The following is a 144,179-nucleotide window of genomic DNA, read 5'->3' as shown; positions in this document are numbered from 1 at the left end:
TTATAATATACTGTTATCGACAACAAATTGAACTTATTAATGGTCTTTGATTAGTGGCACCATCTTTTCGATACGCGGAAGTTTTTTATATTATCGACAATAAAATAAATTATTTGTTAATAAAAAAATCAATAATTTTTATTTTTAAACTATATAATAAATATAATAAATAATGATTTCTCTATACATAATCATAAATAATATATAGGATAGAACTGATATTTAATTGGAATTGGCGTTTTATGATAGATCTGATATTTAATTGGGAATTGGCATCTTATGATCTAAAATATCACGTTAAAAGTTGTTTGATATGCTTTCTACGATTGAAAATGATGATATTGAATTAAATCCAATTCAATCACAAAAATTAATAATAATAATCAATACAATTTAAAAATCTTTCGTATAGCATAGCATCATTCTCTAGTACTTTCTAAAACTGTCTATATAGTTACTTACATCATATATCACTGTCAGCCATTTTATCCCGCATGCTGGCAATTTTGTAGTGATTGCATACGAAGTTAATACTGTATAAAATTAATATAAAATTAATATATATTTTTAAACTATAATCATTTATGATATAACTTTTAATAGTATGAATATCTAAAATTAAAATTAATATTTTTAGATTCTAGAATCATCAAATAATATTATAGATATTATTATAATATAGATAAAAAATTTTTAATCATTTAAAATGAATTTCATTTTATTTTGTATTTTTACATGTTCCATTTTTTTTGTTGATATATGATGACTAATATAATATAATTTGATAAATCAAATTAATAGTATAGATTTTTCTCTAGGAATATAATAATAAATTGTAATCTAATATTATTATCAATCTTATTAGAAATAAATTAATTATATTTTTCTCTTTTTGATATTTGATAACAAATATAATTATACAATATTTGATATAATGAAATTATAATTATTTTTTAATTTAAAAAATTAGAGATATTTAAGACGTGATATTTAGGAAACTCAACTTATAAATGACTATATTGCGTATATGATATTGCATACCATATTACATATATATACTACGTAACACATGAAGTTGGCACAAAATGGATGCTGCTTGCAAATATATCAGTTTCAATTAAACATCGATTTACAAAATGGGAAATCAATTAGTTGGTATTGCACCTAGTCAAATATTTCCAGTAGAACATTATTTGACGGATCATAGTGATTTATTATTCGACGTAAAGTAAGTATTTTGATCTAATATGAATAATTATAAAAATGATAAAGTCAACACATTCTTCAATTTTCATGAATATCTGATAACATATTTAATATGAATTAAAATATTTTTATAAGATCTCTTAATAAAAAAAAAATCATTATGATATATTTCATACAAATCAAAATTAAAATTAATATGTAATATGTATAAAGAATAATTGTATATTTTTGTTTTCTTATGATTATTTATGCATATAGCTTAGGAAGTACTAGATTTTTTAAAGTGGCTCGTGCCAGAAGTCAAGAAGGTCTTATAGTAATTAAAGTTTTTGCTATTCATGATCCAACACTTCCATTGTCTACTTATAAAGAAAAACTCGAAGAAATTAGATCTAAATTAGCATCTGCTGTAAATTGTCTACCTTTTCAAAGAATGATTGTAAGTATATTTATATGATATTTATTTATTATAATATTTATGTTATGTAAATTATAATAATTTTTACTATTTATAATTATAAATAATTATGTTTGTATAAGCTCACAGAAAAATCAGGATCAATAATGAGAGAATATGTGAAATATTCTCTTTATGATAGAATTAGTACCAGACCATTTTTAACAAGTATAGAAAAGAAGTGGATTACCTTTCAAATTTTATATGCTTTACATCAAGCTCATAAGGTAAACTAATATTTAAAAATTTGAAATTAATCAAGTTAAACAATTTCAGATATTAAAATAATTCTTAATTGATTAAATATAATTTTTATATTAAATAATGAATATAAATGTAGTTCCTTTATAAAATGTACAATAACAAATTTAAAATATTTTTTTTATTCTACTATAGTTTGGAGTTTGCCATGGTGATATCAAACTAGAAAACATTATGATAACTAGTTGGAACTGGATTTTACTCACAGATTTTGCAAGTTTTAAACCAACTTATTTACCTGAAGATAATCCTGCAGATTTTTCATATTTTTTTGATACTTCTAGGAGAAGGTATGTGTGCAAATAATATTTTTTTTATAATTATTATCTTTAATTTATTGTGATAAATTATAATTCAATTATTACTACAGAACATGTTATATAGCTCCAGAACGATTTGTGAAAACACTGTCTTCAGAATTAAATAATACATTATTATTATCAGAACAAGAATTAAAGACAGGTGATTTACATCCAATGATGGATATTTTTTCTGCAGGCTGTGCATTAACAGAATTATATAATGAAGGACATTCACCATTTGATTTTTCTCAATTATTAGGTATGTATAAATTGTGTATAAAATGTATATAATGTTATTGTATTATATTAAAGAATTGTGTTATTATGCTATATCAAGCATATAGAAACAATGAATATTCAGTGAGTAAGCATTTGGATACAATAGAAGATTCTGGAATACGCGAACTTCTTGCATCTATGCTAGAAAGAAATCCAGCAAATAGAAAAAGTGCTGAAATTTATCTAGCTCAAGCTCGTGGAACAGTATTTCCAGAATATTTTTATTTATTTCTGCAACCATATATGCTTATTTTCTCTGCTGCCCCAATTTTATCTCCTGATGAAAAAATAAATAGACTTAAAAAAGATATTGGCAATATTATTAATATTTTAAAAGCAGAAGAAAATAAAAAAGTAAAAGCTGATATAAGAAATATGGAGGTTAAGATTGATCAATTTGAAAAAAATATAGAATCAACTAAAAATGATTCTGGTCACAGTGAAGATAATACTATTGTAGAAGTTGATAGCGATCAAAGTTTTGACAAAACTGATATGAATCAAATTGATTCAAAAACTGTTTCAATAGAAGATTCTAAATATGAAAAACAAAAAGATCAGCGAACAGAAGTTAAATTAATTGAAAATCAAAATCAAAAAATGGATTTAAAAAATGAGAAGAAAGCTTTATCTTCGGAACCTGTTGAAGGATTAGTTATCATTACTCAACTTGTTACTTCATGTATAAGAGGTTTGCATCATTCTCAATCTAAATTACAAAGTTTAGAAATATTACTTGAACTTGCTGAAAACACATCAGATGAAACAATATTGGATAGAATCTTGCCTTATATTGTAAGTATTTTATAAATATTATATTAAATTAATAATTTCAATATTAATACCAAAAATGTTTATCTAATATTCATCATATATAGTTTCATTTAGTTCATGATCCTGCTCCAAGAGTACGGGTGTCAGCTATACATACTTTGACAAAATGTTTGCATCTTGTAAAATCAATTCCACCATCAGATGTTAACATTTTCCCAGAATACATTTTACCTGGTTTAGCACATATAACACAAGATGAAGCTGTAATTGTCAGAACTGCTTATGCAGAAAATATTGCACATTTAGCACATATTGCATTAAGATATTTAGAGAATGCTCATTTATCTAACTTAGGTAACAAAGAAGGTCCAAAACCAAGTTATGATAGTGAACTTCAAACTTTGCACGAAATGGTAATTAATTAATTTTTTATTATAATATTTATATATATATATATATATATATATATATATAAAATATTATTCTTTATTTTATTAATACTTATTAATATTTATCAATTACTTAATAATATTTTATATTAAAATATGTAATATGTAATATTATTAGGTGCAACAATCTGTATCCATGTTATTAACAGATCCTCAGAATTTAGTAAAACAAACATTAATAGAAAGTGGAATTAATAAATTATGTGTATTTTTTGGAAAACAAAAGGCTAATGATATTCTGCTTAGCCATATTATTACTTTTTTAAATGATAAGGAAGATAAAGAGTTAAGAGGTTCTTTTTTTGAATGTATTGTTGGTGTAGCTGCTTATGTTGGCTGGCATAGTAGTCCTATTTTAATGCCTCTTCTTCAGCAAGGACTAGCAGATCCTGAAGAATTTGTAACAACAAAAGCTATTAATGCAATGGCAACTCTCACAGAATTAGGCCTCTTACATAAATCTGCTCTTTATCAACTTTTATATGAAACTATGGTTTTTTTAGTAAGTTAAAATTTAATAATATTGATTAGAAATAGCACGCTAATAATTTTGATTTTAATATTATAGTTTTTACGAAATTCAAATAATAACCATTTTTTTTTTTTATCTTGAAAATTGTAAGAAATCTAAGTTTTAAAGAAAAATTATTTAGAATAATGTCTTTGATAACATATATATCAAAAAAATAATGTATCAGAATAATATAAGAAATAATGTATCAAAATCATTAGCAAGATTAATTACCAAAAATTGTAATTGTTAATAAAAAATATCACGAATTTAAAATATTTCATAGGTACATCCAAACTTATGGATAAGACATGCAACTGTTGGGTTTATATCTGCAGCAGCACGAACACTTAATTTAGTAGATGTTCAATGCAAAGTTCAATCAATGATACAATCATATTTAAAACATCCATTAATTCAGATAGAAAAAGAAATTTTGTTATTGGAGGCTTTAGTATCTCCTATACCAAGAATTGTTTATGATTCTGTTGTAAAATATAATGATATAGAAGAATTATTTCAAAGTCTTGAACAGAGACAAGTTGCACGAACGAAAACATTGCCAGGAATGGTTCCACAATATAGTGAAACAAATAATTCATTACGAAATGTAAATTGTAAATTTTATTCATAAGCATATTTTACTTTTTTCAAGAAATTTAAACAAAGTTTTTAGCTTTTCAGACGCTTAAGTTCAGAATCAATGACTGAAATTGTTGAAGATCAATTAATAACAATGAAGCCACATTTAATGAAAATTAATAAGTATCGAAATTCGGTGGATGCGAAGCTGAGTACAATTAAATCAATGGAAGGAAAATTAGAATTAAATACTATGAAAGACAAGATAAGACATCATATAATAATATTATATCCTGATACAAAATCCGATTTAGGACTTCCACCATTTAAACGATTAGATCGTAGAACATCAGATAGTGTTGGCACATATGCAACAATGAATCAAGAATGGCGTACAATGTTTGCAGCTCAAGATAATATTCAAGTAATTAAAAATATATGAGCTATGTTTATTAAATTTTTATAGAATTATAATTAATTTTTTTATAATATAGCATACTGTTAAAATGTCAGATATGACGGGAAGTAATGGAAGTCCTAGTCAAAGTTTACATGGAGGAGACATTCATTTATCACCACAACATAGTTTGTCCGATATGAATAGCATAAATGATCATTCTCTTCATGAACGTTCATATATTCAATGTATGTGTTTTAAAAATATTTTAGATATTAAAATATTGCATATACAAAAATTTTTATGCAATTTTGCAGATAGATGTGCACCTTGTAGATTGGAAGTAAGACAATTGACATACAGAAAACAAGAACAACATGCTGCTGCATTAAGAGCACAACATTGGGCTGATAATATTGCATGGCAAGCTGGTAATTAATATATATTTTTTATAATATATATTGATATATATATTTTATATATATATATATATATATATATATATATATATATATATATATATAATATTGATACAATAAATGTTTTTAATTAAAAAAGGTTCAAGATTATTACCAAATGGATGGAGACCTCGAGGAGTACCAGTTGCACATCTTCATGAACATAGAGCTGCAGTAAATAGATTAGTTTCTATACCAGATACTAGTTTATTTGCTAGTAGTTCTGCAGATGGATGCATAAAAATATGGGATGCAAGTAAAATGGAAGGTCGAAACATTGCTAATCGCTCTAGGTAAATTTTTTATATAATATATTCCATATGTAATATATTTTTGTATTATTTTTAATATGTAATATCTTTATATTATTTTTTTAATTTCATTAGACAAACTTATATGCATAGAGGTGGTCCTTTGGTTGGTTTAGCTATATGTGATCAAGGACAATCATTAGCAAGTTCTGCTAGTCAATCAGGAACAGTATTTGTTTTACGAATCGAATCAAATTCTAGTAAAATGAGTGTTATTGGTACCAGACAATTAGATCTTCAGGTAATTAATTGTATAAATTATATTAAAATATAATTTATTTTTTAATATTGATAAATTAATATAATTTTGGATTATTATATTTAGGAAGAAGGATGTGCAGTTGATTTACAATATTTAGATTCGGGTTCACAATCAGTTCTTGTATATGCATCATTATATGGTGCATTAGTAGGATGGGATTTAAGATGTCCTGGTACAACGTGGCGTTTAGAGAATGATTTAAAACACGGAGTAATTACTTCATTTTGCGTAAATAATTATCAACAGTGGTTAACTCTTGGTACTAGTTCCGGAGTCCATACGTGCTGGGATTTACGATTTCAATTACCAATAACTAGTATTAAACATCCTACAAGTAAATTTACAATTATTTTAAATTCATATAAATTTATATAAAATAAGAAATCAAATAATTTTTAAATTTTATAAAATATTTTCAATTTTAGGTGCAAGAGTAAGAAAAGTAATTACTCATCCTACTGAACATTCATGGATTATTTCGGCTGTGCAAGGAAACAACGAAATTTCAATGTGGAATCTTGAAACTGATTTTCGACAAATGGTACTTTGGGCATCAAGTGCACCTCCTCTTAGTCATTCACAAGGTGGTCATAGTGTATGTGCAATGTATTCTGGATGTATTGATCGTTCAGGTTTTTTATTAGCTGGTGGTACTGATATGAGATTACGTTTTTGGGATTTAAATGCGCCCAATGAATCATATGTTGCATTGCCTGCCGCTGTTGATGTTACTCCTCCAAATTCATTAGCATATGAGTTAGTATTCATAATAAAAATAATATAAAGTTTACATTATATATAATATGATTTAAAAAAATTTTTAATTTTACAGACAACGTTTAATTGATGGAACTAATGTAGTACAAGAAGTTTTAGCTGGAGGTGGTCCTATTCCATCATCTGGAGGAAGTAATAGCATTAGAACGAGAAATTCTGAAGAAGGTGGTCAAGGTCCAGAAACTCCGCCATCTGGACATCATGACACAATTTCTGCGGTATCTATGTCAAATACTTGTATTCTGACTGGTAGTACAGATGGATTAATACAAGTTTGGAAATGATTGTTTTCTCTTTCATCATGTCATGTTCCAAGACTGTATGTAATGTACAAATTTTTCTAATGTATATTTTTTCTGGAGAAAACAATCTAATCGAACATTAAGATTTTTATGATTGAATTCATGTGCTACAGTAATTCTGTGATTTTTATTTGTACATAATATGTAATATAGATGAATAGTAAATAAGATCATTTATAGTCGTAACTATTGTATACAATGCATTTCTTAGAGTATAAAACTTAAGTTACTTTAATAGAGTGATTTTTGGGTAATATAAATGATTTATTTTTCTACGTAAAAAAAAAAAAAAAAAAGAAGAAAAAGATGAAAGAGCTTGATGTATTATAATATATTAAGATCAATTAATAATATTTAGCTTTAAATAATATAATAGCAATGATTAATTAAGTGGACATAATACAAAGGAAAACGTATTATATTATATTAATGTACAAAAACATCATTAACAAATTTATCCCTTGATACATAATTTATACTGATAGATATATATGACTGCATACTTTTATGTTATTGATTACATAGTAAACTTATATACTGACTGAAATACTCATAACCAGTGAATATCTTTGTATATTCTCTGATATTGTTACAATAAATTCATATTTTTAACGCATATTTAAATAATTATTAAATAATTTAATTATTTAAGGACAAATTGGTACAGAAGGATAAGGCATTCGATCCGGAAAAGCATAAGGATCAGGATTTATCGTTCTACAAATTTCTTTCCATCTTTCTTCTCCTCTTTTTCCTTGTCGACGTTTTGATTGTTGATTTTTATAACTTAATGGTTGATAAGTATAGTCTTGTTGTTTGCCAAAAAGAATTTCAAACCAAGGAGCTGCATATCCAGTGATGATAAACAATAAAAATAAAAACAAAGTTTTCATTTTGCTAATTTCAATTTCTTCACTTTAAAAATTAATAAATATCTGAAAAAAGCATAAATAAGTGAATATACAAATGCATACTTATTTATATAAATACATAGATTTATAGAAATACATAGATAACATTTATAAATTTTTATGCTATCAAATTAAATAATAAATAATTACTTATTATATATTTATACGATTGTTTTGTCTTTTTATTTTTAAACTTCACACTTTTTGAATAAATTGATTAAACTAATATTTTCTTTTTTTACTTTTATTTTATATTTGTTTAAATATAATCAATGAAAATCTTTAATGCAAACATTCGGTAATTTATATTTTTCTTTTTTTTCGATTTCTGAAAGAGTTTAAACTGATAACTCGCGGTAACAAGTATACTTTCGCAATGATGCTGATGAATGCTTGAACTACTGTTTTATATATCAACTCTATCCTACTAATTGAAAAAAATATAATGATTAGATTTGTAAACACTTTTACAGTTATCTTTAATTCTTTTATATTTTTCTGATTATGAAAACTAAAAATTGTGAAAGAAAATAAGTAAATTAAATTCACATTAAAAAAAAACATGAATTTTATATAATTTTATATAAAAAAAATAATCAAATTAATATACATTTTTATCTATTAATATATAATATATTTTTTATATTAAAAAGCATATATAAAAGTAAGTTTTTATTTTATGATATATTTTATAAAACGATAAAGAAGCATAGCGCAATATGACATTTTTCTGTCATTGATTTTAAAAAAGATCTTGGATAGATAGAAGATATCTATTTATTATCTGATGAATTAAATAAATTTTGCATTCATGACACATAATCTTTTTGCATATTCTATATGCGTATAAAATCTATCACAATAGAATATGCGGTAAAATAACTATTTAATTATAGATATATTAATTTATTGGAATGTCGATGTACACCAATTGCATTCCAAATTTCTAATTAAAAATGCTTTATATTAAGTTACTATTGTAAAAAAATTATTAAACTTAATAAATTGATTTTGTCTTTTTGTTCATTTATGTTCCTTTATTTGTTTCGTTGAATGCAATTATTTCATAGAGATATAAAATTATCATTGACCCATTTATGAAAGTCAATTAAATTATATTACAAACTACATAATAATTTTAAGATTGTCTTACATTTGAGGTCATTATGTCAAGATTATATGTATATATATTTAATATAATACTGATATATAGGTCTTTTTTTGTTGATATATATAATATATATTAATATAATAATTTCAATCTGTATTTAAGAAAAACAATAAATATTAAAAAATTTTTAAGAAAAAATGTTTTAATTATATAACATCGAAATACATTTTGATTATGATTAATGAAAGATTGCATATATTTAAATATGCAGAAAAATATATATTACATATAATCATTTTTATTAAATTTGATCATGATTAGCTATTACTTGATCATGGTTTTCTATTATCATAATATATATTTTTTTCCAACCTATTGAATTATTAATATTTTTAATAAAGAAAGTATGTAAAGACATTTAGTAATTTTGAATTAAAAAATTTTGTGATTTTTTCATTTTGAAATGTAATCAACTTTTGTAGTTATTATTGATTCTTGAATTTAGACTGATAGATTTTTGAATTTAGAGCGATAAACAAATATAGATGATATTAAATTAAATTCTTATTTTCACATTATTTAATTTACTCATGTTTAATTATCACGCGAAAAATGATTGATGTATATATACAATACATTTTCTTTTTTTCCAGTAATTAGAATTTTATTTTTTCTAATAAATAAAAATTTTAAATAAATAAAGTGAAATAAGTGAATGAAATAATATATATTTTATGTATATTGGCCTATTAATATTCTTTGCGAAACTCGTGTATAAGACACATGAATAAATAGCTTTTACATATAAGATGTTCGATGAAAAAACGTGATTTGTATAATTTATATGTATGAGTTTCTTTTTATTAAATTATTTTTTGTTTTATTTAAGATAAAAAATGAATATTATTTTTTCAATTCAAATTTTTGAGAATAATTATCATAATTTAAAATGTGAATTTCTATAAATAAGAATATATAATTTGAAATAATAATATTTATATCAATATAATTTATCCCGTAAATATAATTAAATTAATATTTAAATTCAAAGTTTTAATGCAATAAAATATAAATATAATATATATAAATATATTTGATGAAAAATTTATAAATAGTAATATAATTATATTACTATTATATAGTTATATACATATAATATAATATATAATAATATATACAGTGATTAATGTTTATTAAATAATGTAATAATTAATTAATAATAATATTCGTTAATTATTATTTAATAGTAATTATTTAAATAATTATCATTAGTTAGATACATAATTCCACCATTTTAATAATATCAATTTTATATTGTATATTATACATATTATACATATAATATATTTTTTATTATAAGATTGTGTAACTCAAACACAGTTTATATTTATTTAATAATGATAATAAAATATATTGGGATAATTGGAATTGGAAAATTTTTTTATTTCATAAATATTTTCATTTTTAATAAAATAATATAGTTATAAAACATGTCTTTTGTCAAATTTAAATAATAAATAATATTATATATAAAATTATTAACAATTCAATCATGTTTTAGAAGACACTTTTTTTAAAATACAATTTTCATATCTATAAGTGATTTTAAAATTTTTGATATATAATATTATTATATTTTTTAAAATAGTCTTTTTTGTAAGATATAAATAACACAGGCAAGAAAAAATATAAATGCCAATGCTACTAAAGCTTTATCAGTAACTTCCCTTCTACCATATTTACCTAAAAGTTTTCCAGATTGAACTATAGCTTGTTGTTGATGTTCTAATTCATCTTTAGTACTGGTAACTTTATCTGATGATATTACTAAAAAAGTTTAAAGTAATAAATTAAAAATCACATCTTAAAATTTAAAATATATTATAAAAAAGAAATTACATACTTAATGTATCTAATGTATCTGCGCTTTTTTGAGTTGTTTCAGCTAAGTGTCTAGATATACTTAAAAGTTTATCAGAGAGTTGATTTGATGTATTTGCTAGACTTTTCTTGTCATGTCTTCTACGAATAGCAGATTGTTGCTCTTCAGGCATAGAAAGCAATTCTTCTTTAGCAAGTTTATCTATTACACAAACACTAACAACATTAGCTTTACGAAATGCAGCTAAAGAAGTATTAAGTTGTTGTTTATAAACATCTACTTCAGCTAATAATTCTATTCTTTTTTTGTCTGAAAGTTCTCTCTCTGCTATGGATGCTAATTTATCTATAGATGATTTTAAAATTGCTATTTTTGCTCTGCCTTCTGCATTTAATTCATTAAGCAATTCTAAAGGACCAGTACATTGTTGAATATCCTAAAAAAATTTATATTATTTTATAAATTTTTTATATAATTTTATATAAAAATTTAATTATTTTTTTTTTTACTTAACCTCTAACAGATATATAACATATTATTATCATAATATCAAAATCAAATTTATATCAATAAATTATATTTGTAATTTATTTAATAATAATTATAAGAGTAAATTTATCAATAATCTAATTAATATACATTATCATTTAATGTATTATATCATTTAATGTTAAGAAAGTTAAGATTCAGGTTATACTAATTCTTATGAAAAAATTTGTATTTAAAATAATATTTACTTGTATTAAAGCCGTGACTTGAAGTTGATTTTTTACAATATCCTGGTGAATAAATTCTATTGCATGATTTCCAGTGTCCATTGGGGCACAGTTTTTTTTATGACAATTTCTTATTTTGATTTTTATTGTATGTAAAAACGGAATGTGACTTTAATACTGATAAATATATAAATGTAAAATGAAAATTCAAATATTAATAATTCTTAAACTTTTATGACAATATAAAATATATTCAAATGCGATATTATTTTATATTCAATGTTATTTTGATTAAATATTTTTAAACAATAAATATTTTTATATATATATATTTTATAAACTATTATATAAAATAATACTAATGCAATAAGGTTATGTTGTAAAATGTATAAAAACAATATGAGGTAGTATAATTTATTAATGTACAATTTGAATTTTATAATATTATCATACAATTGGTTTGTTTGATTACAAACCCTGCAGTTATAAATATGATGTTGACACAAAAAATGTTGATTTTTTCTATTTATAATATATATTCTTTTCTAAATAAAATTCTAATGCTCAAAGCAGATAAATTAGATTTGTGATGCAATAATACTATGTAATTGAACACAGTTATATTAAATATTCTTGACCACATGAAACGAATACTATTATTCTATTTTACATGAATTTTTTTAAAATTAATATAAACTCAAAATTAACGAAGACAATGTATTACAGCAGTTGTAAATTCTGTTGTAGAACTCTGACCACCTAAATCTTTTGTTAATACTTTTCCATCATTTAGAACACGATTTAATGCATCTTTAATTTGTTCAGAATAACGTTTTAAATTCACATGGCGTAAAAGTTTTACTGCACATAAAAGCATAGCAGTAGGATTTGCAACATTTTTACCAACAGCTTCTGAATATGTATGCCTTGCACCCTAAATAATAATCAATAAATAGAAAATTTTAATAAATTATTAATTATATATTGTAATAAAAATTATTACAATAAATAGAAAATTTTAATAAATTATTACATCTTATATATTATATTCAAAACTTACTGGTTCAAAAACAACACATTCAGGACTATAACTAGCACCTGCAACTACACCAGCACCACCAACCAATCCAGATGCTAAATTGTCCAAAATGTTACCATATAAATTTGGCAATACCATTACATCAAATTGATGTGGATTGGACACCATTTGCATTGTACAATTGTCTACAATCATTGTTTCAAATGTAATTCTGAAATAAAAAAATGATTTAAGGATGTAAATTTTAAATATTAAAAGTAATCTATCTGAAGTAAAAAATAATTATAATTACCTAGGATACATTTTAGCAATTTCTTGGCATGATTTTAAAAAAAGACCATCACCAAGTTTCATGATATTGGCTTTGTGAACACAAGTGACTTTTTTACGATTATGTTTTACTGCATAATCAAATGCAAATTTTGCAATCCTTTGACTTTTAGTTGCAGTTACTATTTTTAAACATTCTACTACACCTTTTACAGATTCATGCTCTAATGCAGAATATTCTCCTTCTGTTTGTTCTCTAATGATAATACAATCTACATTTTTATGACGACATTTAACACCAGGTAAAGATTTTACATGAACAACATTTGAATACAAATCTAAACTTTTACGTAATTTCATATTTAAAGTTTGAAGCTCTCCAGTATGAGAATGATCTGGTGTTGCCAAAATACCCTATAAATATATATTGATATAAAATAAATATATAAATATAATAAATTTAAATATTGAATATAAAATTACCTTTAAGCATACTCGATTTCTTGCAATACTATTAGATACTTGTTCAAGTGGTGCACTTAAAGTTGGATTTACTTCTGAGAGAAAATAAGGTTCAAATTCAACAGGTACATTTGCAGCTTTGAAAACATTTTGAACAGAAACAACTAATTCTGGTCCTACACCATCTCCTGGTATAAGGGTACATTTTACTTTTCCTTCTTGTTCAATTGCCTGAAAAAAAATATTATGAAAATTATACAATTCTCTATATATTTAAATAATAATTTAATATATAATTTACCGATTCTTGCAAACGTACTGTTCCAACATGTAAAGACCTGACAGCTCCTTTCTGAGCATTCTATAAATAATATTTTAATTACTAAATTAAAAATAAAGCAAATAAATATAATATAATATAGTCAATATTAATTAAATGTAATATAATGTAATATTTATTTTTTTGTATATAATTAAGTTAAAAATATTACGCTAAAAAATTATATTTATACAGACGTAAACGTAATGATTAAATAACATGATTATTGAAGTCGATTATTTAATTGATTTTGAATTTCGAATATTTATTCATTTTAATATTTTGCAAATACGTAATTATTTAATATTTGAAACTGTATTTCTTATTTAATAAGATTTTTATATATTTTTAAGAGAAATTATTGTAATGTAATGTAACGTCCTTGTAATAGTCATTGATAATTCATTTTATTAAATGTATTAATAAAATTCAATGATATTTTGAAGTAATTGTAATTCATAAAATCATATTAATTCTTTAAAAATTAAAAAATGATATTTTAATGAAATGTTTATTACCTGTGAAAGTACTTTGCAGATGTTTCTTGCGAGTAAAGCCATTTTCTACGATGAAGTCTAAATCACTATCTCACTTTCGCATATATATTAGTAATATAAATTTGAAAAGTATTAGGGAAATTTAATTAAAAAAAATACTAATTTTTTTTCTATTTATATTGTATAAGAAATTATAAAATAAATATAATTTATATAATCTTTTATTGATAATAATAATTTATCATTTATAAATAATCCCTAAATAATATGTGTTTATGATTTTGTTTTTATTTAATTGTTTTATTTCATATTTTTTCGAAGTTTATCAAATATATATAATAATCTTTCATTATTATAAAACTTAATGACACTAGTAATAATACTACTAGTAATTTCAAATAATTTTATTAATTAATTCATATTTTATATTAGATTTTTAATTTTATAAAGTTATTATTTTATTTTTTTTATTGAGTTCTATATATTAATAAAATATATTATAAATATATTAATTTTTGTATTATATTATAATTTTTTTATGTCATATATAAAATCACAAATCTATAAAATAAAAAATATGAATATTTTTTTTTTAATTACAATGCAATTTTTCGCGCCTAACATGTCTGTTTAATTATATTAGTTGTGTCTGATTCTCCTGCAATTAAACATGATAATCTACTTTATAGTATTACTATAAAATTACATAAGTCTTGCTTATTAAACTATATATATATATATATATATATATATGAATTTTACTGATAAAATTAAAATTATATAAATTAAAATTATATAAAAATTTCTAGTAAATTTCATTGTAATAAGTTTACCGACATGACTTTATGTAGAAATAGAAATAAGAGCTGAAAATAAATGTAATATTTATATAACATACATTTTTTATTCTATGTCTATTATGATTTTTTTATCATTTTAGTTTCAGTCTCAATATTACTAATTCAGCTTAGAAAATTATAATATAATAATAATTAGAAATGTAATTAAATTTTAATGTAGAATTATAAATTAATAAAAAGTAAAATAAACATTCTATTTTGCAATTTTTATTTTGCAATTATTTTAATAAAATAATTTTTTTAGAAATCAGCAAAAATATTATTATGCATATTATTAATAATTTATTTTTCATTCGATCAATTTTTATTTATAATTTATTTTGACAATTAATTTTAATAAATGTTTCGAATCAATCATAATACGATATTGATTCATAAATTAATCCGTGATAAAAAATTATTATAAATTATATTTTGAAAAAAAATTATATTTTTTCAAATTTAATTCAATGCTTTTTAAAATAATATTTATAAAATATTTTTTTATATTTAAAAATCATTCATTTTATATGAAATGATTACAAATTAATATTAAAGTGTTAAAATATTATAGTTTTGAAAGAGAAATAATAAAATTGTATTCAATTAACATCCTGTTATGTGCTAAAAATAATTATACATAAAAAAATAAATAGTAATAAATAGGAAAATAAAAATAGAATAAAAATTGAGCAATCAACGCCATTTATAAAGTGTCACAAATAAAACATAGATAAAAAGGATATAGATAGATATAAAAGAAATAATGAGAATATAAAAATAGAATAAGAGTAGATCACAAACACTATCTTTCGAATATTAAAAATATTTCTTAAAATTTGGATATAGTAGGATAGAATAAAGAAGAATAAAAATTGAAAATTAATTCCATCTTTTAAAACATATTTTCAATAATATTCAATAGATAGTACTAATCTTTAATTCTTTTCCTATTTTATCTTAATTTGAAGAAATGTCTTTCTTATTCGAAAGATAGCGCTAGTGGCTTATTCTATTTTTATTCTTTCATTATTCGTTCTTAACTGCTACAAGATTTATACATTCAAGTTTTCGATATCTTATTATTTTTAATTATCTTCGTTTCACAAATTTTTTATTTTTTATTGATTTTATTGCATAAATATTAATGTTTATATAATAATATATAACAATAATATGTGTAAATATATTTAGCTCTAATATTATTTATATTATTATATTTATATAGAATTTTTCAAATTTTAATATTATTTTCATTATATTATAATAAAAAATATAAATATAATTGTTAATTCATGAATAATTCAATCATCTGTCTATTCAATTATTTTATCTGCTATTCGTATCAGTTAAGAGATCTATGAATATAAGCTAAATTATATAATGCATGGAAATATTTATAAAATATTTATATATACATATAAAAGAAATTATTTTTAAAATCTGTTAATTTTACAAACTTTTGTAAATAAATTAAATATATGTTGTATCATAGAGGGCATATCAAATTTTTTTGCATAATGGTATTTTAAAAATAGAAAGTCTTTGTCATTTATCCTATACCTGATTTATGTAAAAATAAAAAAATTGGAAATAAAATATATTTATATCATTTTTCATATCTATTTTTATAATATAAAATTTTTATAGAAACAATTACATTAACTTTTACAAATAATTTATTAAAAATAAGAAATTTATTCAAAATAATCGAAAATGACTGAAAAACAATTACGTGAGTATAAATCATTTATATTTATTATAAATATTTATTCATTATATATGTATTAATGCAAAACATTTATTTGTAAAAAATTTTATTTATTGATTTTAATACGTTTCTGATCTGTTTTTCTATGATATTTTAATTTTAATATTATATTCGATTATAATAAAATATAAAATAATTTTGAAAATAACATTTAATAACATTTAAATATATAAGACATTAATAGGTTATAAATATTAATAAATTTTATTTATTATTATTTTAAAAAAATAATCTCTAAATAAATATGTTTAATATTAGTAGGAGATATTGTGACATTTTTTAGCACAAGAAGTGACAAAGCATAGTTTTCGTCAAAAAGTATGGGATTATTTGATGAAGAATGATTTAGTCAATTTTCCTCTTTCTGTGTATGATCGTATACCAAATTTCAAAGGTGCTATAGAAGCAGCACAACGTTTAGCAGAATTGGACAATTTTAAACAAGCAAAAATTATAAAGATAAATCCAGATAAATCACAAGAACCTGTAAGATTCTTAGCATTAGTAGCTAATAAAGAAATATTAGTTCCAATTCCCAAATTAAGATCTGGTTTATTTCTTCATATTACACCAATTGCTGGTGCTTCAAAAAATGAATTAAGAATGTTATCAAAAATACATGGTTTGACAAAAGTTGGTAAACCACTTGATATAAATTCTAAAATAAAGGTATATTACTTATTATGATAATAGAGTTTTTTTTATTATTATTTAAATCTTTTCATTATTTTACATGTTATTTATTCTCAGATAGATCTTGTGATATTGGGATCTGTATGTGTTAGTCGTGATGGATATAGACTTGGTAAAGGTAAAGGATTTGCAGACTTAGAATTTGCTATGATGATGAGAATGGGTGCAGTTACACAGGATACTATAGTTATTACAACTGTGCATGATTGTCAAGTTTTTGATAGTCTTCCTCATCAAATATTTAAGGAATATGATGTACCAGTTGATATAATTGTTACACCTACTGAAACAATAATAGTAAATCCAAAATTAAAAAAACCTAATTGTATTATATGGCATGTGCTTAGTGAAAGGAAAATTAAATCTATGGAAGTATTACAACAATTAAAAGAAATGGATGAAAAGTAAATATTGAAATATTAATAATTGATATATACACATATACGTGTGTGTGTATGTGTATGTGTTTATATAATATAATTAAATTGTTTATGTAAAATACTTGAATTATTTTTAGAGAAGGAAAAATAATAACTTTAAAGGAAGAAGATTCAGATGTAGAAATAAAAAAATATTATCATTCTCACATAAAAAATAAGGAACGTTTTAACACAAAGAAAGTTTTCTCAAATGTTAATGATATTGAAAAAGGAGAACAAAAGCACGTAAAAACATGTTTTTTTAAAAAGCGTAAAATTAATAAATTTAAATTTTCTGATATAGTGGAGGTAATATCTATTTAATCAATGTATATTTAATAATATCATAATATTATTGCAATATTTTAGGTGAAAATGGAAAGTAACAATAAAAATAAGCAACAATATCGTCAAAATTTGAAATCGAAATCTAAATCCCAAGTTGAGTTTTCTTTAAAATTATCCAATATTTCATCCAGCGCGAGAATACGCGATTTGAAAAATGCTTTATTGAAGCGTGGTATTAAACCGAATGAAATAACTTGGTTAGGATATCGTGGTATTTGTTATCTTCATTTCAATAAACTTCAGCAGAATAATAATTTGCCAAATCAACCAATCCAAGTTGATTCAATAATAGCAGATTTACAGCAGTTATGTATTGGGGTATCTACTAATAATATAAACGATTTTATAATAGTAGAACCTGCTAAACCAATATCTAGAATTGAAGTTACAGATATGACGTCAGTTTAAAAGACAATTAATTATTTATAGTATTCAACTTATATCTTTGTATGTGAGTTTATTCTGTTAATAATTATTAATCTATATAAATCAATGGCAGTTTAAATATAATTAAAGTTTTATAGAAAATGATTTATGATATATTTATGTATTTATGCATATAATGAGTGAAAAATAATTGAATATTGTATTGTATATAAGTTAAGTTTGTATAATTATCATTAATTATATTTAACATTTAATTTATAATTGTTATATTTTTTGATAGTTGTGTTAAAAAAATAATCAAATTCAAAAGTTTATATACAAAAAAAATATTTCTCAATATATATTAAGAATTGCATGCATATTATCGATAAACTCATAATAATTATTAATAATTAACATTTTAAATAATGTTTACTGTGATCATATAAAAAATATTTAATATTAATGATAGTGCTCTATACATATTTGATAATATTTATCTAATTATAGACTGATTTAATTACAGAATTCTTGTATAATTTATGAGATATATAATAGTAAAAATTTATATTTTTAGTTTATATACTAGATATTCTATTTTTCTGAAAAAACTTAAATGAGAATAGTAAAATACAATTTTCACATCATTCATAATATTTTTTAGGTAAATATTTTATCAAAAAATTGAATAATAGAGAGAGATATATAGATATATAACATATCTAAATAATTAGAAAAGTGGCAATATATACTTTTGTGATATTAATAAGCATTAATAAGTTAATTATTTTTAAAATTCAAATATAGATAGTTTTATTATTATTATTGTTATTATTATTATTGTTAAATTTCTTATTATTAATTAATTATTTTTATTAATACATAAATGAATAAGAGAAATAAAGATTTTCTTTAAATTATTATCTTGAATAATTAAATATCTATTAAATTCAATGTAAAATTTATGTAAAATACAATTTTCAATTTATTGGATAATAATTTTAATTATATTTTTTTAATAACAATATAATATATTTTATAATATATTTAATAATATATATATATATAATATATTTTTATTTTTTTTTTTCTGTTCTATTCTTAATTTATTAAAAATTACTAATGATGAAAACTATTTATTTTTCCTCTTCATCATAATTACATTTTTTTCCAAAAATAAAATTTTTAGATTAAATTTTAGATTAATTTCCATATAAAAAATTTTTTGTATAAACATTATTAAAATTGCGATGTTAGAAATTATTGATGTCTATTCATTTAATAAAATATCAATGATAAAATATCTATTATTATCATTGATATTAAATAAGACGACCGATTATTATATTATTAATGGAAAAAATTTGTCGATAAAATTTTTTTCCATTCTCGAATAGAATTTTTCTTATTTAACATTTGTTTTGCAATTTTTTTTATTTCGTTCTGATAACATGTATCTGTTTTCATATTTCTTATCATTATATTTTTCATAATATAATGTTTATTGTGTGAATGTAATTTTCTATTTTTTTTGTATTTCTATATTTAACATTAATATTAATAATTTTAATATTAATATTTCTTTATTGTTTTTTGTTTAAATTATTTTGTTGTAAATTTTCTTAAATCCGCGTCTATATTTGAAGTTTATTGAAATTTTTGAACGAATCAAAAATATAAACCATTCTATAGTCATGATTTTTTTGTTTTGTTTAAATTATTGTAATAGAAAGAACAAATTATAAAATTCCGTTGAAAAAAATAATCTTTCTTATCACTTTTTTTTTTTTTCATGAAATGGTATCTTTATTATTAATTATTTAACAATCTTTCTGTCAGTGGTGTCATACTCTTATTTAAATTCTTCTCTAATACTTTAATTTAAATTCTAAATATGTATTTAGGATTTTTTTTTATCAATATTATAATCAATTATTAAATAATATCAAGACAAAACACGTTTTATTTTTTCTTTTTGTTGATTTTTTCTTTTTGCTACTTTTTTTTTTAAATATTTATTCTGTGCTTCAATGAATGTCGATCATGGACCGATATAAGAATAAAAGCGATCAAATTTTCTTATTTGATCATTTAACAAAGAAAACATTGTTATTTGTTGCAAAAGAAATAGGGATATTCGATAGGATAAATGATATTCAATTCATTTTTTTGTTTTGTTTCATTTTTTTTAAATTACCATTTTTTAAATTTAATTTTATATTATAACGATATATTCTTTCTTTACGATTATTTATAAAATTACATTATATTCTTGGTGTTCGTCGTTTGATTATCGAAAGAACTTTAATGTTCTTAAATAAAATTTGAAATATGTACGCAAAATGATGGCAGGTATGCATTTTATCGGACAATAATATAAATTGAGAAAAGATGCGGTTTTTGTAAAATTAATCATAATTTCTTAAAGGATTCGAGCGATACGATTTTCATTTGTATCTCTATAAATCTTAAATTTCGTTTGAAGTTACAAAATTTTTTGGAATTAAAATTACACGAGTTCAGTAACTTTCTAAGAAAAAAGTTCTAAGTAATGTACCAATTACCAATTAAAGTGAAGAATAAGTTTGTAAGTATGAAAATTATTCCAAATATATTTTGGACCGCATGCTAGTTTCAGTTTTTTTTTTTTTTTTTTTTCTCCAGAAGAAAAGTAAGATCGAGAAAGAGAAAAGATCATAATTCTTTTTTCTTCTTCTTTTCGCTAAGCTTTTGTTTTGGTAAAATGTTCTTTAAAAGGCTTTAGTTTGGTCGGTTATTTCTTTTTTTTGTTTTTTATAAAAATAAACGATACGTTTTTCTTTAAGAGAGAATAAAATATAGTGTGAGATCTCAATCGATTGAGATATTATGTTAATTTTTTTGGAAAAATTAATTGTAAAATTATTATTCAAAAATTTATGTTAAACTTTTTCTACCGTTCAATCATAAATTTCGAGTATTTTATATTTCTTAAGATTAGGCTTAAGATTAGGCTTACGAACGGCTTAAGAAATTGGATATTTCGTATCGAGCATTGTGACTATAATGGCCATGATCAACGATTATCGTCCATAATGATGATAATTAAAAAAAATTAAAGAAAAATAAAATGAATTCTCTAATATAATATATATATTGATAAACGGATATTGATCGTGACGGATATTGATTGTTTGACTAAATAATAAAACATAAATTGTTACAATATTCATTCTGATAGATCGAATAATTCAGTATTTCTTTTTTTCCATGAAAATTAAAATATAAATGGAATCATTTAATGGACATTGCTTGCAGCATTGTATATATCTTTTATAACGCTATTTTAAACATTTATCTCTTTTCTTTTTAGTACTTTTTAGTACTAGTGTGATCACGCTAATTTAAAAAAAAATACAAAAAAAAAAAAAAGAAGAGACGAGTAAAATTTTAATTGTTTTTCTGAATTTATGACTATTATATTAACTTCTAACAATTGCTGAAATCAAAAAAAAACCGTCGACCGTCAAAAGACTAGATTTAAATTTATCACGATCGAGAATGAATTTTATAAATATTTCACTCTATTGGATAATATTGGAGAACAAATGTAAATTTCAACGAAGTTCACTGTTTAAAATGTTCTTTACAGTTATATACTTCGATTTTTTTCACATAACAAAGCATTCAGAAGGAATTTACGATGTGGAAGGTTCAGGACTTGCATCGATATAGTCGATATCCGACGGCGTTGCAGTGCTAATCCGTCTTCCTTGCCTCGGGGATGCACTTATGCGTGTCTTCACGTTAGCAGTCGATACGCTCAATCGGTTTCCGGTTTGCTGTGCTGGCTGTTGTTTCGTCCTATAATTATCGAATCCAATTTCTTTGTATATATAAATTCGTTCATGGAAAAAGAAATTAATTAATATTTAAAAAAACATTTGATAAATATTGAAGAATAAAAATTTTTAAACCTCTCAAAAATTATGATTTTATGATTATAAGAACAGAGGGAAAAAATGACACGAATCATCCTATTTTTTTCATTTCATCGAGAACGACAGAATTTTGTATCGGAAAATTATCTAAATCAAACACCGAAGAATACGACTCTTGTTGCCTTTGATTATTCTATATCGAAATCAAAATATATTATAGGATATAGGATCGATCGTCAATATTATATTTAATATAATAAATATGAAATATACTATATTTCATATTTTTTGTGGCGCGAATTTTATAATCTGTTATATATGTACAGTTACATATTATTCTCAATCGATAGATTTTCGTTTTTAAAGATCGTCTGAAAACATATCGTTTATTCAGAGATTTTATTTGATTAATTAAAAATTTACGATTTCTTTTACTCACGATTATTTATCATTAAGAAAGAAAAGAAAAAAGAACGATTAGAAGATAGAACACGACAATAATTAAAGGAACGGTTTAATTTACTTCAGCCTTTCTTCGGCACCCTTCATGGCAGTGTTCAAATCCTCCTCCCACTGTTTCTCTTTTCTCTCCCTTTCCTTCCTTTCCATCTCGCGTTCCCGATTGTACACCCGATATTCTGGAATGAATGTTAATCTTCTGAAATCGACGCTTGGTCCAGCACCCTCCACGAATCCAACCCCCGTGTCTTCGGGTGGATGATCGACTTTCAACGATCTATCAACATTTAACATTTCCTTTGTCAAATGGAAAATTATAAGTGCGATCGCTAATAAAAAAATCAATGGATTTCCGTTGTTGATTTTTGCGAATTGATTTACAAAAAGTGATTTCTCAGTGATCGATAACTCAAGAGAACTTTTATAAATTGCGATGAACAAAGCGATGGTGAAAGTCAGATTTAAATTGGAACACGAAAGATATCTTGGAATTGGAAAGGAATCCCTATGCTTTACTTAACTTTTTTGTTTTTATTAGAAATCTTCGACTATTCATGGTTTTCCATTTAAGAATCTATTTGAAGATAAGATATCCAACACGTTAATTAATTATCCTTATTACTTTAGGATATTTTATAATTTAGAAAAAACTTTCAATGATTATCTTGATTAATAAATTATAATAGAATTTTCTTTCACGGAAAGAGGGATTCTCACGGAACGATGATCGATATGATTTAAAGATTTAAAGAGATTCCGATAAAAACGAGAGTATTGGAAGAAAGGTCTCTGTGTTTGATCAATTTCCTCGAGGTCAATTTCTTTTCAGCAAGATCACACGGTATGAACAAATAATTAATTCCATCCTCTTTCGTAGTTCGCTCACCTTTGCTTCGCGAGACGTTTCTTTTTTTTGTGCAACGGTTTTGTCTCAATAATCATTTCCTCTAGTTCGAACGTCGGATCGCAATTCAGATGATCCTTTGGCGGTGTGAACGATGGCTTGATCTGCTTGTTCAATACTTTGTCAAAGTCGAGTTCTTTCATAGCGTTCACTTGCTTCAGTTCCTTTAACGTTGATATTCGTGCGCCTGGTGCCAAGGTTAACAATTTATCCAGAAGCTCGCATATCGTGGAACTCCAGCCAGTAGGTGTCGGTCTTTCATCCTAGAAAATGTTTTTTTTTTATGTCCTTCAAATCTTTTTATTATTTCAAAGTTTGTAATGGAGATTAAATTATAGATATTTATCCTCGAAAGAATGTGACTTCAATATTTTCAATAATTTTGTAAGCGATAATCTATATATCAAAAGATTAAAATTTACGAAGAAGAATTCGAAGGTTATTAACAGAAATGGATAAAATAAAATGAATTTTCCTTCCATGTTTCGCGTATATATTTTTATCAAAGAAAAGGAATATTTTGAGAAAATGATACGTTCCGTCGCTAAAAAATAAATTGTAAAGAAAATATGGTTTGATATATAAGAACTTTCAAAGAAACAATGAATAATAATGAATAAAAAGATTTTATTCATTATTTTACTTGAAGGATCTCCAAAGCTTCTCTGTATGTCGTAGTGGAACAAAGGGGATAAGGACGTTCTCCTGCGAGAGTTTCCCAAGCAAGAATTCCTAGACTCCACCAGTCTACGGCATAACTGTAGCCAAGAGTACAGTATTCCGACAAGTAGCACATGTAGATTTCTGGAGCTATATCAGAATAATAAAATAAATAATAAAAATTCCATAAAAGTTTAATCGGAATGGCTAGCTTTTTTAACATAAGAATATTAAAAATGAATAATTGCTAACTGATAAATGATAAATGAATAAATGATATATAGCAATTGTAAAAGGAAAAACATAAATCTTTGATACGGATATTGTTACACGATTTAAAATTTCTTCATTTCACACTTATTACTTATTTACAATCTTCGTTAACATTTATTAACATATATTTACACATTCATTGATTTTGAAATCGTTTGATCTCTCTCGATCATGCATTATTCATATGCAACTCGAGAAACGATAATGATTTAATAGCTTTGTATCAATTGACCGTATAAATGTAGCGATCAAAATATAATTAATTCATACCTATGTACGGTTTTGTTCCTGACATCGACGAAGCTAATTCTCCACCCTTCAGCACGGTTGCGATGTTGAAATCTGTCACGTGCGCGTGTCCTAAACAGAACATAAACTTGATAATCTCACCTTTATTTATTTAATCATCTCTGTAGTTTGCTATTTATTACAAACGTAACATAATCACAAGAGAAAAAAAACACTTGATAATCGCGTGATTCGAATTCGAATTAAATTATCATCATCATTTCTTTTATCCAATTTCACTTTTTTTTTTCATCCTTGCACTATGAATAATGATACGAATTTGATTAATCGTCAGCTGGTGATCGTTATGTATCGTATGTACCATGTGACGCAAACGATGTCACATGCGTGATTCAGTTTCGAGAATCGAATATCACGCTACTTTTTTACTTTTACGATCGGACTTTTTTGCGGAATTTCTATGTTACCTGAGTGTTCCACTATCCACGAGAGATGAGATATGATATTTCAGAGCAGACGAGTGGAAAATATCGATCAATGTGCATTCAGGGTTAATTCGCATTACACTTGATTTCCTGTTCGTTATTTTCATAACGATCATATCTTTCTTATTATTTTCCTTTCTTTCACATTTTTTCGAATATTATCATTAGAAATTATCATTAATCATTAATTAGAAATGATTATACAACATGATTAGAATAATTTAAAAAATGGTTTGACACGTTTAATAGAATCAAAAAATAAAGCGTAGGACAAAAGATCATCGAAAGAACGACGAAAGATAAATTTCGCGATTCGATGGATGAAATGAAACGAAAGCCTTTTGATCAAAATTAACATTGAAATCTTTTTTCCAGGGATTTTTTTTGAAAGCTCACCGACGCATCCATCGACTGGTGGAAGAGTTAAAAGGGATAACGGTGAATATACGAAGAATGTTTTCACGAACAATAAAGTGAAAATATGGCTAGCAAGATGAAACGCGAGCAGAGTTGACACTCAGTCTGGGTAATTTTAAATGATGCAGAAGCAATTTCGAAGCGCAAACAACTGTCGAGCAAATGCAGCGGGAAATTAGGGTCTTCTTTGAAGTGTGAATGTCCTCGGACGAGTCGCTTTTTTCCAACGATTGAATACCTCGTTTCTATGATTTTTTTTTTCCGAATGAAAAATTTTACTGAAAGAGAAAGAATTATCTTTTCTAATTTTGAGATATAAATTTTTTATAATATATACCTATTTTAATTCAAGTTATATTAATATTAGTTTTTTAATTCTATTTATTTTTATAATAGATTAAATATCATTGATATTAAATTGCTACCTGTTTAGATTCTTAATCTGTGGCTGATTATTATAACTTTATTATTATAAAAAGAGTATAATAAGTTATTAGGATTGCAATACATGTTATACAATTTTTATGTAAGAAAAAGAAAATTCTAAAAACAAAAATAATTGCTGATGAAATGATTTAGAGATGAAAGGATTTTTATATCTCTTTTCGAAATTATGAATAAACATTAATTGTTTATAAGTTTTGAACAAAAATTGGCATGCTCTTCGGAGGTAAAGAGATTTGTTCTCGAGATAATAAAATTAAATTTCACCTCCATATTCTTTCGAAGCTTTGAGGTTGTGAATAAAGCGTGCTTACGTTTTTGTAGTTGAACGCGAGAGCTTTTTCATGTTGCGTCAAAGGATGAAATTTTCAAAGCACGTGGCTTCGAGGTCGTATGGAAAGCATAAAATTATTTATGAGCTGAGTCAGCCTGTCGCGACTAATAGAGAAAGAGAAAGAGAGAGGGAGAGGAAAATGACCGGATCTGAGGCCTACGTCACCGGAATATAACGTGGTACTTTATTGTAACCGTTCTTTGACCTTTGATGAGCAATCAAAAGCGGTTCTCCATCGATACATCTTCTGGGAAAATTCTTTTCTGAAAGAATTCGTGTTATTTGAGATTCGATTAATCATTACGATATAAATATTTATATTAAATTTAAACGATGGATATTGGATTGATATTAAATGCGAAAAATATATTATACACGAGTAATCAAAAGTAATCATTTATTCGTGTTGTTCGAAGTTTGAAGTGACATTAGGAAAAAGAAAATTAAAAGAAAATGATTTTAATTAATTCTCTTTCGTTTTCATCTACCGAGGAAGAAATAAATTAAAAGAAGTCATATGAAAACAACCATTTGCTCGAGATAAAATTTCATTTCATAATAATGAAAAAATCTTGAATTAAAATTTATTTAGTTATGGAAATTTATATTTTGTTTTGTTATAATAACTTTATTTATTTATGAGAAATTCTTTTTAAATTTCATTAACATTCCCTTCTTTCAAGAACGATTTTGTAATTTTGATTTTTCAAGCTTCATTCATTCATCTCATTGAATATCCATCTGTTTTTCATCGCTTCACTTATAAAAAATTATTATAATTTAATGATAATTTTCACGAAGGATCATGTATTTACGTTTATTAATTTTACAAACTTGTTGCAAATAATTGTCAATAAAAACTTGGAAATTATGCGATGTTCGTTCAAGTAAAATAATAAATCAAGCTTTCAAGCAAGTATTCTTCCCAAAGTTATTTAATAGTTTTATTTTTTTATCTTTAAGTTTCTTTTTGAAAACTCGAAAAATATTTCTGAATTATGAATGTCGGTCACTCTTGAAATTTTATCGATGAACAGAATTATAACATAAGAAAAAAGAAAAATATTCGTCATCGATTTGTTTTTTGAAATAAACAAATATTTTGAAATAAATAAATATCAAATGGTTTATCAAAAAATTGTATAAATATTATATATATATATATACATAGCAACTGATCCAATAAAAATTTTATCCTTCATATTTTTACTATTATATTTAATATGATATTTTTTTTTTTTGATAGATTATAAGATTTCTTGTCTTTTACTAAAAATTGAAAATTTTTGACATAACTCAAATATTTTTCTTCTTTTTTACATAGATACATTTCATTTTTCCATCCATGGAATTGCAGCACGATATTAAATATTATCGAAAAATCGTTTGAACGGCACCAATCGAATTCCACAGATCAATTTGAAAATCTGATTGCTGAAAAATTTGATCGTTAGAAATTAGATGTTGACATATATCTAAATATGTGTATTAAGAATATTTTAATGCACGTTATGTATTCCGGATATATTTGAGTTTTATATATGTTTATTATGTAATTTTAAAATCAATCTCTATTAGAGATCTGTAAAATAATATAATTAAGTCCCTGCAATTCGAAATGAATTCACAGGTTGGTCAATTGCTATGTACACATAAATACAGTGTAAATCAAACATAAACGGTTCAGTTGATATTCAAACGAAATAAGCGTACGTTTGTCTACAATGCTGGTTTCTCGATTTACAGAATTTCGAATCCTCGTTTAACTGTATGCAACTCAGTGTCGAATATGCGTTTAACGAACGTGAAACGTCAAGCTAATTAAAAAGGAACTATAAGTCGATTTCAAACATACAAATCCTTTTAATTTAGTTTCCATTTCACTCATTTCCAGTGGAAATGGTATTTGAAAAGAGCAGCTCGCATTTTTGATCATCATTGATCATTATTTATCATCTGTTTTTAATTATGCTGCTTCTAATTCTATATTTTCATTCGATTATTTTGCTACAATATATATTATCTGTACGAACTGTAATTTTATTTTAATTTGCATTCCGTTAAAGAGAAAGAAATTTTTAAAATGAATTTATTTGTATTCCGTATTTCCAACTTACCATATATTTTTATTTTGAGATGGTTACTTTAAGATCTTGAGTTTATCAGATTAAATTACAATACAGAATTTCGGAGTTCGAAAGAATGAAATTTTCATGCATTTTTCTAATTTACATCATATTTTTGTCTTTATTTAAAATCAGCCGATGTCTGTTCACAAATAGTTTCAAGAATTAAATTACATTTTTATATTTTAATTAATATTTCCCATTTGTGTAAAATGTTTGTTATTAATTTAATTCTAATCTAAATAATGAAAAAAATAAAAAAAAGTTTAAACAAACGTTGGCTCAATTTCGCAGTTGATATATTTTTTTATATTTAAACAAGTATGAATGTATATCGAGTATCGATTTTTCATTGCAAATAAATGAAATAATCATATAAATTGAAATTAATTGTACAGCATAGTACATTTTATATATTTTGCAGAAAATTCTTTTTATCGTTATACGACAAACTTATTAATAGTAATGAAATATATTGAATAAAGTATATCAAAGTTTAGGGTTGCACATCAGAATAAATGATAAACTCGTTTGGATAGATGATCATTCAATTATTTTTTTTCTGCAAATTGAATTTATCTTCGGGTTATTTTTCACTACGTTTAATACGCAAACTTTACTGCAGTCTGATAATCACTGTTGTATTTCCAGTTGTCCTTTATCAAGTTTTCCTTTATTTCTTTATTCCTTAATCTATTTGTATTTATGTACTTCTTGTAGTTGTCATTATTTCATTTCCTTTCTTCCAACACTGTTTTCTGTCGCTTTTATCTTATTTATTAAAATATCTCAAGGAAAAGCATTTTGAAGCATTTTGGTTAACTGAATGAAAGACACAATGGAAACATAAATGAATGAAAATTACATTAATACCAACAATTCAAAGAATTCGAAGATATTTAAATAAAGTAGATTTGACGTTTATTTGATTTGATATATTTTTTCAAATTTAATTCAACCTTTAAGCGAAAAAGAAGTTCATTCATACACGTGAAAATATTATTTGAATCAATTTAGATAAAGTAAATGTAAAGATTGCATATATTTAAGTAAATTTATAATCATAAGAAATAAGAATAAATAAAATAAAATTAGAAATTTATAAAAAAAATAATACATTCTATAAATATATTACCTTTATTTCAAGTATTCTTTTAAAAAGAAGCTTAAAATGGACCAAGTTCAATTTAAACAAGTTCATTAATCCGAATGAAATTTTAATCAGCATGAAAAAACCTTTCAGATTATTCTTAAGACCTCTATTTAAATATTACGCGATATTTCTCGAGGTATTTTAATATTTCCCTTGAATACCATTTTCATAAATTACACGCCTAAACCTTTATATTACTATATCGTTTTTTTCATATGCAATTCGATAACTTATGGAAAATAATTATTAAGATCAAGGTTCATTATAAAATATTATTTCATCCTTGTAATATAAAGTTAAGAACAAACGAATGATATTTATCCTTAAATCTTCTTAAAAGAGAAATAAAGAAGATTCAAAAGAAAATTTATATATTTGTATTTTTGATATTCATTTTTCTTTTAAGAGAAACATAGATGAAAATCTCTCAATTTTCCATTACATCCTAATTTTATCAATCTTTTTAGCATTAGTACGTTTCACGTTCCGCGATATTTCCTTAGTTAATAACGCGATAGAATTTAAGAATTGCTTGGATAGAATGTCTATCGTGGTTATGGTTTGTATTCAGAGAATTTGTAGCGAGAGTATTTATAATTTATAATGGAACGACCATAATGTAATTCGCATTATCTCGAGAATGTGGCTTGTCCGGTCCACGGGTGTGGCTAGTTGTTTTAACAATAACTCCCACGCGAATCAATAGTACGATAGTTTTGGAATTTTTTTTAGTTACGAAATTTACAACTATCGATTTGACCGAGGAAAATATTTACCTCTCGAGTTTTCCAACAAATTTATCATTATTCGAGAATTTTTCTCGAGAACGTGGATGATAGCGATCCAAAGTTGAACCGTGAATCGCCGAATCATGTAGAATTAATTCGCTCAATGAAATTTCCGTTAAAAACGATGACCCACTTAAACTTTTCCGGTGTTCTAATTTTCAAATTATCCATTGTTAAAAGGGAATTAAAGCGTAGATATCGTGTCTACTTTACAAATTGCCACGAGGAAAAGGAAAAGGGAGGAATATTGCTTCCTCGACAACTTTTTCCTCTCGATAATTGTAACCAGACTCTCGGCCAGAATCTTCGTTTTTAATCATTTTCACGATGAGATTTCCAACGAGAATGAAATTTCTTGAATTATTTTGGAATGGAAGAGATTTGTCCGGGAAAAAAACGAGAAAAAGCCAAATGAATTTTTAATACAACGAGCAAAGATTGAGACATACCTTCCTCGTCCAGCAGAATGTTATCAGGCTTTATGTCACGATGCACGATATTGTGACTTTGCAAATAATCCAAAGCCAAACCGATCTCGGCGACGTAAAGTATTATGCTCTCCTCCGTGAAGACGACCTCTTGTTGGATATGGTACCTCAGGTCACCGCCGAGCAATAAATCGGAAACCATGAAGAGGTCCTCTTCGTCTGTAAAAAGAAAAAGGTAAGATACGAGATACAGGTAATAATGCTTTCGACAGTTCACGAAAGAAAAAAATTTTCAATTTTTCGCGATAAAAGAAAATTTTAAACTTTTATTCTATAAATCACATCTATAATCATGAACATTTTAATAGATTGTACAAATTTAAAATAAAATTTAAAATTTAAATTTTTAGGTTATTATAAATCCTATCTAATTTTTTTTTAATTTTTCTAATTTTAGCAGAATATTATTTTTCAGAGTATGAAATTATTTCATAAACTTTTGCTTTCTTTTTAAATATAACTTTGTAATTGCGTAATATAAAATAATAAATATTCAGATACGTCAATGTTTTATTTTTTTATTAATATGAAAAATATTCGCACACAAATGTTAAATTATATTTTAAATATGAAAAAAACGATAAAACTTTGAGGCTAGATTTTGCATTACGTTTTAAATTTTCGATAAAATAAAAACTTTCGAGATACTTGAAATTCCTTGCAAAATATTACACGAAGATAATTGACTGGATCTATTTGTATCTCATCATCGTGTTCCATTTTTTATCTCCTTTAACCGGATGATACAATTTATCAATTTTGTCGTTCAACAGTAAAAAGCAAGGAAGCAAGAAAAACAAATGTAAAACAAGCGGAAACTAAAGAAGAAAGATCGTCGATCGAGTTACCTTGCTTAATATCTTTAGCACCCTTCCACTATGGAAAATCGATAATAACGAGAGATGGAGGGTTGGTAAGCCTCGTTCGTGGCATTCGAGAGGCAGTCACGATCAGCTTACCTTGGAAACTGAACCACAGGTTTACCAAAAAGGGGTGTTCCAGTTGTGAGAGGATTTCCACTTCGCGCGCGACGTTCTTCAACGCGCCCCTTGCCGCGCATTCACCCTTGTGGACATACTTCATCGCGTACATATTTCCAGTACGATCCCGTTTCTGCACTATGCACACCTATTCAGAAATAATTAATTGCTCGTTGCCGGATGAGCGATGAATTACGTAGCTGCCACCGGCCGATTGTTGTTCAATAACACAAATAAAACCCTTGAGCTCGAGAGAGAGAGAATAGGGTGGATATTTGCTCGAGAAAGAAAATTGATGTGACGTAGGAGTAACGGAAATTTTCTAGATCGAAAATTCCTACGTGTTTTCCTTATTGATTAGAATAAAGACACGATGGATAAAATTTCTGAGTATGAAATTTGATCATCGATCGGAGTGAACAATGGTAATAGAATTATTTGCAATTAATCGTGAAATGTAATAGGAGAATAATTATCGATGAGACATATTTGAAACGTAAAGAAAGAAAGAAAGAGAATAAATACAACAGAATAATTAAATATTTTTTAACGTTAAATGTATTAATGGAAATATAAAGAATAAAAATAGATAAAAAAGTTCTTAAAGCTAAAATAATAAAATAAGAATAGAAAAAATAGAAATGATTAAGTAAAACTGACGGACGTATTCTAATTATTAGCTTCAATATCAAGTAATAATATTGAATAATTATTATAATTGAATTATTGTAATCTAATACGATTTCGATAATTGACCTATTATCGCAATAATGTTATTTCGTGCATTAGCTCGATATTATTACACGATTATTCAAAATAATGATTTCAATCACATGTTCCATAATCACGTATCTATATTTCAATTATTAGAAAAAAAGATAAACAACAAATAGCATACGAAACGATTTCTTTTAAGTAAAAATTTTTCACTTACCTTTCCAAAACTTCCTTTCCCGATGGCGCGTAGGATCTGAAAGTGATCAAAATTCACTGAAACGAGAAACAAAAGAGATAGAATTAATAATAGAAAAATGTGTTTATCATATTTTAAGACAAATAAACGTTTCCGCGAAATTCGACTTGGACGTGGAAAAATGTTTAGGATACAATATTATACAAAGCCACCGTGTTATTTCACAAAAGACCAATTTAAACGAAAAATTACACACGCATACCGGAACTCGCGCTGGTTATCTAAACTAAACGAACGACCGTGATAGGAAGTTTATCGTCGTTGACGTTGGGACCATCTCCTCTTAAAATCATATTGGCGTATCCTGTCGTTTATCATTTTCCGAATGAATCTCAGCCGGTGGCGAAATTTGGACAACTTCCAACCATTTGTTTTCACATATGCAAAGGATCACGAAATTTCGAATCGCGAGCATTTGACGCGTGAAACGCGATTAACGTGTCGCTTCTGATGGCAAAATGATTTCGTTCATTTTCCTTAACATTACTAATTACATCTATATAAAGGGAGACGTATTTGGATAAATTGGATCTGAAATAGTTGCACAAGTTTACCCGTTAAGAAGTAATAAGTTCGTAATAAGTTAGGGGTGAAGTTGGGCGTTGATAGAACTGTCCCTTAATAGAGTTATTTTAACGTTGAACTCGAGGTTGAATCGAGTTCTTGTTTTTAAATTTCCGCTAATTAAAAACGGAGATAAAGCGTATTTCTAGAAATTTTTATTTATCTTCGGATCATCTATTCTAAGAAGAAATTGCCGTTAATTCTGGTTCGTTGTAACGAGACATCGTGACGAGACACAATGCAATGATTATTACGAATATTGAGCTTGTCGAAATGGAGTTTTCCTCGACCAGAATTTATATTAGCTCGTGTAATATGTACGTAACATTGTCTTAAAGTTCTACAATTTAGTGATATCGGTAGTTTCTAACTAATCTAACTTTCCCTTCGAAACTAAATTTGATAAAAGGTTATCATAAATTCTACGTTTCGATAAATTGACAAACTGTCGTTAAATTAACGAGGAGAGAACACGCTTCTTATATGTATACGTTTCCACCTCAACTCTTCTTGGAAACTAACTCTTCGAAATTAACGATAAACGCGCGTTCGATAAAAAAAAAAAAAACGATCTCACCTTCTTCCCCAGGAGTAGGCTCGTTTCGTGACTGGTTGGCACCCATTTTTGTCCCTCAATGGATACGTGACGCGAGTGCCGGTGGCCGGTGTAACGTGTAGCCGAGAAAAGACATCCACTTGGAATTCTCATGCTTCCACCCACTCATGTCTCGGTTATTCATTCGATCGAATACTTCTTCTTTTTCTTTTTCTTCTTTTTTTCCCCCTAGCTTCGATTTCGCGTCTCTATCCGTTTCACCACTGCCACAACAAACTCCTCCTTGTCCGTGCTTTTCTTGCCTCGATCGCTTAATCTTATTTCTTTCTCTTCATATTCCCTTCAGCCTCGTGTCTCTTTATTATTAGATATCTACCCGAAGGTCGTTTCTTCCTGTCAAGATTCCTCCGTCGCTATTAATGTCACTTTGTTTCTCTCATTCGATTTCCTCGTCTTTCACCCCTACGTACAAAGGATTGTTTACTTTTTTCCACCACCTTTAGTCGCACTCTCCCCTCTCACTTGGATCGTCGCCTTCTTCGCCTTCTGTTTCTCAACTCGTTCCTTCTTCTATTTCGTCATGGGTACGGAAATATATCAGTCGAAATATGTCACCAATTTCTTACGACGTTTTCAACTTTACTTCTAAAGTTTTTCCGTTACCTGGCTCTTCCCATTCGCCGTCCAATTTTCCTGACTTTAGACACTTTGAAAAACTTTTCAATTCTCGAATCCTATTTCCGTCACCTTTGCAACTCTCCGTTTTGATTTCTCCGTGGACTTCTCTCTTGTTTGTCACGCATATACGCGTCTTCGACTCTTTCCGTTCCTTTATCACTTTATCGCTTTTCGAAAATTCAAATTTCGAAACTCCTGATTGTCGTTTCGACGGGATCTTTGGAAAAGTTGCCGATGATTTCGAACGATCGATCGATCTAGACGCCTGTCCCGTTCATTATTGCCGTGTCGATTCATGGATTAATTAATACCGGGCTTACGCTAATTCGCGGAACAACAAGCGGCCGGAAATGTAATGGTTGTTTGGTGGCGGTGGTCGATGGCTTTGGTCTGCAACCAAGCAGAAATTTATCGGTCAGAAAGATTTCATGGAAGCCGGTTAATTGGCCAATTAATCGTCAATTTGCGTTCATGGGCTGGAAATCGAGATTTCATTGATTTTTACCGCCAAGATGTAGGCGTTCCCTATGAAACCATACAAAATGGAAATCGTGCGAATTACCTTTCGTAGAAATTTCTTTCGCAATTTCAAAGCAATTTTCCACGATTCAAAAATAAAATACTCGTTAGCGAAAGCTAGTAAAAAAAAAAAAAAAAAGAAAGAAAGAAAGTACAATGGTCGTTTGATAACAGAGGTTGAAAATTTTTAAAATTCAATTTAATTGTTTGAGGTTGAAAACGAAAAAAAAAGCAACGAAAGTTTGAAAGAAAGCTTCTGCGAAAAAGGATGAGAAACCTTGTAATTGAAAAAAAAAAATTCTACGAACAATAGGGATCTTTGCATCTTGTGATCGGTGGATGCAATTTTTAATAAAAATTCTATTAATTAGCGCTGATTTTATCGCAGCATATTGTCCCATGCGTGTCAAGAACGTTAATTCTTTTTAATAAAAATTCCGCTTTTATAAAAAGGAAAGAAATTTCAATGAATATGCTTGGATGAATTTGAAAAAGAAGCTCGAAAGATTTTTCAGAATTTCACAGTAAATAGAGGCATCGTTAAACATGATTATTCGATTCAACCGGAAAGAGATGAAAGGGCGAGTAAATATAATTTGCATACTCGCTTAATTCTCGTTTGCCAAAGTGCTACTTCCCCTCTTTCTTTTTCTCCTCTGGAATTAAAGCAAGGGGTTAACAAAATTTTCATATTTCATATATTTCAAAGGGCTTTAAGAGCATATGATAAAAAAACCATTCGTTTCTATTCTTTTTAATATTTTTCGTTTGTTTCATTTCGGCTTAAAAAATAATTTTCGATATCGAGAATCATCAAACATATCTTGATTTTTTTCCCCCTCCAATTATGATTGGATACGTGATCGAAATTAATTTTTCTTCGATCCTGAAATTTTTCTGATACTGAATTAAATCCCGAATTACGTTCTTGTTTCTTCGAGAAAACAATGTGAACAAATCGATTGAAATTTCGATAATTAATCAATTTTAATCTTTTTTTATTTTATATTCATCAATTTTATAATTCTATTTTTATACTATTATAAAATCCAATTTTAATGCGATAAATATAATGCCAATAATCGAAGATTTACAAATCAAACATGACTCGATAAAAGCATAGATTACAGTTCGCAGTTTTCCAGCGTTATGATAGATCAAGTCGATGCAATTTCTTTCGTCCATTCGTTCAAGAACGATATTTGTGCTCGTTTTATTGCATTTATTCGCGTTTATTGTTTCAGCAAATAAAGATTTATTGACCTCTGATATATTAAAAACTCTTTAATATCGATATGCGCGTATATCCTATTATTTTTCTTCTCTTCCTTCATCCCTTTCTTCACAGCGAAATGTATTTCGTGAGATCACATAAAGCGCGAATCGATGGAGCGGACAGTATCAGCCGTGTTATGATTTCTTATCACGAATTTTATTCTAGATATACGTTATGTTTCGTAGATCTTGTCTGTGAATGACATTAAGGGAATCTTTTTATTCGATAAAATATCTCGTGGATGAGATCCACGTAATATCCGAGAATGTATAAGAATAGAGAAGAGATGTGGAATATATTCGAAGGTGAAAATAAAATAGGTTAGTTCGATATATTTGATGAAATTTATCGTCGATCTACCGTGACTTACACGTGAAAGCATCTCTTCATATGAATACACGTTGCTCGATTAATTCACAAATTTTTCATAAAACTCTTTGATCGATTTCTATTTCTAATGCAAAATCATGTACGTTGAGATGAAATGTCAAGTATCAATAATTTTCAAGATATATATATATATATATATAAACAGCTATCAATTCGCGGTTATTCTAGTTCCATTTCTAGCTATTCATGAATTCTACTGGAAGTTAAATTACGAAATATTCAATATATACATAAAAATCTTTTAATCACAATGTTCATGCTATTATCTATTATCTAATTAAAATTAGATAATTAGATTTGCTTGATATAAAGTTAGAGCAAAGTATCATACAAGAAACGATATCATAATTTCATCATTATTTTCTTTAAAATTATTATTATTATCGAATAATTAAAAACTTACTCAAATTTAATTTAGAAAACACGAAAATAGACTAGTAACTAGAAAAGATTGGACAGCATGTCAGATTGTTCTTTTTTTTTTTAAATTCTAAGAAAAAACCAATTACAACTGTATGAATAATTAAAGGATCAAGAAATCAAGAAATTCAATGACAAGGAACAGGTGAAAATATCGAAAGAGCACGTATTTCCAAAGTAAATGGAAAAAAATTAATACACAAAAAGAGAAACGAATTGGTAACGAATTTTTACTACAATTCGTTTTTATAAAAGATTTCAACGTTCAGTCGACGATTCAAAAAGCCTTTGGATAGAATCAGGAAGGGAAAAAAATTCCTTTAAAAACGTTTTCTTTTTAAAGCTTACGAATCCTTTCTCTTTTTTGTTTCTTTTTTTTTTTTTTTTTTTTCATTTTCAACTTATTCATCGAATTCAACATTCTCGCGGACCAGAAACGGGTCTTTCATTGGAAACGGAAACAAATACGAGCAACCGGAGGAAGTATGTATCGTAAACGGAGCGGACGAGTCGCGCGGCGCCGGAAGTGGAAGTCGGCACGGCGGATTGTTTGCGCGGCTAACGAATGCGACATTAGTCGTGCTAATCCCACCAGTTATACATTGTGCCCGGTGCATACCGTTTGAAAAGCGACCTCAATGTAAAAAAGAAACGAGGAAAAAAAGAGAGAAAAAAAAAGAGAGGCGCGTTTGACCCCGTTTTTAAGTCACTTTTCAAGTAAGGCCGGAAACCCAGCGAAACCAATTTCATCTCATCGAATGCTGTATTCGTAATTTCGAGTTTTTTTTTTTCTTCTTCTTCAAATAGACACATAAATAGAATGAAACGAACGTAACCCGGAAGCACGAATAACTAAAGATACGATGATTACGTTTCATTTTCTATTCCGTATCTACCGTTCTAAGTAACTATTGAACTTGTACTTCCGGTTTCGACTTCATTGTTAGAAGTTATTAGAACATATTGTTTCGCTCACATTATTTATTACAGAGAATAATATAAGAAAAAGTTTACAGATTTTAAATAGTTAGATAGAGAGGAGATAAACAAGCGCATTCCGATTTAATATTTTAATTAATACGATTTTCATGTGTTTTTACAACGATTCAAAATATTCAAACGTGTTTCTTTCAAAATAGATTGTACTTATTATTTTGTATCAAATTATTATTGCAATAAGTAATCGATGAACATACATTTTCTACTCGTGTATTCGTTTAATTTTCAATTTCAATTATTGGGAAATAATACTTTTCTTCTCAACCAGGCTCAACAATATATTTTGCTCAATTGTTGCAACTTTGTTCGCGGTAGTTCATTACTTTCGATCATTATTCTTTCAATTCTCGAATCGTGCTTTATTCTTTCGAAATCGTTATTGTTGTAATAATTTACAAAATACTCCGTTATACAATAGTATACTGATTAATCATTTATTTATATTTGAAACAATATAAATTGTTCCACAATATAATTCCCTTTCACTGTAAATGTGAAATATAAAATATGTATGGATCCATCGAAATGGAACTTTTTTTTAACGTGTATTATTTCAGACAAGCGACATTTTTTTGATAAAATCTCACGCATTGAAAATATTATCGATGCAAAAAAAAAAGACGCAAATTTTTTGCAATATCTATATTTTTTTCTCCTCCCTTTTCTTTTTTTTTTCAATATAGTTGTTCATTTTTACGTATCATTTATATACGTATTATATGAAATTCGAATACATTGTATTTCTTTTTCTACATTATTAAAACAATACCGGTTATTTATATTTCATTTAAGTCGATATAAAAATCTGATTCATATAATATCCTTTCTTTTTCCTTATCCCGCATTTTCTCATTTTATCATGCTATGGAAAGAAACGAGAAACTCTTTAACGCCATTGAACGTTAATTTTAAGATTAATTCAGTATTTTCCAGAAATCAAGTATTTTTCATTTACTTCAATTTGATTAACTTTGTTTCATTGATAATATTCTTCCCTTTTACGTCCATTTTGATACATTTCCTATCAAGATAGATATGTGAACTGCATAATATAATATGAAAATCATCGAGACAAAATTCATAACACAATAATGAAAATGTAACAAGAATGCACCACGTAATTACTTCCCTATATATAATAATATTATGCAAATATCTACGGAACGATGCACATCGCAACATCGATCGATCACGTTCAACGTACAGAATTGATTTCACGTGGATCGATCATAGTTTCTTAATGATTCATTGCTGAGCGAATTGTTGTTCAACGAAGATGGCATTAAAACGATATAAAAAATATAAATAATTTTCCAAATATTATCATATCTCGATGAAAATCTTCATTCGAGATTCGAGAAGAAAATCATATAGAATGATATCTATCACTTCATCTCGAGTGACATCGAAATAAAAACAATGCACATCTACATATAAAAATCGGATAAATTCTTTTGGATAAAAAAAAAAATTCTTTCTAGAATTCCATCGATATAGTACGCGTATGGATACTAGGCAAATTAAATTTCATTGTTAATTCTGTAAAACGTTAATTCAAATTTCGATTACCGATTCGATACATGGTCATAATTGATATTAAACTTGTAATCGTTTTTAGTCGAACCGCGTTCGTCAATCGCGATTTCCAGCTTCTACACGATTTTCGAATATATCTCATATTCATTGCACGAACACTCTTCAAACAATTTCAATCATTCTGTCACGTTAACTATTTAAATCTCACTAAAAAAAAAAAAAAATAAATAAATAAAAATAAAAAATAATATTCACTCACTGATTCGTATACTAATTTGCTAAATCATCAAAACCATCTACACTCATTCTTCCATCGTTTTCACCGTACCAAAGAAATATTCGCAATTGAAACAGGAATCAAAAGCGCAATGTCAACAATGTCGCGCACAAGAAGGCTACTCTTCGACTAATTCTTCGTCGCACCGTGAAAATTCCCGCGATAATGATCGTGCGATATTTGTCGCCAAGTGGTGCACGCGCGATGGCTCATCGTAATGGATGAAAATCGATCGACAGACGAGAGTGAGAGGATCGAGGCACGATCGGTAGCGGAAACCGCGCGCGGAATAAATCGCGGATGTCGGTTTGTTTGTTGGCGGTCGCGGTCGCGGTCGCCGCACGAGTGTCGATGTTCCTGGATGGTTCAACGGAACGACGCTCGTGTACGCGAGTGTGGTAACGGCGTCTGCGCCGAGACGTCGCGTCGCCTCCGTGGTTGCGTTTCAAGCGTGCCGTGCGTGTTTCGGCGCCGCGGCGCGTCCTCGAGCGCGTTTATTCCGGATGGAGTCGGAGAATCGTGGACGAAGAGATTGTGATATAATTGATCGATGTTGGAATTTTGTTGAAGTGCACGTACGAGACGATAAAAGGATGACTCGGGGAGATTCTTCTTTTGACGTATTGTGAGAAATAACGAGGGGTATTGAAAGAGTGGATTGGTTTTTCTTTTTTTTTTTTTTCGTACAGTGAAAAGATAGCTTCTTCTTCTTCTTGGCTAATAGTGTGTAAGGTTCTTAACGAAAGGGAGAGGAAATTTTTATTGGTAAAAGAAAATTTCTATCGTAAGATGGAATAATGAAAAGGGATCTTTGTTAACGATTTCTTCGTGGATGATATTTTCTCGTTACGAGGGTCACCTCTGCATTTTTTTAAATGAATCTATATATTTTTCTTTCACGGTGTGATAGATGAGCCGGAGGATCCATCGGTGTGAGCTCGAAGGATATTAATAGCCGGAGAAAAAGATCGGAATTCGTGTTTCGTTATTTCATACGAGATTTCTTCGGTTGTTTTTTTTTTAGTTACAATCGATGGAGGAAGTGTCGTGGATTATTAAAACGACACTGATCGTTTCGATTTAGATGTAACTTTCTACGTTTGATTGATAAAGATAAAGTTTAGATATAAACGCTATCGGTCATGTATTCCAGTTTCACAATACTTTAATCTAACAATTAATCTTTTATATTTTCGTACGTAGAAAGTATTGTTGTTTTATCGTTTATTTATCTTGAAAACATTCTTACGTTATTTCTTTTATTACTAAAATTCCATCTTTGTAATACCATTGCACGGTTTCTTCAATTTACGAAATTCCTCTCCTCGTGCTCTGATGTTACTTTTCATTCTAGAAATTCTTTAACCTTCTCAAACCTTCCGTGAAATAGGCTTGACATTTTTTCTTTTACAAATTAGTTAAAAATTCTTTGATGATGGAATTTCAATACTCTTTTGAATATTGAAATTTATCAAACCATGAATTAAATTTATTCACATATAGGGACAGCGAGATGACATTATTTTTCACCATTGATCCCTGAATGAACAATGTTCAGTCATCAGGAATGATTTTGGAAGAAATAATCACTAATTTCATTGACCAAACTTTGTTAATTATAAACATTGGAAGCCTTCATTCATTATGACAGATAATTGATTAATTGATAATTGATAACGTTGATCAATTTCTGACACTTTGATGCTTGCTGAAAAAAATGTTTTTTTGTAGGAATGGATTAAAATCTAAAGAATGAAAAAAATGTACGATAGAAAGTAAGATGTACATATTGTACATCTTAAGATTCTTATAAATCGGAATTGTAGGATATTTGAAATATGTACCAAGATGTGGATCGTAGTAACTTCCGGATTGGACAATTTCTTGAAGAAGGAATGCTCTCATTGAACTCTCTATTCTTTCTTCGATCCTATCTGCATACTCGAAATCGGATCGAGGATGGAATTCGAACAATAGAAAGACTACTCATCCGATTCGGTTTTTATCCGGGGTACTTCATTTCAAACGCGTCGAGAACAATTATTCGTCGCTTTTATCCCAATGTCATAAGCGATCAAAATGATTCTCTTTCTCCATTTTCCAGTCTTCATACATCCCATTTCATTTTGTCACCGCTGTATGTTCGAGGTTTACTAATTTTGATTTGACATAGAAAAGAAAAAACTATACGTTATTAAATTATTATTAAACGATAAAAATAAATCTTTCGATTTCAGGATTTTATATATTTCAATTTTTTTTTTTTTTCTTCGTACGTACAATAGGATCCTACGCATCATTTATTATCGTTGAAACTATATTTTCTTCGAAGGTAGAACGAAATAATGCTCAAGAAAATTCAGAACAATATTTCTTTCACGATAGAATAAAATAATATTCCAAGGAAATTCAATGAAACCAGATCCATATTTCATCATCCACTTTGTGTGCGCTAAAACAAATCGTTAAGACGTTACTGAAATGTAATAACGAGAATCTCGTTACCAAAGATAAAAAAATTGTTTCATCCCTTTTGGGTCTCGTTCTCGCGCTTCGATTTCTCGCGGGAAATGTTGAAATGTTGGCGGAAACGTGAAGTGTAGTAAAGATGACGTCACAATGGCGTTAAGGGCAACACAGTTTCGAAGACATGAAAGACTTCAGGACTTCACAATGGTGGTGTTGGATTGTGGTTTGCTGTCGTTCTGCTTTCATCGAAATAACGAAGCTGGTCAAACGTATCGAAGGGAAGGTTGACATCGACAAAGTTTCCTATCGTCATCGCAGCTGCTGTCTCCGTTTCCTTTTACGTGTACACGCGGCAGACGTTCTCTTCGATCAATAGTAATTCGCATTTTTCACACACCTACGCGGTCTGTATCACACACACACACACATACATACATATTATTCGAACTATATGATGCCTTGACGTTTGTTTCCTCCTTTCACTTCGGTTGCTCGTTGTTTTTGCGTCGAAGGGTGTGCGACTTTTCCTCTTCGACGAACATACGTCACTTCATCCCCTTTTGGTTCTTTTGGCTCAACATTTCGAATTGCCTTCGCGAATTGATTAATGTTATGATTTAATCGAATATTTCTTTTCTTATTCCTTTCCCATGTAAATTGATTCTTTGATACATATTTCGATTTTAGGAGTTTTAATGCACGTGTCGTGTTTTAATCTCGTCGTACAAAATTATTTTTATATCAAATTCTATGTACATGCGTGTTTTATTATATGTGAATTAATATTTATAATAATACGATGAAAATAGGCAAAATTTAAAATTTGAATTTAGAATTTATATTAAATGTTAATTATCGCGATTTATTTATAAATCGATATATTATTATAAAGATATTTCTTTCAAGTTTTCCTCTAATTTTTAATTCATATATTAATATCTACGCTTCGATATAACAAATGTACGATGGAACAAAATTACGTTCACCGAGATCCGAGTTGTAATACAGTAAACGGTATATGTGTATTTCACGGAGAACATAGAGGGTAGTACATCTTTATTTAATATTCCGTTGCACACGTTTATTTGATAAACTGAACGTACCATGTAGGTTTGAGGTTTCATCAGAGACACGTTCTTTTGTTAGGGGTTCCAGGTGTTCCATGTATTACTTAGAAGCTTCGTTCCCCGTATTGGTTAATGACTGTTGAATAAACAATAGCTTTCGGAAGACCAGTGTAAATTGAACAAACAAAGGTAAGTGCTGGTTCTAAGAATTTCATCGAAATTTAATCGAAACATTCTTTAATCTTATCTTATGTTAATTTCGTAAATTTAAATAATTTCCTTCCTTTTCTCGAACAAGCTTTATTTAACTTGGAGTTAAATAAAGTTAGCGCAAAATTTTTAAAAAGAAATTTAAAACAATTTTTGAAACATCGTACGAAAAGATCGTAATACACTGCAAGGATCCGAAAGAGGTTTCTATTTTCAAGAGAAGTCTGCGGCCGAGGAATTATTTACGGCTCCTATTTATTTTTGCAGTTTCGCCTCAAGTGGAGCTGGGTGAACGTAGTCTCTTCTCTTTTCTCCCGTTCAATCAACCGGGATGGCCAATTTAGAATAGTCTCCGATTCGTGGGAAATGGGCTTCATCGAAATAATGTTTGGAAAACGTTTCGATAAAAATGGCTACGAGTCGTAATATATAGACATTCGCGTGATGGATATCCTTTTGTCAATGAGGTATAAAGATTTCGATATTTCAATCAAAGGGAAAAAGATGTCACTTTTAGAAATTTTTAAATTGAAAAATATCGTTCGAAGATTTTCACGACTATAGAGCCATTATATATTACATTTCTTTATAATATATGTCGTTGTTAAACTAACAATACGTGGATTTATTCTCAAAGAATATTTCAAAAGTGTATTTATTTATTAAAAAAATAAAAAAAAATATAGAAATATTTTTTGATTAAGTAATAATAATGCATAAAATGTAAATTTAAAGGATATAATATATTAAATAACACGCTTTTAAAAGAATTTTATTTTTCTGAAATCGGCTGAAAACGTCTCTTTCAAAAGGATTGCAATAAGAAACAAAATTTCACTTTAAAAAAAAAACTTTAAAAGCTGAACCTCAAACCTCATCCTTCCCTCTGAAACTTTATATCCCTCAATTAAGACAGGCACAATATTCACCTCATATTCTACGTACAATGACAGTAAAAAAAAAGCACGATTATGAAAAAGTTTTCTAACCGAAATTTTTCATCATTTTATTAAAATTCATCGGAATCTTTCATATCCCAAAGTTAGATTCGCCCTTTCGAAGATAAATTTAATCCCCGAATCGATCTTGTAAAGAGATCCTCGTTGGAATTAATCTCTATTTCTATTCGAAACACGTAACGATCGTCTATCCCTAAGCCACGAGACACGTCGCTATCGAATCAATCAAGAAACCGAGCGACCGTTTCACGTAGGGATTGCGGCCTACAACAGCATAGAACACAAAGGCGGACACGAGTTGTTGCAGGATCGATAACGCCTTTACAACGCTACCGGACGTATACGTGAACGAGGCGTAAAGAGCACGATGACCAACAACGGCGTAGAACCGTGTCCCTTCGTAAGTTAAGCCGAAGTCCGCTACCCTACGTATAACAGAGGGGAGGGAATCAAGAGAGAAAGTAACTCGAGGTAGCCTCGTGTGTGTCTAGCAGTTTACCCACGGCACAAACTATAGGTGAAATGGTGGATAGGTGTATTGAGAACCACTGGGTTTTACCTGGCCGTTAATAGGAGAGCGGAGAGCACGGAATGTCCTCGTAAAAGCGAGGGAGAGGGACAGCGAGATTGAAGGGGATAGACGAGGAGAGGACACGGATGGCGGGCTGGTGTTTAAAGAAGGACACTCGATATAGGAGGCATTGTACCCGGTTACCGTCAGCCGTTCCAGGTGCTGGAGGGCAGTCGGCTCTCGCCACGGGACGGGCATATACGCTTGCATTTCCTTCTCCGTGCCAACGAGGGGAGAGAAAGAGAGAAAAAAAAAAAAAAAAAAAAAGATCATCGCGCTTGGTTCGTTGAGCGCCGCGTGTTTCTCAAAGACAAGAACGCGAGAAAAAAACATAAGAGAAGCGACGCGCGACTTCTGGCGTGCTTCCCTAGTCAGCCAACGCAACGGACCGATCGTAGCTAACGTGCTCGTCGTCGCCGCCGTCGTCATCGTCGTGGTCGTGGTCGTGGTCGTCGCGAACGCCGTCGTGTGTCTGCACCGGGACGCACCAGCCGGCGAAACGCGTGCGAGTGGGAGAGAATCGTAAGTGGGAGAGAGAGAGTGTGTGTGTATGCGTATGAGAGAGAGAGAAAGCGAGTCCGAGTATAAGGCAAAAGGGGGGAAAGAGTGAAAGAGAGAGAGAGAGAGAGAGAGAGAGAGAGAGAGAGAGAAAGAGAGAAAGAGAGAAAGAAAGAAAGAAAAAGAAAGGAAAAGAAGGAGGGAAGAAACGTCGACAGGGACGGCTGTGGATCGTGTGCCGGTCTGCAGTGCGACATTCGACGACACACACACTCGCCGCTTCCCGTCCTTCCATCGCAGCACGCCAAGTTCTAATCAACTTTCGCGTATACACACGCTCCTCCGTCCAAAAAATCTGTTTACCGGATCTTCGTTGCTTTCCTTCACGCTTCCGAACGTCGTTCTCTTCGTTTCCGCGACTCCTTCGACCTCGACGCCTCCGAGCCGCCACTCGATCGACGCCGAACGTTCGTCGATACGGTTTGCCGATCGTTCACGCTCGCGCGGCTAGTCTCTCTTTTCTAGCTCCGTGGAAAGAGGATCGAGGGGAACGTTCGTAAGGGCCGGTTTCTAGCGACGCGACTTCGACTCTGATCGAAACAATAAGCAGCAGACGTGTCGTCACTTTTCTTCGTAAACCCTACGCGAATTCAGTTGGTGAACAAGTGAAACGACGCGTTCGAAACGTCAACAAAGGAATCCCACGGTTTTGTGAATCGGTTTGCGAAAGAAAGGAAAGAAAGAGAAGCCGACCAACCGTTTTTTGCTCGCGCCCGGTAGAGAGAATATCCGGCTGATTATAAACACAAAGAGTTTCCACGCGCAAACGAACAGGCAGACACGCTCGTTCCATTTTTTAACGCTGTTTTTATCGTCGATCGTTAAAAGAAACGAGAGTTGTATACAAAGGAAAATACAGTTGGATCGGACGAGTGCAGCCGTGAAGACCTCGGCAGAGAGGATGTGCAGGAGGTCGGCCTGGTGAAGCAGCCTGGTCGATGTCTTCCAGGCGACGGTCGCGTCACGGACGGGATGCGAGACGAGCCACGTGAATGTTGTACGCCGTTGAACCTTCCTATCCGCCTGCCGAATTATTCTGGACCGGCATGGAGCCCGTGAAAGCCAAGTACGTATTTTAACGCAAACGCTCGACGGAATTTCTGACAGTTCGAGAAATTTATGTACGCCGTCCTCCGCGTCGTTCCGCTTTTCATCTACTTTGTTCCCGCTCGATATATTAAACTGTATCTGCGCTTCAATGTCGACGTCCAAATTCCCGTACAAACTTGCTCGAAGATCATTGTTTTCGACTTTGCACTCGCTACAGGGATTCGAAGCGAAGAGTAGTATTGTAGAAAGCCGCGTTTTCACTGACATGGATACGAACTCTGCGGAGTTTTGTTTTGTTTACTACCTGCTGACTTTTCCTAAGTGAACGAATTCCAATCCTCTGTTATGCTTCGTGATTTGAAAGTTATATATGTATTTGCATACCTTTGTTCCCTCATCATTTATATATATTTATAAATGATCTCTTTCCAACGATGATTATTAATTCCTACTTATCAAAGAAATGGTGCCAAATCTTTTTCTTCGTCGTGGTTTTCATCTTTCACGAATTTCGTCTCGTTTCGTGTAAGAAATGTCACTCTGGATGATTTTCTCATTTGTTTTTGTCGTTGTAAATACATTGTTTATTGTTTTGAAATACGTTGAAATAAGGACTAGTTTGTAGATAAACGAGGAAACTTATATTGCTTTTTTTCTTCAATGATAAAATTCGTAAATATCTCGCGACACGTGTCTTGTATCTTCGTGCACGATACCTATCGATTGATTGAAATTGAGGAATTCGGGCAGAATTCCATTTTCCCGTTTGCCGCGAGATGTGATATGAAAGAGTCAATCAGCAACGAATTGTGCAAACAAAAGAGGAAAATAGCGAAAATAATGATCGTTATTTGATGTCCTGATGAATTGTTTCGAATATTGGATAAAGCCTGTTTCACGTCTGAGCGAATTATTTTTTTTTTTAAATCGAAAAATAAATTTTTTGTACATTTTCTTCAAGAGATTTTTGAACAGAATTTTTACTATCGGATCGATTTTGCATTTGTTTATATATATATATATTCGTTATCACGACGTGACACGAAACAAAGTAAAAATTCCCGATACTGGATTTATCTTTTTATTTTTTTTATCTCTTCATCGTTCAGTCACTTGAGAAGATCGCACCATGATGAAGATAAAATAAACTATGTGTATAAAACAATTTGAACTTGTTGGTTGGAAAATATTTGTAGATATTGCAAAATTGCATGATTGAAAGGCTGTTTACAATTAACTCGAGTATGAATTGGGCATCAATTTTAATAAAATTGCAGGCGGAACTGTTATTGCGGTATTTGCATTTTGCGGTATCAGAATCATTTGTGATCAAATTTCACGCATGTAACAACAATTATATACATACAACGCATATATACATTTGTTAGAGTGAATTCGTTTTAATAAATTTACCAACCTTTTCGCGTATACTCGGATACGTGTAGGTATTTAATTAAGAAAGAAAACAATAACATATTGCTAATAAAAATAAATTTCGATTTTTGTTAAAAAGCATCTTTCATTATTGAACTTTTATAGCTAGAATTTGTTTTCGCCATTTTTCAATCGATATTATACTTCCAAAGAATATCTTCGTTCTTTTTTTCACGACACGATTATCATGGCAAAGCAGGTTCAATTTCATAAACATTGGATCAACTACAATCAACGACAATGGAGGTCACTAACGATATTCAAACAGACTCGGTTCCATGTACTTACATACTTTATCAATCCCAAGCTCGGGTAACAATCGTTGAAAACTAGGTATAAAGCTTCCGTTGAAGAAAACACTTTCAATGCGATTTATTATTTCGTGGCTCATCTCCCCCTATTCGATGTATTGTTGCGCGCGTCCTTTGTCACAGTCCTAAACCCTTGAATCTTCCTTTAAATCGAATTTTTGCGCCGTAAAAACGATTGAGCGATTGAAAACAAGATCGAGAAGTACAACAAAGACGACGAAGATCTTTTAACGGTGGAAATTGAAGCGAGGCATTTGAGCATCGTCAACAATTGGGTCGGTCAATTTAAGAGGCGTTTAATGTATAGAATTGTTCTCTTTCATCTTGGCCTTATGGAAATTAGACTGAGACGAAGTACGAACGAACTTCTTGATTGAGCTAGAATTTGTGTCAAACTTTTCGTCGAATATCTTGTTTGTATGAATATTTTCACGTAGATGAACACGCGAAAAATTAGTCTAGTTAAAAATTGTTTGCAATTTCCGCTTAGCTACTCGTGTTTCGCGTCTTACTTCGCAATTGTTTAAACGTGAAATATCTGGCTGTTTCACGTGGTACATGGCTCTTCTTGTATTCAAGAGTTTCATCGTTTTATGCTGTTATTTAATGTAACGAATTTAAAAATTCATTTCCTGTTTCTCTCGAAAAATACTGCTTACCATAACTTTCAAGTTCATTCGAAAGATAGAAAACATTTGAAGCTATTTACATTTTACTATTCCTCATTAGCTTCTTTTATTTTGCAGCACGATGTAACACTTTTTCCGCGTGTAACGTTCTTTCACGTAACGAGGTTTGCTTCAAGAAACCTTCGTCGTTCCCTTGCAAATGTTTCTGCTTGTTCTCGGAAAATGGCAAAAAAAAGGAAAAAGAAAATATATAAAATACGAAAAGAGTCTGAAAAGAGTAAACGAGCTGTGTAATGTATTATATATAAAGAAATGAGATATAACGGGTAAAGAAATAGGGAATGAAAAATATTTTAATAACCATTGCTTTCGTTTCTCGTTCTCTCGATTGTCCTCGTCGTAAATCAAATTGCCTCTATAAATCCACGCCTGGTGCACGCTAAGTCGGCCATCTTTTCTGGAATGGAACGTGTGTCAATTGATTACCATTTTCTTGTTATTACAATGAAATTACAATGGATCCATCGCGCGATACATCAAAGTCATAACGATGTTACCGCGATATCACCTGGATCGATCGGGAACAGGGCCGGCCGGCCGTTGTATCAGAACTGAGATACTTAGAGTTGCATCAGCTACTCAGATGCTGTTGCATTATGGTCTCGTGTGAAAGTTTAGCTATTCACCGCGCGAGCGTAATGGATGACATCATAAACCGGATCGCTACGAAATCTCGATCGAAAAACTGATTTCACTTCCATGAAATATTTTCCATCCAGGATTATTCCTTTCGTTCCTCGGCCATATTGGTCGTGGGACTAAGCTTAAGCAGCGCATCGATTATGGTTCGCATTATGCGGCGGAACAATTCATATTGTATTTACGACTGTGTGTGTTGACTGGATACGTCTTGCTGCGATATCGGGGTTGGAGGCTTCGTTATAATAACCATTCGAAGCACGATGCATCGCGTGAAATGCCAAGCAGCGACGTTCATCGCTATGTATACGGAATGGAAAGGGCGGTGTACAGGAAGTATACATGAAATGTAGATATATTTCACTTAAAGGGTGAATTTTCTTTGAATTTACTTTAAAATACGGCTGAACAGAATTTTAATAAACTCAATTTAATTTCATTGAATTTTTTTCTCCTCGCAATTAACATCAACATTATATTTTATCATATTTTGTCACGTTATATCATTTAACAAGATATATATATAACGAGTTAATTCTCCAAGAATTAATTGATTTTTTTGCGATCAATCTTTGTCTTTTCTCGCGATCGAGCTTCCTTTCAAATTGCAACAGCGTTACGAAATATGTATGCTGACTCTCAGGTAAATTCTCTGGTTAATTTAAACGTGGTGTTAAGTCAAACTGCAAAGAAATGATCGTATCACGATGCGGACTAACGTAGAGAGAAATCGAATCGTTGCAGCTAGTTCCTTTAAATACTTTAACTCAAGATCAATAGTTCGTATTGAGCAAGTTCATTAAAAGGTTATCCTTTCCTCTTCACCTCCTCTTTATCCTTTTTTTCTATTGTATTTCTATTTTCTATATTTTTATATTTTCCAACTTTATGATTATTTCAATACAATAATTATTTGTTTAAATTTGAAAGACTTCGTAAGAAAAAGGATAAAGTAAATAGCATCGTAAATGCTAGACTTCCTTGATTTATTCTCTTATCAAATGGCATTTTAAAAGGTCAACTTCTTAAAAAATCAATATCACAATTGTTCCACGATAAATTTATATAAAAGAAAAAATAGATACTGTAAAAATAGATATTGTCATTCATCAATAGTCCACATTGTTATTGAATTATCGCTGATCACTCGACGAGACATCCTTTTCGTTTCATTCGTTTCCTTCGACTAAACATATCTCCTTTTAATTGGAAATAAAATTCAGCAATGTACGTGAAATCGGTTATTTTTAAATGGTCTTTAAAATTTCCTCCCGCGTGGTATAATAACGAATGTTTAATGGGAGACGGTTTTATGGTTGCAGAATGGTCCCCACCGGGATGCCCCCAGTCACCGGGGTCTTACAGCCACCCGCGGGCTCGACGCTGTCAGGGACCACGATGGCGAATTACAAGAAAAGCTGGTGGAGAAGAGTGGCCCCCTGCTTGGCGTTCCTTGCCGCGTTTTCCACTGCCATGGCCTTGCTCCTCGTCTGGAGCGAGGCTGCGGCCTTGAGGTAAATTTTTTTTCCTTGTAAAATCGCTCTATTAAAACTCTTATTTATCTCCTATAAATATCTTTGTTTTATTCGCCATTACACATCCAACGAATATTAAAGATCGAGATCCTTAGCTTCAAAATTTACTTCTTGATTTTCTTTTATCGAGGTAAAATTTTATGCTTTGTAAATTCATATTCGTGGTTAAGATGTGATTCAAGTTTCTTTTATAGGGATATCCTTCAATTTCTTTATCTTTTATCTTGTACGGATACGTGCAATCAAACGCGCTACGTAACAATTTTACAGCACGTAAAATAAAAGATCCCTTGGAAAAAAACCCCTAAAGCTGTCATTGTATCTATCTATATATCTATTCTCTCTTTGTTTTTCTTTTCTCCCCATTATCCCTTCCATTAATTTAGCAGAGAACGTGCACGGTATCGCGAGGGATTAAATAATTAAACGGATCTCGTCGCTTTTTATTACCTTTTCTTCTCCTTTTACCATCCATTCAACGTTCGCCTCGCAGCTTTGAAAATTATGACAATCGACGCGTTAATTTACGGCAATTAGGAGAAAAAAAAAAATGGATGACAAATTGCGAACGATATCGCCGATTTCGATCGATGATGTAGGAAGCTGTTTAAATTTTCGAGTTCGTTTCTGATCTTATCGATCTTAAATATTTGATCGCAGTTAACCGGGATCCGTGGTAAAGTATGGATAATCCGTTCAATTGATAAGAATTGTGTGAATTGTTATTAACGCTTGATTGACACGAGATATTTGGATAAATTGAATTCTGTTTGCGTTTTTTTACGACATGATTTATCTTGCAGGCAATAAAAAAAAAAAATACTGAATGTAGGATTTTACATCGTAGGAAATATTTATCACCTAAATGATAAAATAGTTTAAATAAAAAAGTATGCAAATATATTTGATACATCTGGAATAATTAATAACGCTTGAGATATATCAAATAACTGTCCTCTTATCTTTCGAGATCCACGAAGATCGTTCCATTTAGCCTTAGCCACATTGAAGAAATACGATTGTTAAACGAAGTTAATTACTAGGTCACTCGACGATTATCCTTTCCCTCGGACGCTCGTGACAAAGGCTGTTCAATAAAGCTCTGTCAAAGAAAGAGCGTTTACGAGCTTCTAACGAAATCATTATTAATGTCGAAACTCGATTAATTCATTTATTGAAATGTCAATCTCAAATATGCGTAAATTACAAAGTTATATTTTCAACAATCTTAAAATCTTTTTTCTCGAAATTATCGATGCATCTTCCACAAATTTATCGTTTAATCATTTAAAATGTAATTTAAATTTGACTCGTAAAATCTTACATTTCGGATCAAATCTTATTTAACGATGCATTGTATATGTATGCAGAGATTCGAATTTTCGAATATCCATTTCATTTACTACTCACGATAAATAGATACAGATACACAGAGATTCAGAGAGGTACTCGAATATCCATCAACGATCATTCTATCTTCTATACGATTTCAACGAGATACAGCTCACCATTATACACGTTGGACTTAATGAAGAATCTGTGGTCTATTGGTGTGTGTGTACATAAAATCGAACGTTTCATTGCAGGAGGCAGGCGTTCGACGCCAATATGACCAGAGATTACGTGTTGAACAGCGTCTCGATGGACAATCCGGAATTGGTCGCGTATATCAGAGAAGTTCAATTGAAACCCACCACGCAACAGGATCCGTCCAACGCCACCCAAACAACGGAGGAGAGGTACGTGGCGGGTCTGACCGAGGGAAAACGCGAGGGTGTGTACGTGGAGTACATAAGCAGGGTAAGAAGAGACTTTTTTCACATTTATATTCATATCTGTATGTTAAACGAGCATCGAGAATTAATTCGTTTTTAACGTTAACCTTTAATTCGAAGAAATAGTGAACATCCATTTGCTTCCTCGCGTAATAAAGCTTTTAATCGACGAACGTAAATGAACGAGAAGTTTCGATCAAATAATTTCGATGCGATTTCTTTATATCGATTAAATAATAAATAACTGGGATTAAATGGGGGAGTAAATGAACTTCGCTCGTTGAAATGAAATTTTAATTAGTGATCGTCGATTGGATGGAATTCGTATTACACGGAAATCGTAGAAGACCTAGAGATCTATTTTACTTAAAAATATACACGAATTATCGGATTTTATAGATAGGCGCCATCTCTAGTACGGGCTGGTTGGAACGTAACTTAAGTTGGAGAGGCGTCCTGATCCTGACAGATCCTAGAAGCTTCTTCGAGGCGCATAGAAGCACCAGAAACCCAAAGACCAGAGTTCTTCATGCTTGCCTCAGCACCGATAAGGATACCAAAGAGGTAAATATGAAATAGAAGATACACGTTTCTTATTTCATCGATCGCGATCTATTTTATTTTAATTATCTGTTGCTGCACTTTAACGAGAATTTCGTATCTATGTGGATCCGCTCGAATTTCAGATTACTTATCACCAGGAATCCGAAGTTCAAGTTACTAAATTGGGCGAGGGCCCGAACAGTCTTGTGTCGTCGGACGAAGGTTTACCGACCACGAGATTGAAATGCTTCCCTTTGTACAGCGTTCTGTTGGCCTATAGTGCCACCACTTTGGATTACCTGAGTTTGGATAGTCCGGATGCGCAGGACGGCCAGGTAACTATCGATTTCACTGGAAATTATATGAAATTCTATCTCCAATGTATATCCCCGACGACATTTTGTCCTTTCGTTCCTTAAAAAAGTTTTTCCTTTGATCTTTATACGATACGACATATGTCGTTAACGTGTCGGTCGAAAGATCTTCTCTTCCAAAGATAAATCTATTCCAAATATTCTATTTTAAATATTTTCCTTTCACCGTGATCGTGTTTCGTATATAGGTCCTGGATACGATTCCTTGGGAGACGACCAGGATATCCGTGGTGTCTATCCGTTGGAGTCCTCATCATAGCGAAACAGAGACGAAAAGCCTGATCGATAAGATGACTAGCAGGCGATACAAGTTGATGTACACAACCGACACCGGGAAATTGATTTTCTTGTACAACGCGTTGCTTAAGATTTGAACTTCCTTGACTGTGCTTACTTTCGACACACTAGACGATTCTACGTTCACAGGTGCTGTCCTTGAGGAACAGGAGAATTTAGTTGCGACCAGGAATATTTTCTTTTCGTGATTCGATCAAAGATCGTTCGATCGGAACAACGTCTGTGATCTTTGTTCGACGATGATGCGAAATCGGATCATCGAAATGATCTCGATTTCATTATCGAAACAGAACGACACGGACCTCGTTATCGAACGTAACTTTTATTTTCCATGGAAATAATATATTTCTTGCCGCACGCGCATACGATCGTAGAATAATCTACAAGATTTCTTTTGTCCGTTTAAATAATCGATCAACGATCCATGAATCAGACTATGCTTTTTCTTCGTTTATTAACCGTTTCTTTGCTTTTTTTCACGTCGATTTAACGGACACGTGATAAAGACTGAAAAACCTAATTTTCCAAACTATCGTTACCCAAAAACACGACGCTGATAGATCATAATCGTCGACACGCGAGCCTCCTTCCGGCGTATGATTCCGACGTCGATCAATTCTTGCAGCGAAAAAGCTCGCGTATTATACCTTACAGTTTCTTACACATGATTCGAAATCGAAAGTATAAGATAAAATTAAAGAAAAAAAAAGAGAATCAAGAGAGAAAATAAAGCGTATTTAGTTTCATATTTTCGTATTTTAGCGTAGGTTCGTTTTAATGTAACGTTAAGCCAGTATCGGACAAAGATGATACCGGTGCAATTTTTACGAGTAATCGTAGATTTTATTTTGTCAAAGAGAGATCGGCAGACAATTGCAATAATCCCCACCAAAAATTCGATCATTACCCGCGGTTCAACGAGCGCTATCACAATGATAATCGATGAGTTATTCCGATTACCCACACCACAGGCCTTATTAGCACGTAAGTCGATACTTAGTTAAGCTATACTAGGATACGATAAACTGGTTCTCCTCTGTTCCTCGCCGATGCGATGTTATCGTTCGCCACTTTACTGAGTCCTTGATTTCTCATTGTTTTTACGGGACCGGGATAAAATACCTTCTTTATTAAAGTGGCTCGAGCTTAATTGACACCAATCATATTCCAGCTTAAAATTGCCTTTCGTTATTGATTTTCGCATCGATGGTGTTTTCCATTAAGGGCGGTTAGCCAACCATTATCCTTAAACCCACAATCAAGAAATTGCATTTTCGTTTCATTTTCTTTCGTCCGATTAAACATCATCGATCGATCCCTTCATCGCTCCACCAAGGATTTCGTATGAAAATTCCTTCAATCGCCATCGCGAGAAACTTATCATTTCGAAGAAATCAAGAAATCCTATTGAATCAAAGGTTAAAACGGTAATTACGGTATAATAAATTCCGTCAGACTTACTATTTAAACCGCTCCATCGAACAAAAGTTCTCCCAATATCGATTCCGCAGGAGCAGAGGAAATCCGGTTTCACGAGCGCGTCCAGCGTGACGACGCTTCGAGCAACGATCCACGATTCTAGGGAACGGGCGATACTTAATTACCCTTACTTTTCTTACGATAAACTTGATAGAGTTTATCGGTATGAACCACCATCGAGTGTTGAGCAAGCGCGAATTTATTTTCAGCCGGATGATTCGACCGATAATTACTGTTCGGGGAAAAATTATCGTTCCTATTTCGATATCGGCTCGTTATCCGTAATATTCAATCGGTATTCGGGCAGATACGACATTAAGTAACGATGTAAGTATCGCAGACAATTTACGATACATCCTACGACCCGTTACTATCGGTCTCGTCGAAAATTACGCGCTGTGCTTGCGTTTATTAACTGTATACACACATTCACACACACACGCACGCATATACGCACTCACTCATTCACTCATTCACTCACTCACTCGTACAAGTTTCAGTGATTTTGTACTTACGTTAATATAAGTTTATCGACCATCGTCTCCCCGATCGTTTCATTTAATCGACGAAACGCGTGTTTCTTTTTACTCATTTTCTTTTTTTCCTCCCCTAAAAAGCACCTCGAGAACAATACGTTTCTATCATTGTAAGTCTGAGAGAAACGAACGAATTTTTTTGGAAAACGATTAAGATATTTTGAAAATTCGCCGTTCTTTTTTTTTTTTTTATACTTAAATGAAAAAAGTTGGAAAGTGTACTTTTGTTTTTTAAATAGAAGCGGTAATTTTGAGAAATTGTGGTTTTTTTTTTTTGTTAATATCTCCGCTCTCCTTTTTTCCCGATCCAAATAGAAAATTTCGTTAAACTCGTGCATCATTCTCTTTTGCAGATAAAGTGACAAAGTGAATTGTATTACTTTTCACGTAGAATATCAATTTCGTTAATTCAATGGAAAAGTTTCTCTTTCTGAATAGAATAGAAATAAGGTTAATAGAACCAGTCGAACCGCAATCTTTTCACCGGTTATTTTCTTCTTTTTTTTTTTTTTTTTTCTTGCTTTCCTTGAACTTTATCGTGTTCAAGTTTCTTGCGACGATAAATATCAAAGAAAATATGGTAATTTGTAGGTAAACCTTGTTATTTTTAATTCGGTTGCTACGCGATCTTCCGCATCGCGTTTTCATCCATGAATCGTATCGGCCATTCCTTTGAGCGTTCCGCATCGAGAAAAAAACACACGATGAATGCTCTTATCCTTTTAAATTTTTTATAGTCAATAGATAGAAATTCGTCTTAGAAAAATAACGTAAGAAAATGAGGAGAATTTGGATAATGGTAAATAAATATGAGTTGTTTTTTTTTTTAACAACTGAAATTGTTCGAAAAAATTGCGATCCATTTAATAAAGGAAGAAGAAAGGAAGAAGACAAATTTTGAAAAAGAATGGAAACGATATACAAGAAGGAAGGAATGTTTAATAATGATTCTTGTGCTTGATCAACAATTTATAATCCTCAGGAGGAAAACGAATACAATTTCTCAAAACTACGTATATCACACACGAACGAGATTTTGGTATACTTGCCGGAATATTCTCCCTCGTGTCATGTTTGTACAGGAAATGGCGAGATAACTCGTCCCGAGAAATTCTCTTGGAAATGTGGAAATCTCTACGATTTGGTCATCCTGATGAAATCCTTGTAAGAAAGGAACAAAATGTTTGGTATGCTCGTTTCATTAAAATCTCCTTTCTATTTATTATTTGCCATTTTACTACTATTCATTTACTACTTTCATGAATTACTTATTCATTTTTAGACGAATTTCCTCACGAAGAATAACGACAAGACAGAGATAAATTACAGTTCGTTATTAATTACAGTAGTTTATGAATCGTGGAAATCTTTGCGATTGGTTATCTTGATGAAATCTTTGTCACAGGGAGAATAAAATATTTATCTTATACACTTCATTAAGATTTTCTTGCCATTTTTATTATTTATTTAGTCCATCGAGTTTCATCTATTTTTAGACGAGTTGTCTCACGAGTAGTCGTGACAAAACGAAAGTAAATTACTATTTATTCAACTTATGAAATCTCCACGTTTATTGGTCCAATGAAATCTTATTAGAGAATAAAATATTCACTCCGTTCGTTTCATTAAAATTTCCTTGCTTTATTTATTATTATTATTTTTTATTATTCATCCAGTGGATTTCCATTCCAATTTTTAAAAATTTTCTTCGCCAATAATCGTGACAGAACAAAAGTTTACCATATTTCCCGTAGAAACGTTCTTTAATTTCTTTTCAGAACCATCTAATTCGATACGGAAATCTCTTTCCAGGGGATGTTCAATCTCATCAATCGTATCCTCGTTCCCTCGTCTAACTTTTAATTAATTAACTTTTTTTCTGGACCACACGCTGCTCCCTTCATTGTTCTCTTTCTCTCCTCTCTTCTATTTTGATTTCTCGTTACCTTCTTACGACACGCGATCGATTAACGAAAATTAGGTCGATCCACCAAATAACACAGCCTTTCCTAGAAACGTGCAACAAGGCAATAAAAACCGGTCAACCGTTCGATAACAATAAATCTGGAGGCGATGAATTTCTGGCAGACTGTTACGATCCGTCGATTTCGATTATTCCATCGTTTTTTTCTTTTTTTTTTTCTCGATGAAATCGAAAATAATAACGACGCGAGGAGGAGAATATTGAAAGATTAACGGCAGAATAAACGGAGAATCGCTTTTGGAAAAAAATTCGAAAGATAACGAGAAAAATTATATTGTGTATTTGTGTATTGGAAATACGCGTAGATATATAATAGATTGATCGAATGTTTTTCTATCTAATCGTTAATTTAATCGATTTGGAATTACCTTTTCTTATAAAGAAAATTATTACTTGTTTAAATATTTTATTACGATTCTCCTCTTCAGATTTTTACGACTTTTTCGATCGAATGATAGTATATATCGTAATCGTGTTTTACGACAAGTAATAAGGAAAATTTAATATTACTTAGTTCACCTAGAAATCAATTTTTAGATTTTTTTTTTTATAATACTCGGCATAAAATTCGGTCGAGGCTAACTATTAACAATATCGATCTTAACATTACTCGTTTCATTTCAAAAATTTTAATCACCTAGAAGTTTATAGATGAGACAACAACAATCTTTAATTTCTGAATGCATATAGTACACGTGCATAAATAGCCCGTATATATTTACGTACACGAACGAGCATTCCGTATTTTCATATTAAAACTTTGTAGCTCTATTTCGTTCTTTTCTTTTTCTTCATTCCTTCCATTCTGGCATGAAAATATTGAAATTTTTATATCTCCTCGTAATGTTAATTTCTGTTCATGATTCTCTTCTTTCTTCCTATTGTTTCGTAGTGTTCTCTCATTTTCCGTTTTATTGTTGGAACTTCTAATTTCGGTCTTAGGGTGTTTTTTATGACTGAAATTCTTCATCATCCTTGATATATTGGGACCTCTTGTAGCCAAAATCTTTCGTAATAGGATTATATTTCTCCGAATGTGGCAATTTTTCTAGGTCCTAATTCCATAACTATAATCGAAGTAATATAAAGTTATTCCGATATATTTTTCTTTCCCAACCAGGATGGATATTATCCACAGATATAATTAAATTGCAGCGAGGGATCTAAAAAGATAAAAAAAAAAATTAGAAAGTGAAAAAAAAATTACCATGATGAGATAATTGTCAGAAATAAGTGATACTTTTTTTTTTTTGTGGCTATTGAATAAATTGATCTATAAATCAATCATTCTAACATGATGTATTATTTTTCATCGATTCAGAATGGACAGGACGGATTTACGGAAATAATCTGAAAAAAAGAATCTTATGAAATATAATTATAGCGATTAGAGAGATATGATATTTGGTTTTTTCTGATAAATATTAGAAAATATCTATCTAATATTGAATGATTATTATAACAGTTATTCCAGATACTTTGAAAATTTACGGATAGATTACAATCCTCGTAAAAATTTCAAATAACGCTTATCTTTTATAAAACAAGTTGCTTTCTGAAACAACATCTAGTAAATTTCGTGTTACATTCGTTAATATTTGATAAGATGCATCAGCTGATGCAAGAGCTGTAGCAGTAAAATCCTTAAGGAATTTAGATTCTGACCTACATGCGAAATATTATTTCAACACGTTTTACTTTATTATATTCTCTCTGTATACTTTATGACTTTATTATCTATTTTTCTTTTTCATATATCTTGTTTATATTTATATACATCTTATCTTATCACGCTTGTATCCGCACTTTTGCCTGTCGTTACAACATATCCATATAGTTTTATCCCATTAAGAAATATTATAAATAATAGATAATAATTACCTCGGATGCTCGATCGTCTGAAGTTCTGAAGAAGGAAAGGTAATAAATAAAAATGTTAATTGATCCATAATGTCTTTTTATCGATCGACATCGATAGCGAGCATTTTAATTTATATCTCTGTTACGTATCGGAGAAGTTAGCGCACGCTTATAAGTAAAATCACGGGTAAATGTTTAATCTCTGAAAGAAAATCTGATAAAATCTCGAACGTTTACTCATCTTAAGCCTTCGCTTAAAGCTTCTTTTCATTTCTTCAACCGTATCATCGTTTAGATAAAAATTGCAAACGCTGGACGTGAATGTTTGTTATCACTTGGGATCAAACAGTGATTTATTGACGATACTACTTTCCCGTTCTTTTAACGAATTCCGAACGAAGATAAAGATAAAGTTTCGTTGTCAACCGATTGATTTATCGCGTGTTATATAGCTATACGACGTCCACCGTTTACACCGTAAACATTCGTTCCTCGTTAATTAGAATTTTTTACAATTTTAATAAAATGAACGATCACTATTGAACCAATTCATCTTAATTCATTATATAATTTATTCTAAAATTTACTTTTTCGATCTCTTTCGATCACTTTATCTCTCTTTCGAGAAAGTACGATTGGAGAAGACAAAATAACTGTTGGATAATTAGAATCATCCATGATTCGACGTAGATTCGTGATTTATGACCCTGAGACATAACCTTGAGAATCCGATAACGGTAATTCGAAGTTGAGGTAAGCACTTTCTATGCGATGAAATCAAATCGAGTCGTTTGATAAATCGATTCGATTTAATTGCTTTTTGCTTGCACGTTTTATTTTCAAAGGGTAATTATATGATAACTCCATTATATTATATTATAACTTCATTAGAATATTCCCGTTAACGCGTATTTTTATTCGTTCTTGCTGCTAATGAAACGTTCTCTAATGAAAATAATTTAATTCGTAATAATTAATAATCATCTCTGGAGAATTTAAAAAATTTTATATCTCTCTTGCTCTTTAACCTAGGTGGTTGTGGTTTTCTGAAATTAGCCATGATTCGAATTACGTCTTCCTATTAATCTTCACCGATAATCGGAAGTGGGTTCTATCCACGCCAACAGGCTTTGTTCGAATAATTAAATTCCTGTGGTAACTCGACGAACCTAGATCGACGTTGATAATGTATCGTTGTTGGCCCACGTGCCACCGATTCGATTTATAATTGCTGAATAACGAGGGTTTGCGCGATCATCATCCATCAGAATTATCGTCCCTTGTAATAATGGCCATTCTATGGCAACATGATGTTTGCCTCGGCTAATTGTCATATCGCCTCTTTCCATTATGATATCCTATCGTATCGAGAGATTTTATTCAGATTTGCGACGAAAATTAGATTTATCGTTTAGATATAGTAATCTTAAAAATTTGAAATATGTGATATTAATTATGGTAATAGGTTTTAATTTGGAATTTTTTTTTTCAGCTTGATGTTAAGTGAAAATTTTTACCATTATATTTAAAACTCATTATATGGAAATTAAGAAAATACAATTTTAGGAAAATTGAAATTTTGCGAATTAAAATATAAAATATAAAATAGAATTTTTGGCTTGCACTTCATAATTATATAATAATTATACCAAGTTTTAAAATATGCAGGAAGATTAATAAAGGCATTTATCATGATCAATCATTTCTTACAAGAAATGTCAAGGAAAGATCTTCGTGTCGCGATCGAATTGCCAACGATACGAAATACGATTGAATGATAACATTGATTTGGGCGATTTGGTTTCTTAAAAGGATTAATTAATTGAGAGAATACTTGAACATTGTTTATTGATAGATTTACTAGAATTAATGATCGAAATAATGAAGCGATAATGGTAAGTATGTTCGAGAACAAATATTTTGAACAAATATTGTTTTGAACAAATATTAAGATCAAACATTAAATTTTAGATTATTTTAAAATAATGAGGAAAAAATTTTTATCATTTGTAAAAAGAAGAAAATAAAAGTAATAAAATTTGTTTATTTTTTGCATATTTATACTAGATACTAGACTGTATTTACATAAAAGATATAATAATAATAAAAAAAATCTTGCAATCTAATATCTAATAATTAACTGTACCACACCATGAGGTTGAGGTTTCTTTGAAACAGGGACACACGAAGGACGAAAAATGGTAAACATGTTATTCGATACAACTGAAACGGTGATCAACATATCGTGATATCGATATTGGTAGATATCAAAGAACAAAAAAAAACGTATATATCATGGTGCACGATTCAGTTGGTTTGATATGTTTTTCGAATTATTAATTAATTTGAAATTTAATTTTAATCTCCGAAATGTTATATTTACACATGTTATATTTATATATATTATATAAATATTTATAACTCACACCTTTCCAATAACGATTGATATATCGAAAACACAGTTCGAGATATTTTATAAATCCTAGAGGAAATATCGTGAATCGAAACGGTAAGTTGATGATAATTTTTTCATCTCTACGATCTTCTCTTTCCTTTGAAAATTCAATTAATTATAGATATTCCAAAAGATTTTAAAAGATTTTAAACGAGCATAGAAATTAAAAAAATGAAATTCTATCTAAACAAGTTTTCTCTTTGAAATAATTTTCTTGATTATAGTGGAGGAACTATAGAGGAAAAATTTCCAATCAAAGTGATACCATAATTTTTAGCTTATAGCAAATGAAGTAATGTTATCGTAAGTTATACCAAAATACCATTATTAATAAATTTTAACAATAATAAATGAATAATATTTTGTAAAAAAATGTTCCCCATTCTTCGTCAGATTATCCGATTTGATATAGAATTGTAAAATTATGAAATCATATAAAATCATGTAATCATTATGTAACTAACGTTACACATTCAACATGATTCCTTTAAAATCATTGCACACAACTCGTCCATCTGTTATATATCTGTTAAGTATCCGTTAATCGTGATTTCCAAACCATTTTTTTCTTTTGATTATAAGCGATAATAAATGAGACTAGTGATAATGATGGGCAGATAATAGTGAGCGCGATATATGACGGTCCTCGTCGTAATCACTTCCATTTTGTTTCACTCGATCGGGTTTGCTTTATCCGAAATATGTGGTTCACCTAAAGTGTTCGTCGGTCCGAGATTTGACAAACGGTGCTCGTGGTGAGAAAACTCGATTCGACACGGTTCGTCGTGTAGAAGAAGCGAGAACGCGAGAGAAAGAGGAGAAAACTCGTGATCGATTACGATTTGAATCGGTCCAAGGAACGATCGATCGTCGGAATCATTGATTTTCCTTGAGAAATCCGTCTTGATCCCATCGTGGTAGTTGGCGTTCTCCGAGTGCAGACACGTTATTCGAGTGGATGCTCGCTAATTTCGAGGAAATGGAAGGCACGGGAATGATTAATGACGCGGCTGTCCGCCAGGAGAGCAGGAAGCTGTGGCAATACCTTGCTTCTATTTCCGGTACTTCCACGAAGACGTTCAACACGCGATAAACCATTTTCGTTTCGATATCCTTCCACTATTTCTTGTCTCATCTTCGTTTTTTCCGATTTTATCTCTTGCAATTTACTAATTTTTTGAGCGCGATTTTTGAGAGAGAAAGAATAATTACTATTTGTTGCAATTTCAATGTAATTAATGAACCGTTTTATAGTTAGTGACCATAAATTTATTTGAAAATTTTTCATTATTATTTATATTTAAAAAACCGAATATATAATCATTTTTTAAATTTTATTTTTATTTGAAAATCGAAGATTTAAGAGATTTTTGTACTTCTTTAAATTTTGGTCTCAGTTATCTGTTATTTGTTTCAATTTAATACATCAATTTTATTTTCGTTTTCTTTCGTTTAAATAATAAAATCGTTAAAAAATATGAGAAATTACACAATTATTGGCAAAAATTCATAAAATATTCTCATTCGAAATGCATTTTGGTCTAAATTGTTTAAACATTTGTTCAAAATTAATTAAATCGAAACAATATCGCTTTTTCATTGATCAATCGTTGCAACATTATTTATCAATTAATTAAATATACTGTACGTTGTTTTATTCCACACATATTTAAAGATTATCTTTTTCGATACGATTACGAATTTTTATGTTATCTCGAAACATGCGTTTTATTGTGACGCAATTTTGTAATTGAATTTAAGTGTAACACGAGTGACTAAAAAATACTTATCGCTATCAGATAATCAGTCAATTATATAATCGATTACGAAATTAAGGCACAAAAATAACCGATAAAATATATCGATTTTTTCTTCACTCATCCTAATTCAACTCTCATTTTTCTAGCTTGTTTTTTGGTGGTTGGAGTCGGTTCAGCCTTAGCATGGACTTCACCGGTGCTTCCTCAGCTCTACGCAGCCGATTCATGGTTGGTAATCACTCAGGAAGAAGGTTCCTGGATCAGCTCTTTGCTCGCTGTTGGAGCCATTTGTGGTGCTATTCCATCAGGATCGATGGCGGACAAAATGGGGCGGAAAAAATCACTTCTTTTGCTGGCCGTTCCATTTCTCTTGTCGTGGGGAATTATTCTCGTTGCAACGCAAGTCAAGCTCCTCTATATCGCCAGATTCTTGGTCGGTCTCGGTGTTGGAGCAGGATGCGTCCTTGGTCCCACGTATATCTCCGAAATCGCCGAAGTCTCGACCAGAGGAACATTAGGTGCACTCTTCCAATTGTTCCTCACCGTTGGAATTTTTGTCTCTTTTATTCTCGGAAGCGTTCTCAATTACACTCTGTTCGCCCTTGTATGCGTTCTCATCATTCTCCTCTTCTTGATTACCTTCTATTGGATGCCCGAATCTCCCGTCTGGTTGGTGGTGAGTACGAGAACGTTTCACGAGTTCTTCGTTATTAATTATCCTTTTAATAATCTATGGTAAATATCTAGGGACAAAACAGAAAGCAAGATGCCACTGTGGCGTTGTCGGCGTTAAGAGGGAAAGATTACGATCCTAAACAGGAATTGAACGAATTGCAAATGGCGGCGGACGCGAGTTCCGGCCGGAAGCCCAACATCTTTGAAATGGCAAAAATTCCGGTCAACCAGAAGGCCATGATCGCATCCTTCGGAATGATGTTTTTCCAACAAGCTTCCGGAGTGAACGCCGTGATCTTTTATACCGTGATGATCTTCAAAGCATCCGGAAGCTCGATGCCGCCGGAACTGGCGTCTATCTTCGTTGCATTGGTTCAGGTTTGACTTCTTATGTATACATATATATCTCGATTAATTTTTTCGCATTAATAAATATCATGCTCCAATAATTTATTACTAATATTATATAGATATTAAAATTAGCAAATTATTCAAATCTTTGGAGGAAATCTTTCTTTATTTGCGACGAAAATATTTGTTTTCTCGAACGAACAATCTCGTCGTTCAATTGTTTTTCTTTCAAATTGCGTTCTAGTTACCCGAATTAACGAAGCAACTCGCTCGTGAGAGACATTTATGGTATAAATTATTGTGCAGTTGGTAATGTCAGGTGTCGCGGCGTTGATTGTTGATCGAGCAGGAAGGAAGCCGTTGCTCATGATTTCCACCGGTGTTATGTCAGTCAGTTTGATCGCGCTTGGATACTACTTCAAGCAGAAAGATAGCGGAAATGACGTCAGTTCGCTTGGCTGGTTACCATTGACTTCCTTGATCGTCTTTATGATCGCCTTTTCCATTGGGTAAGTTGAATCACAAATAGCGAGTAACGAGCGAAAATGAAAACAATAGAATATTTCTTCTACATCGATCTTTAATTAAAAGAAATTCGAATCCGAATATTTTAGTTGAAAGTTTAGTGGAAAGATGGAAAATTTAATCCAAGTGCTTTCAAGTGTTATTCATATATTTAGAATTCAGTTCTAGATTTGTGTATGAATACTATATAAATTCTCCAAATGAAAAATTTAAAAATCATTTGCAACTTTTCATTTTCATTATCGAATTCTAACGAAATTCTTTTTTACCTAGTTTGGGTCCAGTGCCATGGATGTTAATGGGTGAACTGTTCTCCGCTGAATCGAAAGCAGTCGCCTCCAGTGTTGCGGTCATGTTGAACTGGTTTATGGTATTCGTCGTGACTAAAATGTTCCCCACGATGAACGACGAGTTAGGAACAGATATGACCTTTTGGATTTTCGCCGCGGTCATGGCTGCTGCCACGGCATTCACGCACATGCTAGTCCCAGAAACCAAAGGGAAAACCTATCAGGAGATTTATAAAGAGCTTCAAGGCACCGTCGATATCCCCATTTAAATGAAAGCCATCGCTTAAGCTGTCATCGATTATGATTTTAGCGTTAAAAGGGTATTTAAGCTTTCTCCATGTCTTCATATTTTCTTTCTTTTTTTTTTACAATATCATCGCGATATACCACATCATTCCATTATCATTGATCTTTGTTATCGATCGGCAACGACCGTGGCCTACATTCTTCTTATTATTCATATCGACGAGATCCCGATGTGGAGATTTATTTCATCAATTCTTGTTTTAATTATTTTACCGATCGAATGATCGCTAGAACAAACGAAAGATGCTTTAGATGTATTCAAGCGGAATGTATGTTCTTGTAATTGAAATTGTAAGTGTAATCGAATATACTTTCGACCACATCAAGATGCTATCCATTCGTTTCAGGACAATAATTTTTATTTCATCAAAACGCCAACATCCATGAAAACTTTCATTCTTCCGCATCATCGATACTCGACATCTCTTGAAATTTTCATTGATTATTGTTGCATATATGCATTTATCGCACGTCACCATATCCATCATCGATTCTCTTTTCACCCTGATCATCGATATTTAACTTTTAATCCTTTTCTCCTCGTAACCAATTTGTTCTCGTTCGTCGAAATCAATTAGAAAGATTAATTTACATTCGAGCGAGAGGAAAACAGGCACAGTTTCTCGTTTTTCGATCGTTCTATTTCGTAAATATCCGTAAAATCCTACGGAATTCTGTCCACACCCGATGTCATTATCATGAGTGAAGCATTATCTCTATCACGTATCATAATGGAAAGATTCGTTGCATTCTACCATCGTTCTTTTTTTTTTTTTATTTTTATTTTTATCGATTTCTCGAGAATGTGTTGATTACAGGACGAGTATTGCGATAACAATCGAGATTATCGACAATTTGATCGAGGCGTAATTTCTCGTACTTATCTCGCTTCCCCCTCCTCCCTCCTTTATCATTATATTTTTTATCACAATCATATCGATTAATTGACATTGCTTTCATGGATCTTGATAATGCCACTTTTTGTCAAAAACGAATTTGATCCCTTCATTCATTGATTATTTAATATAATTATTATTATGTACATGACAATAAGCGTTCGTACAAACATTTTTACATTGTGATAAAAATGGAATAAAATTTATTTGGGATAAAACTTATATATAAATACGTAATTCTATTAAAATAGAATTACCTTCGAAAACGAATACTTATGTTTAATTATTTTATACGTTATATGTTAGATATTAAATTTATATTTGATCATCCATTTTAATTATTCTTTTCTATCGTAGACAATCATTCTTCCATTTCCTTCGTAATTATTCAAGATTAATTATGAGTTAATCGCTATCGAGCAGCGTAATAAACAAACGAAATCGCGAATGTATATTTTCGTACAGCGATCGTCAACGCGAGTAATTTTCTCAATTAACGCAACGTCGTAATTAACGCAATTATAATAAAAATCTGTAAAAAGAAATTCGATGTTAGTTAAAAATCTCACGTGCAATGTACAATTCCAATGAATCGACCTCTTTTTTTTTTTCGATCAAGATTGTTTTAAATACTCGAGAAAGTCGGATATTCGATGTAACTCGAACACTCAAGTACTCGACAATCGTCCCGTTAATCCACGTAAAACTCTGTGCAAATACTTCAAATAACCACGACGAAAAGTTGAAGAAATATTAATTAATCTGTATTATATACTCGTTAATTCTTTTTTTTTGTATTGTTGCACGTTGCGGATATTTATTTATTTCGACGAGTTATGAATTCGTAATAATAGTAACAATAAATAAATTAAAGTTTTAAAAATTTAAAAATAAAAATATAAAACATTCCGCGATTCACAAGCGATCCAAATAAAACCTTAATTTGTAAATGCATAAAAATTCACATGAAAATTGCGATCTTTCGTTACAATAAAAAAAAAAAAAAAAGAAAGAAAAAAATTTCCAATAAAAATATAACAATACGTTTAGATGCATCTAAATGATATGATTTTGTGACAAATCATTTATTTTTTATCAATATTTATATTTAACTTATCTAAAAAGACTATTCTAAATAGAATTTTTTTCTAGCTATTTACATTGTATGAAATAACTTAAACAACTGTCAGAAATAAATTTATCCTTATCGTATTGCCTTTAATTGTAGAAATATAAAATGAGAACGTTACTCGAGTATCAATTCTGCGAAATTTGATCGAAAAATTGTTTTACCTCTTTGAACGAATTGTTGAAAGAAGACTAAACAGAAATCGATAATGAATTACCATTATTGAAAGTGTTGAGCGATAATGTATTTTATATGTACCACTATTCAGGATCGCAATCTATCGTAGCTCGTAATTAATGATCATATAATTAATCAGAGAGAAAAAATTTGTCTCAACTGACGAGGGTTTTCCGCAAGGATCATTGGTTGGATGGATTATTGAAAAATGGTGTACGAATCATCGAAAAAATTTTCCATTCCATTTATAACGCGCAACTAGAATTTTTATCGACTTAAATTATCCTTGTACGAAGAGGTACAGAAATGTTGCATCAATAGATAGTCCTATAACGTTTTTCAAGTAATTATACTTGTATCGCAATTGTATCGTTCAAGAATATTGTTGCAATCAAGTATCTTCTATTAACCAATTAAAAACTTCACTGGACTTTAATTCGTTGCATCGTTGTACTATGATAACGGTCGAAATAAATTTGGATAAATTTCATTCCTAGAATTATCAAGCAACGCAGTTATGTTCTTCGTCAAACGTAGATATCTTTGAAAAATGCTAACAATATTCGAAATAATTTCGACTACGCGTCGTCGATCATTCGACAACGATTCATTAAAATGTGGCAATAGTATTTAGACGGGGAATTACCGAACAGGAATCCCCAGAATCTCCTTCCTTTTTACTTTCACTTTGTCTCTACGTTCCCTCCTTCTCTCCTCCCCTCTAAAAAAATCCCCGAAGAATCTTGCCTAATCCGATATTCGCTCTGCAATCGATTCTCCGAAGAGAATGTTTGAAATGTGTCGCCTAATTCTAATACGCGACCGGCATCGATCATCAACAAAGAGCATATTCCAGCCAGAGAAGAAGAAATCGGCGAGCGTAAGTTTCCATGCAACGTGACAATTTCCGTACACGCGGATTCAACGTGTGGCGCTTGTGCACCGGCGATCGAGCATGTGCGCCACATCGAGGAAAGGAAGAAATGGGGAAACATTCCGCTCGATACCTCGCGGAGTGTTCATGGGCTGGATGTCTATTCTCTTCTCTCATTATTGTCGAACCACCGGAACGAGATAAGAGGATCGATCACGTTCAATCGAACGAACATTTTCTCATTCAGATCGCATCGAATCGCGTGACCCCGATCATCACATTCGTGGCCGTGAAGCGCCATTCTTATATTCTCCGGTACATTTTGCCGTGTATCGGATCGTTCGAAGCCGAGATCGAGCTAACGCGAAATTCCGTGACGTGAATTGAACGTAACGTATATGTCGGTATTACGTGGGATTGTACGTGATGGAGCACGTGCACTCGAGAAAGATGGAGAGTCGAGGCGAAAATTTTGGGTCAAGTGTTTTGCATGTCGATTGTTGTTCGATTCGTAGCGGATTTTAACGGATTTTTGGGTGATTCATTTTAAAAACACGATTTATGGATGGAATTTGTGACTCGAGAATTCGAAGAAGTATCATTTCCATAAGGAAATTTTCGGATAATCTTGAGAATGGACAGTTGTCGATCTTTGAACGATGATTGAGAATTTAAGAATGTCGACTCGTTGGTAGAAAATTTTAGTCTCTTGCGATGTACCATTGGATTCGTGTTTTCCTTCGAACAACAATTATTTATTTTTATGTAATGTAGAAATAAACATTTGCTTGGAATTAAATTAAAATTAAATTTGAGATTCGCGCAATAAACCATTTTTATTTTTTTAAATATCTTAAACGACTGGTCAAAATATTCCATTGCACAAACTCAATGTTACTTGATTACAAATTTAATTTATCTGGTAATTAATGAAATAATCAATACGAAATTAAATTGTTTACGTTTGCTCCTCCATTGATATCTTTCTTTGTGTTTTTCCTTTCCTTTTTTTTTTTTTTTTTTTCTTTTCGAGACAGAATGTCATTCGAACGCTTGTCTCGCGCGAGAGACGAACATTAATGAAGTAATCGTCGATTCGAAGGATAATTACGAATTAAAAAGCGCACTCGCAGAAAATACATATGCAGCATGCGTCAATTATAATTATCGCTTCTTTCGAATGAATGACGCAACGAACGTCTCGTTTCGCTATGTATCCGCATTATCTATACATTTTTCTATATCTCTATTGTCAGGTATTTATTCGATAAAATGTTAAGAGAGAAAAAGAGGAGAGGAAAAAAGTTCTCTCTCGAATTGTTTATTTCAACTTTCATGATTCATAATATAACTTTCCTCGTTAAAAATAGTCGACGCAATTTTTAGCTTGTCTTTGTTCCAACAAGTCGAGATTTCTCATCTTTTTTAAACAGCGGACAGAGTGTAAGCTTTTTTGATACAAAAAAAAAAAAAAAAATTCGTGATGATAAAACTTCGTGCTCGAAGGAGACAAAATATATTAATTGAAAGATCATCGCTTTGCTTTCTTAATTTTCTTACTTTACTTTTCGTATCATTTCTGATTCACCGGTTATTATTCAAATTTTTCATTCATTCCTCTTCCATTGCGATGCGAATTATCGATTTCAACGATCTAATAAAAATTAAACGTTGAATACTAAGAAACATCCAATTATCGAGATGCGTATCTTTTGTATGCGAGTCGAATGGTACAATTATTCTATACATTGACTCTACGAAAACTCATTACGTTTAAGATCTGTTTGCTCGTTCCTTCTATTGAAAAAATACACTTTGCTGGGCCATCATATCGCGGATGTTTGCTTTGACAAAGCGATAAAGTCGATGGAGAACTTATTTTTACGGAGATGTAAATTTTACCATGGAAATTTTTTAATCTATTCTTTCTTTCTCTCTTTCTTTCTTTCTTTCTTTTTTTTTTTTTTTTATAAACAGATTACAATCTTTTTCTCTTCGGATTCATTTATAATGTAGAAAATATCCGAATAATTTCAATCGAAAGAATCATAGGTTCCAGCTAGAAATCGAAAAACTTATGTTTAAATAATCATAAATTATTATATAAGTGGAGAAGGATCTCGAATTTGTGCGAGACTCTGCATTCTCTCGGACGAATTTTCCTGGGCAAATATATTATTTAATAGGTGGGCAAAATCGAATGAACTCGGTTTATTCGCTTCGATGCACTGGCAAACTCTCGACCTCATTATAACTTGCCCCTAATTCCCTGTTAATTTAACCATCCCTTGCAACGTGGAGCCCTGGTTAACAAGCGCGAATGACAAACGGTATTGATTCCCGGATCGTTAAGAGGAAATCTGGAATGGAAGGAAGGGTGGAAACGGCACACGCAACATCGTAAGTCTGTGCTATCATCGAGTCAGCATTTACGTTAGAAGAACAAGACGGTGGATCGTAGCGGAACCTTGGCACGTTCGACGTGTCTCCAACTGGAGGCGGTGTCGAGGAACCGCGATCCTCTTGCTTGTCCCCGGTACCGCGTGCAACGTCGCCAGAAATAAAGGGTAATCGCGCCTGGCGATCAGATCGGTGGCTGCTTCTAGCGGCGATTATTTGAAAAACCTGAAGATGGCAGGAGCTTTAATCGCTGGCAACCTCGACAGGGCTGCCTTTCTTCGTTCTCTCACGATCGCGCCTCCACGAGAGAGCAACCTCCTCTTTCCTCGACTCTTTCTCGTTCATCGACGTTCGTCAGTAAACCAGCTGCCGTTCACGTCGAGGAAACGTAAGTAAAGACCGTCTTAATTTTCTCGCGTTTCCATCACTCCCTTTTACTCGACCATCTTTCTTCCTTCTTTTCCTTTCCTTCCCTTTCTCCTTTTTCTCTTTTTTCTTTTTTTCAAAGTACGTTCAAGACCGATCGTAGATGTACTATAGTGTGTTCATATACGGTCCGGCAGTGAATCGATCGACGACCGTGCGATTCCCGACGCCGCGTGTCATCAAATCTGCGTTTATCGTTACGCGATCGGGCACAAGCTTGTCGCAAGATGTGATTCCAATGCGTTAATCGTTGCCTCGTGTCCCGTGCATCGTCCATCGGGCGGATTGTTCGATACGAAAATTGTTAAATCGTTGGCAGGTGAACATACGCAGCTAAGCCGATCGATTGTTCGTTATACGAGCGACTAGTGGCGTCTCACTGGGAACAAAGAGCGGACGGAGTACGGGAAGTCGGGCGGACGCGTGCGATTCATCGACGTCGCGTCGCTCTTTAGCATTCGCGTGCCTTGTTGTTTATGAGACTAACCTCGCGTATCGATTGATAGTTCTGCGCCTCTTCGTTTTTCCTTTCGACCTTTCCGAGACACCTTACCTTTTTCGATCTATCGTAGATTAGATTAGCCGTAGATTGGACAGGGTGTCTGATAACTCACGATACGAACGAGACAACAAGCGATTCTATCCTGCAAAAATGAGTCGAAATCGAAGGAATAACATTTTTTCATTCGAAAATTAATTTCAATTGGAAAGAATCGAATTTGAAAATTATTCCATTACAGTTACGCGATTACGTATCGAGTAATTATTACTCGTTGATCGTACACGTTTAATCTCTATTTTTCAAAAGAAAAATAAAGGACAAAATTTAATATTCTTTTTTTTTTTTTTTCGATTTATTTTTGACACAGAAAATCTAGTTTTTCCATCTAGTTGTTATCAGACACGTTGTATATACATTTTGTCGAGTGGATACAAATTTCTTATCCCGATCTCTTCTTTGAGATTTCGAGATCCCAGAATCTGATCTTCGTTTTATAACGAGATTGTGTGACGTGGGACGAAAAAATCTCTTGCAAAAATCTCTTCCCTTATATATATCTCTTCCCTTATACTAAAGTTTAAAGAACTAGGGTATTCACGAATTAGGAACGAAGCAAACACGTGACAACATATTTAATAAAAGTCTTAAAAAATGAAATGAAACGCTTCCTCGAAAATTGAACTCGCGTCTACGATTCATTGGCAGATAAACGCGATGCTTTTCTGCGTTTTTTCGTCGTTCGAAAGCAGATGTGGATGTCGAGTTGACGAACAATAGTGGCAAAGGAGACAGGAAACGATTCGATTAATTCACTTTGTATCATACGGCCTGTACTTGAACGTACGCCGCGGTCATCGTGGCGGAGTGAATCATAAAGAATCGAGGTCGATTTTCGCGGAATCGAAACAACCATTCGCCTGATCATCGTTCACCGTCTTTGTATTGTCTTCGTCAATTTTATCGTCCTCATACTGTCTTCGTTGAAAATGTAAATTCGATCGATACGATTTTCTAAACTGAAAGTACTATCTTCGTACACACCTTCGTTTTTCGAATACTATCGTGCCGATTAATACAACCGATCGTAATTAACCGATTTTGTTTGATCTATCACCGCTATCTCCAGACAATTTTATCGCTCTTGTTTGTGCAACGAAATATAAAACATAAAAATCTCCGATGAAAGGCGTATTAACGAATTTAAACAACGATATCGTGACAACTTCATCGAAATTCTAAATTCAGTCACTAAAAAACACGATGTCTATTCATCTTTGCAACTAATCTCCAGAATGTGTAATTATGTATTTCCTGTCGCTTTTGTTTTCGCAGTTGTCGATCCGCAGAGCCAATACACGAGCATGTACGATTTAATAATTCCGATCTAATTACAATTTATCACTTATTTCGTATAGCGACGTTAAAACACACGTGGAAAACATTTTTTCTTTAAAAATTGCCAAAATTTCGATAGAGTTCATACGATAACCATTGTTCTCAATTTTAACGTTTGTTCTCAATTCTAATTCTATTAATCTGATCTTATTTTAAATATTAACGGAATAGTGCGAGGCAATAAACACTCTGAGCACTTGTTAGTGTCCAGCTCTCGAATGGACAGAAAAAAACGATGTCAGGAAACGAGGTTCGTCTAATTATGCGATTTGAACGGATGACGTGGAACTTTCGAGTTGTTATTAGAATTATCATGGTTGTATTCACGGTTATCGTTGAAAGTCGAGCCTCTATGTTATTTATTATAAAAGAAAATCGTGTATCGAAGAAGCATCTATCGAGGAAAGCACGTGAATTCCTTTTATCTTGTTTTCCTTTTTTCACAATAATTAACTTATAATATATGACATATATAATGTCGCTCAAACGTACTATAAATAATGAAAGATTCCAACGATATTTTAAAAATATCTCAACAATCGTTTTATCTAAAGAGAAAAGTTTGTCAATGAAGAAAGAACGTTGCGGCACGAGAGAAAAAGAAAAAAGTATCGTGAGACGCTTCTACGTTATCGATTTGTTGTTTTTCATTCTACGATCCTTTACGACGAGTCGTGTTTATTTATATCCTCGAAAAAAAATGATTTCATGCATTACGAATCATGCGGTAATTTAAATTAGTGAAAGACGCGAGAAAAAAAAAGTCTCGTCTCGTGTCAGAACGATCCGATTTCTTATTTATTCGATAAAGAAACGTTTTCGAGTGGGGCGGATTAGTCGAATTACGGATGACGAGACGTTAATTAGAATTTAATCCCTCCCCTCCGATCAGTGCACGACTCCACTGTCGATGGCCGCGTTATCAAGGGCCCGACTCCACAGATATTCGCGGATGATTGTGAAAATATCGAGAGAGAGGGGCGAAATATACTCATACTTGTTCACGCATCGTCGTGTGTTCGATGGCCACATGTATTCTCGGACAAAGAACAGTTCTCGCTTTCGCTTATATAACGTTTATCGTGTGCCTATATTACAGGTGTTTCTTAGATAAAAGATCATTTTAATAAAGTGCGTGGATCTTAACGGTAAGTGGATATTTTCCCTTTCTCTCGAAACAAATTTCGTTTCTCTCCAACCGTCTCTTTTCTTCCTTCCCTATTTTTCCTAAATTCGAATGGAACTTTCCTCGGATTGATGTACGGTTCGATCGGTTATCGGAGAACTATCCTGACGTAATATTTATCTCGTCACCCAAAAATATACAGGTGGTGGGAGAAGAACAAGATTTATCGAATCTTTGTGACGGAAACGGTTTCGCCGAATGCGATTCTGACGAAAAAATCGGTTTTCTAGCGGTGGGAAATTTACAGGAACCGATAATTAATCATCGATAACGGACTCGACCGTGGAATTTTCTTGTTTTCCTTGAATCACTAAGAATCGAATGCCGGAACGGAGGCCAATGATCTCTGACCATCATTTTCACGTGTCACGTTTTACGGGGATTTAAGATCGGTCGAGGATCAGTCGAGGATCACATTTTGTCTTAATCTGTGGTGGTTCGAGGATCGTCGATGTAACGGTATTTGGAGGATACTCGTGCTTTTAGTTCTTTGAAATCGAAGTGAGTTTTAATAATAATTAATTTAATCATAATAATTGATAGATAATCGAAACTTCTGCTTCATTTTTATATATCGATGTGAATTCCATTCTCGATTAGTCTTCTTCACGGAAAGCTACGATCACTCGTTAAAAATTGCAACCGTTGAACTTTATTAACATAGCTAACGATTATTCAGAAATTCTAATTTCACCTTGACGTGTCTAATCATCATTTATTTCGACGATTTATCGATGCATTACACTATCTACTAAAAGTTCGAATTCACTGATTGTAATTACAATTAAATCAAATTTTTTGCTAATTTTCTTATTAATTCAAAATTAATATTACAAATATCGATGTTAATTATAATATGGAAACTTTGATAGATTTTACAAGAAATAATTTTTTAAATTAAAGTGATTCTAATTTGATTTTTTTTTGATTATTGAATACTATGGAATGCATCGATAATTTCAAATTATTTCTTTCAATTCTTCTCGATAGTGGATATTGTCGTACCGTTCTCGATGCAAAGCGCGGAGAATAAATTGATAAAAATATAACAGATCAAAATTTCAAAATTGTAACACCAATCGTGTTCCTGAAATTAGCATTTTATAAGTCACGTAGTTACCGATAACGATTTTTTTCGAAGAAAGTAGATCGCGAGAATCCAGGATCGACGTGCCTCGCGTTACCGATTATTTTTTATTTTAATTAATTAATGGAATCGTAAAGACGCTTCACTTTTTCATCGTTCCTATCGTACCGATTTACGTCATTGGTTGCTTAATGAAATTCATTTAGAAATCGGCTTTTCGTTCGATATTATTCTATTTTTTTAGTTTATCGTTAAATGAAAATCGTCTCTATTAAATGAAAATGGAAACAATTCTTTCGCAATTATCGTCGAGTCATGTTACTGACATTCGACATTAATAATTGAAAAAAAAAAAATGAAAATTTCTATTTTAGTAATTCTTTAAGATTTAGATTGAATTTTTAAAAAACCACGTTGAAAATATAATAGCTTAAAATTTAATTCTTGTTTTATTTTTATTTCCTTTTTATTTTTAACATTTCTTTCGATATTCAATTTATCAAAAATATCTAATTATAATGATTATTAATATTCCATATCTCTACTCGCGAGCGCGTATTTAAAAAAATAAAAGTTAGACAAAATACGTTTTTTTTAACGTTTTTTTTTTATAAGCGTAACATGATTTTCTCTTCTTATCTTCCAGCTTCGGGTTAAATTTATACAAACAAGTCATTGATCAATCAATAATATATTTAGCAACACATTTTTAGTAGCAAGTAAATAAATACGAAGGAACGCACGATAATAACAATAATACATGATAACCAAGTTCAAAATGACGAAATATCTTTTCAAGATTATTGCAATTGCCATCTTCTTGCGATCATTCTCAATTCATCATCATTACGTTTTTCTATTACGTGTATCTTCGATCATCTATTTATTATCCAAGGATCGAAATAGATCCTTTGTATTTTCATTTAACCGATCTCCAGTAAACAACTCCAGTATTTACATATAAATGATTATAATTAAATTGATGTCGTAAAAATAAGCAGATATAATGCAATTCTCTCTCGATGAAATATAATATTAATAATTTGTTCATTCGTTGAGTGTTGAATATCGGTTGAAGATAAACGAAATAGACTAAAGGGATGCAAGAATATAAATTGTTTTTACAACTTTGAGTTTTTTTCCATTAGCCTTTGCAACTTTGTAAGAATAAATTTATTGTTAGTTTTATCTATAGGTTCTTTCTCGCGAATAATCGGTCAGCGACCGGAAAAATCTTAATTTTCCATCCAGATTAATGGAGAATAAATAATAATAGAGCTCGCGTGTCGTGTATCTCGAGGCTGAGATCCATTGTCGTTGATTTCGTCATCATCGACCAAATATTCCACCCACGAATTTTCTTTTCTCGCGTCTTCATCTTATCGGCCGATAACATTTTTTCAGTGGACGATAATGACCGCGATAAATAAATATTGTCCTCGAATCCGTAGATAATAGATCGAATCGAATTCGCGACTCTCTTTTGGAATTTCCCTTTCCGAAAATCTTACCGATATAAGTAATAAAGAAATATCGATGATGGAAACGATAATTTTTGAAACTGATTTAATTAATTGCCTTCGTTCCCTCGTCATCTCTGGCACTTAGATAATTTCGATAATTAAAATTCGATTTAATTATCTTCCAAATAAAAAGTTGGAATTAAAAAACATATCGAGAGGATTTACATTCAGATTCGAGAATTTGCGATAAGGATAATTTCTGGCGGCGATTATCATGGAACGAAGAATCGAAAAACATTCATCGTTCGAGATACTTAAACAAATACGCGTTAAAGAACAAGCATATTTCTGAGATAGGAGATCGATCAATCGGAATATTTGTATCGATACGTGAAACCATTATCGAGTTTTGTAAATAGTATCGATATTATTATAATTCGCTCGTGGAAATATACTATAGGTACACTATACGAATGAACAATAATAAATGAAATCTGTAATAAAAGAAAAGAACGAATCGTGTAATATCTTCTTTTTTGAAAACGGCTGTTGTATCTGCATGTATTATTGTAGCTGCATCAATATTTCCAGTGTGAATAATTATCGCGCAATTAAACCATTAGCGTGGCAAAGAATATATATATATATAAGAGAGAGAGAAAGAAAATGAATTATATAATGTTTCAAAAGAATATACCTACATTCGAAATATTATTACGATGTTTATTTAGTAAACAAAAAGCGTGGAACATCAATATTATTATTAAATATATAACTCCGTGTAATTGAGTTTGCATCATCGTATTTTTTTTTTTTTTTTAAATGATTTCAATAACGTTAAAATGGAGAAGGTAGCGACGTCTGTTCAAAGCGAATGAATTAATATGACAGAGAAACGAGTTGAATTCCGGCAGTCGCGCGCCGGCACTCGGGTGAAGAGGATAGCTTTTGCGTCCACTGCGATTATCGATTCGATATATTTCATATTTTCCTCACTAAATTTTTTTCATTCTATGATATATACATTTTTATATAAATATTTTCTTAAAATAAAATTTAATTAATATATCTGATAAATATTTCCTTTAACAAGGAATATTGGAATGTTTGTATTATTTTTTTTCTTAGCTTTTTATGGAAAGAGAATTTAAATAAAAAAAATCACTTATCGCGATATTCCTACTTTTCCCATTATTTAATTTAATTTTAATCAATATCATCCCAATCTCGAGATTTTAGAAATCAATTTAATTTAAATTAACACAAATTTTGAACGAACGTCCAATCGCGTTATCCTGATATTCTTCCTTTATTCTTATCAATCATTTTCATAAACATCGAAATCACTATCGTCTTTTCTCTTTTTTTATGTAAAACAAATTAACGTCAAAAATTTAATTTACATGCTTCATCTCGTTTTAATTTTTTTCTCCCAATTTTTATTAAAAAAATCATTATCAAAAAGTTATATAAACAAACGTAACAAAAAAGAAGTGCAAAACTTATGTTATCGATTAATAATTGTATTTAATATACTCTGATATAATGTGTTTAATGTCGATCGCGATAAATTTTATGTATTGATTGATTTACTTCGACCGATTAATTTTTGTATTCGTTCCATATAATCTCAATAAATGCGACAAAACGTCATAATTATTCCCTGCAAATCTGTTGCAACATAGTATTCGTTAAATATTTGCATTGCTGGACCTTTTCGCACGCGTGTAATATGCCACGTGTCCATAGCGGAGTACGACCAGATTTGCTATTGATTTTCTGGGCGGATGCTGGGGTTGCAAAACAAGAGGGTAGATTTTTTTTCTAACTGCCGTTTCCAGTCGATATAATCTCCGAGATACGCGTTCAAATATAACAAACAGCTCGAAACAAAAAGAAAAATACGATATGTTAGATACGGAAAAGTGTAGATATGAAAAATAAAATATAATTGTGCCACGTGAGAAATAGAAATATATCATCGATTTTGTGATCATCGAAGACAAACGATGATGGACGAGCAAAGATGTTGGATAAACGAGCACGATGTTTTTATTCTTTTTTCTCTAGTTATGTCCATTATAGTATTTTTTTTTTTTCATTTTTATATATTTATTTAGCTATTTTATATTTATTTAACAAACGATGAAAAATTCCACATTATTGTTGAAAGTAAACAATTCATTTTCTCGTTCGATTAAGAAACTTCGATAAAATTATAAATCTTTATAATATTGCTTATCGTTTCTCGTGTTGGAATTTATCAGCACTTATCGAAATTAGAGACTGAACCTTCCTCAAGAAAATTTAAAAGTGCCCTTAGATCTATCAGAGTCTTCTGACTACTTGAAATTTACTACGCAGTTGGATTAACTCTATATCTCAGTATAAGAGAATACACATTTTGATATAAAATTAAATACGAGGAAAAGATTCGAATTCTCATTCGAATCCTTCCACAAAACGAATTCGTGGGAACTCATTAATATCGATATTTTCATACATTCGAAATCTCGTTTACTTTACACGATTAAGTTTTTCTCAGATCCGCATAAATATGAAATAGATACAAAATTCGTAGATGATAACATAGGCAGAAGAAAAATTTCCACTGATTAAACAATGATCTACGAAACAATCGATCAAGCAAAAACAACATCGAATTAATTATTGCAAACAGGATGCGAATTGTGTCGAATTGCTGCAATTTACTCCATCTTGACCTTCTTTTCTTTTTTATTAGTAAAAACCTATTCTTATAAAACTTTTGAAATTGGTAACACAAAGTTCGCTTATGCAAATTAATCAAGCGACTTATAGAAACGATAAATACGTAAATGATGTAAATGATGAAAATGTACGTAAACGAGCAATTTTATACCATTGTGGAACATTTATATTTCTAATCAGACAGATGCACACGCGATATTGCTATTAGAAATATATAAAGGTCGATGCAAACGTCGTGACGTCGTTACCATTTTACAGTAGTAGTAGCAATGCACGATTTGTCAGGTGTGACATTGCAATACTGAAATGCGCGTGGATTTTATCTATAATAATATAAAATTATCGAAACTCTTGGAAAATTATATCGTTGCGACATCGTAAGTATCGTCTATTCTTCATCGAATTGTAAAGATATAACACTGCGGAATCAGCCAATGTTCAACCCTCTTATAATTCCATGTATTCCGTGTTCGACACGCGAATTACCAACGATTCTTAAAAATCTTTTTCTCTCTCTCTCTCTCTCTCATATATGTCTTTTCCCAAAATCCCAAAATCATTTTTTCCAAAATTTATTACACGATATCAACCGACGTTTTCGATCGTAACGAAAACTCGATGAAAGATTAATCGGGAGATAGTTGGATCGATTTGGAATTGTATTAATTAAATTTAGAAAATCATTCATCGAGACCCCCGACTGTTATCCAGAGAACAGAGTTTAAGAACCGGCGCGGCAGATGATTTGGCGGGGGGGAACGCGGAATGGAAAGTGAAACGCGTGGGCGCGTAAGCGCGGCGCCCGGCCGTTTCAACCCCCTGATTGGCCGGATCGATGGTCGATCGAGCGACCTTGACACGATCGCGACTCGTCGCAGGGTCGAGGACTCACGCGTTTACGGTCGTTGCATTTTCAGCCGGAGAAGGAGGCTGGTAGCCGGTGGTCGCTGGAGGGAGAATCGAGTAAACGTGCGAGAGTAGAACGAATCGACGAAGCTCGTTCGCAGGAAGGGAGAGAGGTCGACAGTCGAGGTTTATCGAACGGAGCGTGTCCGTGGGAGCGAACGAGGCGAGAGTGAGGGACAGACAGAGAGGGAGCGAGAAATGGCCCCCACCCACGGCCAGGAGGAAATAGAGGGGCGCTATAAAGAGTATGCCTATAGCCCTGTACCAGCGAGTTCCACTTCAGCGGTGTACGACTCAACCACCCTTGCAAAATATCCCGTCGACATTGGTGCTGGCTCACCCAAATATCGTACCTACGGTGTCTACGAGAAGTGTCGCGTCGCAGAGATGACGGAGAAGGGCTCGACGCTGCTTCAATACGTGGCCGCTGCAGCGGGTAAGTTTCAACCCTTTTACCCTTCCGCTTCGTTCCGCCCGTTCGATCGGGGATGTTACGTTCGCGAGCGATGCGGCTGGTACGCGATCCGCGTCGCCCGGCGCATCCAGTGCATCCGCTGCGCGATTCTCGCGTGACAGGCCGAGTTTGGTGAACCCAGAGGCCGCGTGCCAGGCCATCTTTTCGGTTGGCAAGCTTTCCATTTTGTCGTGACGCTGCGGTAGCATCGCGTTCTTCGAGATCGTTGAATCCTATTCCGGAACACGGTCGATAATAGAATAAGACGCCAGTTTATAAATATTACCGAGTTTTACATCGACAACGGATACGGATAGACGGACGATTCAATTTGAACATTTTTGTTCTTTTTAGCGATAGACAATTCGGCGCTTATCCGGTTGGAGTAAAGATACTTGTAATTTATCGAGTTACGATATGAGCAAATTCGGACGTTAAAAGCAAATCGGTGGTACGATCGATAGCGGAGGAATTTAGCGAGTTTTCGTCTTAATGAAGAATTGGAATTTTGAATCGGATGAAATTTTCCAGTTAAATTATATATAAAATTTACGTTCTAATTTCTTGGAAAATGAGAGAATAAGTATGGAATAAGTAGAGAAGAACGCGAATCGTAATGTATTCGTTCGTTGAATTAAAATATAATAATTGTAATGGGAAAAATTTCTTGATAAATGAAAATAAAAAAGATTTATATCGATTTATATCGTAATTAATTAATCTTAGCAACAATTGATAATATTTGTTTGCTAGATACGGATTAGATAATTGTAACGACTTCGAGTAATTGAAATCTATAAGAATGTTATATTTTATTAAAAATGTATCTAATCAATCAATTGATCCATTTTTCAAGCAATGAATACAATGTTTCGAAACTCTTTATTGTCATTAAAGTAGAAAAATAAAAAATACTTCGTCGAATTATTTAATTTTACAATGAAATAATGACGGAGTCAGATTTCTTTATGACGGACAAGAACGTCTTTTTGAATTATCACAATTTCTATCGTTAATCGCGTAGGAAGACATAAGATGAAAAGAGAAGATTAATTTAAGAAATTGAAATAACGAAACCGGATAATAACGCGCAGCTTCTCAAGTTTGTTCCTTAAATGTTATACAACTTGACATTAAACGAACGAATTAAATTCTAATTGATTTATCAAGACATATCATAACATGTCATGCAACGTTGTGACTATCTGTGATTACGCGTGATTACACGTGTAAAAAAGTACGACAATACGATATTTCGATTATCCTATATATTGGTTCGAATCCATGAACTTTTTACTTTGCCTTTACAGAAAATTTTGTTACAAACGAAACTATACGAGTATAGAATATATTTTTTTTTTCCGTGCGTTTTTTCGACAAATTTGTAACAAACAGAGATGTTACAAATAGCGAGTGGATTGAGAAAAATTCATAAAATTTTTTGCATTTATTGCAAATGAAAGAAAAATTTGTTAACTATGCAATTTCATAGGATTCTAGCATATAAAAGTAGTAACATAAATAATGCAAATACGAATTATATATAAAACATAAATTGAATATATAATTATAAACCGCAAATCTCAAGCGTATGTATACACAGCAGACTTGATCGGATGCCACTGATTAATTCGTCGCGCATTAATTATTCGTAACAATTACACAATATCAATTCGAGATCGAGGAAATAACATTATAATCGGCTTTTGACTATGAACTTTTAACTCTGTCTAAACTAACTATACTGCATTATTCAGGAATCGAGATTTATGAGATTCGCATCGTTAATAATATCGCGTAACACGTTTATTAATAATTTAATATTTAATATTAAATCTTCATTGGCATAATAATAAAAGGAGCATGCAATGCATTTCATCATTTCAGCTATTTTAGGCATCTTCGTAGCGAATATCAATTCATAGTTTACCTTTTAATTAACTCGTAGATTAACTCACATAAGATTTGAATACAGACATTGAGACCGTCAAATAACGTTGATGATGTCTAGATCGAGATCTTCAAATATATAATAATGATGAATCGATGGAAAATCGGAGTATGAAATGAAAGTAATCAATTAATCAATTTAGCCATCTGCTAAATTTCTTCGAGGCAAATCATGCATTTTTTTATTTTTTACTTTTCAAATAATGAATTATCATTTTTACGTCATTTTTTAGTTAACGTTTAATTAACGAATAGTAATATTTCAAAGTTATAATCAAATTTGTATTATAAAATATCATTACTTTACAAACTTTGAGTCATTTTCAAATTCTAGATACTACTTTCAGATTTTAATTAATTCCACTCCATTTCCATTCCTAATCTTTCTTAAAGTCTTAAAAACTCTGACATTTTTTCATTTTTTATTATTTCTTCTTAAATTTGCGAATACACCATATTTATTCGATTCCATATTTTACAATTTCAAAATAAATTTCTTCTATGAAACTGAACCAATGATTCGCGCTTCCTGTGTCCATTACGGATTTATTGCTGCTATACGTATAAATGGACAAATTTCATTGCTTCGTGACGTAAATGAGATTACATTGATCATGATGGAAAATTGGCATCATCGATCAAATCGTCTGCGACACATATCTGCTAAATTTCAGACGTTTTCGTGAAATTCATCTCGTTTTTTCGTAATCCATTGACAATAATTTAATAGAATAGAATCTTTGCCGAATTATTTTCTATGATGAGATTGCATACACGGTCTCATTAAATTATATTTTATATACAAGTAATTTTTTCAAACACGATTGATCTGAAAATAATCGTTTTCGACTTTCTCACTTTTTTCCTCTTCTTTCGCGCTTGAAATCGAAGAATTCCATCCATCTATTCTCGTTACAAAAACTCGTGCACGCAACTCGATGGGGGATACACGCCAATTGTCAAAACTAATTATTAGCTTCTCATGATCCAACTATAACTCGATATCTACTATCTATGGTATTCTCGATATTTCTATAAGCTAGTTATACAAACTATCCAATTATTTCAATTATACTAATAAATGTAATACTGTTAATACATTTCTAGATTCGAGAGAAAAATTCGCGACAATCTCGAAAGTATTTTCCGCAAATGGATACTAGTAAAAGTAACTTTCTCTCTCAACGAGTTTCCATTAAAATAATTCTTGAGATCGACTCTCTAGAAATTTTCACTCTCAAATGTATCTGTATCCTGAACCACATACGCGAGAAAACTATTCGACGATGATTCTGCGCGAGAAAAACGAAAATAGCGAATGAAAGACTTTGAATAGCGATGCACGAGGGTTAAGAAAGAAAATTGGCGCGCCAAAAATAACGTGGTTTATCTTTAACGTGACTCGATCGGTGACAAGATCGAATCGCGTGACGCTAAATGAAAGAGATGAAACGAGAATGAAGAGGAGAAAAGTAGAAGAAATGGACGAAACTATCGATTCGTAGATCGATTCGCGAAATGTGCGATTCGAATCACGTCTCTAATTTGAATCGATTCATTTTTTCAAAGGGACGAATACGTATAAGATGCGATTCGGTTTGATTCGAGTGCGATAGGATTTTGAACGTTTAAAGCGATTAAAGAACGAGGGTGAAACTTTTGCTGCATTCTCGAAAAACGAATTAAATTAATTTTCTCGATAAAATTAAGTTTCTTGACGAAATTACTGATGAACGATAATAAAGGACTCGAATGAAGCGTTTTACATCAACTTTGTTCACGAAATTCGATTCGGATATCAAGGAAGACAAGTTGTTAGAAATTTTCTAACGCTTCGAATCAATTTCAATTGGAAAAGTTCTATCTTCCTAGCTGAAATTGTTGATGATCTATTCTATAATGGAATAACAGTGTTTCGAATAAATTTTAAAAAGTCGAAACTGTTTTCGTGAATTTTAAAATTTCCAATAATTCAACATTCATAAATATAATATATAAGTCTATAATATAAATATATATGTTAAAAATTTTCTATTTCTTTAAATGTTTGATATAAATGTTTAATGCTTTTTTCCCAAAGTCGTACATTAAAATTGATTATTAAAGTTTACATATAGAAGAAAAACATGTTCTTAAAGAATCGGAAATGAGAAAGAAATCACTTAAAACTCCTTTTTATCTCTTTGATGGAACTACTGTATACTTGGTGAAAATGTTAGCAAAAAGTAATTTTAAATGTAATCCACTATTTTCAATCAAAGTTAGAATTTACGTAATTTCAACAAGTCTTTCGTTTAAATTACTAGTAAAAAGAGATAGAAAGTTTAGAGTCATGCAATTTATTTTGCGGTTCCGTATAACGAATGATCGAATTATCTCTACAACGTGGCTAATAAGGATGTAATTTGTTCCGATTTTCATGTTCATCGGCCGAGATTCAATTCAAACGTACACCGGATGCAAATCGTTTAATATTCGCCATGTTCAAAGACACGAATCTCTCTTTGCATTATTGCTCGTACGTTAATATCTTCCACACGATTCTTTTTATATCCTCCTTTCAAACATATCCTTCTTTGTCGATCGTTCAATCGATATAAAATTCGCCTCTTTTCATAAGGATTTACTTTGTTACTTATGTAACAAGATCAAATATTGCGAATATCTAAGAAAAACTCCAATAATTTCACGATAAATAATAAATCTTCGAATTTTATCTTTAAATTCTAGTAGAAAACTTTGCTATTGAAAATCGATTCAACTCTTGACAAACGATCATTTTCTCCACCTAAATCATTCCCTTTTAACATCACCTCATTTGTTCGACTCTTATGCACAAGTATATACGAAAGTCCTTATCGATTGATATCAATGTAGAAAGAAAACACATGGATTTATTATCGAGTACTTTACATGTTCAATATTGTATCATCGTAAATATAACATATGTTTTATCGTTTCTTTTTCGAAACTTTTCTTTTACAAAAAGAAAATGATTATTTCATTCACGTATCCTCTCACTCGCGATATTGAATCGACGAATTATAAATATTACGTTTCTACTCTCTTTTCATTTATATATACATATATATATTTTTATTTCCCGCATGTCGACAAGGATTCCAAAGAGGAGGAAGAAAATTCGAAAAAGTCAAAAAGTCTTTCTCGTGGTTCGATACGAACCGACTTAATTTTCAACCAATTTTCTGCGCTCATCTCGAACAAACGAAACGTGTGTCCTTCGTTTCGACGAAGCCGTAAAAATTTCGTTTCGTCATCAGCACGAAGACAAGTGATCGTAAAAAATAATTTTTACACGATTCGTACGCGATGAATCGTACGCATTCCATCGTGTTACGTTCTTGCAAATTCACCTGGTTGCCTCCAAGTTTCCACGAGGAGGAATCGGACGTTCGATAGCGAACGGATCATCCGATTACGTCAACAAAGTTTCATTGTGATGGAGGAATTTCTTTTTTCGTCCCTTGCTTTTATCTTATCCACTGAGAATTTTATATAACGGATTTCAAGATAATTACCGATTATCGCTAGATTACTCGGTAGTGCGAAACTGAAAAAAACTGAAAAATCGAAATGAAAAAAAATCGAATAGATATTTGCGATTTGTTTAACCGCTCGATCGATTTCAAAAGATCGATGTCAAAAGAATACACAGCGACGATTCGTTGAAATTGATGACATTGTCAATTGGTTCGACAATGACGTAATTACAGGTGCCATAGATAGCGATCTGGTTACCTGTTTGCTTGCGTAACCATTCAACGAAATAAATACAATTCCACTCATTAGTACATAGTTTCTTAATTTACTCTTGTTAGAGTAATCCAAAATGTAGAACATTTAGATATCGTACCTAACTTACGTTGGGGGGAAAGAATTTAATATCGATTGTTTCAGTGTGAAAATAAATTAATTTAATAATGCCGTATTCGTTTTATTGTTAAACCGTTCTATTGTTATATAGAAAGTTGTAAAATAAAAATATTTTTTATATTTTTCGAGATGCTTGCCGAGAATATATTTGTATTAATAATTACATTAAACTTAGATGATGCTATCTCGCAATCGAAATTTGGTTGGTAAATCATTTACTGACACGTGTATTTATTTCGTGAGTAGATATAACAAACGTGAGCGATTTAATATATAATTTTGTCTTACGTCTAACTTAATCTACATTGACGTTTATAACTTCAACGGGTAAAATATTTTCTAAACATAGAATACCATTCCGATAATAAAAATAAATTCGTTATAAACAATGGTATAAAAATTACTTGAAATTATTTACGATTTACGAGATTAAAAATTAATATAATTATTCTACCGATTCGATAAATAAATAATTTATGACATCATTTTTAAATAACCAGACGTAATATCGATGATATTGGCCAAAATAATTTCACACAAATTAATGCTTTAAATTCATCTGTTCGCGAAGTATCGAAATTTCAATTCGGAAAGATTAAATTTCAATTTGAAAAGTTTGGCAATTTTCATCCAAGTTTACGAAATTAACTTCGATTCTTCGTTAAATCGTCGGAAAAATTTTTCAAAATTTTATCAGAATATTCAAATTTGTAAACAGAGGAAATAATCTTCAATCGATGGAATCGTTCGAGGGTTTGAGGGAAATGTAAAAATTCCAAAGTTCACAACGATAAACGATCTCGAAAAGATCATAGATTTTTTAGACTTTATCGCCAAATCTTAAGTACTAAATGAAGTTCCACTGCTTTTAACTTTGATTATTTTCAAATCTTGGATTGATCGAGCATTTAATATCTCGATGTATTTGATCGGAACAAGCATCGATTATTTTGATTTACCTTCGAACGTTTCGATCGTACGCGAGTATACGTACTGTCATTTCGGCTAGAGTCGTATGTTTTCCATGCCACACTTGTAGAACCATTCAATGCCAATTACCCATTCAACGTGACGAGTTTTACTCGACCGCATAGCGTCGGATTAAGTAACAGCCTATTGTGCCACGAGGAATCGAACAATGTCGCATTAAAAATGTATATTTTTCGTTGTTGTTAAACATTCGAGTACGAATGTTCCAAGATCACGAATGTTTACGATACATTGAGAAAACAAGTGGACAAAATGGCGCCACGAATATTTTCTCGACCACGGAAATTAAATTTTCTTTTTTTCACGATAGCACGATGGATAAACGATTCTCGTTTCGCGATTAATGTCGAAATTGTGATCGAATTAATTTCGTAACGATCGTTGTTTGCATAATAATTCTTCTCGTCTCGTCGGCCGTGTAATTAATTTATCATCGGGATTAAAGTGCTCCGATAATACACGAAAATATCGTGCATAATTCGGATAAGTCGATGATCTTCGAACTTGTGCAAAATTTCTGGGAAAAATTATAGGGATGATTTTGAGATGAAATGAAAAGAAAGAAAAAAATTGATAACGGAGAAATCTGTAGTCTTAGTAATCTGGCTAAGATATTTTTTTAGATTGCTTCATACCGATCCGGAAAAAAAATTTACGATAACTATACTTCTGTTTGTCGTGATTCTCTTTTATTATCTTCAATTGATAACACGATAAAAACTAAAACTACTAACCGCAAGTAGTTTTCCCTTGGTCTTCGATCTTCGACAAAAATCACGATTGATCTTGAAACTTATCGATCGCCTATCTTTTATCGTACAAAAATAAAAAAATGTTGTCTTTCTTCGTTGGATAGAAAAATTATGAATATATATATATATATATCTTTTTTCATAAACTTGTAAATTCTTATCTGGCCGAATGTCGATTAAGGTGAAAATCAAGAAAAGGTCATTCGCAGAAGATTAGATAATAATTGGCAAAAAGTTTACGATGTCGAACGAGGTCGTTATCGAGCTGTATTACGTATACTTTCATCCGATCGAGCCTCCACAATTAAAAATATTTATGTTTTATCTTACTTTGAAAGATGAAAATGAATTAAATAAAAATACGAAACAAACAAGAATGCGAGAAAAGATAAATAGAGGGGGGAAAAAATGGAAATGATAATAAGTTTAAAGAATGATAATAGAACGATAGTACGATAAACCTATTACAATAATTTCATGTTTTGCGTTTTAATCCAATTCGATAAAAAAACCGAGCCCGCATGGAACCACCCACCAAATGACGTTTTTTTTTAACGATATCGAATCGAGAAAACAATACGCTTTGAATATTTCTGGTATCACGATATATAATTAAAGTCACTTGGAAATTTCTACGTTCTACATTTTATAATTTAAATCCCACGTATTCTTCGTTTGTTAATTTATTTTAAGCATTTTTCTGAATAAAAGTGTTCCATTTCATCGCGACTAATGGTATTGGCCGACTTCGATCCTTGTCCATAAGTCTTTCTCATTTTTTATCCGTCCATTATCGAGTTTTTTAATTAAAAATATTCGTAACTACTTCTCTATTCCAGGAAATGGCTAATAAGTCTTACAAGTTTCCTGTTTTTCCACTATCATTTTTTTAATATCCTCTCTAACTGTGATTATTATTATCACCCGATTCTTGTTTTCTTAGTTCGTTAAATAATATTTAACATTCATGAATCGCAAAAATTGCAAAAATGACGAGTCACACGGATTCAATCGTGCATAGAACCTAAGTTACGTAGTTGTTAGAAATTGGTAATGTTTTGGGCCAAAGGGATTCGCATCGCGTTCCATTTCCTGTGATATAATGGAAACGACAGGTTTTAAATCATTGACTCGATTTACTCGTTTTATTGACTCAATTGTCCATCATCGGTTCAATGATTCGTCGACAAACATACCTATCGACGAATTGCTCGCAGTGGCAATTATTCGTAGTGTTATCGATCGCAATATTTTACACATAAATTTCAATGATTGTTTACTATCGTCATCGATTAAGAATAATAATAATAATTATAATAAACAGAGGAACAGAATTAGAAATTGAAAATTAAACTTAAGTCGTAGAAAAATGAATGGAGAACCGTATGAAAGCAGATCAAAGATATTGTGATTGATGTATTACTTGCGCAATTTACCACGATCGATAGTTTATAAACATGTTTTATCTCGATGTGTAAAATCTATCAAAGAAACGGTAAAAAAAGAAAAAAATCCATGAATCGGCAATTCGACGATAAGAAGTTTTTCAGAATAGCGATGAGACCAAAATATTCGAATATCGTTTCCACTATCGGTATAAATTTATTTTATTTTTCCACGGTGATTAAACTGAAAAATTCCATACGAATTATCTATTTGCAATTAGTACACCTAAGACGATTCGTCTGTCAGGTATATATCCTCGATATTTTTAGTTAAGTTGCGAAAGAAAACAGTTACTTGGTTAAGTGGATTGAAACAACACGTGTAAAGACTTGGTGATGCAACCGTTCTCAAGTTCGTGAAAATTCTTATCGACTTACGAAATTATCAATATTCAAAAAAACCACAAACTTCGTTTTTTTTTTTTTCTCTCTAAAAAAAAACTTAGTCGATAACTTTCACCGTGTCTATTTTCCATTTTCGCTTTCCAATTATTTTTATTTGTATTTAACGATAATCATTGGTACGATTCGAAATCTTTTACTTGACCGGGACAAGGATCTCTAAACCTAATCGTTATATAAAGATTATACATATAATATAATATCATAATATATATCGTAATACAACGATGCAATTTGTAATTCTCTCTTAAAAGCTGCACAATCGATAGATCGTGAACAAATAACTATTGTTTCTCTATTGGTAACAACCGATAAAGGCCTTTTTGTTTGTCAAAATAAAAAATGGCAAAGAATGGTAAAAAGTGTCTCTTATGAATCGCGGATATTATTGCATTTTTCTAATTAATAATAAAAAATCGTAAAATCCACCCATTTGAGATTTACGTGTGTCACAATTCAAATGATTCATTCATTGCGATTAGGGACATCAATAAGAAAGAAAAATGATAAAAATTTTCAAGTGATTTACTATAATCTGAAGTATTGCACGAAGGTATGTTTACGGAGGCACTAACATATCTATGAACGGATATCTGGATCGATATCTGTCCATGTTTGTCAAAGTGAAAATTTATTGCGTAGAAACGAACAAAAGATTTACGATATTAACCGGTTGTCACATATTTTGTACATACAGAAATCATCATTTCTGGCAAGTTTATCAGCTAAAAAAAATTGAGGTTAAAAGGAAACATGATAGCGCGAGTTGCAACGATTAAGAGGAAACGAACCGATAGCAAGGATTATTTTTTCCGTTTTTTTCGCCTTTTTCTTTTTCTTTTCTTTTTTTTTAATCACAAGTTTTTCTTTCTTTATTCTATAACGACAATCGAACGATTCGATAAAATATCTTCTAATAAAGTTATAATACTTCTAACTTCTCTCTTCGTATGTCTGCAACATTAATAATCATAGAAAATGATGTGAATAATTGGCGGCTAATTAGCGAGACATCTGCACAAATCAAATAATAGATAATTCCAAACTGGTTGAAACGATCTTTTTTATTTTGATAGAATCAAAGATAAATATAATCGAAGAAATTTTAATCTTAAAACAATCGAATCGAAATTATATCTGCCAAAATATAACGAGATTTATATCGATTCGTTTAGAATAATCAAATCTATTAAAATAATTTTTTCTTTAGTAAATTTACTTTAGTGAATAAAATATAATAGATATATTAATAATTAGATAATTTTTTTCCATCTATTTCTAACAAAATATCGTTTTGATTTTTTTTCTAATTAAAATGAATCAATTGATGGAAATTATTATCTTTTCACAAAAAAAAAAATATTGCCAACTTTCAATAGAAACAAATTTATCTTTTTAATTTTTTATTTTTATTTATCGTCGAAATTAATAACGCAAAATATAAGGGAAAAATCTGAAACTTCCAATCTCATCATTCTCTCATTATTAAAAATAATAATTAATTTTTTTTAACCATGTAAATTAACAATGAAATATTTTTTGCGCGGTGATCAATGATTTGCCGAAAAGAATCGCACCGATTTTCATTTCCCGCACACGCGATCGAATGATATAAGACCGATTTCGCGATGATTACGTAAAGTCATTGCATTGCTCTCGAATGCAATGTAACCTATCATTTGACTTTAAAATTTGATTTTAATCATACCGAATCCCTTCCTTTTTCATTTGCAAGCGTGACACGAGAGTTTCATCTTCGAACAACGTCGCCTCGAAATTCCAACAATATTCGTATGAACTTGAAAAACGAAAATCTATCGTGTTGGCTGACGTGTTTTTCCTTTAAAATATGATGACTAGCTTAATTTCCATTTCCATTCCTTAAATTCGAATGTAATCGTGAATAGTCCTATCCATCGGTGTAATATAGTCTAATTTTTTATTGCAATCTTTTCTTTTCTTTTCTTTTTTTTTTCTTAAATACAATGAAACTTTGTTGTAAATAAATACAAGGACGAGAAGAAATTTATAGAAATTCATATTCATACGAGAGAATTTTACCAAACATTTTCTCTAAAACTTCAATTGCTGATAAGTTGGTTCCCTCATTTTGTAGAATTAATTATTAAAAAAATTTTGTTCGTATAACGATATTTTATTAAATAAATTCTATATTATGGAAAATTTATGATGTGACGTTCTATGACGTTCTGACATTGAATATCCATTCAATTTACAATAGCGTGACTATCTCTAGACTATCTCCAGTTTCAATAAGATTTTTGTTACCTTGGATACATATTATTGCTTCGTCAACAATGTTCTTTGCAACATAATCGGCCACTCCTGTTTAATCGCAATAGCGAAATCATTGCTTTATCCGATAGATAAGACTATTTAAAACGATTTATATACTTCTATGTATGAATATAATTCCTGTTAAAAAAAGGGTATAGTTAACATAATCATTTCAATTTTATCTTATCAATTTCTTCTGTTCACAAGAACAATTATCCGTTGAATATTTCATCGAACGAACCTAGGTACGTAGATATTCTTTGATCGGTTACACAGCCGATCTCGGTGATCTCGATAATTTCAATTTCCTCGGGAAATCGAAATACCCTCATCTCCATATCGACGGATGCACCGAGATCCTTGAACGCTTTGTCTTTGAAATTGAGAATCAAATTGCAAAACCGAGAGATTCATTCGTGGATATGTCCTTGATTCTTGTTTCAGTGAAAAAGGAAGAAGAAAAACGAAACTGCCGCGTCGTCATTTGGTTAGTAACGACGCTCTTTATAATTATTTAGTATTTTGAATGAAAATTTTGGGAAAAAATTTATTTCGCTCGCGATTTTGAATAGAAATTTTTAGAAATAGGATTTACGATATGTCCAAAAAATGCATTCACAAATCCAATTACGATACAAAGACGGAAATTGCATTATTGCTCGAAGATTAAATTATAACAAATTATTTTATTATAAAATATTTTTCTAAAATAAAAAAAAGAAAAAACAAAGAAGTTTAACGAAGTAAAATTATGATTTGTATTTCCTGTTATACTCGTATTTACTTTGTCTACAAGTGAATTCGATATTAAATCTCAGTCAAGCAAAAAGAGAAGAAAGAAGTAAACTTGAAATTCCGATAATAGGTAAGTTCAAACATCCTAATTGCATTTGTAAACGTAATGGACACTATAGTTTAAACCGATTGTGAGCTGTACATAGTTAGGTCTACTGTTTCTTTAAACACCTTTGAACATACTTAACGTAATCAAACATTCCCGATCAATGTTATCCTCGATGATATCATCTTCACGACGAGGATAGAAAATCAGCCGTAAATTGCAGCTGTATTCGCGATTCACCTTTTCCTTATCACCTTTAATCCATCTTTAATCACTCGTTGCACAATGAGAGGGGGATTCGATCTTCCGTTCGAAAGATCGAACTTCCATCATTGCATGTATCGAGCGCATAAGAAAAAGAAAGGAGAAAAAAGTAATAAAAGAAATTGAAAAAATGTACGAAAATGTGAAGATGAATTGATGATAAGGAGGAGTAAAACAAATGGATCCGAAATTAAAGTCTCGTTATCTTTATCTTCTTTTAATCTTTTAATCCATCATCGTCCTCTTTCTTTCGCAAAAGATTGCGAGACAAACTTGCTTCCAAGCTTGTTGTTCTTAAATATATACATCTTACACAAAAGACACAAATGTACGAATTCAATAATTTACGAGAAGATTATTACCCTTAAAACGTGAAATGAACTAGAAGATTCATCGAGATGAAGATTTTTGAGATTTTTGATTATAATAATATTTATATCAGCGTAACGCTTCAATTTCACTATGAAATATTATTTTTTCATTACAACTAGAAATAAAAGAAAAACAAAAATAAACATTCTATATCATTAGATCGAAGAGAAAATTTGTATTAAATTCTGGCATATTAAGATATTCGATAAATGATCGACAGTCACATTTGTTCGACGATTATCGGCCTATATTAATTACATAATGTATCAATGAAGAAGGCGATAAGCAATTTGAGCTCGATCGAGATGGAAAAATTCTTCGATTACGTTTTATCTGTCGCTCGAACCATTGTCCACGCATTTTTCGATCGCGTTATCATCGGCAAATTATTCCACAACCTCGACGAAAACCTCCTACAACGAAAGACTATTTTATCGATTCGAACCGGCGCGAACAAACGGACCGAAATAGATTTAACTTCTTCTGCTCTTTCTATCATCTCTCGTCTCTTTCTCCCTCGTAAAAAATCTATTCGAAGCGCTGGTTGGATACCGGTTATGCGGATGACGAAGATCGGGGAAACTCGGAGGAACGTGATCAATTCGCGAGCAGATCGCGAATTCAAACTAACCGTGACTATCTCGCACGCGGAAAATTTGTACTCGAAGGGGATCGTCGTTCGTTATCGTGTATCCTCCTCGAGTTCTATTTTCGATTCAGCGTAAAACGAGGCTAATCGGGCGCCGATATCACGCTTCTAACACGTAATATCACGGAATATGGAAGGTTAATGGTAATAATATATTGGTATTCGTCATTTCAGCAAACCTTTGTTGCGTGTCAGCCGGTGCTATGTTAGGATGGACCAGTTCCGTGATACCTCTTTTAAAGGACGAAGAAGCTGTCAATAATGGGTACAATCCTCTGGGTAGGATAATCGACAACGAGGAAGATTCATGGATTTCCTCGTTGGTTTCCATAGGAGCGATAATAGGAAGTTTCGTGGCTGGATATTTGGCTGAAAGGTACTATTATTTTATTCAAAATCACGCGTCTTATTTACTATTGTCTTTTCGAGTTGATCGCAACTCTTTGAAAATTTCCAATAAAAATTCCTCTTCTTATAATTTATTTCAAATCATTCATCGAATCCGACTTAATCACGCCATTTGGCAATATTTCACAGATATGGTAGAAAGATGACACTGCTGTCAGCCGTAGTACCTTTCCTGATCGGTTGGGTTTTAATCGCAACAGCCAAAGTCGTGATCCAATTGTGCGTGGCCCGAGTGATCCTCGGTTTCGCCTTAGCGTTCGCCTTCACGGTCGTTCCCATGTATTGCGGTGAAATCGCCGAGGTAAACGTCGTTTCTTCGATTCATTCCGATCGAGTCCTTGGTCGTAACACGGTTAATTAACATTCAAACTTTGTAATCGAACAGATATCCGTGAGAGGGGCTCTGGGATCTTTCCTGCAGTTGTTCGTCACCATCGGTCTCTTGTATTCGTATTCTATCGGCCCCTACGTGTCTTATCTGGTATTCTGCATAGTCTGCGCCATTGTACCTGTCGTGTTCGTCGGCTGTTTCATCATGATGCCCGAATCGCCGTATCAATTGCTCAAGATCGGCAAAAAACAAGAGGCGCTCGAGTCTTTGGCTAAATTGCGAAGCAAGACCATCGCCAGCGTGCAAAAGGAAGCAGATGAAATGCAGGTACGTACAATGATAGATTAACGGAGAAAATAATAATACAATTGAAAATATCTACTTGTTCAACTTGTTCGATTCTATTTCCGCACGGTCCTCCGTTTATTTCCGTGCATTTTCGAGGTCAGAATAATTTCCGTTCAAACGCGTTAGAGAAGAGAAGAGGGAGGGGAGCTAGAATAGATCGAGAGGGAAGTTGATCCGTCAAAAGCACGTGTTTCGACCTTATTAACGTGGAAGAGCATCGTCACGCCGTCGAGACGAGATTGAATTAGGTCACGATATCGAACGGGAAAACGATTCAACTTTTTAAGAATGACCATTAAAAACGATCGAATTGAGATAAATCGATGACGAAATCAATACCGAATATTAATATAATCTAGCGGGGAAAGTATGTGATATAAGAAATAGATGAGAAATAATAATTATCACGCTGCACATAGTGTGCATATATATTAGAACGATTTCTCGTAAAAACGCATAAACGTAAAGGGAATTCTTCGCGGTATCCGTGGAAAGGAGAATTTTAGGAAAAATTAGGGAGAAAAGTGACGAGTGGCGGGATAAGAGCGATCGGTTTGCAAAGTGTCGGCGAGAGGCGCAATATCGTATCGGCGTTCGGGTCACGTTCGCTGAACGAGGCCGGGGGTAAGGTCGTTCCTTGATCCGCCAATGGTAACGGCGTTCCTCCAACGTGCCTCTACACGCTATTGAATCGCGTTGTCGGGTGACTAACTCGTCACGTGTTCCCGCGTCTCGAGTATCACGCGTAAATACACACGCGATCTTCCGCTTTTCGTGGCCAATCTAATTAAAAATTCAACGGATCGCTCGTTATTTTTTCAATTTTCTTTTCGTTTTCCATCTAGCATAAAACTAAGATCCATTTATAAATCGTTTTGAATATGCATCGATCGCTAAGAGTCAAGGATCTATGTACGATTTTTATGGTCATCGGTGTTATCGAAATACTTTTATCGTATTTTTTATATCGATTAAAATTCTATTTTCATGAATTATTAGTAATAGAATTAAATTTTCTCCAATGTGTTTCTTTCTTAAACTACGCTTTGATCCAATTATTATATAATAATAATAATAATAATATATTTATTTGTACAGGCTTCCATCGACGAGGCGTTCAAAAACGAGGCGAAATTGTCGGATTTATGGAAAGTGAAAGCAAATTTGAAAGCTTTGGTGTTTACGTGTGTTCTCGTCGCCTTCCAACAAGCCAGTGGTATCAACGTGGTCCTCTTTAATATGGGAACTATCTTCACAGCTGCAAAATCATCGTTAAATAGCTCGGTGGCAACTATAATCGTCGGTACAGTTCAAGTAATTACTTCCGGAATCACGCCATTGGTCGTCGACAGACTTGGCAGAAAAATACTGCTTATTTTCTCCGGCGTTGGCGAGATCGTCTCCCTGGTAAGCGATTCTTCCAATTTCCTTCTCATTTATCTAATTAATTAGATTTACATGTTGCGAAAGCGACGCAATGATATTGTAGGATATCGCCATTATTACGATTATATAATATCTTCTTTCGTTACGAGAAGGTAGATATCTAAAAAACACAAAGATATTTTTTTTCTCTCTACAGCGTGGAAACATAACTTGTTACGCTTTTTTAAATTACTCTATCGAGATTTATTCGATGAACTGGAAGGCGAGACACGTGGACTCGATTTCTTGCTGTATCAATAATTTAAACGCGTAAAAATAAAATCAAATTAACGAAATCTTGTATTTTCTTCGATGTCGAAACGATATTTTGTAAATTCGCTTTTTACGCTTGGAAACATCAAATAATGACGGTAAATTATTCAGCAATTCGTTCAAGTATAAGAAACGTAGTCGATTTCTGATAACTGTAAACTGTAACAAATATGCTAATACTTGGTTACAGTTTCGTTTCTTGTCCTATTTCCATTACGGAGTTTCATCATCGTAAAAATATATTTCGTCAATTGTAAAATTTTTCGAAAAGAGTTACGTGATCGAGTTACGTGATTCATATTATTCTAGGTATTTCACAAATACCTGTAGCGAATTATTCGACTTGCACACTACTGCATACCACTGCATAGTACCGCATATGCGTGGGTGAGGCAAGGTTTAAGGCCATCCTTCAAAGCGTTTTGAGACCGATGCTTAATCGATTTCTCGAATTAAAAGTTGCACTGAAAGTCGGCCTCGTAACTTTCAATAAACAGATAAAAAAATAGATTTATTTATTCTTTTTTTTTTATTTTCGAAATAAGCAAATATTTTTCTTTCAAAGAAGAAGATCATAAAAAAAGAGATGGTATTTCTTCAAGACGAAAAATTATCAAGTGTCAAACCGTTATCCTTCTATGATCTCTCATCAGAGATGCTACGTACAATATTTATTTTCCATCTCGATGACAAGTTCGATTGTTTCCACGCTGGATTGACAGTTCTGTTGAAATTCCATTATCGTCTCATTTATTATCGTCGATACGAACAGCTAGATCGTATCTATGCTATGTATGTATCATAATCATTGCAATTTCACGTTCGATTTGCCATCGAGAGACGTCAATAAACCTCGTCAATAGATCTCGCAACGATTTCTCGCCGCATAACGGACCGAATGCGCTTCTTCGCGGCCTTGATCCACTGTCCATCGCGTACGTTTCGCAGGTATTGCAAAATAGTGGCAACAAATCGATCGCGGCCTTGTACCGCCTATTCAAATCGATTTATGTAACCTCGCGATCGTGTACTCCTGATGCACACCGCATTCCACCGGTGCAACACGAACACGCGTCGGAATCGCGTCGAGGTCGTTCGCTCCCGACCTTCGTCTTTCTCTTTCTCGCCCACTGTTCCAACGAACCATCTTTCTGTCCATCGATCTTTAACAATTTTTTAAATTAAAAAATAATTTTCTCGTAAAAAGTTTCTCAAATTTTGTCCTTTAAGTTTTTACAAGTCTTCAATTTTCTTTTTTTACCAAATATAATTATTTACAAATGTAAATTCTTGTTCGCATTCTCTTATGAATTATCCATGATTCTTAAATTTTTTAAAATCTCGAGTGAATTATTTACGAGACAAGGCAATTTCTGTTACTTTACTATTACTTTACTGTAGGCAGCTCGATTAACTCTTAACCGTTTAATTATTGCCGCCTATTCCAACGAAATGAAACTGTCAACTAAATTATTCTTCCCAAGTCCGATTCTTTATTCTTCGCTTGAAGTAATCTCCGTGAACCGTGTTTATAAGAAAATTTCAGTAAACAGGAAAAGACGTGGAAATCGTCGGATGACTTCACGAGTTTGGAATTATGAGGCCGATTAATTATCCGTAGATTGTTGCACCGATCATGCGGTCGCAGTCAATGTCAATGTCTCATCGCATATACCAAGGATCGATGGTTGTGATTCGTGCGAGTTGTGACGCTGTTGTCTAAATTTCATAACGACGAGGCCGATGAGGCGGCGAGGAGGCAACGAAGGCGGAAAAAACAATAAGGAAACGAAGTGGATCGGGAGCGGTGACGAGTTGTGCCCAAGAATGCTTGGAATGCGGTTAATTACCGGTAGCGTTAATTTTGTAATTCATCGATCGATCGATAGCGTCGTTCAATCGCGATTATATTTTTTCTTTCGCTCCTCGCAGACGCGTTAATTGCCGTATAACGATATAGACTTGCAGAAACTCGTGGCGAGTTATTAATCACGTATATAAAACCAACGCAATCAACAAGCGTTATTTTTAACGAATAATTAAACTTTTATCCATTATTTATTAGAAACTACGATTCTAATCTCTACGATTCTTTCTCTTTTATTTTTAGGCCGCATTGGGTATCTACCTTTACCTGGATGAACAAAAAGCAGATGTGGAGAGTATAAGATTTCTGCCTATTCTGTCGTTGGTCATCTTTATCGCGACGTATTGCGTAGGCTGGGGTCCTCTTCCATGGACCGTGATGGGCGAGATGTTCGCATCGAACGTGAAATCAAAGGCTTCCGGGATCACAGTGTCTATATGCTGGTTGGTCTCCTTCTTCATCACCAAATTCGCCAACGACTTGCAAGACAAATTTGGCAGTTACACGCTTTTCTGGTTGTTCGCCGTGTTTTGCGTAGCTAGCGTAATATTCACGATATTGGTATTACCCGAGACGAAGGGAAAGAGCTTGCAACAAATCCAGAACGAGTTGAGCGGAATCCATCATTCCGAGATACCCGAGTTTGGCGACATAAGCAAACATTGAAAACAGTATTATGATTTCAGGTTTTGCGAGGACGATTTTATTCTTGATCGCGTAAAAACAGATATACATCCGTCGAACCTTTTCTTCCTCTTCCTATTTCTATTTCTATTCCTGTTCTACATATACACAAACGCGTCTTTAATACTGCCAAAGACCATGGATCGTGATTCCAGATTGATCCTCTTCATCTCGTGCGATTGTGCGACGAGTTAGACACTACGCGTATTTCTTTTTTTTATCGTTAGAGACGAGTTGAATCGACGTCGCTCGCGAATTTTTACGTATACGAGTATATGTACGTGATAAGACGTAAGAGGTGCGTTCGATGTAACACGATTTCTAATCGTTTGTTTTAAAGCAAACGAGAGGAACGCGACAGAATTGGGCGAGTATCTAGTTTGATTCTATTATAGTCTGGTCTCAAGCAATAAGTATAAATCAGACACGAGGGATGTCGTTGAGGGATCGAGTCAAGTTTCAAACACCGTTCTCTTTGTTAAACAGATGCAACAACTATCGAACGATACTCGATGATTTTATCGTCTGTCCCGTTTCTCCCCACGTACGCCTAACAAAACTTGCTTAACGTATTTATTTCCTGACAAACCTTAGCCGTTCAACGTACGTACGTATCGTTTCCTTTTTACGTAAGATTACAAGCGATCCTCCGCATCCCAAGTATGATAATATTTAATAATTTAACGCCGTATTAGATATGTATAATATATGTATATTTGAGTTCCATTGCACCGATCATGAAACAATCGCACCATGTATATTCCGATTCGATCGTCGGTGAATCCCGTCTATTTGCGAAAGAATCGTGAGAAAAATTGCAAAAAAAAAGAAGGTTTTAAATCATTGTTCTTCGATCTTGACAGAAAATTATACAATTCTAGAATGAGCAATTTGCACGCGGAAATTCTACGAACACGATTTTTATCCGAGACGAGCGGTGCACATGTTAGACATTTTCTTAGACATACAGTCTAAGAGAGAAAAAAAAAAAAAAAAAAAAGAAAGAAAAAAAGGAAGAAAAAAATCGCAATTGGAATTTTTCAAATTAAAAACATCAAACTATTGATGTGAAGATCTTTCTGTGATCGAGATGCGTTAATCGCGTTTAGGGACGATTTAGGGAGATTAATTAGAGACAAGTTAGAGTTAGTTTGATCGACATCGAAAATAGAGCACATTTCAATTTTGCTTGCGATTGTTTCAAGATTCGCAAAGATTCGCGTCCCATTTTGTTTTTTGCCGTTTTTATCTTCGTTTTATAATAATTACAAGTAGATAGATATATAATTACAACGATTCTATGGAAAATATGCGGAAGCTTTTTGGAATTATTACTTCGTATCTTTCTTATCTTTTTCTTTTAAGAAAAATGCATAATTCTCATGGCCAAGAAACAAGAAGACGCGAGTCTCCGCAACGCTGTAATTTCTTGAAATTATAGTATTCCGCGATTCGCTCGAAACATGACATGATTTTGTCATCCGTGAAAAATCGGGGATCGAGCGAAATCGATGGCGCGTTTTAATTATCGATATACACACTTTATTTTATTTCTTTGTTTCTTTTCTCTAATAGCGTAGAGATTATTCTTTTTAAGTATTTCACTTCTTTCTTCAACGAGCTTTCCTTTCGAGCTATTTCGCGAGAATTCGTCATGTTAGGTTTAAACGTCACTTTCTTAAGCATAATGTTCATTAATGTTAACCGTAAACCGCGAATTTCATCGATAGAGAGAACAAATCGATTCTACTTTAATCACGCGTGTCCGTTTCATTTCTTATTTAAACGAACCACCAACGATTGTACTTATTTCCATCCTAATTTATCATAGATCGTATCGGATTATTTTTTACGACTAGAAAACGATGAAGAATATAAATTTCCTTTGAAGTAATACTTTTTCGCGCGACACGCGTATGTGTGCAACATTTTCTTTTTTTTTTTTTTTCTTTCCCCTTAATTATTACTAACGACAATTGTATTTCGTTTGCATTTACGCGATAGCCTTAGAGAGAATGTGCCAAATGTACTGTAGTAACACGATCGCCGTAACACGTTAACACGTTGACTACCAATTACGAGTATACTCGTAGTAAAATATATTTAATTGGCATGATAATTACGATGATATAGGTAATCAACGTGTTAACATATCCTAGAAGATAGACGAAACATGAACATCGATGAATTTGAATTGAGTTGAATTCTCACAGATGCGAAGAAAATTGATTACGGCTAACACGATACGTGTATAAAAAATGAAAAGGAAGAAATATTAATAGCTATTAATGTGATCTCTAGTATGGACAAGGTATCCGCGCGAACGAAACATAGTTATTTATTAAAATATGCGAAAGGACGACGCAGAAGAAAAGGAATATGCTGATCGTGTATAATAATAATAAATAATAATCGGTCGTCGTTTGCATATTTATCGTGATAAAAACTCGAGTGCCTCAATCAAATTTTAATAAATTATAAAAATTGTTAAAATTGAACGAAACATATCCTCTACGATAAATTTGTTGATAAATATTAAATCGTAGATAGAAATGAATAATTCTTCTTCGCGCAAATCTGTAAGCAACGTTGACTTCCGCCTATATTTTTCGTTCGTGAAAACGGAGCTATTTAGATATCGTAGAATCATTCCTAATATGTTCCTCTATTTCTAAGAGCAATAAGACTTTTCCCTAAGATATGCTTAAGACAAAACGATTGTACGCGCGTAAAAAAAAAAAAAAAAAAAGATAAATTAAAAAAAAATAATATGCATATACATATAAAAGAAGAAGAAAAAAAAGAATTATGGTCAAATTGCGTTCGAATTACCCGGTGTATGAAATTTCCACTTCCGACTGACAAGATCGGCAAGAGAAGTACTCAGAGAACGTATTATTATCTTCTTCTTTTTTTTTCTTTTCTCGAAGGAAATTGTACCGTTCTTTTCAGAGGATAAAATAAGTTAAATATTATCGCGCATTGTTCGAGAGGCCTTTGACGTAATGCACAATTAGATAGACGAAACGATCACGATTTTCCACGCGATTGTCAGCGAGGTAGATTTTTAAAATAATGTATGATGACCACGAGAAGAATGTTGTATACAAAGCAATGAGAGAATGTGATAACGTTTAAATTTAAGCAGGGTACAAAGGAAATCAAGTTTGGAAATTTCTAATTGACGATACTTTAAATATATAAATATGATAATATGTATAACATGTTATATATACATATATATATTTTTTTTTCATCTTGATCATCATTCGATGCAATTGTATATATATATATATATAAAACTCTATATGTATATGTATTAAAACGCATTACATGTGTAGTGTAATTATGATAAATACTTTTGTTACGGCTAAATAAATTATAATTTTAAAATATTACACACGAATTAATCGGCAAAACCTTTATTCCATCTGTATAACGTTTTAATAATAACATTAATATTAACGTGTGTCAGATATGACGACTGAAATTCGTGATTATCTATGTATTTATGTGTGTATATATATATATATATATATATATATATATTTGACAAGCGAAAAAAAAAAGAGAATCGAATACGTATGTTGAATCGAAAACGTGTTATCAACTATATTCACGAATTTCGTAAATAAATAATAATAATCTAATTCTACGTTAAAAATAGTTGTTAAAAATTTGAATTTCTGCAAAAAACGCTAAAAAAAGATGGCTAAAATCGGTCAACAAAAAGAATCTGAAATGGTAATCATATAATGTTCTAATTTTGAATTCATTTTATTTTTTAAATCGATAAAATGTTTATCAGGACGAAGAAGACACGCGACTGCAAGAAGAACTATTTCAACTGGCCGATGTATTACTAGTAAATAAGAATTAATATACGATTTATTTTTTTAATTTAATAATTATTATGAATCATGATCTAACCCGAGCATTCAATGACGTGTCAATTATAATTTGAGGGAAAGGACGAAGATGCAATGTTGATAGCTCTAAGTCAACTTCGATTATTAATGCAAACCTCGACTACCTCGATGACTTCGGTACCAAAACCGCTCAAATATTTAAAGAAGACGTATAACGATATGAAAAATGCTTATGAAAATATTCAAAACGACAAAGTGAGACATCAATTTGCGGAAGTGTTGAGCGTATTATCGATGGCAGGGGCACTGCCAGGATCCAAAGAGTGCCTTCGATATTGCATCCAAGGTGAGGTAACGAAACCTGGCGAATGGGGTCATGAGTACATAAGACAACTCGAAGGTGAAATCGTAGATGAATGGACAAATTCTCCTGTAAAAGAAGAGAATCGTATAAGGTATTTTAGATCTTAAGAAATGGTTCCTCTCACCGACAAATTTCTTATGTACTTTTTATTTTCTTTTTATTTATTTACGACAGAACAGAGCTTGCTCCTTTAGTAAAAGGTATCATAAAATTCGACATGAAGCATAACGCCGAAATACCTGGATGCGATCTATGTTTAGAGATCGATCAATTGAATTTTTTAAACGAATCTTTGGATATCACGAATTTTGAAAGAGTTTGTCGATATTTAGAGAGTTGTGCGGCCTACAGGTCAATTTTCTCGTATAACGTAATTATTAAAATTTATGAAATTTTATCTCATTTACTTTTTATATTATTTAATTATCAGCGAGGATACCGAAAGAAGACAAATATTGCAAGTCGTAGTTGATCATTACTTACGATTCAAAGAATATTGCAAAGCAATGTTAGTAGCCCTTCAACTGGGAGATTCAGATCTTGTACACAAATGTCTCGTCACTTGCCCTGATACTTTAATGCGAAAACAATTGGCATTCATACTCGTTAGACAAAGGGTAATTTCTCACATCTCGTGTGAATTATTCAAAATCCAACATTTCGATCATATAATTTATTCATCATTAGGAGACCCCGTTGAAAAAGGATTATCAAGGAGACGATGCAAAGGATATCGAAGCAATTTTGAGCAATAGCCACGTAAACAATCATTTCCATTTACTCGCAAGGGAACTCGATATTTTAGAACCTAAACACCCGGACGACATTTACAAAACCTGGTTAGAAACCAATACCCTGAGACGCGCGGAACACGATTCAGCCAGAGCCAATCTAGCAGCCACGTTCGTTTCCGGTTTCGTTCATGCCGGTTTCGGCCAAGATAAACTGATGGACAACACTTCAGAATGTTGGGTTTATAAAAATAAGGTTTTTACAACATATTTATAACGAGATTTTTCCAAAAGAAGAAATTTAAACGATTCAAAGCTAAAGTAAATTGTTCGATAGGAACACGGAATGCTTTCTGCAACCGCTTCCTTGGGACTGATACATATGTGGGACGTAGATGGTGGACTGGTACCTATCGACAAGTGAATCGCATCTTTTATCGTAATGAAATTATAATTTACGAACAAATGTTCAAGAGCTGAGATATGATTTTTCCTCGCAGATATCTTTATACGAACGATTACAACATCAAAGCAGGTGCTTTACTTGCTATAGGATTGGTTAATTGTGGCATTCGCAATGAATGCGATCCAGCGCTGGCACTTCTCAGCGATTACGTGTCCTCTGAAAACGCCACGTTGAGAATTGGGGCCACTTTGGGTCTAGGTTTGGCTTATGCTGGTTCACAAAGATCTGATGTTACGGAGCTTCTAACGGGAGTTCTGGTGGACAATGGAAGTACGTTAATGGATAGCTAAAGAAAGAATCTTTCCAAGCAATCTGTGATGAGCAATTTTTAGGTAGCATGGAAGTTATGTCTTTGGGAGCAATTGCGATAGGATTGATAAACGTTGGTTCTGCCGATGCCGAAGCTTCTTCGACCCTTCTACAGAAACTATTAGAATTTACTCCTCAAAAGTTATCTAGTACCCATTCTAGGTTAAAAAGAAATACATTTATCTTTAGTTTAAAACGACGGCGAAGAAAAATTGTTTCCAATTCATTTTTTATACAGATTTCTGTCACTGGCACTGGGAATGGTTTACATGGGTTGTCGCGATGTCATAGAGGCTTCTTCGGCCGCACTTGAAGTCTTACCAGATCCTTACAAACTTGCTGCGCAGACTATGCTACAGGCAATATATAATGTCAACTTTATTATAAGATATTATACATTCTTAAATATAAATTAAATATAAATATAAAAATGAAAAATCATCAAGGTTAAAAGATATTGATTGACCTCAGGTGTGTGCATACGCTGGGACAGGGGATGTATTGATTGTTCAGGAATTGTTACGAATATGTTCGGAGCCGGTGGATGGTGAAAGTATTCCCGCTACGCCGGCTAGCAGTCCTGTGAGCAGTTGTTGCGATCAACGCCATCGAGTTATCGAATTTTCTGAGAAAAAAGCCAAAGAGAAGTTAGAAGAGAAACAACACGGGGGATCAAAGTACTTTTTTCGCACTTTTATTTATACTTTTATTATATTCATGACCTTTTCATAATTTTCCATGTATATCCTTCAGAGAAATCGGCTCGTCGCAGGCCATAGCTACTTTGGGTGTCGCTGCTGTTGGGCTGGGAGAGGGAAAAGAGAATTCGAGGATATTCGGCCAGGTGATAAGAAAAATCTTTGATCAAACTTGATTCAAAAGTGTCAATATATGATCAATCTGTTTTTATAAGGGATTATTTCTCAGATTGGAAGATACGGTTCTATATACGCAAGACGAGCAATGCCACTGGCCCTAGGGCTATCTTCTTTGTCAAATCCAGACTTGGCAGTTCTCGACGTCCTAAACAAATACAGCCACGACAATGACTCCGAGGTAGCCAACAGTGCAATCTTTGCTCTCGGTCTCGTCGGTGCAGGAACAAATAATGCCCGACTTGCCACCATGTTGAGACAATTGGCCTGCTACCATGCGAAAAATCCCTTACATCTATTCCTCGTTCGAATTTCCCAAGGCTTAGTTCATCTTGGCAAAGTAAAGCAAAAAAAAAAAAAAAAAAAAAAAAAAAAAAAAAATATATATATATATGAAAATTTGATCCTAACACTCTTGACGATTCAATTTGTTGAAATTCTTTGTTAGGGTACTTTATCCATATCTCCGTTACGGTATGGCTCCAAAATATTGGATAGAGCAGCCTTAGCTGGATTACTGGTAGTTTTGGTGGCTTTTCTCGATTGTCAGAATCTGATCCTGGCGAAATCTCATTACTTGATGTACTGTCTGGCGCTTGCAATGGAACCCAGATGGTTGGTCACTTTGGATGAAAATTTGCAAGTATGTATTTGCAATTTTTCTTGCAGGAATCGGAAAACAATGTGAATATGTAATTGATGGATATTGAACATTTAAAATGGATGAAAATAATATTTTGATCAGACTCTACCGGTGTCCGTAAGGGTTGGACAAGCTGTGGACATCGTGGGCAAAGCTGGCAATCCTAAATCCATCTCTGCTGGATACGTGCACACAACGCCAACGTTGCTTTCTTCTGGAGAACGGGCAGAACTTGCTTTAGACGAGTATGAGCCGTTATCTTGTATTCTAGAAGGTTTCGTTATTCTTCGGGAGAAGTTGAACAGCTCCTAAATTTACTTCTGAAATAATAATACAAGATGATGGGTAATAAAATAAAACCAGATTGCGAAAGGCAACGCTGGGACAAATGGTTTATTTATTTCACGAGATAGTAATAAGAAACATGATCGATAGAAATGTATTATGCAAGGCGAAGAATTTACTAGGAACCAAAGTGCGAACGATGTTTATATACGATACATTATAATTTTCCATTCTGTTTTTAATAAAAAGTAAAAATAATATTTTTGAGAAAAACAGTTAAAAGAAAATCTTGTACAATGACCGATCGATAACTATATATGTATCGCAATGTATCACTTCGACAACGATGAGAACGTGAAAAGAACGCAACTGATCCGAGCAAAGATTCAATCGCGTCTGTAAATCGCTTCGATAAGAATGTGAAGAGACGCGTGAATCAGCTCCTTTCTTTGCATCTTGCGTTTATTTAACCTCAGGGACTAGCGGAAGCAATGTGCTCTATACAACAGAAACGTACATTGGTTCGCATTGCACGGTGTAAAGGACAATGATGCACCATGATCTGACAGCGGTCACGGTAAGAATCACTTTATCATTCATTGTCGTAAATTAAAACTTATAAACGTATGACTCTTTTTATTCGAGTAAAAATAAAAAAAAAAAAAAAAGAAAAGAAAAGAAAAAGAAAACACAATATGCAGAAAAGAAAAAGAAAGAAATCAAGAGATGGAAACACAAAATAGGAAATATTAAATATTAAAACGCAATGAAAAAGAAAGAGCATAAGACGAGAATGACTTAAAAGTAAAAAGTAACCCAAAGACCAAGTAATTCGTAAAATTTTCAAAAAATTACCTCCGAACGATTCAACATCTATTGGTAAAATACTGCAAATGAAAGATAAATATTGCAGTTTATTGATTCTGATTACGTGTACAAAAGCGGACCACGAGGAAACAAGAAACGATATCGCGCGAATGAAAGAAGAAAGATCTGTTCCCTTCTCGTTTCCTCGGCACAAATAATAATTCTTTCACGTGATGTGCATGGTTACTTTTCTTTCTCTTAATTTTTTTTTCTTTCTCTTCGTCTCACGAGCTCGCATTATTATATTGCACAAGATCATGAAGTACGTTTCCCACTTCTTCGTAACGAAGCCACGAGAAACACTCCAGGAAATTGCACGAACGTAGTAATTGCAATACGTATTTTGTCAAAGACGTTGTTCTCTCATGTCAGAGAAAGCGCCTAACTCCTTGTCTAGAAATGTCTGCCGACATTTACATATAGACACATATAATTTTGAATAGAAGGCGAGATATAGAGTAAAACGTGATTTTCGATTCGTTTAAAATATGCACACTCCCGCGTGGATCTTTTTTAACATAGGAAAAACATATCGCATCTTTTCTTTTCTTTTACGTTGCAAATTATTTTTATAAAAGTTATGCTTCACAAAAACCATACAAATAATTGCATCCTGTTGGAAATTTAACAATTCTATTGTAACATATTCCTCTTTTTGCAGCTTGTCGTCCGACATATTCGCTCGCACAAGAATAATTGGCTCTGGTAACTGTTGTTTTTTCTTTTTTTTTTTTTTTTTCGATAATAAACTTCTTTATCCAAATAAATATTGATAGATATTCGTGTTTTACATATTTTTAATCGTCAGCATTGCGAAATTCAATTTTTCGAGTTTGATCCATATATATAAAAGAATTCGAGTTGAGGAAAATTTGTGTAATATTGTTTGTCAATAAATATATCTCTCGTATATCCAATTAAAATAGAAAGAGCAAACTCGTTGATGATAATATTTAAATATGTTGGTAATTACGATATTCGACAAGCTGGATCTAATTATATTTTAAATTTCATATTGCTTATAATAAAATATAATAATAATGATGATGATGATAATAATAATAATAATTAAAAATTAATAATAATAATAATAATAATAATAATGATAATGATAACTTCTATAATAGTAGCGCGTTTATGTTATAGTTTTTTTGCAAATAGTAAGTGTGTTCCGTGATTCAAGCGAATTTTCAAAATGGTATTATACGTTTGTGTACATATATGCATATACTTCCTCGTACTTCCGTTGCTTCTTTCATTTTTTCTAAGATTTCTCTTACATCGTTCGTTTATTTACATCAACGTTTGCGTATCGACGAGTATTACCATTTTTTTTCGTTTTCTATTCGCTTTGAATCTTGCACATCTTCCCATCGCGCTATTTTATACGTACGTCGACGTTCACGGGTAAACTCTAAGATGATGTTCCAGTTAAATGATAAAATTTTAGACGATCCTGACCACCTTTACTTTCAGCTATTTCTCTAAAATTATTATTATCCATCTACTATTTCCACTTTTCGTGAAAATTATAGTCATAGAAAGTGTACATGTTAAATACAGGATAACAATTTTCTGTTTGAAATTTGAATTCCCCATGAAACCATCACTGTTAATAGTTGATATACATACAATACATATTTCCTTTCGTTAACAACGTCGGATCATAAACGTTTCGTCAACCCTTTTTCTTCAATTCTCAAGTTTTCATCTTCGACCAAGTTAGCAGGTCTTTTCTGTCAATCACAGAAACGGTTGAACGTATCTTCCTTTCGTTTCCTTATGAACAACATATAGATTCTCCCGAAAGAAGCACCGAAAACACAGGATACGATGAAATAGTTTGTGAACGATCAAAAATCAAGCTGCCTGTGGATTCGTTGCTGAGAGAATAAAATTGACGTCAAATGGTAGTGCTCCTTTATGTATATGTATTATAGTATTTGCGTCATCGTGCGAACGTGTGTTTATAACGTGTTTAAACATGTGTGTATGCATTTATACGTGTCTGAACGTGTGTGAACGTGTACGAAATGACGAGAGGTCGAGATTGCCTCGATTTTCATTTTGCATTCGCAACGATGACAACGCTTTGATATCGTCGATGTTCGCGATCGAAAAAACCGGTACGAATCGTTGGTTCCCCGAACACGTGTTCTCTTTTTCTCTCATGATACACCTACCACGCCGAAGGAATGTACACTCTATAGCAGGGTAACACAGTCGTGACACGATGAAGGTAATAAGTAGAACACGTAGCGTGATAGCTGCCAGTTAAAACAGCCGGGCACGTCTTTTGATTTCGTTACGACGCCATTGCGGCAATCTGTAGAACTCGGCACGAGTACACTGAAGTACTGCCTCAAACTCCGCGTCGGAAAGATGTCTCTGGAAAAAAAAATAATAACGATTAATAATATTCACATTCGTTGATGACAAAACATCATCCCCTTTATTAAATTATGCAAACGATATTTCTCGATAACTCACTTCGAGGTTGCAACGATCCACGTCAGCGGGCAGCCTGTAGTTTGTGATGACAAGTAAATGATAAGGATAGAGTTTCGGCGGTTCGGACGGTGCTGTCCCCATGTCTGGCAGTGATCTCCTCACGTGATGGCCCCCGTGACTTCCAACTACCGAACCTAGGCCACCTGTATACGTGGTAGATGATGGCAGCATTCCACCATCATTCTGAACAATCATTCAATCGTTAATTATATTCCATTGTAAAACGATCCATTCTAACGTGTGATGAGCGTTAATAGCGATGCAGCCGTTCGAAAGTTTCTCGCATCATTTTTTATGTATTAATTTTCAAAGTGAATTCGTTATAATGGAGAAAAGAAATTGATGCGAGAATCTTTCATCTTGCAACGGATCGATTGTTGTCCGTAACAAGAATCAATACACGTATATATATGTATGTATATATATACTGTATATTGTAGCAACAAAAAAAAATCGACATAACACCGCATTTGTTAATGAAAGATTCGACAGAGCTTAACACGAGACAGAACCATAGAGCTAGACTGAAACGAGTGATAGGAACTGGCATTTTTTACGGATTAATTTTCCGACTCGTTGCTCTTCGATTGGGAATTGTTCGTGCACTTTAATTAATGAATTTTATGATTCGATGCAACAGTTACATTACACTTTCTTTCTTCTTCAAATTTTTCTTAACCGACAGAAAAGAGAACAAAGCGATCGATACACGCATCGCACACGATACAATCTCATGCACGTTAATTTCAGTTTAGGCATATAGTTCCGTTTCCCGTCTCGTATGCACTGATTATGCCACGGATGCAAAATATGCAGTCAAGTCATGAGAACACCGCAAATACACGTCAATCTCGTTAGCGTTATTCGAGATTTTTAATTAATTTTTCGACGCTCTAACATTTCGTACGCGAAACTCACATCGTGTTATCGTAACGTACAAATAAAAGTAATAACAAGCGTAAATAAATAAATCTATCGATCTAAAATAAAAGGAGAAAAGCCGATTAATCTTTCGGTGTATACATATATTCAAGACATAGCAAACGATCGATCGAATTCTCGCGATCGTATCCAATTTTTCTCGCAAAATCAAATATGCAATCTTCAAATATGCCATGGTAAGAAAAAAAAAAATTGTACAAAAAGATGCAAAAAAGAAAAAAAAGAATTCGTTAAAAAAAAAATATATATATATGTATATCGTAGCAAATATACAGCACGTGCATGCGTAAATCAATATACAATTTTGTACATGAAAAAACGTTATATTATACAAATATAAACAAACCGGCAAAATCTCGTTATATACAAAATACGTCTAAATCCGATCTACTAAGTTGAACGATTTCAGCCGGCACTCGTTCTCTCGCTTCTACGAAAATTCTCCGTATCTCAAGAAATCGCGCAAATCTCTAATTTTATGATGTAAACGCGCGTCAATGATAATATGCTGTTAAATAATTCATATGCAAAACAAGCTACAAACCATGCTAATTCGCCGGGAGTAGTATGGGGCTGTGGTACATACCAATGCCCGTCGATCCACATCCGTGATGCTTCCTGTCGATACTAAAATTGGGGGAAAAAAATGGGAAAGAAAACCATGTCAAACCATATTGCACAAACCATTTCGATATGTTAAATTACAATCTTTCCATCATCGATCGATTCGATCGTATTCCGTGTCGACGGAGAAAAACAAACGATCGGATTAAATATAAAATCTATCGTCGAGCGAACGGATCAACGAAGTTGGCACTTGCACTTCCAACGATCGGGAATACGATTGATCCGATCGAATTACTGTATAAGCAAATGATTATATCGATGATTATATTACACATATGACCTGAATTTCATTTTCTAAGCTACACGATATGTACCAGCTGTGAATGATCAAAGACTTATCGTGTCATAAAGTCACGTTACTGGCGAATAGGTACTGTCACTTGGGCACACTATAAACTCATCTGGTTAATAGATTCAAACAAGTTTTATTATGCAATTTTAAATCTAATATATGGAATAGTACCGCTAGAATCGTATGATACTTAGGCGTCGTGTAATTAAACCAAGATACAAAAAAAAAGAGAGAAAGATAGAAGAAGTGACAGTAAATGATAGAGCAAAGATGCATTAGTAAAGCATGCTCAGATATTGGATTAATAGAATAATAGAGAACGAAATATATATATTTTCACGAGTGTTTCCTACTCGTGGATTCGAAAATAAAAATAAAAAATAAAAAATAAAAATTAAAAAAAAAAAAAAAGAAAGAAAAAAAGAAGCATATACAAAAAATTCGATATACTGCACGAATGAAATGTAATTGCAAGGTAACCATATGTGTGTATGTTATGTGTGATCAGTTTTCCTTTCTGGGTTACTCACTATCTGATTTGCCAGATGAGAAATCAGTGCTGTGCGTCTTGTCTCCCATCCCACTGAACGAATAATCACCCTAGACGACAAAAAAGCGTAAATCTTAGAAACAACCGAAACATGGACATTCGTGATTAATCAACGGATAAAAGAACGATAATTAAAACGTGTATCATTATCTCTACAACATATATATTTTTTTCATTCATTCTCTTTTTTTTTCTTTGTACTTTATATTTGTAAAAATCAGCAACAACGGTGCAAGAAAATTTTTTTTTTTTTTTTGGTCGTCGATTGTGACGCGGTGCAAGACTTACAGGGAGAGCAGATACAGAACCGCCGGTCGAGGAGAAGGTGTGACTTCGCGGTGCCAGACCGTACCCTGGCTTCGGGATGTGCCGAAGGGAGCTCACAACTGGTTTCAAATCAGTCAATCGACAGTATTACTGATTAGTGTAAACGGGAATAGTGGAAATCTTTCATTCCCATACGAATGCCCAACGTTCGCCAAGTACAAAAAAATACAAGAAAAAAGAACACACATTCTGTGCATAAAATAATTACGGAGTTTTGATTCCACTCGTGATACAAAATTCGAATCATCGAGAGATTTCATTTTATCCTCTTCTTCTTCTTCTTTTTTTTTTACGTACGTTTTATCTTCACTTCACGAACACGAGAATTCAGATTTATCTTTGACAATCTTTTCTCTTTTTTCTTGTAAAGAAAGAAAGAAAAGATCGTGAAAGATAAAAGAGAAGAGGAATAAAAAAAAGAAAAGAAAATTTAAAAGCTATCGTGTAAAAATATCCTCATTGTTCGAGTTTTCGTTTGTCGATCTGTTTATAACGCATCCCCACGGCAAAATGGTGGAACGTATATCCGATATTCAAAGTGCGCAAGCATTTATTTCTCGTTTAATACTGTGCAAGGTAATACGTAACAATGAAAAAAAGGTAAATATATATAATATATGTAATTATAGAATATATTATATTTAATATGTATATACGAAGAAGCCAACACCTGTGTATATATGTAAAATACGATCAACGTACGCTTCTCCAAATAAGCTTAAGAGAATAAAAAGCATTCCTCCCGTGAAGACAAGTCAACGAATCGTTTTTCTTTTCGATCTTTATTACGCGACGACTGCTCTTGAGAAGTCTCGTTCTTTTTTCCCCCGTTTCAATACGCTGAAAAACGAATCTCAGACCGATGAAATTTGCTCGCAGCACACTGCCGCATTGTAAGGATAACAGAAAGAGATTTTCTACCTCTCTTTCTTTGTCTTTTTCTTTTTTTTTTTTTTCTTTTTTTTTTACGCTAATTTTGAACTTGACTTGAGATCAACGGTAGGTGAATTGGAAAGTTCTCGGACTCACCGAATGATAGTGCCTAGCGGCGTTTGGAAGAGTGAAGGCGCGTTGAGTACCAAGGGGTGGATAGTTTCTGGGAGCCGGGGAACGTGCCGATGACCTCCCAACTGCCGCCCACGCAAACACAACACAAACACAAAAACACAAATAGAGACACGATGATACAGGTAGCAGTGTTGGTTAACGTAGATAGCGGTAAATCGTATCGACTTTCTTTGAATGTTTCCAACATTGGAAGATATGCGTTCAATCAAGCCAAAATATACCACGAAAATATGTCAGTCTACCAGATATATATATATACGTATATAATATTATATATAATAACAATCTTCCTTTTCCTTTTATACGCAAAGCAATATAAAAAGTTTATGCAGTGCTGAAGATATACAACTGTCATGCGGCGAAATGAAAATTTGTACACGTTAAGAATATATACAGCACGAAATATACATATTGATAATATATAATATATTTTCGAGCGCGTATGTATCGCGATTATCTTCCAATATTGTAGTAATTAAAAAAAATAAAAAATAAAAAAAAATTAAAGTAAAATAAAATAAAAAAAAAAACATTCCATAAAAGTATGAGAGAGAATGAAGTTTGGAGCGATATGTGTTCGTGTATGAATGAATGAGGTTGGCAAGAGTGAAATTTACAATAGATAATATTACCATGCGAGAAAGGGAGAAAGAAAGGAAGTAGCAAAAATATTATCTAAGTAATGAATCGTATGTATAAACATATTGATGAATAATCACGCACGAAATAATGGAAATCGATATTACGCTACTTGAAAAGGATGAACTTTCCACGCACGCTATTTCTGTTACTCGTATTTTGGCGTATTAAAGAAATAATCGAGAAAGATAAGAAGAGGCAAGCACATCGAAGGTAATATTGCCGACCACATGCAGAAGCGGAATAAATACATCACCTGTCACGTTAATGGACGCCCAGTGTATGCTGTGGTATTTGGTGCTATGCCACTTAACTTATAAACTCCTGCTCGAGTTTACACGCACAGTGTGTTATCGTTCGTTAATCGAGCATCATCACCCCTTCCCACTGCAAGATTCGTACGTTGCAACGTTCCGTTCCACGATAAAGGAGATTTTTTTTTTTTATTTTATATATTTCTTTCTTTCTTTCTTTTTTTTTTCTTTTCGTAATATGAAAGGGATTTTTTCGTTACCCCCACCCCTACTATCGTCTCGAAATTTAACGAGCCGATGTTACAATAAACGATAGAGTGGTAAATGTTAGTGTTATGTGCGAACGTGTGGACATGTATGAGATGATTATCACTTAATGTTAATGAAACGATCATGAAATATATATATATATATGTATATATATATATAAATATAAAGTGACGACTAGATTGGTTACACATTTAAAGGGAACTTACCGTTGTAACTAGGTCCTACGCTAGATCTATAACTGAAACCATCATCGTCCTCCCACGGTCTGGCGTGATCTATGTTCCTCGAAGGCGCTACGCGAAAATTAAATTTATACAATTTGAATACACTTATCGTCAAATAGGAATGATTAAAGAATGAATCATGATAACTCACAAGCGCCAACTGGACTCTCGTATCGCAGTCTATAAGTCGGTTCTCTGGCAGCTGATGGCGTTCTCGACGCATTTCTAGGATCAACGTTCGCGGCTCTGTGTCTCAAATTCTCTCGATCCTTTTCACGATCTTGCAAAAACACTTTCGCTATTCCAGTATCGATTTTGCTTAGCTCGTCCTGTTCCTTCTTCAACTTCTCCTCCACCTCCTTTATATAAGTTTTGTTATCCACTTCGTCCTCGTCGTCGGATGCAGGTACTCCCTGAATCGAATATCGATTCATTAGATCGAACGCGTAGAGAACTTAAAAATAAATCGCAATTCGTCGTGTTACCTTATAAGTGTCGGACCATCGTCTACGTCTTTCAGGATCTGTATAAGGATAAGGTGGAGCGGGAAAATCATCTCTCTCGATCGGCGGTTTGGTTCCAGGAGGAGGTTTCATGGCGTCCGGATAATGCGCCAGCTCTATTGGCTCGTCATTATCTACTTGACTGGCCGGTGACTTTGGTCTGGTCTCGCTGAGAGCATCGACCAGAGCACGCATTCCAGATCGGCTGCTGCGTCCGCCGCTGCTTCTTATCGAACGTGACGCTAAAATAAAATCATCGCATGATTTAGCGACACGTATATCACGTACGATCCACCGTTCCGTTTTAATATTTAATAATATTTTAATATTTAATTCTGTACAACTCTACAGAATTGATTCGATCGATTTAATTTTTTATCAAAATTCTTTCGATCTCGAGAGAAATAAAGATGAATACCACTTACAGCTAGGTCTATGAAAGTGTGGGCTAGTCGGAGGTTTGTCGTACGGCTGTATCGGACGTCTCAAGTATCCTTGGGTCGGCGTTTCGGTCAAATACGAGTAAGTGTAAATCCTAGACACATCTTCGGATGGACCACGTCCGTATTCTCGCAATATCAATCCGGGACTTCCAGTTCGCGCGGGATAATACTGGGGCAATTAACGTATATTATCACGGCTAAACTCATGCTGTTTCTTTTTCGATCAATCTTAAAAGCGTCTCTCATACAGCTAAATTTACTCGGCAAAGGAATAATAAAAACTCAACGCGCTTTGATTTTCTCTCAAGAGAAATCCACTGTTTCGAGATGTCATTGAAAAATCTTTCGTAATCGCGAAAACTAGCTTCGTTAAATATTTGAGAATAAATTAGTATAGTGAGTCATCTTAGATGATGAAATTTATCATCGATAATAGTTATTAAAAAGTCGTTATACTCGTAATCATCTTATCTTTTAGGGCATTTTTAATTCAAAATTATTTTTAAATAATCAAGAAAAGTGTATATATCTATATCTGAATTTCTATTTACTATTAAATTTAAATTTCAATAATATCTTCTCACTTTTTTTTTATATATAAATATATATAAATATTTCCACTACCCGTAGAAATGCAAAGTAAATAGAAGAATAATCGAAAATTTATAAGGCAACATCGTTCATCAACGATGTACAAATTTCGAAATATATATTAAATTTTCGAAGCTAGTTGTTACAAAATGAAATCAGGAGTACGGATCGTAAATATTTCAAAATATTTCATAAATAATTAAAGGTATCTCTTGAGAGAATGGCTGTGCTAGGAGATACATGGCATACCTTGCGACTGAGGCTGCTGTAAGGGCTGCAGAGTGATCCGTTCAGGCTTGGCGTGCGTGACCGCAATGAAAACTATACACAATGATCGTGCGAAAAAAAAAAAAGATAAACAACGATTAAGAAAGCAACAATAAAAATAAAAAAATAATAAAGAAGATCAAATCATAAATGATAAATCGTTAAAAATATATACGTATATATAAATATATATAAATATGTATATGTATAATATATGTATATAAAATTTTGGGCATCGAAGCGTGCTATAAAGATACGACATGTTAAGGAACATATGCATTAAAAGCCACATAGTGTATCGTTGAATACAATGGGAATGAAGCTATACACAAAGCTAATTACGAATAAAAAAAGAGAGAAAAAAAAAAAAAAAAAAAAGAGTAAGTACACTTTAGGCTCTAAATTGGTCTACTCTAAATTGCTCTGTATAACAACAACGAACACAAAAATGAACCGAGCAGCAAAAAACGTTTCACATGAAAGTACGTGTCGTACAACAGTCCAAATATAAGCACGATGCAAGCTGAACTTCGTATTTCGCGAGCCAGAGCTGGCTCGAGAGCAATATATTTCCTCTTGGTTATTTTTCCCCCCTTGTTTCTCTTTTTATTTCCCCCTGCCGCCTTTTTTTTTACGATCGAATGGCAAACTTCAAAATTCAAGTATGCGCACGGACACGATTTAGGTCGATCAACGGTGTACGATGCAATTGAACGGAAAAATGCAATTGGCGGACGTGGACAGCGACGTGCACGCGTTAATTACGAATGTCGATGTTCGAGATGAATGTTATTTGAAGCAATTAATCACGCGTTGTCGAATACATAAACGGATGATATTAGATATTACACGTCCGTATTCCATGGAAAATATTAATGACACCTTTCCCTCTGCGACGTATTTAATGATCCATGACTATCGTGATTACAGGGGGGAAAAAAATGAATACTAAAATAGCTATGAATAATCACAAAAATAAAACGATGAAACAAATGCAGTGATCTGTACACAGACGAATTGTACACGTATGATACAATATTTTACAAAAACTAAATATAATATACAGTTGGCCAGTTCCGATTCAAAAATTCGCGGTAACGAATCATAAAAAACAAAAAAGAAATCGCGATTAGAAGATTCGAATCCTATTTGACTGCTCATCGATCGACGGAAAGTGATCGTAACATCGACGGAAGTAGTCGGACAGTCGATGACCTTAATTGAACTTCCGACTTTCCTCCGATCCCCGCTATCTTACCTGCATCTCCGATGCGCTGCTGGAAATCCGTTCCGATTCTCGATGCTGTGGCGTGTGAGCTTCTCCGTGGCCGTTCACGATACCATTGGGTCCGCTAGGGCCCGGGCCACAGCGGGGATGCCAAATGGCAGCGCCCTGCAAGTACATCTCCTCTCCATCGCCGAAAGGATCGCCACACTTGGTGCAACGGGCACAAGTCGGGTGAAAATGATGATTGTCACCTGCCTGCAGCACCTTTCCGCTGATGTAACGATTGCAATAGGCGCATTTCACGCCGAACAACTTCTGGTAATCCTTCTCGCAATAAGGCACCCCGTCTCTGCCGATCAAAGTCGAGGAATTTCGTTCGTTCAAAGAAGCGTGTTTGTTAGACAGTTTAGATAAGCGCTAATAGTTGGGTCTAATGAGTCCTAACTTTCTCCGATTCTAATCTAGACAAATCCCCGACGGTTTGCTCTAACTATCAACTAAAAATCAGCTAAATTTCAACGTTTCTCGAGTTATTTTCTAGGCCATACTTTCTCGGATTTCTTTTTCGTCTAGCGCATTAAATATAAAAGTAACTTAATTTTAAATAAATGGAACATTACGCGCGTTAAATCTACAAAATATTCTACTTTCGCCTGAATTTTTAAAAATTAATCCACACAAAGCAATTCTTGCATTTCTGTTACCATTTACGAAATTTACAATATAAATTTTAGAAAAATGATCTCAATACTGATTACATCGATATCGATACATAACAATTCGCTTTAATATTTTTCACTCACGAATCCGATATTACTTTCCCAATAATAAAATATTTAACGCAATATTGTAAAAGATTGGAAATATTAATCCATGTTAAATGTTTTCACTCACTTTCCCATATACTCTCCATGAAGGACGGTGTCACAGCTGTGACATTTTAAACACCATACGTGCCACTGTCGATCGAGAGCTACCAAAGCCTGACCTTCTCGTAATTGGTTTCCGCAACCAGCGCAGGCACCGGGGTCGGAGGGCCCATCTCCGGATCCTCTGGTGGCGGAGCTATTCCCGATTGGCGTCGAGGCCTCTCGCACAGGGATACCGACGCATCGGTGGCAAAGAGCTTGACCTATAGACAACGCTCTGTTAATTGAGATTGGACAGATCCGGTCGACGATCCGCATACGCTCCGCATTGTCTTCTTTTATTCGAGAAACGAACCATAGATCCCGTATCTTCGCGGCTGATTCATCGTCGCAACGCGCAATACCAACGGCTTGTAAAAAAGGAGAAGCGTTCGCGCTCGTCCATTCGTTGTTCCTTTTCTCTTCGCGTATAAATAACCAAACCGATTCCAGCTTCGCCGATCGATACGATCGATCAATTTCTCACGGTAATCGGTAAACGTGCTTCGAGTTATCGTCTCAATTTTCTTGGAACGCGTGTACACATTCTTCTAATCGAAGAGTTCAAAGATTGAGTATCGAATCTACCGCACGCAGTGGTATTGTCTTATTTGCGGTATCGTTTAAAAATAAGCGGTATTATCGTTGTCCTCGACCGGCCAGATCGATACAACAACGGTGGTAGAAGATGCGCATAAATATTTGCACGAGGAAACAATGAGGAGAAGCGAAACGGAGCAAGTTTAATTTGCGATACGCTCGTTTCGACGCGTGCGTATTTTTAAGCGTTCACCGCGTAATCGTTACAAGGCCACGTGAGCGTAACCTCGCTCACGATACACCTAAGTGGTAATTTGCCTTTAACAGGTTTACCGGTACTCCAATTCCGACCATCGAATCGCCACCAACGAATCTTCGTTCTCCTTTCGAATTTAAACCGGATTGTCCTCGATCGAGTATGATTTACAAAAATTAGAAATTGCCACTAGACTCGATTAGATTTTTAGGAAGCGCAGTTTAAGAAGTATCATCTTGTCGCGCCACCTCGATGGTTTTTTTCCTGAAACGATTAAAAAAGAATGTTAATAATTTCGATGGGAAACGCACCTTGGACGAGGGAAACCTTGGTTCCCTGTCCGAGTAACGGTTGTCTGCATCGTTGGCAGTGGAAACAGTTGGGATGGAAGGCATGCTTGTCTCCGGCAGTGACCACGTCGCCTTCCACGTATTCTCCACAACCTGCGCACTTCGTTCCCCACCGTTCCCTGTAATCCTGAAAAATTAAGAAGCCCACACGATCGTTACGAGCGATTCGCCAGACATAGCATCCCGGAGCGAACGCGTGAAATATACCCTTCTCAACGATCTTCGCAGTCTCGTTTGTCATCGCATGCAATGGTTTATTTGCGCACCAAGATAAAACGAGGAGATTGAAGAGGAGAAAACTTTGTAACGAATTTTACGCGCGATTTTATCGAGACTTTTTGAAATTGTTCGAGATGATATACCGTTTTATCGTTTCTTCCGAATGTTTCGAAGTAAAAAGAAAAAAAAAAAAACTTGAAACGAAAGAAGAAAAATAAAGAACGCGATCTATTTATCGCGATTCGCGTTACACGCTTCGCATAATCGAGGTTTTCTCGGTTTTTATAAGGCTTTTAACGTAGCTTTGATTTCTTATTTTTTTATTTTCCAGTACCTTGGTGCAATAGTAAGAGCCCTCGCGCGCGAAAAAACCACCCTGCGCTAAGCTCGCGTTACATTGAGCACACTTGAAACACCCTATGTGGAAATACTTGTCCTGCACTCGTAGTACCTCCCCGCTGCACTTCTTCTTACAAGACTGGCAGAATGTTTTACCTGTAACGAAAAATAGTCGGGATACGCAACTTGTAATGTATACATAACATAAGTGCATCGGGGAAAAAAAATATTTAAAAATAGAACGTACGATAAGACAAACATTTGTCACTGTGTAGTCTTAAATGAATGAATGCTTATTCAACAACTCTCCAACAGATTTTCAAGAACTCTGATTGTTTCCAATCAAACGATACTCTTAAAAATTTCACGTTCGCAATTTTACAATGTGTGCCTTCATGTACTTCAACCTCCATAAATATTCTTAGAATTAGTTGAGCGCAAAGATTTCATCTCTTCCGCTCATTCCTCGATCACTCGTCATCATGCCGCATTCGAAGGTCGATCACCCCGTCACAGCCTACTAGATATAATCTGATTCATATTTATCACATATCAAAGCGGCAAAAAGAAAGAAGAGAAAAATTGCTACGATCGCAAATCACCGAGTTCAAAGTTCAATTCAAACAGAACTCGCCACGACATTCGATTCGAAACGAATCATATTCTATGAGAATCAAGATAGAAATCTTAAAAATTAAAACTTTCTTTATACAGCGAATTCAGTTGCATTCGATGAAAAATGATTAACCAGTTATTATATTTTCTATCCGATATTTTTATCACGATGCCACGAAATGCCACGAAAAGTGCCACGGGAGTGTTGTTCTGTGATCACGTTTATTAAGCTTAATATCGTACCACCAATTTAATTTATCAATCTTAGTTCGAGGGATACCCATGCCAACATGCAACGATCGTTCTTTCAACAGATCTAAAAGCAAACGAGTTGTTCCAAAGGCTTTCGTGCACCGAAAACACGACGTCTGGTCTCGTTATCATCGACCATTCATTTGTGAGACGTTCTGTTCGCGTGGAGAAAGGAAATCTCTTGTCGGTTTAATCTTTTATCTACGATCGTCGTATCTTTCGGTATATTAGCTCTCGCGAACGAATATGTACTTTCTCCTTTTACTTTCTTTTCTATCGATATCTTTTAATCACATAAAAAGGATATTCCGAATTTTTTTGCAAACGAATTCGGGCATCTTATTTAAACTCGATCTCTTAATTTTACTTTTTTACGTTAATTAATAGCAAATAAAATGAAACAACTCGTGGATTTTATGCCTCTTTTCCCTACAATCTGTTTCCGCGAATGTTAGCAAGAAACGTTAACATTCTCGTTGAATCTACGATTTCCTTGAAAACAACCGTTGATCTTTATCGTTTGTGATTCTTATATCTCTCTAATTGGATCATGGTAATATCGACGATATTTCTGTATTACGTACACATACCAAATACCTATCTTTCCAATATTCGAACATTTACAATTCGGGGCGGTAAAATAATCAAACGTTGAATACCGAACGGTTGCAAGAACGATTTAAAACGATTCTCCGCGTCTTGAAATTCCAATTATCTCTCCCGCGATCAAGCACGATTTCTCTTTTACGATACTACCTTTCTACCGAGCCTAATACGCCAACAATTGCCATTATATTTCTTTCTCCACCGATCATCTTAAAAATCGAGAACAAATTTAAATCGATTTATATCGAAAATGGATTGAGACTTGATTTTTAAAAAACTTGAATCCGAAACTTTGTGATATTTGAAAACTCTATGAAATCCACCAGGATGCTCATCTTTTCCAAAAGATATCTATATCATCGAGAATTAAAATTCTAACTTTGACTTCTCGAGCTTTTACCAATTAAAACAAGTCTAAACTCTGAACACAAACGCAATTGGATTATCATTAGTTAAACAAAGATAAACAAATATTGTCGCAACATTCTCGTAAATTTCTCGTTCAAATTTCGAGATTTTCAAATTATAAAAATAGATTTGAGAATTCGAGAAACTTTTCGAGTGATCCAGTATTAAATTTAAACGAAATGTTTTTCCAAGAGTTTTAACAATTTTTCTTCGATATAATCGAGAAACTTTTTTTCCTCTCACGCATAATCGATCAACCGATCCGACAAAAGATGCTCGTGTTTCTGGCGGCGCTTAATCAATGAAGTTTGGTGTAATCGGCACGCGGTGCACGTATCGCTCGAATATGGCGCGTTACACGCGTAATCCGCTCGTCGTAGAATTTCTAAAGCGTGACTCAAAGCCTGCTTACCGCGTGTGTCAACGTGTCGTCTACGAACGACGACAACGGGAGGGAAAAAAAACAGGCAAGAAAATGAGGGAACAACAAAGAGAGAAAAAAATCGTAAAAGGAGAAAAAAAACAGAGAGAGATGAAGAAAAAAGCGGTTCGAGCACTTGTCGGAGCGCTTATGCTTACGCCGTGAGCCGCGTATCGAATCCGGGTGAAGGTCTGGCTCTTTTACTCGTGGTCGAAGCGGTCGAACCAGGTGTAGTCACCAATGTGTTCGTGAATTTTCAATGGATGGAACGAAAAAAAAAAAAAATCGGTCGAAAGTATTGATTGCCACTGTTGATTGGCCAACGTACGTAAGAAAAGATTTATCGCGATTCGAATTGATTCGTGTTGTTTTTTTTATCCGATTTTACGACAATTTCCAACGTCCACCGTTTTCCATTCGCTCAATGGATTCGGATACGGATAACTCGACTTCCAATTATTATTCTCGCGCGATGAAAAAAAAAATGCAATCTCGAGCCGGTTTTTACGTTAATTGGACGATCGGTCGATACGATAGTTAACGAAGATCGCACGAATCACCGTGTTTTCTCCGTGTCGATCGTAATTAACGCTCAAGAGACGAGAGGTGGGCCCCTTCGCGCGCCTGGACCACGATGAAACTTCTTGATAGAACGTTCAAAAGAAAGTTTAATAAGAAGGAGAAAACGCAATAGGATCGATGATCGCGTAACGAAGCGGTTACGTTGGCAAGATTCGATCGGGTTTTTTTTATATCGGAATGACCTGGCGTGACCCAGACGAGACACCTGCGGCTCGATTGCGTAAAGTTTGTGGACAGTCTCGTGTGATCGATTAACTGGCAAATGTTAAGCGCCATTGACGTGGAGTCGAGTGTTGTAATTTGCGAAGATTGTGAGAAGTCGAGTATGTTACGACGCTTTGTTGAAAATCTAGGACATGCTTGGGCGTAGTGTTCTCCATAAATCAAGTTTTACAATGCTTCGTTTATCGTTAGATATATTATTTTCCTTGCGGTCAAGAAATTTCTAACGTGTTGCACTCTTACAATACGATTTTACATTTCCAAAAGCCTTCGAAATTTTTAAAATGAAGTCAAAAAGGATTCGTTCCAAATATCCTTTAACGTAGCCGCCTTCTTTTCTCCTTAAGCCAAAAATAAATTTCCTCATAATTCAATATTCACCGATACCGTGCATATGGCGTCAATTCCTCCAAGTTTATTTCAACGTAGCCTGCTACTTCTAACTCAAAGGCAGAAACCTTTGTGTTTAGACAAGCTAAAACTAGCCACCAACTGACGTAACAACACGATCTATCACCTATACTCGTATCATCTCGAAAGAGATAAAGGCTGAAATAACAGATACATACATGTGTACGTTCGAATATACCCGAGATATATCCTTGGTTACGCAACATTCGATTCTTTTTTTTTTCACGTTATTTTTTCCATTTTAATATCCGGTTCTCGGTGGTGTACAATGACGAATAAGAAAACGGCCACGAGCGTTTTTCTTTTCTCTGCCGGTCTGGAACGACCGGCGAAGGCGTTAAAGGAAAATAACAGAACGATCGTCACACGACTAGTTCGAGTGATTCACGCCAGAATTTTTTCTTCGTTTTCCCGGTTCCGTTTCACTCGCGATGAAAAGAAACGTTCTTTTCCTCAGCCCTAAAAACGCATTGATATTTCAATAGGGAGAATCGAGAAAATTCGAATTTACCTGAGATTAAAGATGCTAATTGTTAGTGCCAATATTTCATCCTTTAATTTGTATCCAATATCCAAGGAAAATAAGGAGAATAACACGTTTACTTTGAATATTTGTATAGAACGTGTATATCGCTTCATTATCATGTATTCCTTTGCTTTTTTAAATGACCTCGCTTGCTCGTATACGTTAAAAAATACGTCGAACAATCACCTATTGTGATTAATAATCTTCAATTATTATAGCACCAGACAGATCATCAGAGTTTGAATTAAATTCGTAACTTGCTTAATTATAAGTCGGTTAAATTTAATTAATATTCTACGTCTCAATTGAAAATCAGATGCTAACTACTTGTAAAATAAAATGATTTAATCCAAACTGTTGTGAATTACCAACAAACGACTTATTCGAAATACCAATTGAGGATAAAATCCGGTTAGATGAAAAACGCTTGCATGTTTGCGTGGCAACCTCGGCGATGTTTCAAGTTAAAATTACACTCCGTAAGGAGTTTCCCATGTGTATGATCAAGAACAAGGTCTGAAAGAGCGGAGTCAACGGGTCGTTCTAATTCAATGATTCGATGCCCCGCCAGAAGTCTCTTCGTTACGTTATCGGTTGTTTTGAACGCGAAGAAATCTCTCGTTCCCTCTTCCTTCGTGTATACATATCCATAAATTGCCGTCTATCAGTCGGAGCATTGTTACGTGCGAAAAAGAAAAAGGAGGTTGCGACGACGGACGGTTCGTCGACGAGAAAAGAGGATAGGTTGGATTATCTTTTTAGAAGACGATCGATCGACCATCACGCAAATAACTCAATTTCCGTCCCGAATATCGCCAAACTGTTCGCGGTCGTGGAATGCGATTAACCGAGGTAATCCACTTTCTCGTGGTCGATGGGTAATCAGGTTCCTTTCTCCCCTGGTTGCGAGAAAAAAGCGGCCACGAATCGTGCGTGACTTTCATACGTAAGTCCCGCGTGCTGACAGTCGGGGCGATGTCATCACCGGGACAAAAATACGAGATGATTCAAAGAGGTGAGATCGCAGGATTCGGCGGGTTATCGTTTCACAGCTAAATGGAAAGCCTAATATATTTTAATAGCTCGCGTCAGTGTAAATTTTGATACGTCCCGAGAGAATTATATTTTTTAAATATAGAGATACGTGGAATACGGAATAAAAATAATAATAGTTTATTCGTAGATCGTGTATAACGTAAGAAATAATTATAATAAGAAATAATTGACCGTTGCGAACGAAAGAGGAAAGACTAAATATACACGTGACGTGGTTTGATGTACCGTTTTAAAATCGTTATGATATGTAACTTCTTAAAGCAATAAATTTTGGAAGTTTAAAAAGATATCTCTTAGAATTAAATTCGTATCATTTTTGAATCGGCTTGTACACACACACGACACGCGACCCGAGTAATTACATCGCGATGAGTGTATTAAATACGTATCAATTTGTCGAAAGGATACGTGACTTTTTTCGCAACGGCGAGACGATGAGTCTCGTTTTTCGGAAGTATAAATCAAGCTTTCTCGCTCGTCTCATTTAGCCTCGTTTAAACACCGCGCCAATACGCTGAGTCGTACTCTACAACTTGTATTAAATCGCGAGTCATACCGAGCTAATGTTCGCTCGCTGTTGAAATTTATCGAGGACTCGAAATCAGATAAATTCTCGGCAAAAAACTTGTTCCACGATTATAGAAATTATCGCAGATCGAATAGAAGTTTTAGCCTTATCAGTTGATCGGATTAAAAAACGTATCGAAACGACGAGAATATATAATTATCCTCTGTTTACAGAATCGCCTGTTTTTCCGTCAACCGTTCACACCGCGACTTTAAAAATATACGATGACATCACGCGAACGACCGTATATTTGACGTCATCGTGCTATCACGTGAGTTAGCGCAAGTCCCGTATAATTGTACATGTATATTTCTTTGCGAGCGATTTTAATTGCTTATAAGAAATCGATGACAATTTTCAGCTATCCGTTGATAGTAATAGTTCTAACGTATATTGCACGTATAATGCACGACGATATCGAGAATTAATTTCGCCAGGAATTATTTGCGGCTCGAAGTTGATCAATATCTTCTATAGAGTTCAATTTCCAGATTTCAATGGGCAATATCGAGAGTTTGGTATGAAACTTGTTTACCAGAAACTTCGAGAGATACGAGATACATTTCTCTTTAGAACGAAAAGAATTTACTCATTGAAACGACACACCTTCGGCTACAGTGGATACGTGATACAATTGTAACTCAATATTAACTTTCGGTCGATTATTTGTTTGATATTAATCGTCTGTGATATCAACAATTTATTTAATATTTATTATCCCAACTTTTTCACATTCAATAAGATATATTTCAAAAACTTGCCGCAAATTGGAAATGAAAATTTCTTTCGCGTTATATAATATCTTGATATCTTCGCCGAGTATCTAACATCTATATAGATATACTTTCGTTCAATTACACGCAAAAAATATATCTCGTATGATCGAAAAGAATCGAATTGATATAATGTTAAGCGCAATTCGACACGAGATCGCGAAAGGTTAAAGATTCTATTTTACTATCTGAGAAAGATCAAAAGATCGTATAAATAAAAGCGCAGTAGAATCTTTTGATTTAACTCTTTGACGTAGCAACTAGATGTTATTCGTTGAATCGTACTTGAACAAGCTTACTTCAAGTCGTTTATTTTCCTGTTACTGCCGTGGTACCATTGAAACGAGAAGGATACTTCAATAAACCACTATGGAGCTCCGTTCCATTATTACCATGAAACCATTAATGGCTTATTACCGATGTAGTTATGATGACAACCATAAGAACGAAATAATAGAAAGATTAACGAATACAAATATGTAAAGTACATAACAATATAATACATTACAGTAATGATCGAGGACCTTTTGCCCGTATTCGCAATGAGTAACAAAATCCGTCAAGGAGCACGAAAGAGGCACCTATATATTTTGTACGACTGTTCCAGAACACTATAATATCCCTTATTAGAATAATTGGATAGACCAGTTACCGCAAACTATGCATACCACCATTAGGGAACAAGAAATCTCGTCCGCGAGGAATCTGAAACGACCTCATTCCGATTCTAATCCAAAGCAACGATAAGCAACGATAAAACGGACGAGAGACGTTTGAAAGCATTCGTCGTTTAGCCGAAATTGGGCCACGTTCGTTCGTATTTTCTACGATATTATATTGGCGATCCTCGCGCGTAGCGTTTTGCAATCGCGAACACGAGCGCGCTATTTCTACGCGAGCGATGTAGAAACATGCTTTAATAATCTTCATAAAAATTTCTGGCGTGGAATTCACCGCGTTGATAACGCGCGAACCGGTGAGAGTTCGTAGGAGGAGATCAGAATTTTTAATGAACGATGATCAACCGGATCCGGCAAGTTGTGACACCCACTCGAGTTTTTATTCTTTATTTCTTCTCCGTCTTTAAAATCTTTTATATGCGAGTCGATTCACGTCCGATCGATCGTGATCGATTATTAAGCTAAATAATTATACGCGCTTGAAATAGAGTTCGGGAAAAAAAGAAAAGTTGCGTAATTGCGGTTCATCCACATGCGGATCGTCCCACATGCAACAGAACCCCGACGCGGTATATATTAATATGATTCATAATCTTGTTTAAATGGGATGTCACGAAACCGTGTTTCCAGGTTACTCAAAATCTCACCCGAAATTCCGTGTTATTAATTCTGTGGTTCAACGACCTGGTCGCGTACTATATTTTTCAATGCATCGTTTATTCCACGTGCTATTAATCGTTTCATCTTAACGAATGATGGTTGTTGAGGTATAAATACATGGACTGGTTTAGAATCTATTTAATCTCATTAAGATACATGTAAGTGTATGTAGTACGCTTATATAGTTGCAAGGGATGAACAACGACGTAGGGAGTACTGCAAAGTTCGTATAAACATGACCTGATTAATTTTTCTCCAGTATCTATTTTTATTATAAGATACACCTTTGAATATACAAACCAATAATAAATAATCAACTTTACTCTTTCGATTTCATTCCCTAAAGTAGGTCAGATCTATCTAACAATGAAACAGAATGCAAAGTGAATGCCCTTCGACTCTCGAGAAAATTAATCTACCTCTGAAGGCAACAAGGATGTACAACACGTCTAGAGAAAAAAAATTTCGAATTTTCGAATATATATTTTACCGCTTTATTTTATTGATCGTTGATCGACACGACGACGTTCGTTCTATATTAAATAAATCAATTGATCGTTTCACAATATTAGATAATATTACAGTGATCGACGAAACCACTAAAAACTTCACGGATTTTTTTCTTTTCGTAAAGGAAGGAAACCGGTTTAGTTAGATCTGATATCGTACGATTCGACTCGTAATCCATCATCGAGAATAACGCGTTTCACATACGTTCCTCTCCGCTTCGGTATGTTAATATGATTCATAAATGGTTTAAATAGGATGTCGCAAAGTGGGGTCAAACACGACGACCCCTAAGTGGCTAGATCTTTCTCTCGATGCACTTTGGGTCACACGCGATCGATTGTACGTATTTAATGAATTTTTAGGGATCGTAGTCAATCGTTAACCATCTTTCGAACGCAACTGAAATCATAATTTGATATTTTTATAAAAGAAAACTGGGAAAAAAATGAAATATTTCGAAGAAAATATTTCACAAGAATAATTAATACCATTATTGTGTCGAAAAGTTATTTTCTTGTTCTAGTACTTTTTCGATTTTTACTACAACTGCGAGTAGACAAAGATTCCAACGTTTGAACGTTATCAAAGACCAGGTTTTTAATAGCTCATTCTCCGCTTATCGGTATTTTTGCACGCCCTATCTAATCGCATCAATAATATAACATAAAAAATGCTATTAAATCGTTCGTTACGATTTGATGAGAATTCAGGCCAATACTATCATTACTATACGATTAATATTCGATTTCAAAACTATAGATATTTAATAAAGTTTAATAAAATATTTTTACAAAAAAAAAAAAAAAAAAAGAAAGAAAGAAAAAAAACGAAAGAAAATAGATCGATTCATTAAAAAGATACATTGCGAAGAAAATATGATAATCATTCGTCGCTTATGCAACAGGATGTAATGAATCTTTTGTGTGCAATTAACCGCATCATGGCTATGTGTTACAACTATTTAATAATGTATCGAACATCATTGAGTGGTAGTCCACGAGAAACGAATGCACGAAGAATTGAATTACAAAGTGGCCTGCATACCGCTTAACTTTCATCGAGGCGTTGTCGAATGATTAGTGAAACGATATCGTGATAATTATAAACCGTTATGCGAGAGAAATCACGTGATCTTCAATATATATCTCTCATATTTCTCATATTTTTTTGATTTCCATTAATTTTGAATAAAAAAAAAATTACGATAGATATTAAACGATGTTTCTCTCGTAAGAAACAATCGAATACCACGATGATGAATTATGGAATACGAAAATTATCTTAACGAGAATATTCTACAAAATGATACAAAAATAAAGAAAAAAAAAAAATTGAAAAAGAAATTAAAGAACTTTGAAAATAAAAACGATATAGAAATTTATGATTTCATCTCTGCATCATTCTATTTAAGGAACAAGAAAGTTCTTTCTCCTTTCTCGAAGTTTTCATTGGTGATCGTTCTCTGTTTAAAGATGCATCGATCGTGTCTGAACGGTCACGTTCTTTTTGCTGGTCACGTCACGAACATCGGAGGGAGAAAATCGTGACGAGTCGTTCGAGGAAATGGCGGAAAGAAAGGGATCGTATCGATGAACTTTTCGCGTGTCAGTGAGCAAACTCAAAGAAAAATGTCGATTAGACAATCGACCATTATCTAATAATTCCTTTTTTTTCAAGATCTGCTACTTGTCGTTCTATTCTCTTTATCTAATCGTCTGTTCAATATCGCGCCTTTATCCTATCGTTCCTCGAAATATAAACTCGTTTAAAGTAAAATTAAAATTTTGCCCACGTTATCTAAGAATCATATATGATATCACGCAGTCATTGAGCGTTACGTTTTTGCAGTTCGCTACAATTATTTTCGTCTATCGTGAGTGATTAATTAACGCGGATAACGTTACACAAATTTAAGGTCTCCGATAGACATTCGAAACGAAATCATAAGACCTAAATCATTAAGTCATTGTTTTCAAAACTTTTTTAGAAATATAATTTCTTACGTTAACGTATCTATGATATTTGTTGGAAAATTTTTAAAAACGTATATTCTAAATTTACGAATCTTAATCTTATTATTAATCTTTTTATCGATAAAATTTCGAGAACAAATTCCAGGTAGCATTGGACGAGAACAATCGCAATATCACGAAAAAAAAAATAATTATTCGAAGCATCCATCATTCACGATTTCAAATTTAGTTTATTTTATTCCAAACATTTCATTTTCTTCCTTAAAATATTATCCGGCACAATTTCCACCCTAGATTGTCTCGAGCAGCAGTTTACCCGACTCGAAAAGAACTCCTTACCCCTTTTCAGCTGTTTCTGCTTGAGTTCCTGGTCCCTCTTGACCCCGTTACTTTCACTCGCAATAAAATTTTCGCTCGTCTTCGACTTCATTATACCGGTTGGTCGTGACGATTGCGTAACACTCGCAGTAACGCCACAACGAGAACTACACCTCTTTTTTCTCTCTCTCTTTCCGTATAGACCACGATAAGATAATCGATATGTATCACGATTGGGAATATTTTTATCGGCCAATTAATCGTTCGATACGATATTTTACGAGGATAAAAAGTATAATGACAGAGATCAAAAATAAAATGTTCTATTAAAAATAAGAATTTATAATTTTAAGACACCTCGCGACACTGAAATATTCACACGAATTCTCGCGGCGATAAATACATACGATCACGAGTTCGAGACGCCCGTAAATACGATACAAACAGCACGAGCGCCGATCGCCGACTGACGATGAGCGGCGAACGATCGAGACCGGAGGCGCTGAGGATTCGTGCGTCGAGTTCCGATTGTCAACCACGATTGACATTTACTTTTCACGGCCGTTCCTATACGCTGTGATTGCACGCATACACCACGAATAATCACGATCTATGCCGAAAATACGTATCGATCGCGTCGATCTCACCGATTAATTTGTTCCGTCCCGCCGTAAATGGTAGCCTTTGTCTCTCCATGAATCGATCGAATTATATAACTTGATAATTTTCTTTTCCGTGAACGTAGAATAAAAATGATATTTTACAAATTAATTTATAAAATAAATCTCAATGTTAATCCTTGCTACGTTAAATATTTGGTTAAAAAACATTTGACATTATAAAATTATATATTATAATTAAAATTCAGCAGAAGCAATAGAATGACGCGTGTACTTTTAATTAGAAATTGTTTTTAATGGAAGGTTTATTAATGGAACACGTGAGCTGTTTCCAATCAGTATGAAGCTATATTTAATCTCCCGATATCCCAAGGGTTATTTCGAAATAGTAGTACCTTGAACCATATTTCTATTCTTTTATTCCTTTTTTTAAATAACTTCGCGATAATTTCTTTTTACTGTTCGATAATTATCTTATTTAAGGGATAAGCTGGATAAGGAATGTCGGGTATATTTGCAACGATACTGTGATTAAATTCTTAAAAAGGGTGCGCCTAATCGTTTTTTTCGACCGTCCACATGCGAAGGTCATCGCGATATACGTTCGTAAAATAATCAAGGTTGACGAAGAAATCAACGTGCTAGCAACGACACGATAATAACGCATCGTTATCAATTAATTAACAATGGAAAACAACAGTGGTGAAGTCTTGCTTTACAGTTCTCATTCACGTTTCTTAGTATTGTTTGCACGATCGAGTCACGTACGGTAACAACAAAATTCCGCAACGAAGAAGAAGAAACACTATCGTTAGGTCGAGGACTATCAAATGAACACGTAAAAGAGTTTGCATAAATTTCTGTTTACCTTTCCTCGATAAGGAACGAGTAGAAGCTTATATTACGTGCATTTTAACTAGTTTGTATGCACAAATTACGGTCGAATTATATCGAATTTACTGATCTCCTTGAATCGTTAAGATTGACCAAATTCTGAAGTAAATGGATCATTTCAATTCAAAGGATTTAAATTTTCATTGAATGAAAATTTATGATCAAATATCAATTCATACCAAATTCCATTCTTTTTGTATGAAAAAAAAGGGAGTCAAGGATGAAAACAAAATCGAAATAATTAATCGTAGTTCGTACACAATACGAGTATGTTTTATCTCGAAATCAATTACGCGATAGTGTTATTATATTACCAGTAGTATGTGCATCGAAAGGGAATTCTATACGACTTATCTGCTTTCAAATAGTGCTGGTATTTGTTACAGGTAGATTATGCGAATATCTTGGATTAAGACATTATTTATACAATAGTATTTGAAAATAAATATTTTAGAGTGATATAAATCATCTCCGAAATAAATTATGATAATAAATGATTTTTTTAAATCTTTGTATCGATATCATCAAACATTTTAATAGAAATAAATTACGAATGAAAAAAATTAAAAAATTTCTTATAAACTGAGACAGTCTATAGTAAATTATATTTGTTGAATACATGTATACATTCGCCGCAAATGCCAGATGTATATACAAATGTCTATACATATGTACATACATCTATAGGATAAAAGTAGAACTCAATGCGACAAAGATGCACCATTTGCAGCATACAGTCAATTCATTTTGAATTTTTCTAATTTTTAAACCGATATTACAAGTTTTAGATTTTTTGGACGAATTATACGTGCATGTGCGTTAGAAAAAAATGGGAAATCATGCGATTGCTTACTGCGAATTTTAAATTATTTTTATATTTTTTATTATATTCTCTTTTGTTCCTTGAATAAATAAAATGTAAACTCTACATTTATATAGATTTATATATATTCTTTTTAAAAAAAAAAAAAAAAAATACTTTATATTATAATTTTGATAAGAGAGAAAAAAAGGGAAAAATATGTGTGTGTGTGTGTGTGTGTGTATATATATATATATATATATATATATATATATATATATACATATAATAATAAAGCTCGTGGAAAGATTCGCTGAGGCATGATCGACCAGCACGCGGACCAGGAATGCGTGACGGCTAGTATCGTGCAACGAATCGAAGAAACGCGAAACGAGAGAAAAATAAGACAGCAACGCTTGATGCGCGTCGAGTGTCAATACCTGCGTGACTGAGTCACGTAGCGGCTTTTTAAGTTTGCTTTCTTGCCTCGTGTCTGTTATCGCAAGACCGCGGTTTAGACGATCAACCGGATCCTTTTTCGTCACTGGTATTCCTTCAAACAGTTCTAACTTTGATCATTATCATGCGAATATCTCTTCTTAGAACGACGAAATTTCTACTTATTATCGGTAAAGATTATCCCGTATACTTGATATACTTTTAACAGATTGAACACATGCACAAGGTTGTATAAAACTTTATAAGACGTCAATCCGTTTAAGTCACCGGAGGTGTCTAGTGACCGCAATTCTTCCTGCGTTCCCATTTTGTCGCGCACTTGTTTCCACGATAAGATAATTAAATAGATTCGCGTAATTTTTTCTTTTTTTTTTTTTTACTTTTATTTCACGAATTCGATATACATTAAGAAAAACACGCGAGAGAATAAAAACGTTAAATGATCAAAGCGATCGATAATAATTAAATCTGAAATCTTGAGAATTTTTTAAATTATAATATGTATAATAATATATATATATAAATTATAATTGAGAATCATAAATGCAGTAAGAGTGCAAGATTGTTTCGATACAACTTTCATTTTTTATCCTTTCAATGTACTATACCTACTTTCTCCTGCTCTGATGACTGTTCCGAGTAAACCTTAACTGTATATCCTGACATTTAGCATCGATTTTCGTATTAGAGATTTTAGTAACTTGTAACGTTGATTATTAATGTTGCTTCAACAAAAAGGAAATACTTTCGACATATATTAATATTTTGAGATTTTCGAAGAAAAAATTTGTGCATTTTTTTTCTACCAATGGAATTTTCTACCAGCAGAAAAACGAGACAATATTCAAATGTAATCGTATCTGCTTATGGGATAATAAACAATATTTCGTCGCATTTCACAAGTTACGTAACCATGGAGTTACGTTACATTCACTTCAGTGACTTCCTCGAAGGATCTCCTACCACTAACCTGAATACGGGAGGTAAAATATCGATTCGCATATATTCGAAAGAAAGAATCGAGAATTTGGACTAATTCCTTTGATCTTAGGGATAAAGATTCTTTCTATTTTCGACTTTTTGCCAGAAATTAGTCAACTGCCACCTGCTATTTTACATTTAATAAATGTTGAATATTAAATTACTTTGGAAAATTAATTTGAAAATTGTATAACCATCATTACCAAGTTTTAATTTTGGAAAATAATGTTTGAAAATATATTAAAAAATATTATATCTTACATTGAATTGAATTGAAATATGATTGAATGATTGCATATAAGTTTATCTTTTCATAAAAATTCTTAATTTTCAAATGAATTTAATTTTTAAATAATAATTTATGATAAACCCATGAATTATTAGACTTTTTGTCATATTTATACGAATCACTCTATAAATGCTACGATACAATTGAAACAACCTATAAATGTTATATTTCCTTGAACGCATATAATATATATAACTCATGTAACCGCAGAGGTCTCCCTCCTATCTCTCTCTTGAGATAGAAACATTGTTGCAGTCGGACTATTTTCAAAGCAAAAGTCGGAACAAAACTCTTGTGAAAAAAACCGATTCGTTCCACAATTTCAATTTAATTCGAATGCGTGAAACCACTTCCTTCTCGATTATTAATGGTTCATTACAGCCTCGCGATAAGATTCGAGCAATTGCATGATTCCACGTGCCATGAATCTACCGCATTCAGATTTTTACTGATCGTTCATGCAAACTTCTATTGCTAAATGAAAAACACAAGTCATAAAAGCGCGCGCATTCATGCCAATTTCGATGCATTTTACTCGATGGGATTGTCCCTTCCGGTTACTAGCGCAGCGTGAATCGAACACAAGGGGGGCAAGTATCGATCTGCAGCGGTTGCAGTTTCACTGAAAGCCGGCAACGGAGTTAACGACACTCTCCGAGGGTAGGACCCTTGTACCAAATGTATGTCAATATACAAGGGATGCAAAAGAAAAGAAAAAAATCAATACTATTCGTCGATTGGTATATTATTTAAAACTTTTATTTATAACTCGGGTGGAATACGCGCTAAACGAGGGTGCGAAAGGTAACATACATCGATTCCATGCGAAAGTAATTCCATATAAATCAGGTTATCGGTTTTAAACGGTTATTAAACTTCGAAATGTTGATTATTTATAATTATGTATTTTATAATAAATTAGCTGTATAATTATATCGAAATATATAGAAATAAGCTAAATACACGACAAAATTTAAATATACATTAATAGCATATATATATATATATATATATATATATATATATACACACACACACACATATACATTAATAATTATCAATGTTCCTGCAGAGATACTATGGCGATTATATTTGAGGGAAGTCAATATTTAAAGGCAATAGACGTGTATGGCGCCGTGTTATAGTTTAGAAAAAGCAGCACGATTCTAAGCGTATCACTATATTTGCGTTTGTCCCATATATAGAAACTAATCTTAAATTTGTGTTTGAGAAACGATAAGCAAGAATCTTTAATATATTTACATTGAAGAATAGAATGAAATTGTATATTTAAATGTGTCAAAAAAATGAAATAATATAGAAATTTTGGATAGCTAAAAAGAATAAGATAATAGCATTAGCCTTTGTTACAGGATGCAACATTGTAGTTCATGAAACTTGTGTTGCAATATATGTTGTATATCTCGCTACTTCTCTCAACATTGCATACGTATTGAAGCGCATACACATCGTGCGAGGTACGGTTGCGTGGGTAGAACGCATAATTGCACGAGCGTCCTCAGATACCGTCTTGAAATCGGTGCTACGCACGGACCACGCAACGAAGAGAATTCCACTTGAGTCGATATTTCAAACAATCGAGGAAAGGAATGCTTTTATGCTATTCAGGAAAAATGAATTTGTACGCACTTATATACTTATCTTATATTTATGGGAATGGCTTATAGAATTAAACAATTTCATGTGAACTAATGATAATATAGATTGTTTTCTCTAAATAATTTTATGAGAAAACTCTCATGTATATTCGATGATAAAACATCCGGGAATGCAAGAATTAACATTTCTATCTTAAACGTGCGGAATTACGCAACAATTATAACATGCTGAAAAACCTGAATAAGATACAAAATAATATTTTGTTTTCTATTTCTGTTAAATCAATGAAGTTCGTAACAAAAATGTGAGAAAAGAAAAGAAAAAATTAACTTTTTCACAATCTGTTCTAAAGATGATACTACTGATAGGTTTAGCTGAAGATCGAATACGAGCCAGCACTGTTTGAGAATGCAGGTCACTCTCAAATAGCGCGAAAACAAAATGAACAGGAAAAACATTGATGGAGGTTTATACGTCGGGAGCTTACCCTAGGAAACGTCAAACCGATGGATCTACCTATTTATAGCCCCCCCGAGTGAGTTTAACGATACGATCCTTTCGGAAAACATTCGGTATGCTCATCACGAGGAAAAGACCGTGAAAATTGAACAGAAACCGCATGATACAGGGGCGTACCCCGAACACGTTTTTCAACTCTTTGGCAACAGTAAATGAGCCACACATACATACACATACATTTGCCTCAAATAGAGAAGTTGCGGAGAGAGAGAAAAGCTAGCCGGCATTTAGTACTTGGTTTCCGCCTTTTACTTACCCATCTTTGCGACTGGCACGAGATATAATACTTCTAACGGCAGTTAGTCGCAATCAATGAGTTACACGATCATATTATACCACTAGTCACAAATAGAAACAGCACGAAATTTCACTTAGGAAATCACGGAAAACGCAAGAGACTGTCTTACCACCGAACGCTCGACGTCCGACATTGTAGTGGCGAGCAAGCGTGACAATGCGCAGGCGCATCTGTTCCCTCATTACCGTATCTAAGATTCCAATCACCTAGTATTCTATGTAAGAAAAATTTCAAAAAAAAATTTTTTAATGTTCCATATAATGATTAAATTAGATAATGTTTTATCGTCTCTTTATCAATACCTATCTAATGTATTTTAAAAGTTGGTAATAAACTAAATGAACAAATATAAAAAGATAGCATTAATATATACTATGCTAAAATCTTATATATGTAAGCAAAATGGCGCCAAACGAAAGAAACAAAAGTAACATTTTTTAAGTATCACTTCAATGGAACAATGAAAAATATTGTGCTTTCAGTATTAATAAAACTTCGAAATTATGATTTATGAAATAATGTAATGTTATATTTTTCAAAATAAAGCGACTTGTCAATGAATGCAAAAATAGAATCATTTCTTGCAAAATTTCGATTAATTTCAATATACTTTAACCAATTTGAGATATTAAATATTTAATATATTGTCACAATTTACATTATAATATTCGAATTATATTATAAATTTATTTAAAAAAAAAATATTATTTGAAAATAAATAATTTATAAATATAATGAATATTATTTACATTCTTTCAAAAATAATGTGAATAATATAGATGATTGAATTTCAAAAAATTTAACTTGAAAAATATAATTAGATAATATAATTACGTAAAAAATATAACCATATATCTAATGAATAATACATAATATAATATTTAATATAATTAAAATATACACAATCATATTATTATATCAACATATAATAATATGAATTTCAAAAATATTACTGATTTATTTGGCAATTGAATTAAATCATAGAATTGATGTGTAATTTATATATTCCAACAACATTTATATATTCAAAATTTATATTTCATAATCTGAAATATTATAAGAAATTAAATATTTGCGAATAAAATCACAGACGAAGTGACAAAAACCTAATATAAAAGGCATTCCTTTTATTTTATATCTCAAAAACATTAGAATTTCTTCATCATTTAAGTGTTAATTTTCAACATAATCGATTTGTTTCAAAATAAGATTGCGACATTAATAATTATTGAAATTAAAATTAAAAATAAATAAAAAATATTTAACAGATATCTTGTAACATATTCATTTTATATTCGAATATATTTATATAAACTTTTATATTCGAATATATTTATATAAATTATTGAAATAATTGAAATGATAAATATAATTTCACATATTATGTTTATTTTTTCAAATTTTTTCAAGGACAAAGAAAAAAAATGATATGACAGAAATAAAATAAAAATTGAACATTCTGCGCCATCTGTAGCAAAGTAAATGAAATAGTATAGAAAAAGAAAACAAATAATGAAAAAAGGATCACGATAAAGTAAGAATCGATTATTAATGCCCTCTCTGGAATCGAAAAGATATCTCTTTGAAAGTAAGATAAAATACAATAAAAATTAAAAACTAGTGCCATCTGTTGAGTATAATGTGATATTTTATTCTAGCAATGGTGCTAACCTGCAATTCTTACCAAATCTCATTGTGTTTGCAAAGATGTTTTATCTTCAAAAGATGGCGCTGATAATCAATTCCTATATCACTTTAATGCAATCTTTTGTAAAAGATTCTGAAACAAACTTAAATACAATTTTAAAATGTTAAGTACTTTATCTATTTTAAGAAATAGGAAATCTTTTCTTATTTACCTACGAATTAAATAATATATTTATAAATTCTGAATATTAATAATTTAAAAAATTAATTTCATAATGACAATGACATAAGTGACAAGGTAAGAAATATTCGAGATATCTAAAAAACATTACCGCGATTGCAGCCAATTAGCTCATATTACTTGCTCTACAATTAATAATTATATCACGTATGTTACAATTAGTAATTGTATATCAAGTAATACCAACCCAGGTCTCACCACGTGGAGGTTGCTGCATATTGGAGACCCACCCTAACCACGCGACGTCCCATCCACCCTCCTTTTACGTAAAAATTAGTTTATTTAAAATAATTCTCCTTTTGGTGTGTTTGTAAAACGTACAAATATTTGATCGTTGTGCAACAAAGACAACAAAAGGAATTGTAAGAAAAACCGACGCGGAAAATAATGATTCTTAAAATAAAATTAAAACTACATCTAAAATTAATTACGTAATTAATACAATTATTTAGACGAGACGCTCTTTCATTATATTATTATTTTATACCTTTATCGTAACGAAAGTGTGAAATAATTTTTAAAATATAATAATTTAATAATTCATAAATATAGAGGAAACAACAAAAAAATAAATAAATAAATGAAACGCGTCTCGCAAAGAATTATTCTACCCATCACCATTTATTTAGAATTACTTATAAATAAAAAATTAAGAAGAGTAAATAACAATTATAAGCAAGTAATTATTAATAAATTAATGAGTAAATAATAATTATAAGTAACTAATTATAAAATAAATTAATTACTTATAATTATTATTTACTCTTCTTAATTATTAAGTGCATGCACTTAATTATAAATATATCTCATCGACCATTTTACATTTACCTTATTAATATCTTATTACTATCTTATTACTATCTTAATTGTACATGCATTATTTATAAATATATCCTATTTAATAATTTGAATATCAAATTGAAATTTTATGCTTTTTAACATTTTTTTGTAATGATTTCTTATTAATTGATTTCCCATTTTTTATATAATATTATTTGAATAATGAGCTACATCAACAATGATCTACATCAACAATGACCTACATCAACAAAATGATCTTTATCGACAATGATCTACATCGACAATGACTAACATCGACAATGACCTATATC

At 32.3% G+C, this 144,179-nt stretch overlaps 10 protein-coding genes and 2 long non-coding RNA genes across 29 annotated transcripts in view; 7 read left to right on the top strand and 5 right to left on the bottom strand.

Moving 5' to 3' along the window:
- Positions 1-604, bottom strand: part of LOC113218663 — a 4,690-nt gene extending 4,086 nt beyond the window's left edge. The window contains exon 1 of the long non-coding RNA XR_003304416.1: positions 463-604. This is a non-coding gene — a long non-coding RNA (uncharacterized LOC113218663). The remainder of the gene's footprint in view (positions 1-462) is intronic.
- Positions 605-974: 370 nt separating this feature from the next.
- LOC726562 (phosphoinositide 3-kinase regulatory subunit 4) lies at positions 975-8,214 on the top strand. Of its 2 annotated transcripts, XM_026439745.1 has the most exons (18): positions 975-1,228; positions 1,465-1,645; positions 1,747-1,890; positions 2,060-2,214; positions 2,295-2,485; positions 2,564-3,300; positions 3,384-3,692; positions 3,847-4,230; positions 4,526-4,849; positions 4,916-5,245; positions 5,316-5,466; positions 5,536-5,649; positions 5,777-5,969; positions 6,063-6,228; positions 6,313-6,583; positions 6,675-7,005; positions 7,082-7,244; positions 7,981-8,214. In XM_026439745.1, exons 1-18 carry the CDS (start codon positions 1,137-1,139, stop codon positions 8,185-8,187), a joined length of 4,443 nt encoding a protein of 1,480 aa, XP_026295530.1. In that variant the 5' UTR covers positions 975-1,136; the 3' UTR covers positions 8,188-8,214. The 2 variants fall into 2 exon arrangements, with proteins under 2 accessions (XP_026295530.1, XP_016767240.2); XM_016911751.2 differs by lacking the exons at positions 975-1,228; positions 1,465-1,645; positions 1,747-1,890 and having other exon boundaries at positions 2,074-2,214; positions 2,309-2,485.
- On the bottom strand, positions 7,686-12,158 carry LOC552153 (vesicle transport protein SEC20). Of its 2 annotated transcripts, XM_624532.5 has the most exons (4): positions 11,970-12,158; positions 11,254-11,668; positions 11,094-11,177; positions 7,686-8,263 (listed from the first exon to the last, which is right to left on the bottom strand). In XM_624532.5, exons 1-4 carry the CDS (start codon positions 12,048-12,050, stop codon positions 8,253-8,255), a joined length of 591 nt encoding a protein of 196 aa, XP_624535.2. In that variant the 5' UTR covers positions 12,051-12,158; the 3' UTR covers positions 7,686-8,252. The 2 variants fall into 2 exon arrangements, with proteins under 2 accessions (XP_624535.2, XP_006571365.1); XM_006571302.3 differs by lacking the exon at positions 7,686-8,263 and having other exon boundaries at positions 10,965-11,177.
- A 190-nt stretch (positions 12,159-12,348) lies between these two features.
- On the bottom strand, positions 12,349-14,703 carry LOC552128 (isocitrate dehydrogenase [NAD] subunit beta, mitochondrial). Its single transcript, XM_624508.6, has 6 exons — positions 14,557-14,703; positions 14,021-14,080; positions 13,741-13,950; positions 13,280-13,671; positions 13,009-13,198; positions 12,349-12,882 (listed from the first exon to the last, which is right to left on the bottom strand). Exons 1-6 carry the CDS (start codon positions 14,596-14,598, stop codon positions 12,652-12,654), a joined length of 1,125 nt encoding a protein of 374 aa, XP_624511.1. The 5' UTR covers positions 14,599-14,703; the 3' UTR covers positions 12,349-12,651.
- Positions 14,704-16,907: 2,204 nt separating this feature from the next.
- Positions 16,908-19,152, top strand: LOC412407 (methenyltetrahydrofolate synthase domain-containing protein). Its single transcript, XM_395864.7, has 5 exons — positions 16,908-17,109; positions 17,429-17,814; positions 17,896-18,242; positions 18,356-18,566; positions 18,627-19,152. The coding sequence occupies exons 1-5, from the start codon at positions 17,091-17,093 to the stop codon at positions 19,011-19,013; spliced, it is 1,350 nt and encodes a 449-aa protein (XP_395864.3). The 5' UTR covers positions 16,908-17,090; the 3' UTR covers positions 19,014-19,152.
- Positions 19,153-22,163: 3,011 nt separating this feature from the next.
- On the bottom strand, positions 22,164-41,246 carry LOC413577 (serine/threonine-protein kinase 32B). Of its 4 annotated transcripts, XM_016917293.2 has the most exons (11): positions 40,822-41,246; positions 35,408-35,812; positions 34,766-35,314; positions 33,586-33,621; positions 32,631-32,799; positions 31,633-31,830; positions 25,458-25,547; positions 24,898-25,064; positions 24,237-24,517; positions 23,415-23,627; positions 22,591-22,814 (listed from the first exon to the last, which is right to left on the bottom strand). In XM_016917293.2, the coding sequence occupies exons 3-11, from the start codon at positions 34,895-34,897 to the stop codon at positions 22,649-22,651; spliced, it is 1,452 nt and encodes a 483-aa protein (XP_016772782.1). In that variant the 5' UTR covers positions 34,898-35,314; positions 35,408-35,812; positions 40,822-41,246; the 3' UTR covers positions 22,591-22,648. The 4 variants fall into 4 exon arrangements, with proteins under 4 accessions (XP_006571360.1, XP_016772782.1, XP_016772786.1 ...); XM_006571297.3 differs by having other exon boundaries at positions 22,164-22,814; positions 34,766-35,812; XM_016917297.2 differs by having other exon boundaries at positions 33,586-33,641; positions 34,766-35,812.
- A 2,923-nt stretch (positions 41,247-44,169) lies between these two features.
- LOC102656513 lies at positions 44,170-45,229 on the top strand. The gene is made up of 3 exons (XR_003304249.1): positions 44,170-44,353; positions 44,455-44,564; positions 44,853-45,229. It is a non-coding gene; the product is annotated as an uncharacterized LOC102656513 (long non-coding RNA).
- Positions 45,230-46,102: 873 nt separating this feature from the next.
- On the top strand, positions 46,103-57,593 carry LOC100578467 (protein Star). The gene is made up of 6 exons (XM_003251666.4): positions 46,103-47,739; positions 52,119-52,310; positions 53,918-54,131; positions 54,506-54,670; positions 54,793-54,984; positions 55,212-57,593. The coding sequence occupies exons 1-6, from the start codon at positions 47,666-47,668 to the stop codon at positions 55,395-55,397; spliced, it is 1,023 nt and encodes a 340-aa protein (XP_003251714.2). The 5' UTR covers positions 46,103-47,665; the 3' UTR covers positions 55,398-57,593.
- Positions 57,594-64,287: 6,694 nt separating this feature from the next.
- On the top strand, positions 64,288-68,982 carry LOC413576 (facilitated trehalose transporter Tret1-2 homolog). The gene is made up of 5 exons (XM_397017.6): positions 64,288-64,695; positions 65,541-66,070; positions 66,142-66,447; positions 66,727-66,929; positions 67,219-68,982. The coding sequence occupies exons 1-5, from the start codon at positions 64,593-64,595 to the stop codon at positions 67,502-67,504; spliced, it is 1,428 nt and encodes a 475-aa protein (XP_397017.3). The 5' UTR covers positions 64,288-64,592; the 3' UTR covers positions 67,505-68,982.
- Positions 68,983-82,723: 13,741 nt separating this feature from the next.
- On the top strand, positions 82,724-104,618 carry LOC413575 (facilitated trehalose transporter Tret1). Its single transcript, XM_006571296.3, has 6 exons — positions 82,724-83,148; positions 97,198-97,399; positions 97,561-97,732; positions 97,817-98,089; positions 99,209-99,517; positions 101,919-104,618. Exons 1-6 carry the CDS (start codon positions 82,911-82,913, stop codon positions 102,339-102,341), a joined length of 1,617 nt encoding a protein of 538 aa, XP_006571359.2. The 5' UTR covers positions 82,724-82,910; the 3' UTR covers positions 102,342-104,618.
- Positions 104,619-105,501: 883 nt separating this feature from the next.
- On the top strand, positions 105,502-110,569 carry LOC413574 (26S proteasome non-ATPase regulatory subunit 2). Its single transcript, XM_026445452.1, has 13 exons — positions 105,502-106,683; positions 106,767-106,943; positions 107,023-107,209; positions 107,280-107,579; positions 107,661-107,743; positions 107,824-108,063; positions 108,126-108,260; positions 108,337-108,457; positions 108,570-108,775; positions 108,852-108,942; positions 109,026-109,313; positions 109,422-109,616; positions 109,719-110,569. The coding sequence occupies exons 1-13, from the start codon at positions 106,343-106,345 to the stop codon at positions 109,926-109,928; spliced, it is 2,574 nt and encodes an 857-aa protein (XP_026301237.1). The 5' UTR covers positions 105,502-106,342; the 3' UTR covers positions 109,929-110,569.
- Positions 110,570-110,970: 401 nt separating this feature from the next.
- On the bottom strand, positions 110,971-141,330 carry LOC726349 (actin-binding LIM protein 2). Of its 13 annotated transcripts, XM_026445437.1 has the most exons (16): positions 134,719-135,215; positions 124,112-124,272; positions 123,520-123,685; positions 122,399-122,636; positions 121,535-121,853; positions 120,259-120,330; positions 119,401-119,587; positions 118,958-119,217; positions 118,624-118,885; positions 118,455-118,541; positions 117,043-117,147; positions 115,979-116,076; positions 115,671-115,740; positions 114,808-114,848; positions 113,259-113,462; positions 110,971-113,156 (listed from the first exon to the last, which is right to left on the bottom strand). In XM_026445437.1, exons 1-16 carry the CDS (start codon positions 134,807-134,809, stop codon positions 113,043-113,045), a joined length of 2,475 nt encoding a protein of 824 aa, XP_026301222.1. In that variant the 5' UTR covers positions 134,810-135,215; the 3' UTR covers positions 110,971-113,042. The 13 variants fall into 13 exon arrangements, with proteins under 13 accessions (XP_026301222.1, XP_026301200.1, XP_001122092.2 ...); XM_026445415.1 differs by lacking the exons at positions 115,979-116,076; positions 134,719-135,215 and adding an exon at positions 141,138-141,330 and having other exon boundaries at positions 114,766-114,848; positions 117,047-117,147; XM_001122092.5 differs by lacking the exon at positions 117,043-117,147 and having other exon boundaries at positions 134,719-135,213.
- Between the last annotated feature and the right edge of the window lie 2,849 nt (positions 141,331-144,179).

The sequence above is a fragment of the Apis mellifera genome, linkage group LG1 (assembly GCF_003254395.2).
Source record: "Apis mellifera strain DH4 linkage group LG1, Amel_HAv3.1, whole genome shotgun sequence".
Lineage (NCBI taxonomy): Eukaryota > Metazoa > Arthropoda > Insecta > Hymenoptera > Apidae > Apis > Apis mellifera.
Note: the sequence above shows the minus strand (reverse complement) of the source record. Positions and strands in the feature narration are given on the sequence as shown.

What these genes read in the sequence shown, in the direction of transcription:
- LOC726562 (XM_026439745.1), top strand. Translation starts at nt 1,137, where the DNA reads ATGGGAAATCAATTAGTTGGTATTGCACCTAGTCAAATATTTCCAGTA. An exon ending in CAAATAATTCATTACGAAAT is followed by an intron (nt 4,850 to 4,915) that starts GTAAATTGTAAA and finishes CAAAGTTTTTAG; the next exon opens with CTTTTCAGACGCTTAAGTTC. An exon ending in CCAAATTCATTAGCATATGA is followed by an intron (nt 7,006 to 7,081) that starts GTTAGTATTCAT and finishes TTAATTTTACAG; the next exon opens with ACAACGTTTAATTGATGGAA.
- LOC412407 (XM_395864.7), top strand. An exon ending in TTAAAAGAAATGGATGAAAA is followed by an intron (nt 18,243 to 18,355) that starts GTAAATATTGAA and finishes AATTATTTTTAG; the next exon opens with AGAAGGAAAAATAATAACTT. An exon ending in AATTTTCTGATATAGTGGAG is followed by an intron (nt 18,567 to 18,626) that starts GTAATATCTATT and finishes GCAATATTTTAG; the next exon opens with GTGAAAATGGAAAGTAACAA.
- LOC552128 (XM_624508.6), bottom strand. Translation starts at nt 14,598, where the DNA reads ATGGCTTTACTCGCAAGAAACATCTGCAAAGTACTTTCACAG. An exon ending in TCTGCAAAGTACTTTCACAG is followed by an intron (nt 14,081 to 14,556) that starts GTAATAAACATT and finishes TATTATTTATAG; the next exon opens with AATGCTCAGAAAGGAGCTGT. An exon ending in ATTGCTAAAATGTATCCTAG is followed by an intron (nt 13,199 to 13,279) that starts GTAATTATAATT and finishes TTTTTATTTCAG; the next exon opens with AATTACATTTGAAACAATGA.
- LOC413576 (XM_397017.6), top strand. Translation starts at nt 64,593, where the DNA reads ATGCTCGCTAATTTCGAGGAAATGGAAGGCACGGGAATGATTAATGAC. An exon ending in ATACCTTGCTTCTATTTCCG is followed by an intron (nt 64,696 to 65,540) that starts GTACTTCCACGA and finishes TCATTTTTCTAG; the next exon opens with CTTGTTTTTTGGTGGTTGGA. An exon ending in AATCTCCCGTCTGGTTGGTG is followed by an intron (nt 66,071 to 66,141) that starts GTGAGTACGAGA and finishes GTAAATATCTAG; the next exon opens with GGACAAAACAGAAAGCAAGA.
- LOC413577 (XM_006571297.3), bottom strand. Translation starts at nt 34,897, where the DNA reads ATGAGAATTCCAAGTGGATGTCTTTTCTCGGCTACACGTTACACCGGC. An exon ending in AGGAACAAAACCGTACATAG is followed by an intron (nt 25,065 to 25,457) that starts GTATGAATTAAT and finishes ATTCTGATATAG; the next exon opens with CTCCAGAAATCTACATGTGC. An exon ending in GGTGCCGAAGAAAGGCTGAA is followed by an intron (nt 22,815 to 23,414) that starts GTAAATTAAACC and finishes CGATAATTATAG; the next exon opens with GACGAAACAACAGCCAGCAC.
- LOC552153 (XM_006571302.3), bottom strand. Translation starts at nt 12,050, where the DNA reads ATGGACACTGGAAATCATGCAATAGAATTTATTCACCAGGATATTGTA. An exon ending in AAGTCACGGCTTTAATACAA is followed by an intron (nt 11,669 to 11,969) that starts GTAAATATTATT and finishes AAATTTTTTTAG; the next exon opens with GATATTCAACAATGTACTGG. An exon ending in AGATACATTAGATACATTAA is followed by an intron (nt 11,178 to 11,253) that starts GTATGTAATTTC and finishes AAACTTTTTTAG; the next exon opens with TAATATCATCAGATAAAGTT.
- LOC726349 (XM_026445437.1), bottom strand. Translation starts at nt 134,809, where the DNA reads ATGAAGTCGAAGACGAGCGAAAATTTTATTGCGAGTGAAAGTAACGGG. An exon ending in CATGGAGAGTATATGGGAAA is followed by an intron (nt 121,854 to 122,398) that starts GTGAGTGAAAAC and finishes TTTGATCGGCAG; the next exon opens with AGACGGGGTGCCTTATTGCG. An exon ending in GCAGCGCATCGGAGATGCAG is followed by an intron (nt 120,331 to 121,534) that starts GTAAGATAGCGG and finishes CATTGTGTATAG; the next exon opens with TTTTCATTGCGGTCACGCAC.
- LOC100578467 (XM_003251666.4), top strand. Translation starts at nt 47,666, where the DNA reads ATGTTGTACGCCGTTGAACCTTCCTATCCGCCTGCCGAATTATTCTGG. An exon ending in AGCGAGGCTGCGGCCTTGAG is followed by an intron (nt 52,311 to 53,917) that starts GTAAATTTTTTT and finishes GTTTCATTGCAG; the next exon opens with GAGGCAGGCGTTCGACGCCA. An exon ending in CCGATAAGGATACCAAAGAG is followed by an intron (nt 54,671 to 54,792) that starts GTAAATATGAAA and finishes CTCGAATTTCAG; the next exon opens with ATTACTTATCACCAGGAATC.
- LOC413574 (XM_026445452.1), top strand. Translation starts at nt 106,343, where the DNA reads ATGTTGATAGCTCTAAGTCAACTTCGATTATTAATGCAAACCTCGACT. An exon ending in AAAGAAGAGAATCGTATAAG is followed by an intron (nt 106,684 to 106,766) that starts GTATTTTAGATC and finishes TATTTACGACAG; the next exon opens with AACAGAGCTTGCTCCTTTAG. An exon ending in CTGCGCAGACTATGCTACAG is followed by an intron (nt 108,458 to 108,569) that starts GCAATATATAAT and finishes GATTGACCTCAG; the next exon opens with GTGTGTGCATACGCTGGGAC.
- LOC413575 (XM_006571296.3), top strand. Translation starts at nt 82,911, where the DNA reads ATGGCCCCCACCCACGGCCAGGAGGAAATAGAGGGGCGCTATAAAGAG. An exon ending in AGGAAGCAGATGAAATGCAG is followed by an intron (nt 98,090 to 99,208) that starts GTACGTACAATG and finishes TTATTTGTACAG; the next exon opens with GCTTCCATCGACGAGGCGTT. An exon ending in TTGGCGAGATCGTCTCCCTG is followed by an intron (nt 99,518 to 101,918) that starts GTAAGCGATTCT and finishes TTTTATTTTTAG; the next exon opens with GCCGCATTGGGTATCTACCT.